General features: G+C 42.8%; 1 protein-coding gene across 4 annotated transcripts; it reads left to right on the top strand.

The window, feature by feature from the left end:
* The first annotated feature begins 18172 nt into the window (after nt 1-18172).
* LOC125460541 (interleukin-17 receptor C-like) lies at nt 18173-109409 on the top strand. 4 transcript variants are annotated; one of them, XM_048548097.2, is made up of 21 exons: nt 18173-20898; nt 22341-23850; nt 34198-34249; nt 70576-70597; nt 72510-72647; nt 74311-74415; nt 77142-77266; nt 79709-79820; nt 81570-81614; nt 82978-83114; nt 84811-84867; nt 85850-85907; nt 86860-87047; nt 89545-89595; nt 90854-90899; nt 93547-93692; nt 97913-97963; nt 102583-102640; nt 103918-104040; nt 105451-105495; nt 107124-109409. In XM_048548097.2, exons 5-21 carry the CDS (start codon nt 72539-72541, stop codon nt 107822-107824), a joined length of 2157 nt encoding a protein of 718 aa, XP_048404054.2. In that variant the 5' UTR covers nt 18173-20898; nt 22341-23850; nt 34198-34249; nt 70576-70597; nt 72510-72538; the 3' UTR covers nt 107825-109409. The 4 variants fall into 4 exon arrangements, with proteins under 4 accessions (XP_048404054.2, XP_048404052.2, XP_048404050.2 ...); XM_048548095.2 differs by having other exon boundaries at nt 18173-23850; XM_048548093.2 differs by lacking the exons at nt 18173-20898; nt 22341-23850; nt 34198-34249 and adding an exon at nt 37599-38095.
* The last annotated feature ends 14182 nt before the right edge of the window (nt 109410-123591 follow it).

Here is a 123591-nt window from a genome sequence, read left to right as displayed (position 1 = left end):
CAGGACTGGAGCCAGAATGACCCCTCCAAACCCATGTTCTGTCCCTTCAGTCGGAGCTTCTGTCTCTTGAGGGGCTGCCAGGCAGGAGAGAGGCAACATGTCATTGGAGGAGTTGGAGAGTGACAAGATTCTGATTGGAGGACATGCTCTTCAGACTCTGCCTCTCATGTCCATGGGATGACTTGACTTTGGTTATTCCAGTGATTACATTTGAGGGCTTTTAGGGGCAATTTTGCCTCCTGCGTCCCTGTATTTTGAGCCCTGGTGCTCACTCACTCAACGTCTATCCAGTGAAATGCACAGTGGGAATTCATGAGAATGGCAGTGTAATACTATATATTTAGCCTCCCCTTAACTCTAACTTAACTCCTACTTGTTAAGGGTCCTACCATGAGTTAGCTAACTCAGCTAAGGCTGGGTTATTAAAACATGAGTGCTCACTTCATGAGTTTGCTGAATTATCAAGGAACATATCGGAATTTCTGTCACCAGTTCTATCATATTTTTATCAATGGAAAAAGCTTAATGTGAAGTGTTGACTTGCTTCATTTCTTTAGGTCTTTTACCCTGGGATTGATAGCAGTCGGACAACAGTTTGTCCATTCAACAATACGCCGAAGGCCTGTGAGTATAGTGCAAAAATAATCAAATGTAATGAAAAACACAAAGTTAGTCATAGACAATGATTCGAATGGAGAAAGGAGATTGAATAAGGCATACACCAAAAAAGGTCATTCTGTGAGAAAGAGATTTAAATATATGTTGACATGTTTGATTGCTGGAATAAAGAATAGCAGATTAATTTTAATGTGCGTAAATGTACGGTTGAACACTCTGGAACATTAAGTGTGAAACATGGATGTACCAATCGAATGAGAAAGTAATAGTTATATTATCAAATATTCACTGACAATCCTGTAATGGTATAGACATTCATGTAGCTATTGAGATGATTCCTCGTTGTAATTAATTAGTGAATTCAAACTAGTTGTTTTATTTTACTCTTATGTTGATGAACTTACATTTGGAGTATTTGAACTTCACCTTCAAAATGTATTGATTATAGTTGCATTAATTTGAGGTAAATATGAGTAAATTTGATGATGAATTTCACCTCTGCAGACCTGAAGCTCCAGGCTGTGCACAGCATGTGTTAGTGTCCAAACTGAGCTTCTTATATTAGGAAGGATGTCGAGTCCTTGGAGAGGAAACAGTGGAGTTTCCTCAGCAGACCAGAGGAGGGTTTAGTTATGAGAATATAAGTGAGAACCTGGCACTAAAATAAAATCTAGTTACTGTAGATGTTTGAAATCTGCAGTAGAAACTGAAACTGCTGGAGAAGCTCAGCAGATCTGACAGCATCTATGAAGAGAGGAACAGGGTTTCTTTTCTAAAAAATTCACTGGCTGGACTCAACATTTATTGCCTGTTCTCAGTTGCCCTCGAAGGTGGTGCTGAGCTGCTTTCTCAAATTGATGCAGTCCATGTGCTATAGACCCACAGTGCTGTTGGGGCGGGAGTTCTCGGATTTTGACTTGGTGACACTGATGGAACGTTGACATTTCCAAATCCGGATGATGAGTGGCTTAGGAACATATGAACCAGGAGCTGGAATAGGCAATTCAGCCTCTCAAGCCTGCTTATCATAGCAGATCTCATCTCTGCCTCACTTCCGTTCTCTTACCCACTCTCCATGACGCTTCAAGCCATTACTGATTTAAAAATCTGTCTATCTATTTCCTCAGTGTCACTCAATATCCCAGCATCCGACGCACTCTTGGGATAACGAATTCCATAGATTCACAATGCTTGAGAAAACCATTAATAATGAAGCATATATTAGGTACAGTGCATTAAAACAGGGGAGACCATTCAAAAGTATATAGGGTGTAGGAAGTTAATTAAAAAAGAAATATCTTTGGCAGATGAGATCAAGGAAAACCCACTGGGACTTTTTCCTTGGGAGCAGAGGAGGTTGAGGGATGACTTTATGGAGTTATATAAATCATGAGGGACATAGATAAGGTGAACATCAAAGGAATTTTCCCAGGGGTTCGGGAATTGTAAGATGAGAGGAGAAAGATTTAAAAGGGATCTGAGGGGCAACTTTTCCACACAGAGGGTGGTACGTATGTGGAATGAACTGTCATAAGAGGTGGTAGATGCGGGTACATTTACAACATTTAAAAGACATTTGGATAAGTTCATGAATGGGAAAGGTTTAGAGGGATATGGGCCCAAATGCAAGCAGGTGGGACTAGTTTAGTTTGGGAAACTTGGTCGGTATGGGTGAGTTGGACTGAAGAGTCTGTTTCTGTGCTGTATGATTCCAAGTATATTAAGAGTGAGAGGATTTAGGGTAAGAATGGGACTTATTAGAGACCAAAGGGGCAACGTGTATGTGGAGCCAGTGAATGTGGGTGAGGTCTTAAATTAATACTCCCGATCTGTATTCACAGGGGAAAGACATTATCTGGGGATTTCATTTGGGATGGTGAGGCTGTAGAACGTATTGAAATTGTTAAGGAGGAGGTAATAGATATTCTAGCTTGCATAAACATGCATAAATCCCCAGGGCCTTATAAGATGTATGCCAGGCTGCTGTGGGAAGCAGGGGAGGAGTTTTCTGGAGCCCAAATGGAGATTTTTAATGTTTCGCTGGGTGAAGTGCCAGATGACTAGGGAATAGCTAATGCAGTACCTTTATTCAAGAAGGGCAGCAGAAATAGACCAGGTAATTACAGACCCAGTTAGTCTGACATCAGAATGAGAGAAATTATTGAAAAACAATTCTGAAGGACAGGATTAATCAACCCTTGGAAAAGGAGCGATTGATCAAGGGCATTCAACATGGATTTGCTGGAGGGAGATCCTGTCTGACTAATTTAATTGAGTTTTTTGACAAGGTGACTAAATATATTGATGAGGGTAGTGCAGTCGATGTGGTTTACATGGACCTCACTAAGGCCTCAGATAAGGTCTCACATGGAATGCTGTCCAAAAGGTAACAGCTCATGGGATTCACAGTAAGTTGGCAAACTGGATCCAAACTTGCTTTGCAAATATGAGGCAAAGGGTGACGGTGGAGGGCTGTTAGTCTGACTGGAGGCCAGTGACCCGTGGTGTACCACAGGGATTGGTGCTGTTTGTTATGTAACAACTTGGATGTGAATGTAGAAGGCACACTTAGTAAGTTTGGTTGTGGTATTGATAGTAAGATCGGTGTTCTCAGGCTACAGTCTGATAGTGATCAGTTGGTAAATTGGGCAGAGCAATAGGCAGGTGGAATTTAATCCTGATAAGAGTGAGATCTTGTAAGAGAAAGATATCTACAATGAATGGTAAGTACCTGGAGAGTACTGAGGAACAAAGGGACTTTGATATATTAAAATAAATCGAAATACTCGTTGCTAATGGGATAATGTCCTCCAGTTTGAAAACTGAAGCAAAATATTGACTTAGTACATCTGCCATTTCTGTGTTCCCCACTGTAAACTCCCCATTCTCATCCTCCAAGGTATCAACATTCACTTCAACCACTCTTTTAGAATTTGCATTTGCAAACTTACTAAATGTACCTCCTACATTCACATCCAAGTTATTACATAACAAACAGAAAGGATCCCAGCACTGATCTCTATGGTACACCAAGCAACACAGGCTTCTAATCACAAATAAAAACAACCGGACACCCTTCACCCTTTGCCTCCTATCTGTAAGCCAATTTTAGATCCAGTTTGCCAACTTTTCTGGGATCCCATGGGCTTTTGGACCAGCATTCCGTGTGGGCCCTTGTCAAAGCCCTTACTGAAGTCCACGTAAACCACATCGACTGCACTACCCTCATCAATATATTTAGTCACCTTCTCAAAAAATTCAATTAAATTAAGAAGGTTTTGCTATTCATTTTTATTTTGTGTCATTTGTCTTCCATAATTCATTTTTGCTCTTTTTATGACTTTTTCATCAAGCCTTTGATCTTTACAAGGTTCCCAATTTCCCAGCTTTCTGTTCACCTTTGCAATGCAGTTTGCCTTAGTTTTTTGTCTTAATATTATCTTTAACTTCGATGGATGATTTCTCCTCAGAATCTTTCTTCCGTTTTTGCAATACATTTTATTTGGGATCAATTTAATATGTTCTCAAACAACTACAACTGTTCATTGGTATCAGAGATAATGGGAACTGCAGATGCTGGAGATTCCAAGATAACAAAATGTGAGGCTGGATGAACACAGCAGGCCAAGCAGCATCTCAGGAGCACAAAAGCTGACGTTTCGGGTCTAGACCCTTCATCAGAGAGGGGGATGGGGGGAGGGAACTGGAATAAATAGGGAGAGAGGGGGAGGCGGACCGAAGATGGAGAGTAAAGAAGATACGTGGAGAGGGTGTAGGTGGGGAGGTAGGGAGGGGATAGGTCAGTCCAGGGAAGACGGACAGGTCAAGGAGGTGGGATGAGGTTAGTAGGTAGCTGGGGGTGCGGCTTGGGGTGGGAGGAAGGTTCTTCCTCTCACCCATCCCTTCCTCCCACCCCAAGCCGCACCCCCAGCTACCTACTAACCTCATCCCACCTCCTTGACCTGTCCGTCTTCCCTGGACTGACCTATCCCCTCCCTACCTCCCCACCTACACCCTCTCCACCTATCTTCTTTACTCTCCATCTTCGGTCCGCCTCCCCCTCTCTCCCTATTTATTCCAGTTCCCTCCCCCCATCCCCCTCTCTGATGAAGGGTCTAGGCCCGAAACGTCAGCTTTTGTGCTCCTGAGATGCTGCTTGGCCTGCTGTGTTCATCCAGCCTCACATTTTGTTACAACTGTTCATTGACTGTCTGACCTTTTTAGTCTTCCTGCCCAGTCCACTAGAGCCGGATGTGTCCTCATACCCATGTAATCACGTTTGTTTAACTCCAGAATTTTAGCAGATGGCTCAGTTTCTCATTCCTCTGAATTTGCAGTTCTAGCAGGCTATGATCACTCGTCCCTGGAGCATCCTTTACTAAGATCATTAATTAATGATTCCACCTCATTTGAAATCCAGAATAACCTTGAAGGGAACTTGCAGGTGCTGGTGTTCCCATGTATCTGTGCCCTTCGCCCTCCAGATGGAAGCAGTCATCATTTGGAAGATGCTGTCTAACGAGCCTTTGTAAATTTCTTCATTTGCAAACGTGCAGTGGTTAACATTTCAAGTCCAATATGATTTCTTTTGGAACTGAACTAAACTATTAACACCCACTTTGGCGCCATGCTTTGTCCCTTTACCAATGCCATTGTTGCTTTTCCTTTTTTCCATGACATCTTCAATCTCCACGGATCTGTCTGTTTCCTCTGCCACATGCTCGTCCCAACCCTTCAACAACATGGAACCTGCCCATTTATACCTCCTTTCTGTTCCAACGAATCAACATATTGGACTCAAAATGTTAACTCTGTTTTTCTGTCCACAGCCTTGCTGAGTTTTTTAAACTACTTTTTGTAAACTTGAGGATCTGGGAACATTGTGTATTGAGCAGGTAAGGTTGATGGGAAATGTAGTAGAGAGGCATGGTTTCAGTAAAATAGATAGGGAGGAAGTATTTCTGCTGGGAGGTACATTGATAAGCAGGAGACACCAGTTAAAGATAATTGGCAAAAAATGATGAGGAACCTTCATGAGTTTTGATCTGGACTGCTTTGTCTGCAAGAATGATAGATGCAGATTCAGTGACAACCTTCCAAAGTGCATTGGATTTATCCTTGAAGAGAATATAAGCAGAATGCAAAGTACTGGACTGTTTGGATAGTCCTTTCCAAGAGCTAGCAAAGACATAATGGGGCTATTGACCTGTTTCTTTGCAATAGTTGTGTGCAACATACTCCTTTGAATCCAAAAGCAATTGCATTGTCTCGCCTTAATTTATTCTGCAGTTTGAAGTTTACTCAATAATCTTTTGGAACAGTTGGCCCTGATGTATGGAAGTCGAGCAATTTCTCAGATCTGATTCGTCATAACAACAGCATGGCAGTTCGTCTCACTGGGAAATGCCACATTAAACCAAGTGTGGTCCTCTGCTGGAAATCCAATGGAATCTGTGAGGAGTTTGAGGAGTCAGCTGCTGAGTTCTCAAAGTCTGTAAGTGATAGTCTAACCATGCCACCAATCATTGGGAGAGATTTTGCTCAATGACATCAAGGGATGTGCGATAAACAGCAGTGTGCTCATTGTTTCACAGTTCTTGTGACATACTTCTGTGCCAGCAGTGAAGCCTTTTGCACAGTTAATGCCCAAAACAAAAATATATAATGGGTTTAATCTGAATGAAACAAATGTACAGCATGGAAACAGATATATGACAAAAGATTAGTTTGCAATTTTAATAATTCGGTTGGCAGTCTGATAATTGTTTTTATGGCAGTAGATATTCTGATAAACATGAATAAGAAGTCCTCTATTAATGAATATTCTGTTTTAAGTGTACAGTGATAATTTTGCTGCATGGAAGATTTCCACATGGATATAAAGCTCAAACAGAACCAGGATCCAGATTGCATCAGAGATAATGGGAACTGCAGATGCTGGAGAGTCAAAGATAATAAAGTGTGAAGCTGGATGAACACAGCAGGCCAAGCAGCATCTCAGGAGCACAAAAGCTCAGAGATGCTGCTTGGCCTGCTGTGTTCATCCAGCTTCACACTTTATTATCCAGATTGCATCATTTTGATTTCTTCCATTCTCCTTTCAAGTGCAAACATGAGGGGTCTTGTGGAATTATTTATGACCTTGTTTGTAAAGCTGTCAACTGAATAATCTGTTCAAAGTGACATTTAATTGTGTCGCACTGGAATGCACTGGTCTGCAAACTTAGCTTAGACATTTATTAACAAGCCACCTTACCACAGTTCCAAATGAAATAGCATTTTGTTGTCTTCTCACTGATTGTATTCTGAAAGCAGCAGAAAACACTATTGAAAAGTTTTAGTGTAGCAGATCTTCATCCTTGCATTTGATTGCCAGCATTTTAAGATAATCAGGTAAATAACTTGAGCAAGGCATAGTTTGCATCAAATCTGTTAAGTGATTGTCCATGATAACCCAACATTTGTAGAAGTCTAATTTCCCAATCAACTGGTCTTGCACTTTCTGAAATCCATCTGATGTAGATTCTTTGGGCCTCTCTATTAAATCTAGACAGCATTGGTCTCCGAGTCAGGAAGAAAAATCACAACATTGTACAGATCCATTTATCAAATCCGTTCTGAAGAATGATGTAGTTTATATTCTCCTTTCCTTAAGAGGAAAAGAGACACTCAACTAAAGGTACAGAGAGAAGTGACAAGGATAACCTCAGACCTTGAAAGACTGAGTTATGATGAAAGACACAATACTTGAACTTCCCCTGAGAAAAGAAAATTGATTCAAATCCTGAAAGTGAGGTGTGGATGGCAGGGCGTGGTTGGCATTGGGAAATGGTCAGAAACCAGATGCCAAAGTCAAAGCATCAAATAGGTTAGACTTTAGAAAAGGTTACATCAAAAAGCCATTGTGACATGATGTGAAGGAGTGGGCTGATGAATGAATGAGTGAATGATTGACCCCACCCGGATGAAATCCTTCCTCCTCCCCTGGCTCACTAATATCTTCAATGTGGAATCCATTGGGCAGTTATTGAAAGGCTGTGATGTATTTCTGTTTGGAGACCCTTGATGTGCTGTGCACAGGCTCCCTCTTGTGTAAGAGGCAGGCATTGCATCACATTGATTTTGTTCTCAGGGACGTGACCCTGAGACCCCCCCATTGGTTTCTCATCCTTTTCTCCAAAATGGTCACTCTCCACTCTTTGGATTCTGTCATGTTAATTGACTGCATATTATTCACAGTATGAGCTCTGGTAAATCTTTCTTGCTGCTACATAAGTTTCTGTAACATGCATGGTTTTTGTTCCTGTGTCATACAATGTATGCGAAGATATTGACAAAGGAGATCCTCAAGGTTGATGAATTCAGAGGATATAACCTATTACAGCCGGGCTTCCCAGGCCCCCTGGGTTGAACATTTGGGGTTCTGACCTCTGAACCAGCAAGGGCTGCTTTGGGGCTCTGGCCAAATTATAACACCAGTGTTCCTGCTCTAACAGGCCCCCTTTTTAAAAAAAACATTCACTGATGGGTTGTAGGTGTCACTGGTGGGCCAGCGTTTATTGCCGATCCCTAGTTCTCCTTGAGAAGGTGGCAGTCATGTGCTGTAGACAGGCCCACAATGCTATTCAGGAGGGAATTCCAGGATTTTGACCCAGAGACGGTGAAGGAAAGCAATATATTTCCAAGTCAGGATGGTGAGTGGCTTGGAGGGGAACTTGCAGGTGATGGTGTTCCTATGTATCTGCTCCACTTGTCCTTCCAGATTGAAGTGGCTGTGAACTTGGAAGATCCTTGTCTAAGGATCTTTGATGAATTTCTGCAATGCATCTTGTAGATAGTACAGACTGCTACCACTGAGCATTGGTGTTGGAGGGAGTGGATGTTTATGGCTGTAGTGCCAATCAAGCAGGCTGCTTTGTCCTGGATGGTGCCAGACTTGTTGTGTGCTGTTGGAGCTATACCATCCAGGCAAGTATGCCATCATACTCCTGACTTGTGCCTTGGATCTGTGCAGAGTCAGGAGATGAGTTACTTGCTGCATTATTTCTAGGCTTTGACCTGCTTTTGTAGGCAGTCTGTTTACCTGGCTATTCCAGTTCAGTTTCTGGTCAGTGGTAATTTCTAAGATGTTGATAGTGTCACAATCCCAGTTCTCCTCACCAGTCTTCATTGAAGGATCATGACAATTTGCAAGACTCGAGCTGGAGCTACAGTGGGAAAATGTTTGGGAAGCACCATTTATTAGGGAGAACTGAATAGGCCTGGACGCTTCTCTCCAGCAAACAGAAAGCTGGGGTGACTGGATGGAGGTTTGCTTTTATCAATGAAAGGAGTCAATGGGGTAGATGTAGAGAAAGCGTGTCCACTTCTTGAGAAGGTGGTGACAAATCAAATCCAGGAAAAACGTTGGATGCTACAGAGTATGTAGAAGATTTTCACAGGTTAGCTTCTTCTGCCCACCAGAGATTCTTGAAGTTGTCAGAACAAAAAGAACAAGAAAAAAGTGACAGAGAGAAAAGAACATGTCTATATTTTGACCAAAAACAGAAATTGCTGGAAGAGCTCAGCAGATCTGTAGAGAGAGACATCAGAGTTAACGTTTCGGGCTGAGTGTAGCTCCAGTGTTCGCTGGAGGGAGGTGCCCAGGCCTGTTCAGGAAGGAACACTCAACCTGAAATGTTAACACTGATTTCTCTCTCCAGACCTGCTGAGTTTTTCCAGCAATTTCTGCTTTTTTTTGATTTACAGCATCTGCAGTTCTTTTAGTTTTTACTTTTGTGTTTTGCCCATTGAAGAGCAGCGGGTCAGTCTCGGTGGAGTTGGATGATGGATGTCACAGAGCACTTGTAGGTGAGCTATAGTGGATTTGTGAGAAAGCATGGATGCAACAACATACTGTAACAAACTCTCTCAAGGTCTCATCTGCGTACGTGTATAACAGAATAAACAGGCTTGGTCTGGTTGAACTTCCATGTGTTGCATGCTGTTTCAGATTGTCCTGTAAATACAGGCTGATGGATTTCCAAGAATTCCGTTTAGGAGTAGCTTACTAACAAGAGAACCTGGTATTCAAATTATAAGTTGCTGATGCTTTCTTTTCCTCTACTGTGCAGGTCTATGTGTTTGAGAGCGTTGACAGACATTCTCAAATGTGCTTTAAGGTAATTGATAGTCTCACTTTACTTGCAATTATGAAGGCTCCAACTCACCACCACGTCTCCTGATCCCTGTGTTACCTCCAGTTTGTCGCGTTATTTATCTGATGTTCCGTGTTGCTTGAGCATAAAATTCCTCCGAGTAAACTTGACAAAGACAGATGCTATAGTTTTGGCCCTGTTACAAATTCTGTTTCCCCCCACACCCCCTCCACCCCATTCCTCTCCCTAACGGTTCTGTGAGGCTGCTCAGGAACTCCATGCTAAATTTGATCCAGGGGTGAACTTGAGAATATTGAAGTTCTGAGGAGCTTGGGTGTTTTCCTGTTGGGAACACGGAGCTGGCACACTGGCGTAGCAAGTGCTGCAAAAGACTAGTAACACTTTGAACTCTTCATTGCAAGGGGTTTGGAGTTAGCAGAATAAAGAAGCCTTGCCGCAACTGGACAGGGCTTGGTGAGATCACACCAAGATTGAGCAAAAGTCTGGTCCGGTGCCAACTGGGTCTTTGTTTCCTAGCACCAGCCCACACTCGGGTCATTTTGTGGGGGAGGAATTGGCAGAGTTCCTGCCTGAAGACAGTGAGTAAGTGACCTGGTTTATTAAGAGCCAATTTGAGGCCAGTTAAAGAAGATCTGCTGGAATTAATGGGCAGGTGGTGGGGGTCAGTTTAGCTGGCATCAGTGGTGAAGGGGTGTAGTGGACAATGATGTGGACTGGCATAGAGGCCTTTCCTTCCTGCCCAGCTGCCCTTTAGAAATGTGCCATCACAGTGGTGGCTTGGCTGTGGAGCAGCTTTTAAGTTTAACTTCTGACAAATTGCAGAGAAGATGCCTCTGTTTTTAAGCCCTCTCCCTTATATTTCCCGTCCATTGCAAACAGCCGCTCCTTTAGAAATGGGCAGTCCCCAGTGAGCCTCCAGTTTCTGAAAAGCTGCATCGGCCATCCTTCGTAATGATGAGCCCGTCCTCTGAGCCCTGGGGGAGGAAAAAAAAATCTCATTTGACCATTTCCCTCTCAGTCTGGTGCCTGAGGCTGGGAATCAACAACCTGCTGGCAAAATCCTGCACCAGGTTATTAGAGGTCAGCTAGTACAGCAGCTGGGAGCATCAAACACATTAGACACCAACCTCCCCACAGACATAAATTTGCTTACAGTGAGGAAGTAAAAGCACATGAATATTTCTGAGAAAGATTTTCCCAATACTGAATTTACCCGAAACAGATAGAAGAGCTGATAGCGAGAACAAAATTGGCACAGTTGTGTGGAGTTATGCTCCAGAAATGGTTACGGAGATAGCCATCAGCAGCATGTTGTTTCTGGCCTCGTCAATTTAGCTCGTATTCGGAGGTTATCTATGGCAATGACTCATGAGTGTAGAAAGTGTGCTAGTTTTAGCAGCGTTATTGACGTGACGCCAATAACATGATACCTTCTTGTGTTTGCAGTTTAAGTATAAAAACAGCAGCCACATTGAATGCCGAAACAGACCAGGTATGTTCGATTTAATAAACAATGTTTCTGATAGCAAAGTTGACCACTTTAAAAATGAGCCTTTGTACCTCAGAATTCAGGGAGACCTGTGCTTCAGCATTCACAAGGAGAATGGGAACAAATACAGTGAAGTTACCAGGAACTTCCACTCTGCTGTTTGAGCCCAAAACACCCAAGGCTGACCCCAGGTAGTACTGAGGGAATGTTGAACTGTCAGAGGTGCTGATTTTTAGATCAGGTGTGAAACCAAGTTTCCATTTATCCCTTCAGATAACAAATTTTATATGCCACTGCCTGGAAGAAAAGACCGGGAGCTATCCCCAGAGACCTAGGCAATATCTGTCCCTTATTCAACATCACATTATGACATTGCTGTCTCTGGGAAATTGCTGTGTGGAAATTGGCTCCATGTTTCCAATGTTCCAGCAGATACTGCATTTCAAATGTAGACGTGGCTGTGAACAGCACTATGTAAATGCAAGCCTGTCTCTTTTCCTTTGCTGTTGCTATCAAACTGCGTGAGATGGCAAGAACGAGCTTGGTCTGGGTCAGGTGGGAAGAGAGATTTTCGCTCGGTGGAAGATTTTGGGGGCAAAACTGCTCTGGATTAGTGACATGGCCATTCATTTCTGTTTCTCTCCATTCAAGACAAACTGAAGCAATCCTCATTTTGGGAGTGATGTTGCTGGGGCAGAGGAGGGGATTGTTGGGATGGGTGCTGGCATGGTGGGGGTAGGCAGTTATACTAATGCCCACAAAAGAAACGCAGCAAAAACTTGGGATTGTTGCTGTGTTTTTGATAACCAAATGCACTTGGACTCGTTTGAATGAAAACAAATCTATAATTTGAATAGATAAAATTGGGACAGTGTATTATTATTTCAATATTATAAATTACTGATTGTATCCACACTGGTTAACTAATGTCCCGGAAACACACTCACTTTCAGACGCTGACTGGAATGTGACAATGGTGACAGGATCGAACCAACTCTTGCTAACCTTTGCTTCACACAACCCAGCATCCTTCAGTGCTGTGCTATGCAAGACAACAAGGGAGGAATGCAAAAACCAAACTCTAATCCACAGTGTGACCCAGGTTAGAACTGCGCACACTATCTCAACTTTACCAACTGTGGATTGTGCCTAATGTGGTCCTGTTAGCTAATACAAAATAACTTGTTTGTTTTTTAAGCAGCAGTTATAAATGTAGACAACTGGACTGACTTTCAAAAGAAACTGTATTTCCGTGCAGTTCGCTCAGAGACCATTAAAATCATCTTGTCACTTGTGAACGCCAGGACAACAGACAAAGAGAACTTTCTAGATCATCGGATCTGTCCAATGCCATTGAAACGTGTTGTGTGTCACAATATATACAAATTGTGTGGGCAATTTGAGGGGAAAAAATTTGAATAATTCTTCTTTGACTCTTTAAACGTAGTCCAGGGGATTTGTTATAGAACATAGAACATTACAGCACAGTACAGGCCCTTCGGCCCTCGATGTTGTGCCGACCTGTCATGCTGATCTTAAGCCCATCTCACCTACACTATTCCATGTACATCCATATGCTTGTCCAATGACGACTTAAATGTACTTAAAGTTGGCGAATTTACTACCGTTGCAGGCAAAGTGTTCCATTCCCTTACTACTCTCTGAGTAAAGAAACTACCTCTGACATCTGTCCTATATCTTTCACCCCTCAATTTAAAGCTGTGCCTCCTCATGCTCGCCGTCACCATCCTAGGAAAAAGGCTCTCCCTATCCACCCTGGTGTCATTATCTACACATCATATAAGGGAACCACACGCCCAGCCAGAAACTGTTCCAGCTCTTACTTGCAAGCGGCAGCCTGTTTCCGACCTCTCCTATTTAGTGGGCGAAAGATGACCTCCTGACATCCACCAAGATCAGGTCTTCTACAGCTAGATATGGGACAAATTGTTTACTCAAATCAAACCCACAATCATTCGTGTAAACCTTGATGTAATCACCCCATCCTCCTAAAGTTGAACTCTTTATCTAATCTGATCACTAAAATGCTTCAAACCTGGGGTTAGGTTTGTAGTCCTCCTCATCTGCCTTTCCAAGGAAACTAATATCCAAAACATTCTTATAACTGAGGCCTGACCAAGACCTTGAAAATGGCAAAATATTCTAACTGAGGCAAGATTGTTGCTTTAACTTTATAGTCAATAGTTCGGGAAGTACAACCCAACACCCTATTTGACATTGCTACCTCTACACTTCATTGCACGGACACGACTTAAAGATCAATGTACTCGAATGTCCTGATATTTCCCAAAGGTATATTCACATTTACTAACATGAACAAACTATTGATGTATTGATTTTCCCCAACTGGTGTCCAGATCAGGGGTGCGGATTTGGGGATAAACTGCTGTATGCTTTACCCCATAAGTGTTCCTTGACTCCAACCTTCAATATGTTTCTACTCCATTCGTGTGGCAGTTCTGTTTCAAGTTTTCTTGAAAAACACTGCCCGTTGCATTTAGTTTGCCAGCTCTGATTTGCTATGAAAGGGTTTGAATCCAGGACTTTTTCAGCTGACAGGCACCAGAAGCCCCATTCTCTGTTAAGCTGTTTTTAACTACTTTTTTTGATTTATTTGTGAGAGGGTGTAAAAACAGCAAACTTTAGACCAAGATTCTATTTCTAGAGAGAGGAAGTTTTGTTTTGTTTGAAGAACAGCAGCAATGTGATAAACCTGTATCAGCTCTCTAATTAGACCATCTCTAGAGTGTGATAGTATTTGCAGGTCTTGGCAGTGGAGATTATGCAGAGAAGATATATTAGGATGATTCAAAGAATAAATGGTTACACACTTCAGGGAAGGATTGACAGACTGGGTCTACTCACTCTTGAAAAATGAAAGCTGAAGAGTGACCCAGAGGTTTTCAGAGTTTCCTATTGCAGGGAGGAGCATTCAAGATCATCAGTAGAAGATGGTCACCCTAAGAAGTCCAACAGGGAATTTAGAAGAAGTTATATTCAGAGTGGTAAGAATGTAGAATACACTTCCATAGTATATGAGAGAGATGGTTACAATCATGGATTTAGCTTAGGAAAGATGGGAAGTGGAGTGGAGCATAAACATTGATATGGATCCCCTTGGGCCAAATGGCTTGTTTGTACTATTTATCCTGTGTAATCTCAATGAGTGCATCAGTCTTAAAATCTTTCATTCTTCTCAGACTGAGTTCAGCACCCAGAAACTCCTTATGATCTTGCCCATGGAAAGCCATGAATTCTGTGTAAGGGTGAGTAACTCATTGATTATCTTAAAGGAATTTGGAGGGGAAGATTTCTCTGTTTTTATTAGAAATATCAGCTTATGAACGTGGGAAATCCTGTAGCTGTTTGTGAGTAACCTGTTCATGCATGTTGTGACACACCTCTGAAGCAAGTGGGACTTGAACCCAGGCCTCCTGACCCACAGGGTGGGGGGACACTATCTGCAGGAGCCTTCGAAATTCTGTATTCTGCTCTTGAATAGTGGCTTCTTGAATAAGGTGAACGTGAGAGATTTCTCTATTCCTCTTTCATCAACTCCTTTCCCTTTATCCCAGGAGAAAGAACCAAACAGCAAATAAAACTGTTGGTAAAGAGACATCAATAATACATGAACTTGACTCAACAAAATTAGTAAATCATCCATTAGCAGAAACAGTGGTGAAATCTTGAATAAGAACACCTACAGATATTGGATGTTCTGTTCCCACTTTGTTGTCCTAAAACACCTTTGTTTTGGGGGATTCATCCATCAAACTTTGTGGTGTGCGAATCTGATGCTATAATAGGCTAGAAATGACTGACTATGAAAGAATGATTAACTGGGATAATTCTTCTAGCTAAGCAGTGTGATTGCATAGGGGCAAATTGATATCTATGTTACGGTCATATTCCAGTAGTGACTTCTAGCCAACTGTGAATAAAAAAGAGACCTGAATTGACAATGTACGACAGCAGAAGCATTCAGCATCTGGTCACTACGTGTTGGAAGTCCTTTTGAGTCTCAAAGGATCTAACCTGTTCTTCAAGATTACTGTGAACCAACTTAACTCTGTGGCTGCCATAATGGATAGTTTTTACGTCCTAATGTGGAGGGAAAGTGACTTCTGATTCCTGTCGGTGTGGGAATGCTTTGGAGTGGCCGTGTTCCGATATTCAATGGCAAACCCAAATTTGGCTCTCACGTGAAGTTTTGTATGATAATGTAAGTTTTCATGCAGGGGTTTGATCAGAAATACATCTGGATGCAGTAGAGTGTTAGCTTGTGTTTACTTGCCCATGGAATTTTCTATTTGGTGAGAATCTAATGATTTATGAATGGTGCTTCCTCACTTGCTGAATTGGAGTACAATATTAGAATTTATGGATCCTCCATGAACTGCAGAAACTAGAAATAATAGCAAGAGGTGGCAGTAAGATCAAAAGAAATTTGTTGTTTAACTTAGTCCATTAGGAAGCAGATTAGAAAATTTGGTCAACATCTTTTTAATATCTCTCTCCCAGGTGTGGCGTTCTGATGTGGCCTTCTCTGGGAAGCAGTTGCTTTGTCCACAATGTAAGTGTTATGGCTTATTTCATCAGATTTTTTTAAAAGAAATTGCTGTACAAGACATTAGACATGTCCTGAGGATCTTTTATATTCTGCCTTTGAGTTTCTGTAAAATTTAAAAAGCACACACTTCAGTTACCAGAAGAATTAATATTTCTCTTGAAAGCAGTCTATTAGATAATCTGTTTCCCACTTGTTTTCTGAAGTGTCCCTCTTTTTTTGCTTGTTGTTTTACAGACTTGCGTCATTGGCTAGGGCTGGGGCTCCTGAGTACACTGGTTATGTTAGCTGTTACACCAGTGCTTGTTTATATGATCTGGAAGTTGGCAGCTAAAGTTATATCAGGTAAGATAAACATATAACAACAGTCATGCAGCACAGCGGGAGGCTTGTAGGCCCTTGTTTTAAAAAAAAGTGATGGAAATCACTCCAGTGCTCCTCTTTCCCATGGCACTGCTAATTTCTCATTTTGAAGCCTGAATTCAAATTTCTTTTGCAAGTTTTTATTGGATCTGCCTCTGTCATTGTTTTCAATCCATGCATTTTGGATCACTGTAACTCACTGTGTACGGGATAAAACAAAATCCTCATTGAGGATGAGATAATGGGAACTGCAGATGCTGGAGAATCCAAGATAACAAAGTGTGGGGCGTGGGGCTGGATGAACACAGCAGGCCAAGCAGCATCTCAGGAGCACAAAAGCAGACGTTTCAGGTTGAGACCCTCTCTGATCAAGGGTCTAGGCCCGAAACGTCAGCTATTGTGCTCCTAAGATGCTGCTTGGCCTGCTGTGTTCATTCAGCCCCACACTTTGTTATCCTCATTGAGGATGGGTTTGTTTGATATCATAACACACCAAATTGTTTTGGAATCAATCCTTTTGATGTCACAGACAAAAAGCCTCATTGGTGTAAATTCTGCGCGCTGACTGCAAATTGAACATAACCGTACAAAAGCTTTCAGCGCAGAGTGATAGTCACTCAGCAATCCCCAACCATCCTTTGCATACTTGACATAAATTTGATCATCTTTGATTCCTGCACATTTTTTATATCCTTTTGCAGTGGTGGTTGATAACTGTACAGAGGGTCCCCTCTCAAGTCCCTGCAAGCCACAGCTGCTTCCGGGAGAGGGAGGGAAATGAGATAGCGTGCTCCATTAAGGAACATCAGCCACAATCAAAATCAAACAGCCCTCACTGGAAACAGTGAACATTGAGAACAACCAAAATTTGTTTGAGCACTGATTTGTCTGCTAGAATTTGATATTAAATCTTTCAAATGAAATGTAGCTGTAAGATAAAAAGCATAGAATGAAGGCTGATGCCTGGGGAACCGTTATTGACCATTGCCCTTTTCCAAGCAGGATAGTGATATTTATTCACAACAAAAACAAAGTCGCTGGAAAAGCTCAGCAGGTCTGGCAGCATCCGTGAAGGGAAAAAATAGAGTTAACGTTTCAGGTCCGGTGGGGACCCAACACATTAACTCTGTTTTTTCCTTCACAGATGCTGCCAGACCTGCTGAGCTTTTCCAGCAACTTTGTTTTTGTTCCTGATTTTCAGCATCCACAGTTCTTTCGGTTTTTAATTAGTGATATTTATTATAATGGATGAATGCGATGCTAAATCCCTCCCTTTTCTTTTATCTTTGCAGCCCCACTTTGGAGCAGAACAGTACTGCTGATGTACTCCCCAGATTCTGAAGAGCACGTTAGGCTGATCTGTGCTTTTGCAGATGTTCTGAGGACTGAATTGCACTGTAACATCATCCTTGATCTTTGGGATACTGGCAGGGTAGCAGAGATTGGTATTGTCTCTTGGCTTTACAGCAAAAGGGAACTTGTGGAGCGTGAAGGAGGAAAGATAATAATCATTTGGTCAAAAAGAAGCCAAGCAATGTACAATCAGTGGAGTATGCCAGACTCAGGAAGCAGAGTGAACCCTAGTGACATGCATGACCTTTTCAATACCTCGATGGCTTGTGTTTACAATGACATTTTGCGAAGCAGGGGGATTAAAGATTACAGTATTATTTGTTTTGATGCACTATGCAACAAAGAGAACATTCCCGAAATATTTACCAAGATTCCCAAGTACCAAATGCTGAAGGATTTTTCGAATCTGGTATGTGCACTGCAATCTGCTCCGAAAATTCCATGCGGCCTGAAGTTGCGCACTAAGTTTCTGGTGCGTAGAATCCTGCGGTCTGAAAAAATGCAAAAGCTGCGGAACCACATAGAGCAGTTCGCAAAGTTACAGAGACACGGTCTTCTCTGCTGTGAGGAATGTGACTGCTCTGATTGAGATTGGATTGGACTTGGCCTGTTTTACAAGATCTCAGCAGTAATGAGGGGGAGCAGGACGATAGAGGTCTCTGGTTCAATGGTGGAATTAGACCTATTTCATTTTTATTTTTGCACTGAACCTCCTGCTTCTGGCACGAGGCTATAATGAATGACATTCTGCTCACAGAACGGTAACACATGTGTTGGAAGCAGAAGCAGTGCAAACTTACTGTGCTGAGAAGGGTTAAATTCAGAAAGAGGACACTGGAGTCCATTATGAATTTAACCCAAGGAACTGGTGTTTAGAATGTAAAGGTGCTTAGTCACACGTCAGTGTAATAACTGATCTGTGAATAGTCTTCACATTGTGAATTATTGTTTGTATCTGTGTGAAACTGACTTTAATGTATCTGGGGGAAGGAAAGTAATCCTTCTCTTTGCATGGAAGAGGAAGATGGAGAGGACTGATTGGTAAGAATCTTTGTGGATATGCCAAACTTCCTTAGCTTCCTGAGGAAGCAGATGCATTGTAGTGCTATCTTGACCATCATGTCAACATGTGTGGACCAGGACAGATTTCTGGTGACCACCGCTCCCAGGAGCTGAATGCAGTCAACCACCTCAGCACCATTGATGCAGATAGGGGTGTGCCCTCCACTCTGCTTCCTGAAGTCAGTGACCAGCTCCATCATTTTGCCGATGTAAATGAAGAGACTCTGAGGTTCTCCGGAAGAGTCACTCAATCTGAAACATTAACTCTGAGCTCTTCACACGCTGGTTGCCAGACCTGCTGATCTTTTCCAGTAATTTCTGTTTTTGTTGTTGTTGATGGAAAGATGGGTGTCTTTTACACCTTTGTGCTAAGCACCGCCCATTTCAGAGCGATGTTGTGGCCTCAGATGAGAATTTGGAAGTACTGCAGACATTTTTAACTTGTGATTCCAACATGTGTTTCTTGAGGGATCCGATACAGGCTGTTTATGTAAATCTGCCTGACTAAGGAACAGCTTGTAATTTCAAGAAAAAGCCTGTTGGACTGTAACCTGGTGCCACGTGATTTCCGACTTTGCCCACCCCAGTCCAACACTGACACCTCCACATCCTAAATTTGAATGGCTGACCGGAGAGAGGGGGATGTACACAATGTCATGTCGATGCATGCAAAGGGAACTTCAAACAGCAGTCACGTCAAATAGATTGGACTGAGATTGGCTATGTCTGAAAAGATAACGCAGGGCTGACAGCAAACCACTCCCGGTAGACTATGTCTCAAACTGCAGACATGTTGTGAGTTTTTAATCTTTTTTTTTCAAAAATACGTAAGGACAATGGTTAGAAAGCCAGTTTCAGCTTTACTGAGGTGTGCTGGTGAGCCTGAACATTCGCATATGTACCAGCCTGGATTCAAGCATTAGCATTCTGTGAAGGGCATGGTTGAAGAATAGTGTCGTAAGAACGTAAGAAGCAGGAGTGGCAGTAGGCCATCTGGCCCATCGAGGCTGCTCTGCCATTCAGTAAGATCATGGCTCATCTTTTCATGGTCTCAGCTCCACTCACTCACCCATTCATATTTGCCCTCGATTCCTTTACTGTTCAAAAATCCATCTATCTTTGCCTTGAAAACATTAAGCAAGGCAGCCTCAACTGCTTCACTGGGCAGGGAATTCCACAGATTCGCAACCCTTTGGGTGAAGGAGTTCTTCCACAACTCAGTCCTAAATCTGCTTCCCCTTCTTTTGAGACTAGTTTTACTTGCCAGTGGAAACAACTTCCCTGCTGCCATCTTATCAATTTCCTCCATAATTTTATATTTTTCTATAAGATCCCCTCCAGCCCACCATCGTTCTTCTAAATTCCAATGAGTATAGTCCCAGTCTACTCAATCTTTCCCCATAAGCCAACCCTCTCAACCCTGAAATCAACTAGTGAACCTCGTTTGCAACTCCTCCAGTGCCAGTACATCCTTTCTCAAGTAAGGAGACCAAAACTGTGCACACCACTTGAGTACACCCTCTCTGATGAAGGGTCTAGGCCTGAAATGTCAGCTTTCCTGCTCCTAAGATGCTGCTTGGCCTGCTGTGTTCATCCAGCTCCACACCTTGTTGTCTCGGATTCGCTGGCATCTGCAGTTCCGATTATCTCTGTTCAACTACCAACTTCAGTGCTTACTATAACCTCACTGCAACATACTAGTATCCACTCTTCACAAATAATTCCAAAACTATTTGTTCTTTTTTAGAAACTTTTATCTTTTTGGACTTGCATAAGAGGTATCTGCACTGCATTCACATTCTTTGTGAACTAGAGAGAGCCTGGTTAAATTGACTCCTTTTAAAACACAGGTTTACGTGCACCGGGAGAAAGTTTTTCCACAAGAGCAGAGATCTTTTCTAAATTAACCTTGCTGCAACCAACTGTGAATACAGTCGCAGTGAGAAAAGAAAGGGGGTCAGTTTACCACATCCCCAAAACCCAGGGTTTGGTGTATCCCATCTGGAACTGTGATGAATTGGGAAACCTCACCTGGCATCTGCTTGTAACACAGTCTTTCAGTCTGAATCTAATCTAACCTTCAATGGAAAAAGGAGTCTTTTGACTTTGGTGTATTTGATAACCAGGAATTTCCAATATTCTCATGTCTGTCTTTTTTCATTCACAGAATGAGGGCATCGCTGGCTCGGCAGCATTTTTGCCCATCCCTAATTGCCCAGAGGCAACCACATTGCTGTGGGTCTGGAGCCACATGGAGGCCAGACCAAGTAAGAATGGCAGTTTCCTTCCCTAAAGGACATTAGTGAACCAGATGGGTTTTTCCGACAATTGGCAATGGATTCACAGTCATCGTTAGATTGTTAATTCCAGATATTTTACTGAATTCACATTCCACCAACTGCTGTGACGCGATTCGAACCCGGGTCTCCAGAACATTACCTGGGTCTCTCTGGGTTAAAAGTCCAGCGATAATACCACTAGGCCATTGCCTCCCCAGTTATTGACCAGTTATTTCCGAAAAACTGAAACTTACTTGTGAGCTGCTGTACTGTTAATTTTAGTAGACTGAAGATTCAGTCAACTTGTTTGGGTACCGTAGGATTTTTATCATCTTCTCTGCATTGTCACAGTATCATGTTCTGGAATTGCTGCCAAGCTGCTGATGCCTTGACACTGGCAAAAGATTCAAGCATACCTTAGGGTGCTCCTCCTTCCAGTTCCTCTGTTCCTCTTTGTCGAGAAACATTCGACACCTCATCACTTAACAGAGCTGGATCCTAGAATTCTCTCCAGCAAATAGTGGATGTGGACATCGTTCCAATGGCCGTCCTTTGGTTTGAGGGAGTTTTGATGTTGCAGTCCATTTTGTACAAGGCCTGGACAGACATCACTGCAGGTTCAACATCACTGCTCATTATAGAGGAGCTAAGGTAAAGTCACCATAGTCTCAGAGGGCTGCTCTCCCATTAGAGAGAGGCAACTGATAGTGGTTAAACCTCAGGGCTATCACACCTCAGGTGAGGGGAGAGATTGAGAAAGAGTCCTTCATTGTAACCTTATCCAGTGTAATATTTGAACCCATGCTGTTGGTATTGCACTGCATCACAAACCAGCTGTCCAGCAACTGACTGGCATTGGGAAACATGTACATAGGGGGTGGGTTGTAACTTTAGTTTATTGCCTGATCCTTACATTGCTGCCAACGCCAGAGACTGAGATTAAATCAGCTAAGGATACTGACCAAGTAGCTGGTGCCCCTGCCTCTGAGCCAGAAGGTCTGTGTTCAACACTCCTCCTGGGCCTTGATGGTGAAGGAAGTGCACAATGTACCCAAACTCATTGAGTGTCTTGACCTGCTAATCCTTCCAATATTTGTTGATGGCAGGTGATAATCGTGGGAGAAATTCCTATGGCCAAGTTGCTCAAGAAAGTTGGAACCTCTACTGTCGCGATCTGTAGCTTGAGATTGCAACATACTGTGGCAGCATGCAATTTTCATACTCTGTGTGACACCACTACTAGATTCAGTTCCTCTTTTGTTTTAGTATACAGACATCTAACCATCACTACTTCATACTCCTAACATTATATTTTGTAATTTCTCGAGTGAATGATGTTAGAGTGCCAAGCACAAACATATTACTCTGTTGAGAAAGTATCTTTACAACCAACATCACCTCTTGTCAGTATTTTGCATTTTAATCCTTAGGCATCCAGTTTCATCAGAGGATTCAAAGGAGCCATTTGGATCCAGTGGATGGCATAAATGTAGGAATTTTGGATTGTGCACAACCTGGAGTTTTACTTAAGATGGCAAACAAGAATTCCACTGGACGTGACTCTCAGCTTCAAAAACCAGTTTGTGAAAAAATGTCTGTAACTAACTCTTCCCCCTCAGCTTGGTGTCCAAACGTCAATTTCAACATGAGCCAGGTTTCCTGTTACTTTGCTGTTAACAGCAAACCGATAAGTGTTGAGCACACTATTATCTGCTAATTAATCTGTGTTTTCTTTTAAAAATGCACTGTTCTGTATTTGTCAGTTCCTTTCTGATCTTGATCTATTAAGAAGTGGACCTTTAACTGCATAAGAAAGTCAGGAAGAGAGCAGAATAAAATGATTTAACTCAGATCTTCCATATGCATTGAAAGCACAGAGTATTTTTTCACCTTCGTTATAAGGATTGTGTTTATTTTTAACTAACCATAAGAAGAAGGTTTACGCTGAGCACCATACCAACACAAAATGCTGGAGAAAGTCAGCAGCCTGGCAGTGCCTGTGGAGAGAGAAAGAGAATAATTGTACAACACCGGTATAGCTCCTGTACAGAGTTTTGCTGTCAGATCTGCTGAATTGCTGCAGCTTTTGCAGATTGTTTCAGATTCCCAGCACCCACAGCACTTCATCCTGAAGCTGAGCACTGTAAAGACATACCAGTGGGAAGAAAGGTGAGTGACTTTGCAGTGAAAGAGTTACAGGTAGAGTACTGAGACAACGGGCTCACATGCAGTGAAGAGTTCCTGGTGGTGTTCTTGACATTTTTGCTCAGATTTGTCTTGTGACAAAAACCAGGTCAGAGTTTGCTGTGGAAACTCTAAATCTGCACTGTGTCCCTGGGAAGACTTGCTCAGTCAGAGGAAGTAGGTCATAGGCTCTGTTTCCATGCCCTATGGCTTTGGCTTTTCAATCCAAGTAGTCCATGCTGACCATGTTCCCAACTGAACTAGCGCCACCTGCCTGCGTTTGGCCCATTTCACTCCAAACCTTTCCTATAAAAGACCTTTGGAAAAGATCATTAAAGTATTGTGACCGTACCTGCATCTACCACTTCCCCTGGCAATTCATTCCACACACTAACCACTTTGTGTAAAAAAAAAAGTTGTCCATCAGGTGATTCAGGAGAATGCTGCTCATGATGATTATCCTTGTAATGAACATGAAGAAACAACTTCAATAGTTTTCCATAGCATGATTTAATTGTCTTTCTTCAAGTTAGTCAGAATTGTTTAATTTGTGAAATTGCTGCAGGGATACAAACTCCACTGGATGTGAGCATGGAGTTTTGATGTGAGCAAAAGAACCCACCGAAAGAACACCTGAAGAGTTCAGCTTGAATGACAACTGACAACTGGGCCTCAGGCTTTGCTACTTTTCATCCATTTGCCTGCTTGTTGCAGCTCTCCCAGTAACAGTGGATCATCAAAGGATTCTAACAAAGGGTATGATAAATGCAGTCTGTCCAATTCATCAGTTTATCCTTCTGTTATTATTTTCTCAGAACTTGTACACTGAATATTTTCCCTCACTATTCTGCAGCATTGGTTACACAGATTTATATGTAAAGAGTTACCAATAATCTGACGCAAAAGAAGATTCTCCAAGAACTTGTCTCAAAGTAAAAATTTCTTACAATAACTTGACAGAAAGCAGAATAAATTAGGCTGTACTTCAATGAGATTGTTTTGAGGGTAGTCAGTTTGTTTCGTTTCCATGAATGGAAGTATGCATGTTTGTACATGGACTGTGCACAGACATGTCTAGCTGCAACTTGTGGAATGGGAAAGCAGATAAACACTATATTTATGTTCCAAAGAAGTGACACAAACCTTCAGCCAATTTAATTCATTCCCTGCGATATGGAGAAATAGTTGAATGCGCTGCAGCTATGCATCCGGTGGGTTTGTTGTTCTAGTGCAGACAAAGCAGTGGGATCTAGCTGATATTGCCCTGTGCACAATAGAGGAAAAATGTAATATAGGCAATGACTATTGGCAATTAGTTGACTCTTGATCATTAACAAAGTGATGAAGGTATCGTTGACAGTGCTATCATATGTTGTACAGAACTGCTTGCCAGGGCTCAGTTTGAGCTTTGCCAGGGCTGCTTAGTTTCTGACCTCGTTGTGGTGCTGGCCTGAACAGGAATAAAAGGCGCTAAATTCCAGAAGTTGCTTTTACCCAGCAACAGTGAAGTTTTTGACAAATGGGGGAGACCGCTAGTCATAATTAGCAAAGAGGCAGCTGTTTGTAGTTGTTGGAGGCAAATCATTCTCAGTCCCAAGATGTCACTGAAGGATTTCCTCAGGCTATTGACTCAGATTCAGCTGCTTCAACAGTGATGTTCCCTCCAACATTAAAGTCAAAAATGGAGAAATGCGAATATGACTGTGGAATCTGAAACCCATTTGTAATTTCATTGATTTATGAAGAAGCCTGTACTTGGAAGCACTAAGACCCAGCCCTATCCAGGCTGGGAGTGAAGGTTGGCTAGTGACATTCATGCCGCAGAAGTGTTGGGCAATGATCGTTTCCAACAAGGTAGAACTGCTCAGTGACCTGGAAGCTAACTGGGCCAACCATAGAGTTACTTTGGTTAAGAGAACCTCAAGAGTTAATTCCTTTCCTGACTCCCAAAAGCCCATCCACAATCTATAAGGCCCAAGCCAGGAACATGATGTACTATTCTCCACTTGTCTCCAAACAGCAACTAGGGGTGGCACAGTGGCTCAGTGGTTAGCATGGCTGCCTCATAGCACCAGGGACCCAGGTTCAATTCCAGCCTCGGGTGACTGTCTGTGTGGAGTTTACACATTCTCCCCGTGACTATATGGTTTCCACTGGGTGCTGTGGTTTCCTGCCACGGTCCAAAGGTGTGCAGGTTATGTGAAGTAGTCATGAAAACTTGTCCATAATGTCCAGGGATGTGCAGGCTAAGTGGGTTAGCCATGGGAAACGCTGGTTATGGTGGGGCCATGGAAGGTGGCTCTTTGGAGGATTGGTGCAGACTTGATGCAAATAGACTGAATGGCCTCTTTCTGCTCTGTAGATATACCACAAGGTCAAAATCAGCCCTTTGATTAGTGAATCATACTTCACTTTCTACATTCAATCTGTCTGTCACTAAAGTGGCAGCAGCAAATACCATCTATAACATACACTCAGCAATTCACCTATCAGCCATTGACAGCACTTTCCATGACGCATAAGGGCAGCAGGACAACAGCATCCACAACTTCTTTTCTAACTCAAAAAAATCATCCTGACTTGGCACTATATTACCATTCCTTCACTGTTGCCAGGAATGAGCAACAAATTTCAAGAAATGTAATTAGTTTCGTAATCATAGTACAGTTAATACAGAAAAATTCACCCAAAACACCCATGTCTCTCATGATTTCAAATACTTGGATGAAATTCTCTTTTTCAGTTGGGGGGAAAAAACTCAACTCTGTAAGATTGTCCTTTAAGTTTATCGAATAGCCTTAAAGCTTTTCTACACTTGAACCAGAAAATCAGAGGACATGTTCAGGAAAAAAAAGTAGGATATTCCTGCCTTTTCTCGACAATGTTATGGAATTTCCCTTTGGCAAAAAAAGGTGGTAGTGCTGACTCATGGTTGGCAGTAATTTGTGATGTGTTAAATTTTATCATTATACTGTTTGTTATTTTCAAGTATTTTATTCAACTAGAAAAGATCTGAAACACACTATTAATGTGCACTCAACACATAATTCTGATGCAGGCTAAAATAAAAGGTGTGATAAAGTTGTTTTATAAAATAGCAGCACAATTTGAGATGTAATTGCCAATATATTAGTACCAGCTGTGAGATTACAAAGATTTCAATATTTGGATGGTGCAGTAATCAATTCAGGTAGTCACAAAGTCCCAGGCTTTGTCCCTCATCCATGCTACATTAGTGATTTTAACCAGGACAGCAAATGGTGTTATTCACTCCTGTACTTCTTTTGAGATCTCTGCCCAGAACCAGATTTGACCCATAGCACCTTTGAGGAAATCTAACTGAGCCAGAGCTCATGTCCAATTTGTACTGTCCTCTTCTTCTAATTGTAAAAATTTTACATTTGTGATGAAAATGATTAAAGTTAGTAAAGCTTTGTGGTTATTGAATAAATCTTGCTTTACTCAGTCAAAATGTCAAAAAGATAAAGATTTCATTACTATCATAGTTGAGGCTTTGAAACTTCAAATTCTCATAAATGACTCTTGGTCCATTTTTTTTTCATTTGATTTGCTTGAGTGTTTTTGAAAAATAGTCTCAAATTGTAATCATTACCATTGAATGATTTCCAAACTATTTATTCAATTACTGTCAGGAGTCTTTAATTGTGCTCCTTAGCCTAGTTTTTTTGGGTGAATTTGTTTCTTTCCTTGTCCATCATCTTCTAAGGGATCTAAACTGTTTTGGGAGTTTAATAATCAACATCTTTTCATGTGTACTTATTCTTGATTTATCCCCAAATCTGTCAGTTAGCTTTTACTGCCGTATGGCCCTTTTAAACCATTTTCCCCCAAGAAGCTTCTGTATAGACAGTTAAGGGTATCTGCCCAAAACGTCAGCTTTCCTGCTCCTCTGATGCTGCTTGGCCTGCTGTGTTCATCCAGCTCTACACCTTTTTATCTCAGATTCTCCAGCATCTGCAGTTACTATTATCTCTGAGACAGTTATTTCTGATGGTTTTGCTGCAGGAGTTTTCTGTACTGGGATATTTCCCTTGCAACAGCTACCTTTTCTGGCCATTCTTAAAGCTGTATGGATGATTTTCTAAAAATGTGTCTCTTTTTAAAGTTCACTTTTCTAGACACATTTGGGTCTGTTTCTCAAACTTCACTATTGTTATGATTTTCTAGACAATGCATTCTGTTGCTAACACCAGCTTTTACCATGTGGTTTGATGCCATATTGAGTTTGGGTTCAAGACAAACTGGTCAAGGAGAAGGCAAAGTCAAAGGTCCTTCAAGTTTAGTTATCAAATTAATGCCATTCATTATATATTTCCATCTCACTACTTCCTGTTCCAATTTATGTCCCAGCTCTGACTTTACAATATTATTTTTGCTCAGTGATGTGCTGTTCTGTGACACCATTGCAAGGTTGCTGTGAGGTCCTGAAACTGTTAACCTACAGGTTGCAACTTACTATCTCTTCAAGATGCAATCTGTTTGTAAGAACTGCCGATACTGGAATCAGAGATAACACAGTGTGGAGCTGGAGGAACACAGCAGGCCAGGCAGCATCAGAGGAGCAGGAAAGTTGACGTTTCAGGTCAGGACCCATTTCTGAAGAAGGGTCCTGACCCGAAACATCGACTTTCCTGCTCCTCTGATGCCACCTGGCCTGCTGTGTTCCTCCAGCTCTACACTGTGTTGTATTTACATCTTAAAGACATGGTTACTTAAAGCACAATGAATACTTTGCAAGCACACAGTATTTTTCAGTGTGGGCCTAAATGACCAATTTGGGCATAACAAGCTTTTGCAAACAACAATTAAATAAATGTCTGGCAAAACAGTATACAGGATATAGGAATTTATACCCTCCCCTTTAAGAGCCTGGTTTACATTTCAGTCAAATTTCCAACACTGCAGCAATTACTCAGTACTGCAATGAGATGGCAGCACAAATCACATACTGGCAGTGATAGTAGGAACTGCAGATGCTGGAGAATCTGAGATAACAAGGTGTGGAGCTGGATGAACACAGCAGTCCAAGCAGCATCATAGGAGCAGGAAAGCTGACGTTTCGGGCCTAGACACTTCTTCAGAAATGGGGGAGGAGCAGGAGATTTTCAAATAAATAGTCGGGGGAGGGGAGGCGAATAGAAGATGGATAGAGAAGATAGGTGGTGAGGAGACAGACCGGTCAAAGGGGTGGGGATGGAGCCAGTAGAGGTGAGTGTAGGTGGGGAGAAAGGGAGGAGATAGGTCAGTCCAGCAAGGATGGACAAGTCAAGGGGGCGGGATGAGGTTAGTAGGTAGGAAATAGGGGTGGGGCTTGAGGTGCGAGCAGGGGATAGGTGGAAGGACAGGTTCAGGAGGTGGGGATGAGCTGGGCTGGTTTTGGGATGCGGTAGTGGGAGGGGAGATTTTGAAGCTTGTGAAGTCTATTAGGCTGCAGGGTTCCCAAGCAGAATATGAGTTGCTATTCCTGCAACCTTCGGGTAGCATTGTTGTGGCACTGCAGGAGGCCCGGGATGTACATGTCATCTGTGGAATGGGAGCGGGAGTTGAAATGTTTCGCGACTGGGAGGTGCGGTTGTTTAGTGCGAACTGAGCGTAGGTGTTCTGCAAAGGACTCCCCAAGCCTCCGCTTGGTTTCCCCAATGTAGAAGAGGCCACAACGGGAACAGCGGATGCAGTATACCACATTGGTAGATGTGTACGTGAACTTCTGCTTGATGTGTAAAGTCTTCTTGGGACCTGTGATGGGGGGTGTGGGAGGAGGTGTAGGGGCAGGTGTAGCACTTCCTGCGGTTTCAGGGGAAAGTGCAGGGTGTGGTGGTGCTGGAGGGGAGTGTGGAGCAGTCAAGAGACCCATGGAGAGAGTGGTTCCTCCGGAAAGCAGATAAGGGTGGAGAGGGAAAAATGTCTTTGGTGGGCTCGGATTGCAGGTGTCAGAGGATGATGCATTGGATCCAAAGGTTGGTGGGATGGTACGTGAGGACAAGGGGGATTCTGTTTTGGTTTATTTTTATTGTGGGGAGGGCGTGTGAGGGATGAGTTGCGGGAAATGCATGAGACACAGTCGAGGGCATGTTCGACTACTGAGGGGGGGAAGTTGCAGTCCTTGAAATCTGAGGACATCTGAGATGTATGGGAGTGGAATGTCTCATCCTGGGAGCAGATGCGGCGGAGGCGAAGGAATTGGGAATAGGGGATGGAATTTTTGCAGGAAGGTGGGTGGGAGGAGGTGTATTCTGGGTTGCTGCGGGAGTCTTTGGGCTTGAAATGGATATTGGTTCCTAGGTGGTTGCCGGAGATGGAGACAGAGAGATCCAGGAAAGAGAGAGAAGTATTAGAGATGGTCCAGGCGAACTTAAGGTTGGGGTGGAAGGTGTTGGTAAAGTGAATGAATGTTCGAGCTCCTTGTGGGAGCTCGAACAGTTCACTTGTTTGTTGAAGCTTTTAACGTTTGGAATCAGGCAGTTCAACTAAAATTCCACCAAGGTCCTTTAATTATGGTGATGTACATCTCACGGCACTGAAGTGATGTCGAGACTGGATCTGGTCTCCCAGTTATACTTTGATGTAGACGAAGGATACCTTGTAGTCAGACTGAGGACATCAAAGGCGGTAGGTACAAAGTGAAAGATGTAGCAGGAAAATTTCAGAGAAGGTGGTGGTAGTAAAACAATCACAAGAGAAAATACCAGTGTAAAAGAGATGACATAATTCAAGCTGCCAGAACTAAACAAACATGATTGATTAAATTTGTCACCCTGTGTGTGTGGATCTCACAACACCCAAATTTATAGTTTCCTTTTGACTTATCATAATATTACAGAAATATTAGGACTGAACAATATTTGCTTTGCTATAATAGTAAAATGAACTTTAATCACAGTCTCTTCCACATCGCCTGGCAACAAATGTCATTTGATCTCACAATCATTCCATTAATAGACCAATCGTGTTGATTCATTTCTCTGGCTGAGATCTGTAGGGTTACACACATAGAAACTGACGATCTGGAACGTGTACAATGTACTAAATGCACAAGAAAATAATTGTTATACAGATGTTATAGAATGAAATCTTTGCCCAAGTCATTCTCCAACCTTGCCATTCTTCCTTCATCTCATATGTTGTAAAGTTCCTGTCAGTTTCAATGTCAATTTTCTCTTTATCTAATGAGACAAGGAAGACTAATTACATTCTTATTTGTTCTGCTGTCAGATTAAATTTGTTCAGTTACAATATAAGTTATTATTTCCCACTTTGTTACAGTCGAGCAAGCATTTTATATTAATTTCAGAAGCATTACTCCAAAACTTCTTGTGTTCATCCATGAGACTTTCAACTGAGGTGTGATTTAATAAATTTTTCTTCACATCAGATTTCACCTGATTATTCAATTTGTTTGTTTTGTGTAATATTTTTCGGTCAATGCATTTTTCCCTGCTATGAAAATCAATGGTGACTGCAAATTTCCTGATTTAGTGTTACTTGATCATTGTCTTACCTTTGACTGATACAGAAAGTTGCTGGAGGTGTCCGGATCAAATAAAGTTATCAAGCACTCGGCAAGTTGCCTCCAATCAATGATTTGTACTTAACACCCATGGAGGTGTACATTAGTTCTCCTCCTGGATACTAAGGTAAATTAGACTTTATAAACATAAAAAAGGTGGATGGCAATCTCAATCTTTAAGAAATCCAAGTGATATAGCTAGCTGCATTTTCTAACGTGGGAATCCAGGTGTGGCTGACAATGATTCTAAAAACTTCTTAAAATCTCTGGCATGCGATGTGGGGTTCATGGGCAAGGCTAGAGTTTGTTATCAATCCCTAATTGGCCTTGAACTGAGTGACTTGCTAGGCTATTTTAAAGGGCAGTTAAGATTCAATCACATTGCTGTGGATCTGGAGCCACATATAGACCAGATCGGGCAAGGATAGCAGATTTCCTTCCATAACTGGTCTGTGAAAGAGTGAAAGGATGAATGGACCAAATGGGTTTTTTAAAAAATAACAATTCATCTGAATTTGTTATGGTTATCATTACTGAGACTAGTCTTATATTCCCGGATTTATTAATTAAATTCCATGAATGCCTTGGTAGGATTTGAATCTGTGCCACCCAGAGCATTAACCTGATTACTAGCCCAGTGATGTCTTTGCTACATTACCATCTCTTGAGGTTGCACTGTTGACTTAGTCCAGATTGAAGCTGTGGAAGTGAATGGAATTATGAATATTTCCATTTGTCTGCTGTTATTTTCTTTCTTAATAACCTTTGTAATGAATCAGACGAGACCCCCTCAAAATATTTTAATAAGGCAATCTAGACCCTAATTTCTTATTTTCTTATTTTTAAGGTAGATGTGAAATGCATGTTCCAGATGTGATGAGATTAGTCAAGCTACACAACATTAGACAAAGCACAATTTATTTAAACACTATAGTTAAAATATAAACAAAAGAAAGAGGAATGTAGAATAACTTAACTAAAGGAATATTTAACTGAATAATAGATACAGTACCTACGGCTAATTAACTGTTCCAGTATGGTGACATCCCATAAACATACCTCTTGGCAAAAAGGCAAATTAAGACACTGATTCTTACAAGCAGTTCTCTGAACCAGGGGGAAGAAATGTTAGGAGAAAATTCAGAGTATAGCAGCCAAGAGACATTCATTGAAACTTACAACTTTTTTGAGACCCCAAACAGCTTCTGATATTACTGGAAAAAAACCAAAGCCTAGAAATCCGGATCTATGAGAGCTGGCTATACCCATTCAGGCTGCTTCCATTTTCCCAACTTTTAAAAACAAAACTAAACGCCTCACAGATAATAAAATGTGAGGCTGGATAAACACAGCAGGCCAAGCAGCATCTCAGGAGCACAAAAGCTGACGTTTTGGGCCTAGACCCTTCATCATCTAGGCCCGAAACGTCAGCTTTTGTGCTCCTGAGATGCTGCTTGGCCTGCTGTGTTCATCCAGCTTCACGTTTTATTATCTTGGATTCTCCAGCATCTGCAGTTCCTATTATCTCTAAACGCCTCACAATTTGTTTATTTAAGTTGTCTTCAAGTAGCCAGTTAGATACCTCTTCCTTACAATCTTTCTTCCAAAAAAAGTACAAAATAACCACTTAAAGTGACAGCATCATTGCACCTTGCTGGCTAAGATGTAATTGAGTTTTAAACTTCATAATTTCACAATTACAGTACTGTTGAATCCCTTCACTTTTCCAGAGAACGTCGAATTTCTCCACATTAATAAATATATTTCACTTTTATTTAAAAATGGACTATTGTAAGCTGCTTATTCTGCTATATGATATTTTAAGTTTAATTTGAATTATGTTAAAATTTTTTTGGGGTAAATGATTTCCTGATTTATTTTTTTACCTACCTGCTTGCTGACATCGCTGCTTGTGCTCATCATGGCCTCCCCAGTTTAAAGCATTTGTGAAAATGGCAAAATCAATATTCTCTCTCAGCCAGCACCTAGGCCTAGATTGTCTCTGAATTCATGTATTGTACTTTTTTTGTGTTAGTACATAATAAATAGTATTACAAGAAGGCTAAATGTATGAAGGCAATTCTTGACCTTACTTTAACTGCATAGAAATTTTCAAAAAAATCATTGGTCCTTTAAAAAACTTTAAGCCATCTTGGAAAAGGGATATTTATTTTTGTGTATGCACCACATTGGTAAAGGAAACTGAAGTTTATACTAAAAACAGCAGAAATTTTAACATATGTCCATTTTAATACTACAACAACAATCTTTGCAATGACAAATGTTCAACAACGACTCCAGTCAACTCCTGGAAAAAAGTGATAAAATGATTGTAGTGCGAGAAGATAAAAATCCTAAGAAATATCATTCGAATCAAGAAAATAATCAGCATCTTCAAACACCTAACAATAATCAGTGAATGCACCAAAATTTAACTGTACTGGTGTTTCCATTAGATTTTTTTTGATTAACAGAGCCATTTGTTAGACCTGCAAACTAGCAATTGTGGAAAACACAATTCCTAAGGCTTTAAAGAATTTCAATCTCGGACACCAAATCAAATACAAAACAGGTTCATACACTTCTGCACTACCCTGGAAAATTAGAGTCTTTAAGTAGCTTAATGAATGGCCTGGGTCTCCTACCTGATGCATACAACTATGAAAACCTATATTGAGAGCTCATATGCAACAGAATTATCATTGGCCTCTCCCATAAACTAGTGACTGTACTTCTTTCAGTTGTTTGATTAAAACTAAGATTGTGTTAGTTATTTGACATGTCCGAGTAGTCTCAGGACTCCTGGTGAACTCAATCACGGTAAAAGTGATTGAACTACCAAGATGTGCAGTTTTGTGCAGTCCAAGGCAGCAAGGGTTTTGAGGGTATTTTCAAAGCCAGATCACTAGAATGGAATAATTGAAATTGCTTGCAAACTGACTGACTTTTGCCGAAAGTCGGTGACCCACCATGTCACTAATGTCTAGATAGTTACTATCTTGGCCGCATCAATGACTTAAAATTCTGTATGTGGGCTGTTAACCACAGTTTGTCTGCTACCCATATTTATCTCATGTGCATTTGGGATCTTAAAGTATACATTGTAGGTGGTTTTACTGTTCTAACTTTCTAGAATAAAGTTTGTCTTTGTTTGTTTAAAATCATCAATCCTTCTGACTTTATTCTTTTGTAAGTAGCTGGGATCTCAAACTTAATCTTTTTTAAACAAAAACAAATATTGCTGATTAACCAGGCTGTAACATAAATTTGCAGCTTCTTCAGGGATTATAACACCTGCCTGGTTTAAAACCTGTTACATATCAAACTACTGTTTATTTTAACAAAAGATCATCAAACTGGAAAACTGAAACTGAAAGATCTGCAGATATTGTAATTCTGAAACAAAAACAGAAGTTACTGGAAGAGCTCAGTGACCCTTCCACAGAACTATGGGTCATTGGATGCAAAACGTTAACTCTGATTTCTCTCCACAGATGCTACCAGATCTGCTGAGCTGTTCCATCAATTTCTGTTTTTGAACCTGGAAAATTAACTCTGCTTTCGTCTCTTGGCAGAAGCTGAGAATTCCAGTATTCCTGTTTTTATTTCATACTTCCAGCATGCCAGGTACGTTTCTCTCACAATAGATTTAACTGATTGTCATGGCTAAGAGGGAGAGGTGAATTGAGTTATTATAGCTGGGTTCATCTCCTGTCCATTTTTATAAATATGTTTTATGAATTGGTGGATGTGTTTTTCCTCAAGGTCAGTTTTGTGAAGTCCACCTTAAAAAGGCTCCTCATCAAGTTCTTTAGGGTCTAAAGAAAATCGGTTTTGTTGTTGCATTCAATACTTGGGGAATGGTTCACAACACACATTCTCTCACACAATCCTTCAAGACAGACAGACAGAAAGGAAAAGGAGAGACATTACATATTATAAATTACTTAAAAATCAGATTTCAGAATCAATTCAAGTGCATTAGGAGTCAAAGTCCAGGTGAAGTTCTTTCAATTTCAGTGCAGAGAAATCTTTCTTTCAAAAGAATTCAGATGCTGTCAGATTGCTGGAGTAGTCAGTGTAACTGGGAATTGGTCCATTTCCTTCACAGGGGAAACAGCTTCTGGGGTAGGTGGGACCTGTACAAGCTGGTTGGGCTGCATCTGAACCAGAATGGGTCTAATATCCTTCTTGGAACATTTGCTCGTGCTGTCAGGCGGATTTTAAACTAACTTGGCAGGGAAATGGGGCACAGAATAGGTCGAGTCAGATATAGAAAGAATATTTGGACATTCCAGTAGACAGAGAAAATGTGGGCATGATAAGGCACATGGCAGGTCCAGAAAGTAAAATTGCATTTATTTTAATGCAAAGAGTTTGACTGGTAAGATGCATTGATCAGCACGTAGGAGTATGATTTGGTTGCAGTCGCTGAGACATGGTTGAAATCAGAAGGGCCACAAAATATCTTTGACAGATTGGATTAAGGAAAACCCCAAGGTGTTTTATAAGTACATTATAAGTAAAAGGATTACCTGGGAAACAACTGGGCCTGTTCCAGACCAAAGGGGCAACCTGTCGGTGGAGCCAATGAATGTGAGTAAGATCTTAAATGAGTATACGTCATCTGTATTCACACAGGGGAAAGACATTACAGCAGGGATTTCAGTTGGGATGGTGAGGTTCTAGAACATGCTTAACATTAATAAGGAGGAGGATGGATGTTTTAGTGGGCGTAGATCCCCAGGGCCTCACAAGATGTATCCTAGACTGCTGAGAGAGGCAAAGGAGGAGATTGCTGGGGCCCTGATGGAGATATTTATACTTTGACCACAGGAGAAGTGCAAGATGACTGAAGGATGGGTAATGTGATTTTTCTTGTTCAAGAAGGGTAGAAGGGATAGACCAGGTAACCGTAGACCAGTTAGTCTGACGTCAGTGTTAGGAAAATAATTGGAAAAAAATTCAGATGGATAAAATCAATCAATATGTGGAAAGACAGGGTTAGCCAGCATGAATTTGTTAGAGAGAGATCTTGTCTGATTAATATGATTGAGTTTTTTTTGGAAAGGTGACTGAATATATAGTGGACAGCAGTGCAGTTAATGTAGCTTGTTGGATACCAGTGAGGACTTTGACGAAGTCCCACGTGGAGAGCTGGTCCAAAAGGTACGAGCTCATGTGATCCAATTCAAGTTGGCAAACTGAATCCAAAATTGGCTTTCAACTAGGAGACAAACAGTGATGGTAAAGGGATGGTTTCTGCGATTGGAAGCTTATGACCACAGTACAACAGGGTTGGATCCTTGCATTTTGTTATGCACTTTTAAAGCAAGATGCAGAGAAAGAAAGAGTCAATATTTCGACTCACCTTCAGTTTCTGCCAGACCTGCTGAGTTTCTCCAGCATTTTCAGAGCTTCTTTCAGATTTCCAGCATCCTCAGCATTTTGAAAATGAATTAACAAATGAAAAAGTACCGCACAGGAACAGGCCCTTCAGCCCTCCCAGCCTGTGCTGACCATCATGCCTTAATTAATCTAAAAACAAAGCTACCATTTTTGGTCCATATCCCTCCATTCCCCCCATTCATGTACCCATCTAGGTGCCTCTTAAATATCTTCAATGTTCTGGATGTGAGTTTGCTCGCTGAGCTGGAAGGTTCGTTTTCAGATGTTTCGTCGCCATTCTAGGTAACATCGTCAGTGAGCCTCCGGTGAAGCGCTGGTGTTATGTCCCGCTTTCTATTTATCTGTTTAGGTTTCCTTGGGTTGGTGGCTCACTGACGATGTTACCTAGAATGGTGACGAAACCTCTGAAAACGAACCTTCCAGTTCAGCGAGCAAACTGACATCCAGAACCTCAAACTGAGCTACAAATCTTCTCAAAACTCGCTATCTTCAATGTGCCCACTTCCATCACCTCTTCTGGTAGTGAATTCCATGCTGCTACCACTCTCTGCTTGAAAAACTTCCCCTGCACATCTCCCTTAAACTTTCACCCTTTGACCTTGAGTCTGTGGTATAAAGCTATGAAGAGAGGTTGAATAGATTAGGGTTATTTTCATTAGAAAGACAGAGATTGAGGGGGGACCGGATTGAGGCCTACAAAATTATGAGGGGTATAGACAGGGTGGATAGCAAGAACCTTTTTCCCAGAGTGGGGGACTCAATTACTAGAGGTCATGAGTTCAAACTGAGAGGAGGAAAGTTTAAGGGAGATATGCGTGGAAAGTTCTTTACACAGAGGGTGGTGGGTGCCTGGAACGCGTTGCCAGTGGAGGTGGTAGATGCAGATATGTTAGCGTCTTTTAAGATATATTTGGACAGGTACATGGATGGGCAGGGAACAAATGGACACAGACCGTTAGAAAATAGATGACAGGTTAGAGAGAGGATCTTGATCGGCGCAGGCTTGGAGGGCCAAAGGGCCTGTTCCTGTGCTATAGGTTTCTTTGTTCTTTGTTCTCTGTAATTGAAACTTCAACCCTGGGAAAAAAGACTCTAATTATCCACCCTATCTATGCCTCTCATAATTTTGTAGACCTCCATCAGGTCTCCTCTGAGGTGCCACCTTTCCAGTGAATACAATACTAGTCTTTTTAACCTTCCCTCGTAGCCAGTACCCTGGAAACCAGGCAACAAACTGGTGAACCTTCTCTGCACTCTCTCCAAAACTCCCACATCCTTCTGGTGGTGTGGTGACCAAAACTGCACACAAATACTCCCAATTTTCCTTTTGGACCAGGTCAGCATGTGGACTTGTAAAAGTCGAAATAGGGAATTACAACTGCAGCCAGTAGACCATTCCGACTGCAGCATGTAATCTTTTCAATAATTAATGTTGCTGTGGAACGGATTAGGCCGCCTCCGTCCTTCATTGGCTGTGAGGATAATGTTGGACCTCCTACAGAGTTCTGCAAGTTTCCTCTTGAAACACGCAACTCCCGGACGATGGACCGATAATTAAATGTCCCGGACAGGAACTTGAGTTCCGGGGGGGGGGGCGTGGTTTCTCCTCGTTTAGCTGGACCTGAGTTTGGAGGCTGTAAGACCCAGAGGAGGGGAAGCTCTGACACCTGCTACAGTAGAAGAGGAAAGCCGAGAAGTTTCACTGGATCCTGACTTTGATCACAGCTTCCCCCTCCCGCCTCGGGGAGGGGGGCACAGTGAAGGTGCAGCTGAAAACATCGTGTCAGCTTCGCTGCGGATTTCTGACCCTCGGGTACCGTGTGTAATGTGGGAGTGCGTGTGAGAGAGATGGGAGCAGGGGCTGGTCTGAGATGGGATCGGCGATTCCCGGCTCTCGGGTGATCCGGTCGAAAGTGAAGCGGGTTTCTCGCTCAAGCGACACCAAAGATTCAGGGCAGGAGTAGCGAGATGCAGCCTGACCTGCCGCTATTTCTGCTGCTGGCTGGAGCCCTCAGCGTGGTCACCTCTGAGGAACCTTCACTGGAAGCTCAGTGTTCCCATGAGGTGAGACTCAGATCGTATTGTGAACCTTAATATGTTTTTTTTCCCACACCAGTTTACATCCCTTTGCCATTAATTCTCCCTCCCCCCTCACAGGCACAGCTATTGATTATTGCTAGTGTTCGTGTGTGTTGTGTTTTTGTTTAAAGTCATTATTACTGACCGGGAGTTTCAGAATGGGTCTCATACACTTACTAGCGATTGACCGTGTCTCTTTTAAAGCGGGATGGCTACAGCCAGTTGCAGACGGTCCTGTTCCCTGACACCTCAAACCACCAACCCACTGGGGGGGGGCTCTATGAAAGTTAAACGCTCTGGTCCCCACTAGGGAATCTCATGGTCACTCTGGGATAGTGTAGAGTCCCATAGATTTCAGACATGATCCGCATCCCTCCCCCTCCCCAGCTCCCTACGATATGCCCGTGGCGTTACACCCGGGAGGGTGTAGGAGAGAGTTTGGGCCGAGTGGCCTGTTTTGAACTGCGCACAGTTCGAAATCTGAGCTCCAGCGTGCCTTGAATGCATTTAATGGGGGTTGCACGGTGGCTTCACAGCGCTGGGGTCCTGGGTTCGATCCCATCCTGGTTTGACTATGTGGAGTTTGCATGTTCTCCCCGTTTCTGCGTGGGTGTGCTTCGGTTTTCTCCCACGGTCCACAGATGTGTGGTTTAGGTGGGTTGGCCATGGGAAATACAGGCATAGACGTGTACCTGTTTGGGGTGAATTTCGGAGGGTCGGCCTGGATTCGAGGGTCTGAATGGTTCACACTCTGGGGATTCTGTGATTTTTCTCTTTCAGTAAAAGTTAGTCATGTTGTAACATATTCATCGTGAACACTTTTTTAAAAAAGGATATGTTGTATAAGATAGATCGTAACATTACTGGCAGAATGTTAAGTTGAGAAAAATGAGTCTTGTTAATACGTTGGTTTCTTGTTTCCGACCTGCTCAGTAACTGGAATTGAGACTTGATTTGCTCGCCTTTTGCGATGACTAAATGTGAACTAATCAGAATTGCCCTGTAGGTATTTTGAGGTGTGATGCAGTTATGCTATTAAGGTGTGTCAGGCTGAGAGCCCAGCATTTTGTGGAATTAAATTATGCAGGAATACAGAAATGTTATACTTCAGAGGCACAGTTACAGTGTGGTTTGCAGTGCAAACCACATATAGTGAAATGTTATAACTCAATAATATATAATACCTAATATCACAGATTTCCCACAGCTCCCAATACGGAGTTTACTAAACAGGAAAAAAAATCAAGCCTCACAGAGACAATTTCTTTTGCAAATATTCCCCTCTGCTCAGTTCTGGAAATCTCCCCCATTGTGAGAAATTAGCACATCTCTTCAACTGCTGACTTTTTTCCCTTGTTCTCCTCCATGTACCCTTCTCCTTCCTCTCGCCTGCATCCTATTCCTTCCCTGTTCTTCACAGTTCAATTATCACTCTGTACATCAATCTTGCTTCTGCATCCTATGTGTGTTCTCAATTTTTGTTTATGCATCGCCATGGGAGATCGATTAACACAGAGCAACACCATCAACCAACCCTTAATTTCTTTCTGTCCACTTACAATTAGATAACTCCAGTATCATTGCCTGTTCAATCAGGCAGTGCAATCTTTATTCAATGTTGTGTTTTCACACTAGGTGGCTGCTCTGTTTTCGCTGATTTCCTTAATATCAGGTCTGATTTAAGAAAAAAAACTGGGAAGACATTACAAATGCAAAAAGATGAGAAATCCTTATTTGACAAAGTTGTAAGTCATATATACTGGACTGTGCTGTAAGTCAACAATGCATCTCCAAATGAGATGTTTCACACACTGTTCGCTTGTTGCCTTATAACTCCATGCAGTTTGTGTGTAATGCAGTCAGGAGAATGATGCACCCTACAGCTTACAGTGCATTTCCAGTGTTGCAAATCTGTAAATCGGAGCATTTTATTAAATATGGCACAAGTCCAAAGGAGTTGATGGTATGGCAGAAGCTTTGTAACAAAGTAAATATTCTGAAAGGAGACTGAAAGAACTGTGGATGCTGTAAATCAGGAACAAAAACAAAGTTGTGGGAAAAGCTCAGCAGGTCTGGCAGCATCTGTGAAGACAAAAGTAGAGATAACGGTTTGGATCCAGTGACCCTTCCACAGTTCTGAGGAAGGGTCACTGGAACCAAAACGTTAATTCTGAATGGAGAAATGAATAGAGAAGATTTGCCATTACGGAGCATCACCCATAACCTCTGGATGTTTCAGTGAATTACAGCTGAGGCAGTCACTTTGAAGTGTAACCATTGACACAGTGTCGGAAATGAAGTGGAGCAAGGTTCCATAGCAACAATGACCAGGCACTTGGTTTCTGTGATGGGACTGGGGGACGAATATTGGTGAGGAAACTGGAGAGAACCTCTGTTATTCTTTTGAATTATGCCATGTGATCTCTTTACATGAGCCTGAGTGAGCAGATGGCGCCTTGGTTTGTTTTTATGCACTTGTGGGACATGGGTGTCGCTGGCCGGACCAGCATTTATTACCCATCTCCAGTTACCTCAAAGACAGTGGTGAGCAGCCGTCTTGAACTGCTGCAGTCTGTGTGTTGTAGGTGATCCACATTGCTTTTTAAGGAGGGAATTCCAAGATTTTGACCCAGTGACAGTAAAGGAACTGCGATAAGTTTCCAAGTCAGGGTAGTGAGTGTCTTGGAGGAGAACTTGCAGTTGGTTGTGTTCCCATGTATCTGCTGCATTCATCCTTCTAGATGGAAGTGATTGGAATGTACTGCATACAGACCTTTGAATTTCTGAGGTGCATCTTGTAGATATAGCACACTGCCTCTACTGAGCATTAGTGGCGGAGGGAGTGGATGCTTATGGATATGCACCTGCACCCCTAGGTCCCTCTGTCACAACACCACCATTAATTTTATTAGCCCAACCCTTGTTTGTTGCACCAAAAACGCAATACCTTTATTCAGTTTTAACTCCATCTGCCATTTTACAACCCATTGGCCCAGTTGATCAAGATCCCTTTTGTAATCTTAGGAAATCTTCTTCAATGCTACAAATTATGTGCTCTCTGAAAACTTGCTGACCGTGCCTTCTATATTCTCATCCAGATCATTTATATAAAATGATATACAAAACAGGACCCAGAACCGATCCCTATGGAATACTGCCAGTCACAGGCCTCCAGTCTGAAAAGCAACCCTCCTACTTTGCTTTGTCTTCTGCTGTTAGGCCAATTATGTATCAAATGGTCAAGCTTGTCCTGAATCCCATGTGACCTAACTTTACTAATTAGTCCACCATTCGAAACCCTGTGAAAGGTTTTTCTAAAATCTGAATAATCAACGTCTAACGTTCTGCCATCATCAAACGTTTTGGTAACGTCCTCAAAAACGCAATCAAGTTTGTGAGACACAACTTTTCTCACACAAAACCATGCTAGCTATCCCTAATCAATTTTTGCCTCACTAAATATCCATAAATTCTGTCTTTTATAATCACCTCCAACTATTTACCCACAACTGAAGTCTGATTCACAGATCTAGAGGCCCCCGGTTTCTCCTTGGAGCATTCCTTAAACAACAGTACAACATTAGCCACCCTCCAGTCATCAGGCACCTTACCCATAGTTAGAGACGATGCAAATATTTCTGCAAGGGGTCTTGTAATTTCCTCCCTTCCCAAAACATTCTGGGATACATTGGATCAGGTCCTAGAGGTTTATCCACCTTTTTATATTCACTCTCGATGGAAGAAATTGCTTTTGCATAAGATACCTTATCATATCTCAAAGAACTTTGCACAGCATATATTAATTTGAAGTTTATTTTTACTGGTTGTTGAGATATGAACATTGCAGGCGAAGGCAGTATTTGTTGCCTTTTCCTAATCACTCTCTTGCCTTTTAGAACTCCTGAAGCCCATTCAGTGTCAGTGCAGCAAAAGTGCTGTCAGCATGGGAAGGCAGAAGATTTTGTCCCAGCAAAGTGATGGCAATATAGTTCCAAGTCACAATAGTGGATGGCTTGCAGGTGTGGCATTCCCCTGTACCTGTTTCCTTTTGTTTCTGTATGTGATAGAAGGTGCGTGTTTGAAGAAATTGTGAAATGAGTCTTGGTGAGTTGCGTCATCTACATCTGATATGGTTCCCACTGCTGCCACTGTGTGCCAGCAACAGTGACAGTGAATGGTTAAGCTTGTAGAAGAGGCTTTGATCACATTGGTGGCTTTGTTCTGAATACTGTTGAGCCTCTGCAGTGTAGTTGGACCTATGCTTCCTCAGACAAGAGAAAAGTACCCTATCCCACACGTCACTTGTCTAGTCTGTTAGGGTCATAGAGATATACAGCATGGGAACAGACCCTTTGGTCCAACTCCTCCATTGCCAACCAGGTATCCTAAATTAATCTCGTTCTATTTTCGAGCATTTGGCCCTTTTTCTGTCTAAACCCTTCCTGTTATTGTTTCAATGTAGATAAATGTGGTAGCAAAGAAGTTGGATGTCTTCTAAACAACCTGGTAGGCAATGCTATCACACATCTCTGGACTATTTGGGACTTGTACCAGGATCTCTCATTAATCTTTATTGATGGTCTTGGTTGAGGAAAGCTTTGGTGCATGAAATCTTTCACATCCATTGGTAGATGGGAGCTCCCATAATTCTGCGTTTCTTCGGTGTTGTGCTAAAGAACAAGATAGTTGGGATTTTGAGCTCAGAGATAATGGGAACTGCAGATGCTGGAGAATCCAAGATAACAAAGTGTGGAGCTGGATGAACACAGCAGGCCAAGCAGCATCTCAGGAGCACAGAAGCTGACGTTTCGGGCCTAGACCCTTCATCAGACAGGGGGATGGGGAGACGGTTCTGAAATAAATAGGGAGAGAGGGGGAGGCGGACCGAAGATGGATAGAGGAGAAGATAGGTGGGGAGGGGATAGGTCAGTCCGGGGAGGATGGACAGGCCAAGGAGACGGGATGAGGTTAGTAGGTGGTAAATGGAGGTGCGGCTTGAGGTGGGAGGAGGGGATAGGTGAGAGGAAGAACAGGTTAGGGAGGCGGGGATGAGCTGGGCTGGTTTCGTGATGCAGTGGATGGAGGGGTTGATTTTAAAGCTTGTGAAGTCCACATTGATACCATTGGGCTTCAGGGTTCCCAAGTGGAATATGAGTTGCTATTCCTGCAACCTTCGGGTGGCATCGTTGTGGCACTGCAGGAGGCCCATGATGGACATGTCGTCTAAGGAATGGGAGGGGAGTTAAAATGGTTCGCGATTGGGAGGTGCAGTTGTTTATTGTGAACCGAGCAGAGGTGTTCTGCAAAGCCTCCGCTTGGTTTCCCCAATGTAGAGGAAGCCACACCAGGTACAGTGGATACAGTATACCACATTGGCAGATGTGCAGATGAACATCTGCTTATTGTGGAAAGTCATCTTGGAGCCTGGGATGGGGGTGACGGAGCAAGTGTGGGGGCAAGTGTAGCATTTCCTGCGGTTGCAGGGGAAGGTGCCCGGTGTGGTGGGGTTGGAGGGCAGTGTGGAGCGAACAAGGGAATCATGGAGAGAGTGGCCTCTCCAGAAGGCAGACCAGGGTGGGGATGGAAAAATGTCTTTGGTGGTGGGGTCGGATTGTAGATGGCGGAAGTGTCGGAGGATGATGTGTTGTATCCGGAGGTTGGTGGGGTAGTATGTGAGGACGAGGGGGATTCTCTTAGAGTGGTTGTTGCGGGGGCGGGAGGGATGTGTTGCGGGAAATGCGGGAGACGTGGTCAAGGGTGTTCTTGACCGGTGCGGGGGCAAAGTTGCGGTCCTTGAAGAACGCAGCCATCTGGAGTGTGCGAGAGTGGAATGCCTCATCCTGGGAGCAGATGCGGCGGAGGCAAAGTAATTGGGAATAGGGGATGGAACTTTTGCAGGGGGGTGGGTGGGAGGAGATGTATTCTAGGTAGCTGTGGGAGTCTATGGGCTTGAAATGGACATCAGTTTCTCCTCCTTCTCCTCTATCCATCTTCAGTCCACCTCCCCCTCTCTCCCTATTTATTTCAGAACCCTCTCCCTATCCCCCTCTCTGATGAAGGGTCTAGGGCCAAAACGTCAGCTTCTGTGCTCCTGAGATGCGGCTTGGCCTGCTGTATTCATCCAGCTTCACACTTTATTATCTGGGATTTTAAGCTGTTGCTTTCTGAGATTGAGGTGAGACTGCTTGCTGTTGAGCCAAGCTCATGCTTTATATCAAGAGTGAAATTTTCTTGAACTTGGCACCACCAGTTAGGTCTGTCATGCTGGGGGGAGTGGGGGTAGTTTGCAAGGGGGAGGTGAAATCAAAAAGGTCACCAGTGTAGGAACTGAAGTTCCATTCAACTGAAATCAATGGTTGCTGTTGCGACAGTGCAGTCATGACTTTTACATGCAGGGTGACCAGCGGCAGTATGGCGGTTAAGTCTCCTACAAGTTTGAAAAAGGCAGCTGAAGACAACAAATGTAACTGCCATTACAGATAATCAAATTTATGGTCTTCATGAACATTACAGTATGAGAGGGATGCTGGATTGGAAGCAGCGCTTTAAGGATTAACATACACAGACATAGTGTTTCTCAAAGAGCTCACTTTTTTTCATTTGGAGTGGTTGCAGTGTTTCAAAGACTGATTTGTTAAGGAGAACACAATGGAATGTCTATTGTGATGAATATTTTCATATAACTGTGCTTCATTACCATTGTTGATTATTTGATGCTTTGCATGGAGAATGAGTTACAGACCTTCGGTTTCAGAACATGAGTGCAAAGGAGGTCTCAAGCTGTGCTTGGACAGATCAGAGAAGCAGGACCCATCATGGCATTGTGGGTTTGAATGACAGCCGTACTTGAGGCCTTTGGAGAATGGAAAACGATAGTTGATTCTTTATTATCCTTTTTGATGGACTAGTCCGTGACTGTGTCTCGCCTATGCTTAACTGAGTCAATTCATAAGTGACTCATAGCTCCCAGGCACAAAGCCCCTCTGGGATTTTCCAACATTAACAGTGCAACTGCTAGAGCCAAGGTTTTTAATTCATGCATAGGATATGGGCCACACTGGCTGAGTCAGCACATATTACCCAGCCCTACTTGCTCTTGAGAAGGTGGTGGCAAGCTGCCTTGAACTGCTGCCATCTATGTGTTGTTGTTAGAGCCACAATGCCATTCGGGAGGGAATTTCAGGATTTTGGACAAGTGGCAGTGAAGGAATGGTGAAATATTTCCAAGTTGGATGGTGACTGTCTTGGAAGGGAATACGCAGGTGGTGGTCTTCCTATGTATCTGCTGCCCATCTCCTTTTAGAGAGAAGTGCTGGTGTATTTGGACGTGCTGCCTCAGGATCCTTAGTGAATTTACACAGTGCACCTTACAATTAGTGCACACTGCCACTATTGTGCATCAGGGATGGCGGCATTGAACGTTTGTGAATGTTGTGTCAATTAAGCGGGCTGCTTTGTTCTGGCTCATATCAAGTTTTTTGTGTTATTGTTACTGAAAGTGGGGAGTATTCGATCACACTCCTGACTTGTGCCTTGTGGATGGTGTACTGGCTTTGGGAGTCAGGTTGTGACTTCTGAAGATTCCTAGTCAACTGACCTGCTCTTGGAGCCAAAGTACTTGTATGACTAGTCCAGTTTAGTTTCTGATCAGTGATAACCCCCCAAGATATTTATAGTGGAATTCAGTGATGGTGATGCCATTAAATGTCAACGAGTAATGGTTAGATTGTATTTTATTGGCACTCGTCACATTAACATTGCTTGCCACTTGTCAACCCAAGCTTAAACTATCCAGGATTTCTGAAGAAGGGTCCAGAATTGAGACGTCAGCTTTCCTGTTCTCTGCTGCTTGGCCTGCTCTGTTCATCCAGTTCTACACCTTGTTATCTCAGATTCTCCAGCATCAGCAGTTTTCGCTATCCCTTAATTATCCAGAACTTGTTGCATTTGTGTATGGACTGCTCAGTATCTGAGGAATCACGAATTGTGCTGAACATTGTGCAATCACCAACGAATATCCCCATTTCTGATCTTTATGATGGAGAGAAGGTCATTCATAAAGCAGCTGAAGATGGTTAGGCTTAGGATGCTATCCTGAGGACTCCTGCAGAGCTGTCCTGGAGGTGAGTTGACTGACCTGTAACAAGCACAACCATCTTCCTTTTTATTTCCTGAAGGATCTAGACCCGAAATGTCAGCCTTCCTGCTCCTTTGCTGCTTGACCTGCTGTGTTCATCCAGTTCCACATCTTGTTATCTCATCTTCCGATGTGCCAGGTTTGACTCCAGGCAATAGAGTTCTTGAAGATTTGTAGCTCAGGTTGTGGATGAAGTTGTAGACGTTTCATTACCCTGCTAGGTAACATCTCACTGTTCCTCCGGTGAAGCGCTGGCGTTCTGTCCTACTTGTTATTTATATGCCATGGTTTGCTGGAGTGGTTGGCATCACTTCCAGTTCTGTTCTTCAGTGGTTTGTATATTTGAATCCAGTTGATGGAGTTCTGTTTGGAATGCCAGGAATTCCCTGGCATGTCTCTGTTTGACTTGTGCTACTGCGGATGTGTTGTCCCAGTCGAATTTGTGTCCTTCTTTGTCCATGTGTATTGAGACCAGTGAGAATTGATCATGTCTCTTGGTAGCTAGTTGGTGCTTGTGTATCCTTTTATTGTCACTGTTCTTCTAGTTTGACCAATTTAATGTTTCTCACAGACCTTGTATGGTGTTTTAATATCATGTTAGTTTTATTGGCTGTGGGCATGGGATCCTTCATGTTTGTCAGTGGGTGTTTGTGGGCTACCCTGATGCCTAAAAGTCTGAGTATTCTGTGGTAACCTATGGTATGGTAGGGTGATTATTAGTGTGTCTGGCCGTGTTGTGTTGTGTTGTGTTGTATTGTTGTGGTCTGCAAAGTGCTCCTGTTCTGCTTTGTGCAATCCAGGGTTGCTGCAAGGCACTGTGGCTAGTTTGAATATCGATGTAGCGCCGTTTTATGGGTGTTGAGGTGGTTGCTGGTGTAAGTAAGTATCTGGCCCAATAGTGTGGTCTTTCTGTATACGCTAGTCTGGAGTTCCACATTGTTCTTGCGTTCTACCATTATGTCCAGGAAGGGTAGTTGGTTATTGTCACTGTTCTTCCAGTTTGACCAATGTAATGTTTCTCACAGTCCTTACGTGGTATTTTGTATATCAGGGTAGTTGGTTATTGTTCTTTTATGGATCTTTTTAAAGGAATGGATACCTGAAAAGCACCGTAAAAGTCTTTTGACTGGCCATGTTGTCTCTTCTTTTTGTGGCGTGTCACACCTGTCACCCTACCGTACATCAGAGACACATCAGATGACCCCAAGACTACTTGTATCCCTAGGTGTCAGGGTAGCTCACAAACCAACAACCACCTTGTGACAGCAACTGATGAATGTAAAGGATCCCATGCCCACAGCCAATAAAACTAATATGATGTACAAAATACCATGTAAGGACTGTGAGAAACATTACATTGGTCAAACTGGAAGAACAGTGACAATAAGAGGATACACAAGCACCAACTAGCTACCAAGAGACGCAATCAATTCTCACTGGCCTCAATACGCACGGACAAAGAAGGACACAAATTCGACTGCGACAACACATCCGCAGTAGCACAAGTCAAACAGAGACATGCCAGGGAATTCCTGGAGGCCTGGCATTCCAGCTGGAACTCCATTAACAAACACATTGAACAGGATGCAATGTACAAACCACTGAAGAACAGAACTGGAAGTGATGCCAACCGCTCCAGCAAACTGAGGCATATAAATAACGAGTGAGACAGAGCACCGACACTTCACTGGAGACGCACTGACAATGTTTCCTAACAGGGTGATGAAATGTCTGCAACCAAACACACCAGCTCAGCGAGCAAGTCTACACCCTCAGTTTACGCCCTGGTTCCCATTGATCCCAGTTTTGCTAGGCCTTCTTGATGCCACACTTGGTGAAATGTGCCCTTGATATCAAGGACAGTCACGCCATCTTCACCCCTGGAATTTAGCTCTTTTTGCTCACATTTGACCAAGATTACAATGAGGTCAGGAGCTGAGTGACCCCGACAGAACTGGGTAGGTTATTGCTGAGCAACTGCTGCTAGATAGCCCTGTTGATGACCCCTTGACTGATGATCACAATAGACTAGTTGAACCGCTTTGAATTTTTTATGTACAGGACATAGCTTGATAATTTTCCACCATTGTCAGATAAATACCAATGTTTTAATTGGACTAAAACAGCTTGGCTAAAGGTACAGCAAGTTTTAGAGCAGAAGTCTTCTGTACTATTGTAAGAAAATTATTATGGACCCAGAGCTTTTACAGTGTCTGGTGCCTCCTTGATGTCATGTGGAGTGAACAGAATTTGTTGAAGACTGGAATGTGATGCTGGGAACCTCCTGGAGGAGGTTATAACAAGCCTTCCAGTCAGGACTATGATAATAAAATGTGAGGCTGGATGAACACAGCAGGCCAAGCAGCATCTCAGGAGCACAAAAGCTGACGTTTCGGGCCTAGACCCTTCATCAGAGAGCTCTCCAGTCAGGACTTCCGACTGAAGATTGCTGTGAATGTGCTTCAGTCTTACCTTTTGCTCTGATCTGCTGGGCTTCCCCATTTCTTGAGAATGTGATGGTTTGGAGTCACAAGTTGGCCGGATGAGGGAAGAATGGCAGTTTTTTGAAAGGGTTTTAGTGATGGCACGGCAGCTTTTATGACCACAAACAATGGCCATCATTCGACTTCTTCTAACTTTCAGATTGCTACTGAATTCAAATGTTATCCTGGGCCCTAGAACATTACCTGGTTCTCTTGACTGCTACCACAATAACAAAACCACTTGACCAACACCTCCCATGTCAAAGTTCAACAATGAATGCACACTTAGATTACCCTCACTCAGAAAACTAGTGAAAGCAAATGACCACTTCTTCTGCTCTGTCCTCACTTCACTGCTTACTGTCCTCCTTCATATTTTCCCTGCTTTCTCTGTTCTCCCCTCTCAGTCCTTTCTGATCCCTCCTTCAACCTTTTTTCCCATCATCCAGACCGTTTCTCATTCCCTCCCCTTCTACCTAGATCAAATGGTTCTTACTTTCACCTCCTACAATCCCTCCTACTTGCCAATAAAGCTTTACCCAAATACTGACTGCTAAAGGAAATCAACAAGTTTATACAACAACATTAAATTTCAGTGAATCAGGCTATCATTATGCAACATATCCAGGAATGCACGCACTTGCAAGTTATCATACTCAGAAATCTTGCACAATACATGTTGGAATAGAATGCTTCAGTAGATATTATTACTTCTCCGTGAAACATATCAAGCTATCTCAAGAATAATTTTGCAATATTTCCGGTTCGCTTTAAATGAAATGACAGAGCCTGTTGCATCAAACAAGCATCCTGTTGTTCATCCAGTTACTAGTTCTAACCCCATCACTGTGCTGAAAATAGGAGGAGGAATGGTTTCTCAAGAAAATAAATTCATAAATTAATTAATTACTACCGACTAACTCTCTGTCAACAGGCCCAAATATTAAAGCCCACTGCAATGGGATAACAGACCAAAGGATGCATTAATTCAAAGGGTGTTAATTTTAGTCAAAATGAGCATGTATAAGGGGTATTGAAGGATCTAATGCATCGATAGGATCTGAGTGCTGTGATAAGCTATTCCATTTACTTTTAGGGTTAGGGCCACCAACTGCAGTTATGTTCCACATTCTGAACTGCCTAATCTTTCAACAACAGCGACTTGCATTTATATAGTACCTTTTTAATGAAAAAAATGCCCCAAGACTCTTTGCAGGAACATTATAAAATAAGCCACATAAGAATATTTTCAGGTTGAATATCTGAATAGTTTCAGATGACCACAAGGTCAGACATCCAAATGCTTGTACCAAGCTGTCCTTTTTGGAAGCATATTAAAGAAGGAAAGCAGGGTAGAGACACAGAAGTTTTGACCAGGAATTGCAGAGCTTAGCACCCAAACATGTGAAGGCAAAGCCGCCAGTGATGACACAATTATGATTGGGCAAGCACAAGAGGTCAGATTTAGAATAGTGCAGTTACCTCGGGTCTTTTAATTCTCAGAATCAAAGACTAGTTATGGTGTAGGTGGAGGAATTTGGCCCATTGTGCCTATACTGGATTTCCTGCCACCCACTGCATCTCCCCTCAATACAATGGGGGTGTCTGCATGTGTATGTCATGCTAAAGCAGTAGTACATGTTGAAGCTGCAGGCATTTCAAACATTAAAATTAAGGTTTAGCCAGAAACAAGTCATTTTTCTGATGCTTCCTGAAAATGTGGAGAAGCTTTCACGGTTGAATGTTCTGAAATATTATGCATTTACTCATTTGCTTGTCACTTTAATTTTCCCAAATAAAGAACTTGTGACCTCCACAGTCTAGAAGGAGAAAGGCAACAGTTGCACAGGAGAGCCACTTGTAGACTCCCCTCCAAGTTAACATTTCTTCACCACCAGCGAGGCAAAATCCACTCGCTAACAAAACTGTGGCAATGCTGTAACTCACGGACTGTAGCTGTCTAAGAAAGTATCAGCTGCTCAAAGGGAAATTAGGGATGGACTATAAATGGCCCAGCCAGAGGCGCGCACATCCCAGGAACAAATAGGGCAGCATGGTGGCCCAGTGGCTAGCTGTACTGCCTCGGAGCACCAGGGTCCTGGGTTTGATCCCAACCTTGGACAACTATCTGTGTTAATGAGATAACAAGGTGTAGAGCTGGATGAACACAGCAGGCCAAGCAGCATCAGAGGAGCAGGAAAGCTGATGTTTTGGGCCGAGACCCGTCTTCAGAAATTGGGGAGGAGAAGGGGGTTCTGAAATAAATAGGGAGAGGGGGAGAGGCAGGTAGAAAATGGATAGAGGAGAAGATAGGTGGAGAGGAGGCAGACAGGTCAAAGAGGTGAGGATGGAGCCAGTAAAGGTGAAGAGAGAGGTCAGTCCAGGGAGGATGGACAGTTCAAGGGGGCAGATTGAGGTTAGTAGGTGGGAGATGGGCTTCAGGTGGGAGGAGGGGATAGGTGGGAGAAAGGACAGGTTGTGGAGGCGGGGATGAGCTGGGCTGGTTTTGGGATGCGGTGGGGGAAGGGGAGATTTTGAAACTGGTGAAGTCCACATTGATGCCATTCGGCTGCAGGGTTCCCAAGCGGAATAGGAGTTGCTGTTCCTGCAACCCTCGGGTAGCATCGTTGTGGCACTGCAGGAGGCCCATGATGGACATGTCATCTAAAGAATGGGAGGGAGAGTTGAAATGGTTCGCGACCGGGAGGTGCAGTTGTTTATTGCGAACCGAGCAGAAGTGTTCTGCAAAGCGGTCCTCAAGTCTCCGCTTGGTTTCCCCAATGTACAGGAAGCCACACCGGGTACAATGGATACAGTATACCACATTGGCAGATGTGCAGGTGAACCTCTGCTTAATATGGAAAGTCATCTTGGGGCCTGGGATGGGGGTGAGGGAGGAGGTGTGGAGGCAGGTGTAGCACTTCCTGCGGTTGCAGGGGAAAGTGCCGGGTGAGGTAGGGCTGGAGGGGAGTGTGGAGCGGACAAGGAAGTCACAGAGAGAGTGGTCCCTCCGGAAAGCAGACAAGGGTGGGGAGGGAAAGTTGTCTTTGGTGGTGGGGTCGGATTCCAGATGGTGGAAGTGTTGGAGGATGATGTGTTGGATCTGGAGGTTGGTTAGGTGATACGTGAGGATGAGGGGGATTCTGTTTTGGTTGTTACTGCGGGGAGGGCGTGTGAGGGATGAGTTGCAGGAAATTCGGGAGACACGGGTCGATGGGTGTTTTCAACCACTGAGCGGGGGGGAAGTTGTGGCCCTTGAAAAACGAGGACATCTGAGATGTATGGGAGTGGAATGCCTCATCTTGGGAGCAAATGCAGCGGAGGCGAAGGGAGCGAGAGTTGGGAATGGCATTTTTGCAGGAAGGTAGGTGGGAGGAGGTGAATTCTAGGTAGCTGTGGGAGTCGGTGGACTTGAAATAGATATCAGTTTCTAGGTGGTTGCCGGAGATGGCGACAGAGAGGTCCAGGAAGGTGAGGGATGTGTTGAAGATGGTCCAGGTGAACTTAAGGTTGGGGTGTAAGGTGTTGGCAAATTGGATCAACTGTTCAAGCTCCTTGTGGGAGCACGAGGCGGTGCCGATACAGTCATCAATGTCACGGAGGAAGAGGTGGGGTTTAGGGTCAGTTTAGGTACGGAAAAGGGACTGTTCCACGTAACCTACAAAGAGGCAGGCATAGCTTGGGTCCATGCAGGTACCCATGGTCACCCCCTTAGTCTGTAGGAAGTGGGAGGAATTGAAAGGGAAGTTGTTGAGGGTGGGGACGAGTTCGGCTAAGTGGACGAGGGTGTCAGTGGAACGGGACTGGTCGGGCTTGCGGGGCAGGAAGAAGTGGAGGGCCTTTAGGCCATCTGTATGGGGAATGCAGGTGTATCAGGACTGGACGTCTATGGTGAAGATGAGGTGTTGGGACCAGGGAATTGGAAGTTGTGGAGGGGGTGGGTAGTGTCACGGACGGAGGTGGGGTGTTCCTGGACCAAGGGGGAGAAAATGGAGTCCAGATAGGTGGAGATGAGTTAGGTGGGGCAGGAGTAGGCGGCGACAATGGGTCGACCAGGGCAGTCAGGTTTGTGAATTTTGGGAAGGAGATAGAAGCTGGCGGTTTGGGGTTCGGGAACGATGAGGTAGGAGGCTGTGGGTGGGAGGTTGCCTGAAGTGATGAGGTTGTGGATGGTTTGGGAGGAGATGGCTTGGTGGTCGGGGGTGGGGTCATGATCCAGGGGGCGGTAGGAGGAGGTGTTGGAGATTTGGCACCTGGCCTTGGCGACGTACAGGTCAGTGCACCATACTACAACTGCACTTCCCTTGTCAGTGGGTTTTATACTGAAGTTGGCAGTGGAGCGGAGGGCTGCACGTTCTGTCGGGGAGAGGTTGGAGTGGGTGAGAGGGGTAGACTGGCTGAGGTGATTGATGTCACAACAGCAGTTGGAGATGAAGAGGTTGGGGGTGGGGTAGGAAGCCTTGTCGTGGTCTCCAGGAGGAGGGGGATATGTTGGAGGCGGGAGTCGGGGTCAGGAGAGGGAGGGTTAGGCTCACGGTTGATGTAGTAAGTGCGGACGCGGTGGAAAAACTCCTCAATGTCCAAACGTGACTGGTATTCGTTGCTGTGTGGGTGGAAGGGGACAAAGGTGAGCCCTTTTCTGAGGACTGACTGTTCGTCCTCGGTAATGGAGAGGTCTGGGGGGAACGGTGAAGACTCGGTAGGGCTGGGTGTCGCTGTCTCCTCTGGAGCTGCTGCCTGTAGAGGCTGTGGGTGGAGTGATGTTGGAGCCGGCTGTGGGTGGGCCAAGCTGTCAGCGTTGGGGGACAGAGATGCGTTGGCAGTGGGCGGAGCAGCGTTGGTGGACCGAGTGGGGTAGGCGGCAGCAGCAGCAGTGACAGTAGGTGCATCCTCAGTTTCGATGGTGTTGGCCTTGGAAATGGAGGCAGTGGCATCAGCAGCGGTGTCGATGGCGTGTGATGTACCAGAAGTGATGTACCAGGCGGCAGAGGATGTGATGTCATCTGTGGGTGCTCCAACAGTGGCCACTGTGTGGAGTTTGCACATTCTCCCTGTATCTGCATGAGATTCAGCTGGGTGCTCCAGTTTCCTCCTGTTGTCTAAAGATGTGCAGGCTATGTGGATTGGCTATGTTAAATTGCCCGTAGTGTTCACGGATGTGCTGGCTAAGTGGGTAAGCCATGAGAAATGCAAGATTACAGGGATAGGGTTGGTGGATGTGTCTTAGTGAGATGCTTTTTGGAGGGTTGGAGTGGACCAGTTGGGCCGAATGGCCTGTTCCCACACTGTTTAGGAATTCGATCGAAAAGAAAAAATTAGTTTGAGTCCCACGTTGTCTTTCTATTCTTAAACTGACCACCAACAAGCTTTTTATATTTGGTGCATGCTAGTCTAAGTATCACTAAATGTAAAAGTAAATTTAATATTGGCAACTAGGCGAACTTCTACACAATTTTGGTTTGTAATTTCCCAATTACTTCCCACCGCTCACCCACTCTTCTGGACTCCACCCACCACCACAGGAAATTCCACCCGATGAGGCAATTCTCTTGAAATAATGTAGCATCTAGTGATTGAACATACTCTGCTTTTTTATTTTAAAAATATACTTTTATTCATAAACTTTTTATATCAACACAAGCAGTTCAATTTTGCACTGTTGCATATCAAATAAACACAAAACGTTGGAGTTTGACAATACATAAAAACCAAAGATCTCTCATACACATACGATTCTAATATTTACATATATTTGACACACTAGGAGTGTCTGATAACTGAACGGACCCCCACTTGCCTTCAGCAGAAAGACCTTAGATGGTGGTCTTTCCCCACTGCACCTTGGCAGGACCTGCCCCAAGCTTTAGTGCATCCCTTCGCACATAGTCTTGGACTTTGGAGTGTGCCAGCGTGCAACGCTCAGTCAGGGTCAGCTCCTTCTGGAAGACCAACAAGGGTCAGGTAGACCAAAGAGCGTTTTTGACTGAGCTGATGGTCCTCCAGGCTTGTGATGGTCTGTCACAATGTGCGTCCTGGGGAACAGCCCATTGAGGTCAGAGTCCTGTGTCATGGAGCTGCTCAGGACAAACCTCGACAAAAACCATTGCATCTTCCCCCAGATTTCCTTTGCGAAGGCACGTTCCAGAAGATGTGTGACAGTTTCAACCCCTTTGAATGCAGCATGCAGTGGCACAGGCTGACTGGGGGTACATAAAGGACCTCACAGATTGCGCCCTTCTCACCACTAGCCAAGTGATTTCTTGGTGCTTGTTGGAAAATTCTGGTGATGAAGCATTCTGCCAAATGGCTTTGACAGTCTGCTCAGGGAACAAATGACAGGATGAACCTTCTCCTTTTCCCACAGGGTCTTGAGGACGCTATGTGCTGACTACTTCCCAATGGACTTGTGGTCAAAGATGTTTTTCTTTACAGACTTCTGCACAAAGGACAAGTGACAGGGAATGGTTCAACTACTTGAAGCATTCTGCAGCAATGAGGGTAGTCCCATCCTTCGCAACACCAGGGACAGGTAGAACTTCAGTACATAAGTACACCTAGTCTTTGTGTACTGATGCTCTAAGCACATCTTGATGCAGCTGCACACAAAGATGGGCATCAGGATGAGGGCAGTGCTGGGTACATTCTTCTCCCGCTCATATAGAGTATTGTAATGGAGTCCCTGCAGATCCAGTCTATCTTAGGCTTCCAGATGAAACAGAAGATGGCTCGGGTGACTGAAACAGTACAGTTTGCAGTCGGGGGGGGATGGGCCAGACCCGTGCTACATACAACAGAAATGCCTCACACCTGATGACCAGGTTTTCACCTGCAATGGTGAGGATGTGGTGCTTCCAAAGGACCCATTTCTGCTTCACTTTGGTGATAAGCTTTTCCCAAGATTTTGTCCATGTTCTGGCCCCTCCACAACTTATTCCCAGCACGTTCAGGTAATCTGTCCTGACGGTAGAGGGAATGAAGGATCAGTCGGCCCAGTTCCCAAAGAGCATGGCCTTGCTCTTGCCTCGATTTTTACCTTAGCTCCCAAGGCCGGTTTGAACTGGTTGCAGATGCTCATGAGCCTGTGCACTGACAGTGGATCCGAGCAAAAAACGGCAATGTCATCCACGTACGGGAAGGTTTTGACCTGCAGGCCTCCGCTGTCTGGAATGGTTACCCCTCTTAGGCTCACATTCTTCCTGATTTTGTATATAGCCTTTTGCCAAGTCCAACACACGAACAATGCGGCAGAGAGAGGGAAGTCCAGCTTGACTCCGGATCTGTTCGGGACGTTTTCTGATTCCCACCAATTTATTGAGACTGCACTAATGATGTTAGTGTAGAGCAGTGGGATCCAATTGCAGATTCTCTTTCCGAAGCCCATTTGGAGAGCATGCCCCATGTGAACATGGGATATCCTGTCCCAGGCTGATGATGCAGGCATCCAAACCCTACCACCACTGCCTGTCCTGCATGTAGATGATCATATTCCTGAGGAGTGGGAGGCTCTCTGATTAAGCTGCCTGGTGTAGCACAAGTTTGGTCGGGGTGAATCAACTATCCCAGAGGAGACCTGACCTAGTTGGCGATGACCTTAGACAAGATTTTATGGCCTGCAATCGGCAATGACATTAGCTGCCAATTTTTAATTTCCTCCCTCTTCCCTCTTCTGCTTGTCGATGAGGGTGATGATACCTTCCTCATGGATTTACATGTGGTAGCTGCCCAGAGCATACTGTCACACACCTCCAGCAGGTCCTGCCAATCAAGTCCCACAGAGCTGAATACAACTTGGCCAGTAAGCCATCTCTTCTGGGAGTTTTATTCTTTTCCAAGGACTTAAGGGCCTTCGTAAGCTCATCCAGAGATACTCGCTGGCCCAACATCTCCCAAGTGCTGTTCTCTACAATGTCTGGGCTGGAGGACAGGAATAACTGGGAGGCTGCGCTACCTGCGGGCTTCATGTGATATAGTCTGGCATGAAAGGATTTGCTGATCCTCAGGATGTCAGACTGAGATGACGTTGCTGAGCCATCTTCTTCCTTCAGGCCGCTGAGCACAGGGCTCTCACTGTGCAGCTACTGGAAGAAGAAACATGAGCACGTCTCATCCTATTCCATGGTGCAGACTCTGGACCGGAAGATTACTTTGGAGGCTTCGGAGGCAAAGAGCGTGACTTGTCAGCTGTTCTACTCCTTGAGATCCTCTGTGATATTGACCCCCATCGTCTGCAGCAGGGATAGGTTCTACATGCTTTCCTGGAGTTTGGACAATTTTGCCTCCCGCTCGCACTGTCTGCTCGCCCGCTCCTCCACCCGTCTCACCTTCTGAACACCTCTTGATGTTTCCTTTTGACTGTTTCGGAGTCTGAGGGATTTCACAGTTCCCCAACCTGCTACTCCCTTTTGAATTCCTCAATGTTTTCTGGGGTCAACAATTTAATGTTTGGCTTCCACGCACCCTTGCCAGCCTGCTGGTCATCCTGTATGTGACTGTCAACCAACAGGAGGCAGTGGTCAGAGAGGAACACCAGCCTTGACATCAGTGGATCTGACAGAGAATGTGTGGGACACAAGCAGGAAATATATCTTTGAACAGATTGATCTGTCTGGCCGTGACCAGGTGTATCTACGCTGTGCTCTGTCTTCAGTGCCCCTGCAGACATTGTGCGGCTTGGTGACTTTTACTGTTTCCAACTGGAATCAGGACATGGAGTCCAGTTCGCTGTCAGCCCGTTTGGATCGTCCATCTGCATCACTGATGCAGTTGAAGTGTCTGGCCAGAATGACCAGCCTAGATGTTGCCAGCAGCACTCACTCTGTACCACGGAGTCTGATAGAGGGACTGTTGGAGCATTGCGACTCCCAGTTGCCTGGACCTGTGGCATGGTGCGTACCCCGCCGGGTACACTCCAGCTGGAGTTTGGGCTTCACAGGGTCACTTGCAGTCTGGCATTTCCGGTTTGGTGGGGGAGCTCCGCTCCTCGTTGATGGCCATCTCTCTATACACCTTCGTCATCAGAGGAGCTGTTGGTGTAGCTGCCTGATTTCATTTTGCTGTGGGGCTTTGAGATCCTGATGTGTTTTCCTTTTCCTGTCATTTTTCACTGCTTTCCGTTCCCCTGCCTGCTCCTTGGTTTCCGCCCCCTCTATGACTCCATCTCTCCTGGTGGAGGTTGGTTTGGTTCTACATTGGCCCACCTCTGCCTTCTGTCCGGCCTGTCCCTTCCTTCTGGGTGCCTGTTGTGTCAACGTTCTTGCTGGGAGGTGGATTCTCTATTGATATTTTGGGGGTGCAACACCCCCCACCATTTTGGACAGGCCTTGGAAAGGTGGCCTACTTCCCCACACAGCTCTTGCAGTTCTTGGTTTCCTCCTTGCAGCCATTAGTCAGATGGCCTTCCTATTTGCAGGTCCTGCAGAGGGTCATTTTGCAGTCCGTTGTCATGTGCTGTTGCCCTCCCGCAGGTAGGGCACACTCTAGGCTGCCCTGTGAACATCAGGTAGCCTCAGTACCCTCCAAATGCAAACCTGAAGGCCAGATGGAGGATGTTCGCACTGACATCCACCTTCAGGGTCACCCTTGACCTGCTACTCCAGATTCCAAAGGGGTTCACTACATCAGTGTTGCCTCCTAGCTGCGCATACCTTCCTAGGAAGGTTAGGACATCTGCTGTAGGGATGTGGGCATTGTACAAATAAATTGTCACAACCTGGCTCTCCTGTGCAGGGAGAATGCACAGTAGTGCCGCTGACAGGATAGAGAGGAAACTTTCTCCTCCTTTCTCATCAAATACCTTCAGGAGATGCTCCCATTGTGATCTTCAGGAGCGGGAAGTGAAGTAGCCCCACTGGGAAAATTCTGCAGGCAGAAAGCACCCACTGCTTGGAACCCACAGCAATCCAGGAGGACTCTCTCTTCACAAAGAATGCCCAGTCAACTCGTGGTCCTTCCTCCACCTTCTTCACAGTCACCCTGACTGTGTTCCAGGGCTTTGCGTGGTTGCTGAGACCAGTGCTCTAGGTTGGGTGAAATAGTGTCAGACCAAAACCAACATAGAGATCCACCAATAGCAGATCAGCTCAACCAACAAGCCTCCAATGTCCAATCATAACCTTTGTCCAGTGATAATCTAAATAGCTCTGATTCACAACTTGATCAAGGTGTCTCCCCTCCCAGGTAAAGTATACAATTGAACACACTCTGCATTTACAGATTCCCTTTTAACAGAGCTTGACTGTCGAATGATTCTTTTTCTCCTTCATCAAATTTGTTGCACATAGGAATACTGCCATATAATAAAGAAAACACAGAATAGCAATAGCAACTTTGTGCCTTGTTCCATTAGAAAAACAACCCTAGGTGCTTCAGAGGAGTGGCTACATTTCACATCGAGACGCATAAGTAGGTATTTGTGCAAACAATGAAAAGCCTGGTTGAAGAGAGATAATGGGAACTGCAGATGCTGGAGAATCCAAGATAATAAAGTGTGAAGCTGGATGAACACAGCAGGCCAAGCAGCTTCTCAGGAGCACAAAAGCTGACGTTTCGGGCATGGACCCTTCATCAGAGAGAAGGGTCTGATGAAGGGTCTAGGCCCGAAACGTCAGCTTTTGTGCTCCTGAGATGCTGCATGGCCTGCTGTGTTCATCCAGCTTCACACTTTGTTCGCCTGGCTGAAGAGCTAGGTTTTAGCAGTGGGTTAATGGAAAGGAGAAAAGCAGAGAGACTTAGGGAGGAAATTTCTGAATTTAGTCCCTTAGCAACTGAAGACATGGTCATCCATTGTGGAATGATTATTATCGGTGAAGCTTCAGAGGCCAGAGACAGAAAAATGCAATTTTCTCAGAGATCCATAGGAGGTTACAGTGATAGGGAAGAGCAAAGCCACTGGGGGAATTTCATGTTAAAATAAAACTTTCTTCGTAACCAGAAGGCACTGTGACTCAATGACCTCTGGGGAAATCTGAATGATAGTTTAAAATGTATCTGATAAGTATAATTACTGAAGATGAACTAAGGTGATTCTGTATGCAGGGATTTTGAGAAGGAAAAATAGGTAGGATGGATCTGTTTGGATGATATTATAGATAAACTGTTTCTATGATGCTGATGTAGGTGTACAAACATGAACGATAATGTATGATTGGTTTGTGGAATTAAACATTACCTTCAAGGATACGTACACAATGGCAGCTAGTTTACAGACAAATGTTTATGCAAATGATTTCCTCACACAGCAGGTTCATAAATGCACATGATAATTTGAAGGGATGTAATATGGTGATATTGAGTACTTCTGAATATTGCCTGAAGTCAATGACTCCTTTCCTCCTTTCGCTGTTGTTAACAATTAGAGAAAGTTTTTATCAAGTGAACAACAAGAAGTGATCTCTACAGGGAAGTAGAGATTGCTTCGAATACAAACCAACTCAACTTGTTCTGCTGCACCTCCTTTTCAAGCAGTTGGAGATAACCGCAGACAAATAAGAGAATGGTATGGGGAGCCTCTAAAGGGAAGAAAAATCCATATTTAAAAAGTTAAGGGACTTTTGGACTGGGTGGAGGAGAATAAGTTCAACTGAATTGATACAGGAACATAACAGGTCAGGGAGCATTAGAGGAGAAGGAAAGTCAACATTTTGGACCAGAGCCCTTCATCAGGACTTGGGAATAAATTTCAACTGAGTCAGAGTTAGCTCAAATAAGAGATTAGTTGATTAAGTATTTCATTGGGTGAAATGAAAAAAACATGGGTGTGATGTACTGGTTAGAGGAGGTGAGATTCCTATGTGACTAAAATAGACATTGTTTGGACTTTGAAACAGCTGTTTTTGGCAAAGCGTGTGAAAGCAGTTTACTCATTAACATGTGTGTGTGTGTGTGTGTGTGTGTTTCTCAAACAAAGGGTCATAATTCCAACCAGACATCGCCCACAGTTTTAGACATATAATCCAAATTTCTGCTAAAGAAAAATGTGTAGTTGCGCCATGTCTTTCAGGTACAATTCCCAATATCCTGGAATCTGAAGGCTTGACACCCTGTTTAGTGATAGTCTTGTGGTATTATTCCAGCCAACGTTCTGTGGACCCAGGTTTGAATCCCACTATTGAAATGGTGAAATTTGAATTTGGGGAAAAAAAAAATTTGGAATTACGAGTCTAATGATAACCATGAATACGTTGCCAATTGTCAGAAAACCTATCTGGTTCACTAATATCCTTTTAGGGAAGGAAACTGCCATTCACACTCGGTCTGGCCGACATGCGACTCCAGACTCAGAGCAACGTGGTTGACTCTTAGCTGTCCTCTGGGCTCTTAGATATGGACAATAAGTGCTGGTTTATCCAGCAATGCCCACGTCCTGTGAATAAAAAAAAATGCAATACTGTGAACACTATTAATACCAGCTTAATGATGATTGTATTAATTGTACTCTCCATATGCAAGTGCATTCATCCAATGTCTTGAATGCTAGTCAACATATTAAAAGAAAAGACTTGAGATGGAACTTTTGAGGCCTTCGGTCACCTGTGGAACCTTTGATTTTCTGATAAATTGCATACTGCATAAGAGGTATGACCTATGTTTTTGCGTCTAATAATGTCAGCAGGTGAAGCAACTGCATACTGCAATCAACAATTCAGCATTGTTTTCGATGTATTGTTTTTCTCGGCTTTAAATCCAATTTCCTTGAGGAAAAACCCCGTCAGTGGCATCTTTCCATTTCAATTTGGGTTACGGCTTTTTGTTTGACAGCACATGAAGCAGATAATTTTTTTTTAAAAAAAATCAATGCAGTTAATGGCTACCAATTTATGCTACTGCATCAACAACCTTCAAGCGTAACCAAGCACTGCAAACACTTGGCATACATTGCTGAGATACTGACTTAATAATTTAATCTCTCAGAATGACACAACCTATCGTTGCTAGAATCATCGATACTCACTACCCTGCATTTGGGTGTGTATTGAAGTTTCCCAATCTCTTGAGTAAAGTCTGCCTATTTTGCACATTAACTTCTTTTTAAAGATATGCTTGTATTTCAAAAGGTTTTAAATGTATGAGTGAATGACGCAGTTGCCGTGCAGTCTCAGTTTTGATTTAGCTGTTTCTTTGTCTAGTGAAGAAAATCAATGTGATTTTAAGTTAACTCATCTGGCAGAGCACAAGTTTTTAAAAATGCAATACTGTGAGCACTATTAATACCAGCTTAATGATAATTGTATCCTTTTTATTGTGAGAAATACCTCAAACAAAAAGCAATCAAAGGATCTGAACAGATGGGTTTGTCTCCTTTGTGCTAATTGTTAACTACTGTTAACAATTGTTAAATTGATTTGACTTAGTACCAATCACCTTCAGTGAATTGTTTTTATTTACAGAGCAATCTATGGAAAAAAAGATCATGGGTGGAACCTTGTAAGGGCCTGACTTATGGCCAAATTGGACTAGATGTGCAGTGAGGTATTTAGAACATTGGTTCCAGGAATGAGAAACTTCTGTCGTGAGGCTAGTTTGAAGAAGTTGGGACTGCTCTCCTTTTGAGAGAGAAGGCTGAGAGGTGCTTTGATGGAGGTTTTAAAAATCATAAGCAGCTGGATAGACTAAATAGGGAGAAGCTTTAACCATTTAAAAAAGTGACAAGTATGAGAGCGAATATATTTTAAGTGATATGCAAACAAAGAAAGGGTGATGTGAGAAAAATCTCTTACATACAGCGAGCAGTTAGAGTATGGAATGCACTGCCTGGAAATGTGGTGGAGGTTCAATTCATGGGAGCATTGGAGGATTATCTGGATAGCAATAAGGTGTAAGCATTGTAAGCATTGAAAAACAATACATCGAAAACAATGCTGAATTGGGAAGAAAGCAGGAGATGGGCTGTAGATAATGATACTTGAAGAGCCAGTGCAGCGTTTAATGACAAGTGGGTTTGGGAGGGTAAAACAGAGGTATTTACTGAGGTGGGGACATGGTGACAGGAGCATCGCCGGGTACTTGGGAGGCACACGAGCATTGAAGTGTCTGGGAGGCTATGGGTTGAGGGTTAGTGGCAGTGACCACTACGGTGACCTCTGCAGTGGGAGCACAGAGGAACAGGGTGGATATTGATAAGATGTAATGCCAGTGTTGCAGGAGGCAGGGTGTTGATTTTGAATATGTTGGGTCTCCACATGGAAGGATGGGTGTGAATGGGTGGCCAGGATGGTGCGAGGTACAATGTAAATCTTTTTGGATGGCGTACCTGGAGACCAACTGGAGCCCAGTGCTGATAATGTCCACAGCGGGGCTGTGATCTTTGTCATTACTGTTCATTCGGTAGAAACTAACAGCAACTGGAAATGCTGCAGCAACATCTGGGTTGTTGGTGTCTGTGTCAGTTTGAAGCATCTCTCTAGAGTATGCCATCACTGACTGTTCTGAGATACAAAATCTTTTGCTCCTTGTGTTCCCAGGGTATTTCCACTAAGGGTCCTGGGGCTATATTGGTCACAGTGGCTGCCTTCCTAAGAAGTTGAAGGATGATACAGGAGCACCAGAGCCTAGGGCGAGGTCTGGAGCAGCAATAGGCCATTGCAGAGGTTGAGGAGCACAAAGCTCAGAGACGATGCAGTTACACAATTCCTGCACGTAGTGTGAAGTCCACAGGAGGTCCAGCGTTTTATGGCCCCTCTTTCCTGGGTATGTGTAAGGTGCGCTGCCAGTACAGGCTCCATACACTCCGGGACACTAACAGAACTATGCTGGAGCAGGATCTGAGGGCTGCAATAATGGGAGGCCACTAATCTGAATAGAGGCTGCCTCATCATCCCGTTGTGCTATAATCTGTAACAATTGGAGCAGGCAGTAAGGGAACGTGCTGGACCGTGAGGAACTGAGGGGAACGGCGCTGTCTTCCAAGGAGAAAGGTGAGGACACTGGGGACGAGGAAGCTATCCTTTTGCATGACAGAATTCAGCTGAGTCAGACACTACAAGCCAGACAGGAGTTCATTGATACCAGTGTGCAGCTGATTAGGGTGGACTGTAAAATAGTGTTTGGTCGTCACATCAGCATTGTGCACGCACGAACATCAGCCTCGACTGGTTTTGTTTATGTTCCCTTTTGATGGCTATAAGTGGAAGTTCATGTTTGGAATTCTCCAGTTACTTGCTTCTATGTGATGTGCCTGTGCTGGACTATGATAAAATCCCAGGCTACAGTGAGTACTGGGACAGAGCAACAGTGACTTGGAGAAGGTGATCAGGTGGGATCTAATGACATGTACAGTGTGTGACCTGGTGATTTAAACTGAACGTAGGGTGAGACAATGGGGTTATATGTGTCAAGAAATGTCAGTCATGACTATCATGGCTACTGTACCATGACATTGCCCCTCACTAGTAATGCTGCGTTACCAATGCTTGTATGGGGTACAGAGCAACTTCTTGAAGATGGCACGGGTGCTATGGACACTGACTGGTCTTTCGGCAGATATTCACTGTGTTGTGAGTTGTTTCAGGATCAGCGTGAAGTGAGGGGTCTGGTATCGGGGCAGGATAGGTAGTTATTGAAGTGAGTTTGGCAAGATACTTGCTAGGCCTCATGTGAAAAACCCTAAAGTGTAGCAACTCTAGCTAAGCCAAAAGCCATGCTAAATTGCCTGTAGTGTTCAGGAGTGTGTGGGTTAAAGGGGGATGGATCTGGGAGAGATTCTTCAAGGGGTGGTGTGAACTTGTTGGGCCAAAGGGCCTGTTTCCACACTGTAGGGAATCTAATCTAAACATCTAATCTAAAAGTAAAGTAAAATTCAGCTGGATTTGTACAAGTCCTGATGATTTGGTGTTTCAGAATGTTGCCATGTGAGCCAGGAGCAGTAACAACGTCACACAAACCAACAATTGACTAGGTCATGCAATTACTCATGTGAGGCATGAATAAACACATAGCTTTGGGTATTAGTCAAAGAATCTGGAAAAGCTTGAATTGTAGCATTTAGAAAGCTGTTTGGGTTTTTTGTTTCTTCCATGCACTGTATCATTATATCAAATTAAACTTGTCACCGACCAGTCCATTTATATATTCTGTGAAAATGATTTTGTGGCTGCTTTGCAAACTCCACAGATATATTACTTTTTCCTAATCAATCTCTTCAGAGGTGCTTTGACCCACGTCTGGAGCAGTTGGGACTCAAACCTAGGGTTTTCTGGCTCAGTGGTAGAATGCTACCACTGAACTACATGAGCCCAGATCCATGGATTCATTGGCCTTGCCTTCACTGTTCACATCAGCATGTTTTGGCCACTTTGCACTTATATCAGCCAATTGGATTTGTAAGTTAGAACCAACAAAAGAGGTATCTCTGTGCACTTTGCATTCCCCCAACATAACTTGGGACCAAAAGTCCATTCCTTCCTTCTTCCAACACACTTTCCATATATGCTACGCTATCAGAGGTTACAAGCCATTGTTAATCTCTTTGAATACTGACATAAACATATCCCTTTAAGCGCGTAATGTAATGTTAAGATAGTCAAGAATTACACATCCCACTGTATTATGGTTTATACACCTTTTAGAATGAGGTACAAAATGCAGTCATGGCTCAACCACTGAACAACAATGGTAATATATCAAAGGTATTTAGATTAAGAGCCAGTAGCCTTCACCTAAGAATTCTTAATGCATTGTCATTACATTTTCTCTGTTATTTTAGGCATGTGCTCAAGTATTCAAAATACACAAATATGTACCTACCTGAGAACATCCCACTGATGAATAAGCAGATAAGCACTTGTTTGCCAGTTGGATATACTGTTTTACTCTCTCTAAAAGTGGAATTTTGGGACCAAATATCCCACCCATTGGACTTAATACTAACCCTCCACCTCCACCTCTCTGCACGTTGAATTCCCAACACCTCAGACAGTCCCTGTTATTTCCAAATGTCCTTTTTCATTTCTCGCTGTTTGATTCAAAAACATTTTCTCCTGTTCCTACCTGGCCTGAATGACCGGCTTACTGGCTATACCATGATCATCATTTTAGTGTCAAGTTCCTCTATCTGAGCTCATACTCCGTTTATAGGCAAGTGAGGCAATGGCGGGGTGGGATGGGGTGGGTATGTGGTAAACAGCAGGTGCTCAGCAAGCCCAAGGCTGTGAAGCATCAGTTTCGAAGGGCCACTTAATGGGAGCCTTTTTGTCTCCTGGATTTGTAGGCCAGACATCCTGTAAAATACTTGCTGGCCTTCCTGCCACCTCCCTCTCTTTCCCCTAGCTTCTGGGCTTTCTGAAATTCCACCAAGGGCAGCCCACCCACCGTTGTCCCATTTGAGGCCCTCAATTGCATGGCCACTTATCAGCCACAAGGTCCCGTTCTTACCCAAACTCCTTTTTTGAAGCTTGTGGGAGGAACTGAGGGGTGAGGAGAATCCCATCATGTCAACCTGCTCAGACCTCACAAGATAACAAGGTGTGGAGCTGGACGAACGCAGGCCAAGCAGCATCATAGGAGCAGGAAGGCTGACATTTCGGGCCTAGACCCTTCATCAGAAATGGGGGAGGGGAAGGGGGTTATGAAATAAATAGGGAGAGAGGGGGAGGCGGACAGAAGATGGATAGAGGAGAATATAGGTGGAGACGAGACAGACAAGTCAAAGAGGCAGGGATGGAGCCAGTAAAGGTGAGTGTAGGTACGGAGGTGATAGGTCAGTCCAGGGAGGACGGACAGGTCTAGTGGGCAGGATGAGGTTAGTAAGTAGGAAATGGGGGTGCGGCATGAGGTGGGAGGAGGGGATAGGTGAGAGGATGAACAGGTTAGGGAGGCGGGGATGAGCTGGGCTGGCTTTGGGATGCGGTAGGGGGAGGGGAGATTTTGAAGCTTTGGAGGGGGAGTGCCTCCCTCAAAAACCCTGTTTTCATATCAGGAACCCCCCCTCAAAGAGCTACCCCGCTGCCTGTAAATCAAGACCCCGCACCTTTTGCTGCATTCTGCTCCTTCCCTGGTCCTTGGCAGCATTTCCATCTCCTGCTGTGAAACCCTCAACCCTGATCCTGAAGACTGTCACTCGCAGAGGAATAACCTGCCCATGATGCTCAGTTTGGGTTCCTCCACACCCACACAGATCCTGACCTCATTACAGACATGTTCCAAACATGGACAAATGAGTTGAACTTCAGAGGTGAGGCGATAGTAATTATCCTTAACATCAAAGCTGCGTTTCACCTGAGTATGACAGCAAGGAGCTCTAGCAAAAGATAATTGGGAGTCAAGAGGAATCCTTGCTACTGGTGGTAGTCATTTGGAGTAAAACGGAAGATAGCTGTGGTTGGTGAAGGTCAAACATCTCAGGGAATCACTGCAGTAGTTCCTCAGGGTAGTGTCCCAGGCTCAACATCAATGACTTTCCCTCCGTGCTAAAGTCAGAAGTCAGGATGCTCACCAATGGTTGCACAATGTTTAGCACCACTGGCAACTCCTCAGATACTGAAGCAGTCCGTGTTCATAAGCAGCGAGCCTTGGGCTAACAAGTGGCAAAAAGTAGCAGTAACGCCACAAATGCCAGACAGTGACTGTTTGTCTCTAATAAGAGAAAATCTAACCCCCCCCCCATTACGATTGTTGAAAACCCCACTATCAACAGCTTGAGGGTTTTTATTGATCAGTAACTAAACTAGACCTGCCATATCTGTACTATAGCTGCAAGAGCAGATTAGAGGTGAGGAATACTGCAGCAAGTAATACACTTCCTAACTCTTCAAAGCTTGTCCGCCATCTACAAGGCACAAGTTAGGAGTGAGATGGAATATTTCACATTCCCTCCACCACTGTGCAGAGTGGCGATAGTGTGTACCATCTAAAAGATACATTGGAGTCATGAGGACTGCTTTATTTGCACCTTTCCAAATCTGCATTCTCTAACATCTAGAAAGACAAGTGCAGCAAATTCAGGGGAACACCATCCACGCACCCAATTCCAGCTCCCACCCACGCCCAAAGTTACATGCTTTTCTGATTCGGAGCGATGCCATTGTTCTTTCACTGTCACTGGGTCAAATTTCTTGAACTCCCTCCTTTAACAACACTGTGGGTGCCTCTACGCCTCAAGGATGGAAGTTGATCATGAAGATGGCTCACCACCATCTAGCCAATGATGCCAACATCCCGTGAATAAATATGTGAAATCAGTGGTGGGACAAGTGTGACTATTGCAATGGTGTGGGTTGTATTTTTTTTCTGGCTGTTAACATTTTGGGGTATTGGGCAGTGGTGAGTAGAAAATTCCTGTCTGTCTCTTGAGACAATTTGAGCAGATAGACGGAGCTTCCCCTGGCCAAGGATTAAACTTGTGAGCTTAGTGCAGACTGCCCATGCATAATGACAGGCAGGTGGCATTTGCGAAATGACTAAAGAGTGACATTGATCGACTGATTTCACATGGGTGCTTGTGCATTGAATGCAGCCTTGGATATGAAACTTTGCAGCCTGTCAGATAGAAGTGTGAAGGTTTTAGTGAGTCTGGTGCCCGAAGACTGCGATCTGCTGACCACATAATCAGGATACTAGAATGAGGAGACTGAAGAGTGTGTGAGTAATGACTTAGACACTCTACATTGTTTGTAGTAACTATTGCAAATGAATTGCTGCAGATTGGAGATTTGAAGTGCAGTGACAACAGTAGAAATAAAAAACTTGAATTTCCATAAATTGTTCAGTAGGACACCACACGTAAGGCTACTGAATCCAATATGTGATGTAATGTTATGTTGTGGGTAGTACATATGCATGGATTGAGGATTGGCTAACCATTAGAAGACAGTTGGAGTAAAGATGCTTTTTTCAGGATGACAAGCCTGTAACTAGCAGAGTTGCACAAGTATCGGTGCTTTGAGCAAAGTGAATTTACTATTGTCAAGTTTGCAGATGACACAACTAGGTGGGAAGGCAAATAATGTGGATGACAAAAGGAATCCAGAGAAGGATATACCTAGTGTAGGTGAATGGGCAAAAGCTTGGTGTTTGGAATATAAAGTGGGAAATGTGAGGTGATGTACTTTAGTAAGAAGAATAAAAGAGATGAATGTTGGCTAAATGGGGAAAGACTGCAGAAAGATGCAGCACAGGAGGATTTCAGGGCCCTCCTGCATGAATCACACAAAGCTAGCAGCCAACTTCAAGGGGTAATAGGGAAGACAATTGGGCTATTGGCCTTTACTTCAAAGGGAATGGAGCATAAAAATAGGGAGATCTTGCAAAAACTAATCAAGGAACTAGTCAGACCACAGTTGGAATATGGTGAACAGTTTTGAGAGGATAATGTGAACAGGAAGGAAAGATATACTGGCATTGAAGACAGTCCAGAGAAGGTTCATAAGGAAGATATCAGGTATGGAGAGGTTGAGTGGGTTAGGCTTTTTGAAGAATGACAGGAGACCTTATTGAAAATATAATATTCTTTTGGGGCTTGAGAGGGTAGATGAGGAGAAGATGTTTGTCATTTGTGGGGAAATCTAGGGTCAGAGGATAAAATCTGAGTAAGGCTTGCCCACTTAAGACTGTGGAGAGAGGATTTTTATTTCTGTCTCTGAGGGTAGCTAATTTATGAAATTCTTACCTGCAAAAGGTTATCGTGCCAAGTCCTCAAATATATTCAAGGCCGAGATATATTTTCAATCAGTTTGGGAATCGAGGGTTGTGGGGATAAGCTGGGAAAGTGGAGTTGTTGAAAGTGATCAGATCAGTCATGGTCTCTCTTAAATGGGTGGAGCAGACTAATTGGTCCACTGTGTCTTGTGATCTCAAACTGGTACTGGGAGCAGTACTTACTGTGGCTGAAATGAAAGTTGGTAAAAGGGGGAGGTAACTAGAGAACTGCAAGAGACCACTGCGGATATAGAAATATTAATGGCTTCAGTCCAACAAAACAAATGGAGATTGAACTTGCAGCAGGTCATGTGTGACTGAGCAGATTTTGACTGCAGGAATGGGAGGTACCTAGACCACTTGGAATATGAAGAATGGCATCTCGTTCAACCAGAATGTGTCTGATAACTTCCTGCTCTACAAGTCTTCCTGCAGTTATTAGAAAACTAGTCGCGAACCAATCATCGCAGCGATGATTGCTGTAATGTTTAAAACTTTTATTCTGGATTCTTTCTGTGTTTCCAATCAATTTCATCAAATGAGTTTGCAGCTGTTTTTAATACCATTGGGTATCTGGTACATGGTGAACTGAGGCCCTGACTGTTGTAATTAGTAGGTAGCAGTCACCATGGAACTATAATCACAAAAAGGCTGGGGAGTCATTGCCAGTGCCGTGGTCCATAGTTATCCCTCGACCAATATCTCAAAAGCAGGCCATTGTTGCATTTTGGTTTATGGAAGCTCGCTGAGTGTTAATGAGCTGCAGAATAAGTGACTATACTACAAAAATACAACCTTTCGGTAAAGTGCTTTGGGACATCATGGGTGGGAAAAGATGCTATATAAATGAAAGTTCTTCTTTTCATTCTTATGGCCCCACTTTCATCCTCTTTCAGACTGAGAACCCACCCTGAAGCTGGTTGCTTGGGCTTTTGGTTATATTTCAGGCACTATCGCCACCGCAAGTTATTACCTATTCATAGACTATTGCTGTTGGAAAGGAGTAATTTTCAAACTTTGCACTTCATTTTATCACCATTTGCATCCGGAAAGGCATGCGCCATGTACTGACATTTCTGATATTTCCCATTAGATAGTGGAGCAGACACCATTTGCTTTTTATTGGCAAATTTCTCAACTAACTGGGAAGATTTAATCAAACAGTGATTGTAATAATTTTCTATTTTGAAATGTTTCTCTCTCTCATTTCTTTGCAGGCCTTTTCGTGTGAAGCCAAGTGTAAGTATAAGTCTGTAGTATCAAATAGTAATAATTTAGCTGTGAATTACATTTTGCTTTTTTATGTTACACTTGATTAATAATCAGCAAAAACCCCAGTATTCTAACAATGAGATCTGCCCACATCACAGACTCTCCCACATTAGCAGCTCAAAGGGAAATTCATATTGAGTTTTACTATGGCAATCTCCTGTTAGTTCAAATAAGCTACTGAAGTGATGACGCACCATTGTAACACACTTAGCTGCAAAGAGTAAAATCCCATCAGAAGACTTCTTTAGATCTCACATTTTATAACATAGGCAATCATGGCTGTCCAATTCACGGTCCTTGCTAGCAACTAATGTCTTGAACCTGTTCTAAAACAAAAGAAGAACAGAAAATGCTGGAGAAGCTCAGTCAATTTGGCAACATCTGTGGCGAGAGAAACAGAGTTTAACATTGAGTCCTGTAAGACTCCTCTTCAGAACTCAAACTTTGGGAATGGTGATATATATGCTGCTGACCGAGGGGAATGAGTGGAACAGATTGGGAGTACCTGGAGCAAAAGACAAAGATGATACTAATGGTGATTAAAGGGGTTAAAAATATATAAATTTGGATAAATGAGGGGATGAAAAGGGAAAAAGTCAACAAGACACAAAAAAAATGGCTGGGGGGATGAAGTGGGCGAATGTAAGAAAAATGGAGGATAGGAATCATGCTGTAAAATTGTGGAATTTAGTGTTAAGTACTGGAGGCTGTAAATTGCCTGAACATAAAATGAAGTGTTATTCCTCCAGCTTGCATTGAGCTTTACTTCAAGAGGAAATGGTACATGTACCTGGATAGATACATGAATTGGAAAGACTTAGAGGGATGTGGGCCAAATGCAGGCAAGTGTAAATAGTTTAGTTGGGGAACATCTGTATGACTTTGTCTATGCGTTTCCTTCTTGGTCTCTCTCTTGCTCAGTTACCCTCTGTATTTTACCAGTCACTACCAGATTTCCATTTCCTTTCACCCAAGAAATTTAATTCTCTTATCGTGAATAAAGGTCCCAACGGTGGAAACTCCACCCTGAGAGCTATCAGAAACCAGCAGCTGCTCATTGCCTGCTGGTTTAGTGGGACCAGTATCAGCTGTAGGCAATGCAATTGGGGAGAGACCTGGGATCACTGAGGGACCCTCACAACAAGGAAGTGAGAAGTGGGAATAGGTTGGGGTTACCCATGTGGTGACTGCTTTGCCTGTTGGTGATTTGAATATTATTAACCACCCACTTGAGGGCCTCCGCTGATGGCAAAGCAGAGACCCACGCAGCACCAATATAGTCTGATTGCCTCTCTAAATACCTCTTGGGAGTGTGCACAAAATTCCACACACACCTCTGCCTCTCTATTTACCTTCCATTGTCTTAGATTCCAACTTATCCATCATACTGTATTCCATACTGTATCCATCATACAATATTGAGCAGTTGCAGGCAAGTCTAGCTATATTCAAAGCTAAATGTAATATCTCAACTTGTCTAGTTATCCTAAGTGTACAGAACAGTTAAGAAGTATTTAGAAGTGCACTTGTGATGTCAAGGCATACAGAGCTATGGGCCAAGTGCTGGGAAATGGAATTAGCACATTTAGGTGCTTATAATTTGATTGGTACAGATTTGATGGGCCAAAGGGCCTCTTCCTGTTTTGATACCTCTATGACTCTACACCTTTGAAACTTAGTGATTTCAAAGTTCATTCTGTCGATTATGAGGCAGTCATGCTGTCATTCCTGCTGTTGTGAAATTTAATGTTTGGAATATAATGTTACCATCTAGTCTGTGTTGGCAGTTACTTTGTCTTTGCCAAGTGACCCTTGTATTTTCTGATCTATCTGCCATCCAATTATCCTTCCTTGCTGTTTTGTAACTCTTATTTAACAGACTGTGGCTGTGAAGAAATTAATGAAGATATGCCTGTGAACAGACTCCTACTGAATAACTTAACAACCTCCACCACACTCTACTGCAAAGAGAAATGTAGCCCATGTATACGTGTCCAGCTGACTGTGTCCCTGGCAGGTAAGGCTGAAGAACTAAATATTAATAATCTCAATAAAAAACAAAATAACTGCAGATGCTGTAAATCAGAGACACAAATAGAAATTCCTGGAAAAGCTCAGCAGATCTGGCAGCATCTTTGGAGAGAATCAGAGTTACAGTTTTGGGTCGCATGTCCCTTTTTCAGAACAGATTAGTAATCTCAAACTGTTCAAAAACTCAGAAGCTTCAAGGTAATGATTAATGTTTCGGAATGTGCTACTTATGAGCAATTACTGACTGACATTGACATTGAAAGTCTAAGGAAGTACTTTTAGTGGATACATTACACTCACATTTAGATTCCTTCATCAGGTACTTAAAAACATTTTGATTTAACGTAAACTATGTATTGTTTCAACACATTTATTGTACTCTCCGGTTAAAGACCAGTTGGTTAAAGGTTTATTTATCTCACCAGCAGTAACAAGTGTCCATTGCTAGGAGCCGTACCTCGTCATTAATCATCTCCCATGCTTAGCAGTGAATGAGAACCTGAGAAAAACACATTGCACTAAGAGACTGCTTGTCGTTTTAAATGTTCGGTCTCCTGCAGTCAGAAGCTAGTTCGCAAGAAAATCAATCACTACTTTTTAGAATTCAGCTGGGAAAAGGCAACGGAAATGATTTGAACTTGGTTTGTCTGAAAGAAATGGGATGGTTTTACATTGCAGGAACAAGCCATTTAGCCCAACAGGTCTGAGCCAGTGATTATGCTGTGCAGAAACCACTTCCTGTCCTTTTTTCCATCTTACCCTGTCAACATAGCTTTCCATTCCTTTCTCTCACCCGCTCACCTGTCTATTTAATTTCCCTAAAATGCATCTGCTGTAGTCACCTTGAGGTAGTAAAGATAAAATCAATGTGCAAAGCTGTGGCACCCTATTTCCAGCCAGTTGCGATTTTTCTTCTGGCCTTCCACTGGATGGACCATGCATCTAGCTGAATCCTTGTTCTATTCACAATCGTATTGGAATTGTAGTTCAGCTAATGTCTGCAAGCATACAATCCACTTTGCAGTTTCTGGTGCAGAAACAGATTACTGAGTCACTGTGAAAATGCATAAATTCTGTCAAATTTGGCCCTGATTATCAATCTTCTAGAGGAGATTAAGCACACATTCTTGCCTAGAAATTGATCTCGGAGTTCCAGTTTCTCATTCAAAAGATGGCTAGACAGGAGTCAGTTTCACCCTTAATGGCTCAATCTCACTGCACTCACATTACCCTGCAGCCCAGTGAACATAGTGTCATCTTTGGTGTGTTGGGGAAAACTCTTGCCTCAGGGTTTAACCCTCATTCCAAGTTACACATAACGTATGCTGGCAGTTCAGTGTAGTGTTGAGGGAAGTGCTGAAATGATTGTGCAAGATCGTCTTCCAGGACAAAGCAGGCCTGGCCAAATTTCCCCCCTCAAAAGCAAAAGTTCTTAACTGACCAATCAAAGCAAGTGTTGTTCCTGAAACTTAGTTAAGTGAATCAGCGCACAGCAACGTAGCAATGTTGACAGCAATTCAAAAGTTCTTTAAAATGTTTTAAATTGTGCTAGACGCACACTTACAAATGGTACACAATTGTCCTATGAATTTGTTTAAAAGAAGGTAAGAAAAGACAATGATTGTAACTTTCCCAATTTTGATCTGTAGGGGAAAGTAAATGGAATCGGTGTGGAAGTGGAAGCATGTCCAGTAAACACAATGACTCTGACTCTGAAGTAGATGAAGAAAGTGAGGATGAAGAATATAATGAAGGTAATAGTAAGTAATATCCAAGGATTATCATCTACACAAGGTGGTGGTCAGTGACCCAAAATCCAGACTTGCTATGCTTGATTTTTAACTTGGGAACCCAACACCTGGATCATTTCTGGATCCTCATCCCACACTGTGCCTGTGTCATGTAATCATTTTTTTCTACTCGTGTGGGACGTGGGTGTCACTGCCGGGCCAGTATCTATTGCCTGTCCCTAGTTGCCCTTGAGAAGGTGGTGGTGAGCTGCCTTCTTGAACTGCTGCAGTCCATCTGCTGTGGGTTGACCCATAATGCCCTTATGAAGGGAATTCCAGGATTTTGACCCAGCGACAATGAAGAAACAGTGATAGATTTCCAAGGCATGATAGTGAATGGCTTGGAGGGGAACTTGCAGGTGATGGCATTCTCATAATGTCTGCTGCCCTTGTCCTTCTAAATGGAAATGGTCGTGGGTTTGGAAGGTGCTTTTTGAGGATCTTCAGTAAATTTCTGCAGCGCATCTTATAGATTAGTACACAATACTGCTGCTGAATATTGGTGGTGGCGGGAGTGGACGTTTGTAGATGTAGTGCCAATCAAGTGGGCTGTTTTGTCCTGGATGGGATCGAGCTTCTTGATCTGCACTGATCCAGGCAAGTGAGGAGTATTCCATCACATTGATGACTTGTGCCTTGTAGATGGTGGAGAAGCTTTGAAGAGTTAGGAGGTGAGTTACTTGCCATAGTATTTCTAGCTTCTGACCTGCTGTTGTAGGCACTGTGTTTATGTGGTGAGTCCAGTTGAGTTTGTGGTCAACGGTAACCCCCAGGATGTTGATAGTTGGGGATTCAGTGGTGGTAACACTATTGAATGTCATGGGGTGGTGGTTAGATGATCTCATTGGTGATGGTCATAGCATTGAATTTGTGTGGCACGAATGTCACTTGCCACTTGACAGCCAAAACCTGGATGTTGTCCAGATCTTGCATTTGAACACAGACTGAGGACTCGTGAATGGTGCTGAACATGTCCAATTGTCAGTGAACATCCCCATTTCCGACTTTGTGATGGAGGGAAAATCGTTGAAGCAGCTGAAGATGGTTGGGGGTAAGGCACTACAATGAGGAACTCCTGCAGAGATGTTGTGGAGCCGAGATGATTGACCTCCCACAACCATGACCATGTTCCTATGTGTCAGGCATCACTCCGACCACCGGAGAGTCTGCGCCCGATACCCATTGATTCCAGTTTTGCTAGGGCTCCTTAATGCCACGCTCAGTCAAGTAGAGCCTTGATGTCAAGGGCTGTCACTCTCCCCTCACCTCTGGAATTCAGCTGTTTTGTCCATGTTTGAACTAAGGCTGTAATGATGTTGGGAGCTGAGTGGCCCTGGCGGAATCCAAACTGGGCACCACTGAGCAGATGCTGCTTGATGGCACTATTGATGTCACCTTCTATCACTTTACTGATGATCAAAAGAAGACTGATGGGGTGGGAATTGGCTGGATTGGATTTGACTTGCTTTTATGTGCACGACATGCTTGGGTAATTTTCTACATTGTTGGGTAGTTACCTGTGTTGTTACTGTACTGGAACCGCTTAGCTAGGGGAGCGGCAAGTTCTGGAGCACAAGTCTTCAGCACTATTGCTGGAATGTTGTCAGGGCCCGTAGCCTTTGCAGAGTCAGTGACTTCAACTGTTTCTTGATGTCACATAGAGTGAATCAAATTGGCTGAAGACTGGTATCAGTAATACTGGGGACCACAGGAGGCAGCTGAGATGGATCATCTACTGGGCATATCTGGCTGAAGTTTGCTGTGAAAGCATCAGCCTTGTCTTTTGCAGTGATGTACTGGGCTCTTACATTATTAAGGATGGGAGTACTTATGGATGCTCCTCCTCCAGTCAGTTGTTTTAATCGTCCACCACCATTCACGGCTGGATGTGGCAGGGCTGCAGAGCTTCGATTTGATTCGTTGTGGGAATCACTTGGCTCTGTCTATCACTTGCTGCTTTCGCTATTTGGTGTGCAAGTAGTCCTGTTTGGGGGCTTCATGAGGTTGACAATGCCCCACCAGAGTACATTTTGTGCCCTGCCATCCTTGGTCCTTCTTCCAAGTTGTTCAGCATGGAGGATGATATCTGGTAATCAGCAGGAGGTTTCCTTACTTGTGTTTAACCTGAAGCCATGAGACTTCATGGGGTCCATAGTCAATCCTGAGGGCTCTGAGAGCAACATCCTCCTGAACATATATTACTGTGCCACCACTTCTGCTGGGTCTGTCCTGCCAGTGGGACAGGACATATCCAGGGATGGTGATGGGGGTGGTGTCTGAGACACGGTAATACTCATGGAATCATACCTTACAGACAATGTCAGGCTGTTGCTCATCTAGTCTGTGAGTCAGGTCTACCAATTTTGACACAAACCCCGAGATGTTGGTGAGGAGGATTTTGCAGGGTTGACAGGGCTATTTCTGCCGTCGTCTTTTCCAGTGCGTAGGTTGATGCCAGGTGATCCATTCGGATCTCTTTCCCCGCCCAATATAATTAGGTTTCACATTGGCAGGGAATTCATGGATACAGCATTTAGCAAACCACCTTCTTCAAAAAAAAATGCCCTCCTCACACTATTTGTGCAATTTCTCTGTTGATATACTATTAGACCATATGCAGTATTGACCAGGTTGGCCTTGTGATTGTGGACATATTATTTTGGAAATAAAAAGACTTCTTTTCCTTGCAGATTTTGAGTTGATATATCTTTCCTCATATCAGCAAATTGGGGGGATAAACAGATGTGCACAGCTGAAAGTTCGATTCCATCCCACTGATCGTGAATTCAAAATATCATCAGGATCTATACCAATGGTAAGTGTGAAAGGAAGAGTTGGAAGCCACAAAATCTTGCTCACATTGCCAACAAATATGATATTAGACCAAATATGAAAGAATAGGATTTGTTAGTCAACATTGATTAATAGAACCAGATACACATCTATGCGTCACCTATCTTTTTATTCCCTGACTTCCAAGAGAGCTAGATGAACACAGCAGGCCAGGCAGCATCAGAAGAGCAGGAGGCTGACGTTTTGGGCCTGGACCCTTCCTGTTCATCCAGCTCTACACATTGTTATATCAGATTCTCCAGCAATGCAGTTCTTATTATCTCTGAAAAAAGAAGGGTCTAGGTCCAAAATGTCAGCTTTCTTGCTCCTCTGATGCTGCTTGGCCTGCTGTGTTCATCCAGCTCTGCACCTTGTTATCTCAGTTACCCCTAAACATTACTTCCAGGTGGAACAATAATTTATTCATTCCCTCTCCATTTGGTACACTGTATTCACTACTCATGATGCACCCTCCTCTGTGCTGAACATTTCCTTCCAGTCTACAAATGTGACCAGGAGCACTAGGTTGCCTGTTAATTCCATTCCTGCCACTCTCCTACTCTGACACTTCTTCCAATGAAGTTTAATGTAAGGTCAAATAAGAGCACTTCACCATTCCATTAGGTGCTTTGCAATCGTCCCAACTCAAAATCGTGTCCAAAATTTCTTACCATACCTTTCAATCTCATTGTTTTGAACTAAACTGTTGCTGATAATCCTGAATCTGTCACTTGCACCTCCTGCAGATCCATATTTTGTTTCCTTGTTTGTTCCATTAACACTTCCCACAAGCTTGCACCATCACCCCTCTTTGTAATGAATCTCTCCTAGCACCCCTACCTGTCTCATTGACCTTTTCATTTTGTTCCTTCTGCCTCCCTCTGCTCTATACTTGCCACAAACCCATTAGAGTTCTAAGCCTTCCTCAATGAAGGGTCACAGATCTGAAAATGAACTCTATTTCTCTCCAAAGATATTGTCTGGCTTGCTGAATATTCCCAAAACTTTCCCATTTTGATTTCCAAAAAATCCAATCAACATTTCTCCATACAGCACTGCTAAACTGGGGAATCCTATGGGCTGCCATCTTTCTGAAAATATAGATTCCTTATAAAACAATCCTGCATCAAGAAGCAAACAACTTGTTTTTATTTAGAAAGAAAGGTCTAGGCCTGAAACATCAGCCTTCCTGCTCTGCTGCTGCTTGGCCTGCTGTGTTCATCCAGCTCTATACTCCAGCTCGGTAGTAGATTCGCCAACTTTAGGTACATTTAAGTCGTCATTGGATAAGCATATGGACGTAAATGGAATAGTGTAGGTTAGATGGGCTTCAGATCGGTATGACAGGTCGGCACAACATCGAAGGCCGAAGGGCCTGTACTGTGCTGTAATGTTCTATGTTCTATACATTGTTAGCTCAGTGTCTTGTTATAGGGTTTATAGACACAAGGAGAAATTTTTCTCCTCAGAAAGGATTTGGAATGCATTGCCTGGTAGGCCAGTGGCTAAAGATTAAATGTAGCTTTCAAAAGGGAACTGGATAAATACTGAAGGAGTCATAATTCTCAGGGTAGAGGAGAAGAGGAGGAGTCAGGACTAAGTGGATTGATCCAGCTACCACATCTGCGGTAATTTGCTCCTATCCTAGATTCATCTGATGCGATGTTGGTGGGGCCTCCTGCTCTGCTGTACTGTCCTCTAATTATGTTGTGGGACGGGGAAAGCCTTCTCCATGGAAAGCTTTGGGCTGCTAATCTCAGCCTGAACTGGGCTTTTAAATTCTTTCATTAGTTTAGGTCAGTTTTGTATACTCAACTTTTCCAAGTGGAGGGACAGCGGCTGTATGGCACGGCAAGCAGATGTTATGTGGCAGGGTGGATGGAAATGGGATAACAGAACCATTGCTGTCAGAAGTGAGGGACACTTTGAAACTGACCTCCGGCACAGTTTCTTGTTAGAACCATGCAGCGGCTCTGCCTGGGTTGTGGTTCCGATTTTGCCCAAATATGTCAGCTCTTTCAGCTGAAAGTTGAATAAGGGGCAGGGAGACTTGCTGGAATGGGACTTTGGAGTTCTGAGGAAAAGTTACGTTCATGAATTCTGGAGTGCAAGCTTCCTCGAATACTGAATACTCTGTTGAATGGCAATGTATTATACAGAAAAACAAGCTATGAACAAAGACATAAGCATGCATTTGGTCTATCTCCTCTACTAAAGGACATGGGAAGCTTCCAGGTTTTTGGAAAGGGAACAGACCACTTTCTGTCATATATATGACACAAAGGAAATGTGCCTCAGTTACACTGTCCGCTGGGTTATAGAAAACTGAATAAGTTAACAACATTTGAGTAAAGGTGGCATTGTAACTACAATAGCCCTCCAAGAAAATATTAGTTAAAGCATTGTCCTTTACTTTTCTTAATAGGGTACCGTGGAGTTGAGATGCTTTCAGGCATACTTGAGCAGTAATGTTTTAATTAAAGCCTTCCCAAAACATGAAAACCAAAAGGATTTGCAGCAGACACATAAAGTCGAAGGTGGGTAAGCTAACAGGAGGCAGTGTTGATTCACAAAGTGTTTAAACCCTCCCCTATAGGTACAAAATTCTGCAATGGCAGAGTGGAGTCGGTTTTGAAGCAATCATTTTAATTGGGAAGGAGATTTGCTCATGCAGTCCAAGCAGTGCACTGATCAGGAGGCCCAGGATATCTGCTGGTCTGAATCCGCTGATCTTGCTTTAATTCCGTATTTCTGACCCAAATCAGAACAAAAGTTGCTCGATGACCTGTTGAAGAACCTTTTTTTAGGTGAACATCCATGCCAAGACATGAAGACATGCTGCTTTGGAGAGAGTGCAGCAAAGTTTTTTGTTTGAGAATGTTTCCAGTTATATGAACAGACTGGAGAAACTGGGAAGAGAGGGTTGAGAGAATTGATTTAGACATTCAAAATCATGACAGGTGTAGACAGAGTGGATAGGGAAAGGCTGTTCCCAATGGCTGGAAGGTGGAGAACCAAAAGGCAGTAGGGGGAGGCGATGGCCTAGTGGTATTATCACTGGGCTGTTAATCCAGAGACCGAGATAATGCTGTGGGGGCCTGGGTTTGAATCCTGCCATGGCAGATAGTGGAATTTGAATTCAATAAACATATCTGAAGTTGAGAATCTAATGATGACTCTGAATCCATTGCCGTTTATTGGGGAAAAACCCAACTGGTTCACTAATGTCCTTTTAGGGAAGGAAACTGCCATCCTTACCTGGTCTGTCCTACATGTGACTCCAGGCCCACAGCAATGTGGTTGACTCTGAACTGCTCTCAGGGCAATTAGATTAGATTAGATTCCCTACAGTGTGCAAACAGGCCCTTTGGCCCAACAAGTCCACACCGGCCCTTGGTGCATCCCACCCGGACCCATCCCCCTGTAACCCACACACCCCAGAACACTACGGGCAATTTACCATGGCCGATCCACTGAGCCTGCACATCTTTGGACTGTGGGAGGAAACCGGAGCACCCGGAGGAAACCCACGCAGGCGCAGGGAGAATGTGCAAACACCGCACAGACAGTCACCTGAGGCTGGAATTGAACCCGGGTCCCTGGTGCTGTGAGGCTGCAGTGCTAACCACTGAGCCACCGTGCAATAAATGCTGCCTAACTAGAGACTCCCTAATCCATTTAAAGAAAAAAAATATATGGTAGTGGCAAAAAGAAACAAATTTGAAAGTCACACTACACCAGGTTAATTTGAAATCTCAGGCTTTCAGAGTGCTGCTCCTCCAGAAGGTGAAGTCATCCCACCTGACAAAGGAGCAGGACTCAGAAAGCTTCCAGTTTCAAATAAACCTGTTGGACTGTAGGCTCGTGTGGTGTGACTACCGACTTTGTCCACCCCAGTCTGACACCTGCACCTCCACATTAAACAGAAACAAGGTTGACACAAAGAAAAACCTGTTTTTGCAGTGAGCAGTTAAGATCTGGAGAGTGCAGTGGAAGTCTATTCAACCGTGGCTTTCAGAAGATAGTTGTGTAAAATGCAGTTAAGATGATTTGCGGTGCTATAGGGAATAGGCTGGTCAGTGGGACTAGCTGAGTTGCTTTTCAAGGAGAGAGGCTGAATGCTTGCTTTCTATGTCCTATCCATTCCATGATTTTATGATTCTTATCACCAGCTAAAACGTTATAGTGTCTAGAAATGGTTATCCCTGTGTTGCTTCACTACTGTAAAAAGTGAATTTGTTGATATGGGATTCTTAACGAGTCTGTTGTGGTGTTTTTTTTTACAGATTGTACCTTGAAAGATTTTCTGGAGAACATAACATGGTGCAAGGGTGAGGAAACAGAGTTTGCAATATAATATTTATATACTGCTTGCACTTTTATAATCTATTATTTCTTCATGTCAATGACTTAGAAGTGGTGAAGGAAGCTCCTAAGTTGGACCGAAGGGTCTGTTTCCATGACTCTGAAATGGAGTGTGAATTGAAATTTGTGAATGATCAAATATGTGCAGGTTAGGTGAACTAGCCATGCTAAATTACCCTTAGTGTCTAGGGATATGCACACGAATGGGGCTTATCCGTTTGAACTATAGGTTTATAGGGTAGGGGTGTGGGTATGGGTGGAATGCTCTTTGGAGGGTTGTTGTGAGCTGAATGGCCTGCTTCCGGACTGTAAAGATTCTATGATTTCCAATGTTACAATGCAACAAACACCTCCATAATGCACCTCCATAATGAAACAAATATGTAGAATGACAATTTAAGTTAACAGTTCTTTCTGGTAATTGTACAAGGTAACACAACAACGCTATCTCCTATTTATATATCACCTTTTAATATTGGGAGCTAATAGAACAGGTGACCAAAAGCTTGCTCAAAGAGGTGACTTTTAAGGAGTGCCAAAAAGCAGGAGAGAGAGGCAGAGAATCAGATTGAGGCCAGTTAAAAATACAGTTACCAAAGATGAAAGTGAAGGAAATCGGGGATATTCGCATTGCAAGAATCAAAAAGATGTGGAGGAAGGAATAACAATTTTTAAAATTGTGCCAGGTAAAGCAAACTCAAGGAATTACAGTTGTGAATTTTAACAAGTTTATTTATGAAGTCTGAGTTTCTCAGCATTTTTTAAACTCTGTTGGAGCTTCAAAACATTCAAGTGTATAATCTTTCCCATGGTATCTGCAATCTTGCCTTAAAGTATGATTGGACAAGTGGACAGAATACTAGGAGCCTTCCTTGTCAATAGTTCCTCAATAGTTTGAAATAGAAATTGCTGGAAAAAGCTCAGCAGGTCTGGCAGCATCTGGCGAGAAATTGGATTTAACGTTTCGTGTTGAGTGTAGCTCTGAGGGAGGGTCAGTCAACCCAAAACATTAACTTTGATTTCTCTCCACAAATGCTGCCAGACTAGCTGAGCTTTTCTGCCAATTTCCATTTTAGTCTCTGATTTACAGAACCTGCAGTTCTTTCGGTTTTTATTCCCTCAATAGATTCTTGCTTTAAATATCCTGAAATAATGACAGAGAAGGACATTGAAATTACAATTAATTAAGCTATACAACTGAGAGACATGAATTTACACCAAACTTTCAGATGTCAGATTAGGTTTTCATTAATCTTAATGCTTCTTTGACTGGAGATAATTGTAATTTGGCTCACATAAATTTCCTCATGTCAATTTCTTGCATTACAGTTCCAAATATAAATACTACACTTGAAAACAAGACACAAATGGCTGTGATCAACATACCTGAGAATTCCTACATGTTGTTCAAGTATAATGTGACACCACTGTTTGTAAGCACCAACCCACTATTTGCTCATAAATTGGTAAGTGGTATTAGAAATTCTGTTATTAATGTGGGTGTGTAAATCTGTAAACTCTTGAAAGTTCAACACTCTTATTAAATTTCAAACCATTATCCTATAGGATCAGATTACTGTCTGTAATGTCACACATGGCTGGTTGGTACCTCTGACTAGATGTCAAAGAGTGGCACTAAGTGAGGGCTTACAGTTAGCCCACACCGAGGAAAGTAAACCAAGGTACAAGTCAGGAGATGACAAGAGAAAATATGATTTAAAAGCTGAACATATATATTTGAAGGACAAGCAGAAGCATGTGTACTGTGTTCTCTGCTGCAGCTTGGGCTGGAATAGCTGTCGGTATGGTATTCAAGCAGCCTGCTTGATTGGCACTACATCTACAAGCATTCACTCCCCCCTCCACCGATGCTTGGTAGCAGCACTGTGTTCTATCTACAAGATGCACTGCAGAAATTCATGAAAGATTCTCAGAAAGCACCTTCCAAATCCATGACCACTTCCATCTAGAAGGACAAGGGCAGCAGACATGTGGGAACACACCACCTGCAAGTTCCCCTCCAAGCCACTCACCATCCTGACTTGGAAACATATCACCATTCCTTCACTGTCCCTGGGTCAAAAGCCTGGAACTCCCTCCCTGAAGGAATTTTGGGTTAAACAACAGGAGGTGAACTGCAGCAGTTCAAGAAGGCAGCTAACTGCCACTTTGTCAAGGACAACTAGGGATAAGCAATAAATGCTGGCCCAGTCAGTGAAGCCTACATCATGCAATTGAATAAATAAATTTGGACTGATTGACTTCATTTCAAAGTGTATCCCCTGCCAGCTAATCAATCTTAATTCTGAAACACAGTGAGTGAGATTGTGTGACTGCTATTGCAGGCAACTGGGAATTTTTGGGTCCATCACTTTTTGCTTCTTTCCCCCCACCCCCTACCGTCAAAGTGTCTCCTGAAAAAATTGGAAACATATTATTCTTTCAATTTTGCAAATTGGAGTGATTAGGATTTGTTTAATCACTATCCACTGATTTTTTTAAAATATAAAATGTTCCAGGCTGAATTTAAAAGATTTTCTCAACAGTTCAATCCAGAAGGCCCTGGATGGAATTTAAAGGACAATTCAACAATCTGATTTATAAAAGCGCGTTGGTTTCTTTCCCAGAGCAAACTGAGGTTTCAGTTCCACAACTTAAAAACCTATGGTGCCCCAAATATCCTTATCTCGCAGTCTACCAGCACTGTACTGTAGCGCTCCAAAGTTCATATCATACCTACTGCTGATGCTCAAATGTGGCATTTTGCCTGGTTAAGCCTTGGTTGTCAGTTCAGCATTTGAGCACCTTGAAACAAAAGAATTTTACTCCCTTTGGCAGATGGATTTGACTGAAGAGCAATTTTAGGGGCTTAAAGCTGTGAGCACGTAAAGCTGTGAGCCACTCAGTGGCTGAGGGTGAAATTTGATGATTCATCAACAGATTATGGCAGATTGGCTACCTCTTTTACACCATTTTCAGATTCTTTCAATAGAAAAGATATTCAGCCTGAATATATGTGCTGTCACTAACTTTATATTTGAGCCTAAGACAAATTTTTGACCTCACTAAGTTGGTTGGCCTGTTAGTTGTGCTTCAACGATAGTGAAAGATGCCTTTTCATAAATACATGGAGTGATGCTTCTTCAATTATTGTTTATCCAGGAAGTGACCAAAGTACACCTTAACTTCTCAGACATCGTCCCTTGTTTGTGTGTGCAGGTATGTGTCTATCATATGGTTCTATCTGAAAAGTTAAAATTAAGATTTGCGAAGAGATCTATTTCTGAATATTATCCACGACCTGTGTTTGTTCCATGTTTTGGGCAATTGCTCCGTAGCTTTGGAAATCCGAAGGGATTCACACTTAGGGAGTTTTAATAAATTGTCCTTGGAGACCAGCAGAACTCACCAGTGGTGGGCCATGTAGTGGGTTCAGGTTGCTCTTGGAGTTGCTACTGGCAAACACACTCAAAAATGAACAGAGACTCGGGAGCCTTTCTTGTTGATGCCCCCTCTCCCACCAACCCCATGAGACCCGCTCCTTGAGGTATTCTTGCAATTCAGAAGCATCCCCTTTGCTGCTTTCAAAAGAAACAAACAGCAGTTTTTCTTGCCCCACATTAACTCATTGAGGAGTGCTGCTGTCAATAGTTGATAAGGACCTGAGAAAGGCTGTTTCAGTAGCTTAGTAGCAGTGTCATGTATAGAACAGAATTCCCTCTGTGATGTTAAGCCGTCAACGAGAGGGAAATTCGGTTCCGTATCTCAGAAGTCACGGTTTAAGTTATACCATGAGGAAATGTTTTAATCAGTACCCAATTATATTTTTGTAAAAGAAAACATACTTGTGTAAACTCTGTTTATATTCAAGAGGCATCTTAATGCCATTGATAAATAACATTTATTTGTAAAACGTTTGTTCTGTGATTGATGTATTTTCACAGGCGTGTGTGACTCCACGTGTAATCTGACTCTTCTTGAAAAGTAGCAATATACTGAAGTTTTACCAGGTTGTGTTTTCTTTGTAAGATTGTTCTTGTTACATGTTGTCATTGTAGTTTTGTTTTATTTACTTGAGATGGGGGTTGGGGACTGGAACTGGTTGTATCCCAATGGATCAAAATTCAATATGCTGCTTGCAGTGGACTGCAGGCTATTTAGAAGTGCCAGCTTTGCTTACGCAGTCCTCTGGTTTTGATAGGCATGGTCAGCAACAATCGAAGATGCCAGGCGGGCTGAAGAATGCCCCTTTTCTAAGTGTGAGTTTGACTGCTTCTTAGTTTTGTGGCCTTGGGTGTTTAACTCATTTTATATTTAAAGTAAAGATGTATTTTAGATTTTCACATTTTCTGTCCCCATTGTGTTGTATTTGTATAAATAATTAGCTACGCAATATTTAACATGGAAAGAAGAGGACTTTAGCTCCTCTTCTGAAACAGAGTTTGTTACAAGAAACAAAATTCACTCCTCTGTGTTTCACTGTGACTGATGCAGCAGTGTCCAGTCTGTGTAATATGTCAATCACATAGACTATCTGGAAACAAAATTCACTGGTGGAGGGCTATAGTTGATTGGCTGCTTGTCAGATAAATCATTATCCCTACAGCATGGAAGCAGGCCATCCAGCCTATTAAGTCCACACTGATCTAGTGAACAACATCTCACCCAGACCAACCCCATCTACCCTATCTCTGCATTCCCCATGGCTAACCCACCTAGCCCGCACATCCCTGGAAACTATATGGGCAGTTTAGCATGGCCAATTGACCTTACACCCACATCTTTGGATTGTGGGAGGAAACCAGAGCACCGGTGGAAACCCAGTCAGACATGGAGAGAACGTGCAAAGTTCACGCAGGGTGTGTGTGTGTGTGTGTGTGTGTGTGTGTGTGTGTGTGTGTGTGTGTGACCATCATTATCTTTGTGTATCACAGTCCTCCAGTCAGTGCAGAGTTTCAGTTCTGTTGCTTGACAATGGAGCTAAACAACCTTCTCCCAATCCTAATCCTTGTGACTGTGTATGACTAATCCATTGAACCATTCAGTTCCTATTAATAATGTTTATATATTTTCATTTTGGTACTACCTTAATCTCTCAGTATTAAAAAGGATTTATCTAGTTTACATTTGTCTCGGACTCCCTCTATACAAACATTGCAAACATGTGCAGAGAACATTTTGATTTCTGTTAAATGTATTAATTTATTTTAGATAAGCAATTTCAAGAAAACATATGGCAGCTGAGCAGCCTGGCAGTGGAATACAAGGGGAAAGCACTTCAGTGGACATTTTCGTCACCATGCAACACTGTGGGGCAGATCTCCCTATGTTCAAAGACAGGAGATACAGATGCACCATGTCATGAGATCCCTCACTCCAGGCAGGCAATTCAAATTAATGTAAGTCTTTTCATAGGTCATTAACATAGCTTTAAGAACAGCCTAAAACTATCTTTATGATTTGAGTTGGAATTTATATCCTACTGTATCACTTGGTAACTAATATGTGGGATTGTGTTGATAGTTGTCCACAGAGTAGGTTCATTTGTGTTCACTTCAACTGAATAAAATGAAGAATTAGAAAATGAATGTCGTGCTCAAGTATTCTAGGCCCAGATGAAAGATTTCCCTCAAATGTTAACATGCACTTCCCATCACTGTTGTGTACTTCCAGTATTTCTCTTTATGTCCAATTTCCATTCTTCAGTTTGGCATTTTAATATGTACTAATGCTTTAAACCTTTCCCTTTTTATAATTTTTGGCCCTTCCTCCCTTTTCCTGTTGGAGACCTCGCCTGAAGATTTGTGACTCTGATGGTCAACACTGGGACGTTGCACGAGATGCCTTTTTTTAAAAGTTTTTTTAAAAATTCCAGAATGGAAATTGGATGTATTGTCTATCCTTAGCTGTCTTGAGCAGGAATGGGTGACCTGCATAAACTGCCACATGTTCCCTTCCTGAAGTTGCGGATGATTAGTTTGCTTTATCACTTTACCAGTGAGTTAAGGGTGAATGTCTTGGGCATGGAAAACAAATTGAACTGATTAAATAAAAATGGAAACTTTCTGAACTTAAATATTTGACAGAACCTTTTGAGTCTTTTTATGACACTGCTGATACCAGGTTTTCAATTCCTAACTTCAAATTTTCCAAGCGATGTCCTCTGGATTATTAATTCAGAGCTCTGGATTATTAGTCTAGTAATACAATCATTGCACTACAGTGCCTTACCTTGCAGACTTTTAGCATGGAACCTTGGCCAGAACCTTTCCTGGTCTATATCATGTATTATTTCTGGACTAAACCTGACAAGCCAAGAGCAAAGGCATGTTAATCCGTTAAGAATCTCTCAATTTAGACAGAGTATTTGCAGACTAATGAGGCACTTCAACTCATGATTCATAAGATTTTCCTTTCTCATTGACATTTTATGTGGGTACTCTGTGCTGGGAAGGTTTACCATATGTGACATCTGTGTTACTGTCTAAATAAAATACAGGGAAAACTGTCATATTTAGAAATGCTCTATTTTCTTGTGATAGCCTTAACGTGTTGTAATATCTCATATCTTCCACTGCAGGAGGAAATAAAATCTTATTTTCTTTGAGGGATTTTAGTCTCTGGAATTCTCTTGCCTGGAGAGTAGTGGAAGCTGTGTTGTTTAAACTTATTTGAGGCAGAATTGGACAGAATTTTGATAGACTGGGACTACAGTCAAGGACCCTGGGGGCAGTCAGGATAGTGCAGTTGAGACCATAACCAGACTAGGCATAGTGTTATTAATTGGCAGAGCAGGATCAAAGGGCTTAAAGGCCTAACCATGCCCCTAAATCCTATATTCCAATGTACTATAGAAGCAAACTGATCACCGGGTACATACATTTTCTTGCACAGTCTTCAACTTTTCTGAGGAAAGATTGACCAGGTTAGGTCCATACTCATTGGAGTTTGAGCAATGATCTTATTGACTAATGTAAGATTCTGAGAGAGGCCTCAGAGGATGGATGCTGAGAGTGTATTTTGTGGTTGAGCCCTAGGAGGCAGCTTAAAAATAAGGGGTTTTATAATAAGACAGAGATGAGGTAGAACTTCTTTTTACAGGGGGTTGCTCACTCCTTCTACAGAGATCATTGGAGGCTAGGTCAATTAATACATTCATGGTGGAGTTAAATTTTTGAATGATGATTAGTCTGGCAGGGGAAGGTATGAAAGTGAAGTTAAGCTCACAATCCAATCAGCCACATTTTTATTAAATGGCAGACTGGTCTTGAGGGGTCCAGGGCCAAATCCTCCTTGTCATGATGTTCGTTTGGTGAGGGAATGCACTGACATGCAGCATCCACTGAAGGCCAACACAGTAGCTCAGTGGTTACCACAGAGCCGGTGACCTGGGTTGGATTCCACTCTTGGGCGACTGCCTGCATGGAGTTTATACATCGTCCTTGCGTCTTTTTGGGTTTCCACCTGTTGCTCTAGTTTCTTCCCATAGTGATGTGCAGGTTAGGTGGATTGGCCAAGGGTCGTGGGGTGGGTCTGGGTGGGATGTTCTTCGGAAAAATTGGAATGGACTTGATGGGCCAAATGGGAATTCTGTGATTTGTTTGAAAAATAATTAAAATCTATTCATAATGTCAGAGCAGACAGAATACTGCAGTGCAGAAGATTAGAGACAATCTGTTAACTACTGTTAATAACTGTGTTGATATTGCTGCTACTGTATAGTGGTGGTGTCATAATCTGTGCTAACTTCTGTATGTCTCAAAATATTTATTGCTGGAATGAGTAAGGGTAAGCACACACCACTCTAAACCTGAATACGTATCTTTGCTTCTTTTAAATGTTGTTCTCAGTCAAAAGAGTATTATTCTCAGCCTTTTCATTTTCTCTTCCAATCAGAAATTGAATGAGTTCAAAAGTGTGGATCCACACCCCTCCCTCTGCATAAAGGTATTTACCAATGTTATGATGAGTTAGACATTTTTAGTTCTCAAGAAGGAAACTCTGATTTCTCTCCACACGTACTGCCAGACTTGCTGAGAGTTTTCAGCTTTTTCTGTTTTTGTTTCAGACTTTTGTAGTCATGCACAAAAAAGTTGTTGTAAAAGGTCAGCAGGTCTGACAACATCGGTGAAGGCAAAAACAGAGTTAACGTTTCAGGTCCAGTGACCCTCAGAATTGTTTTTGCTCCTGATTTACAGCATCTGCAGTTCTTTTGGTTTTTGTTTGTATTTTAATCCTATGTTCTGTATCACATGGATTATTGGTTATGTTTTTTATATATATATTATATATCCTATTTTTTCTTCCTACCTTTGCCATTTCTGTCCATTAATTGCATATGCCATTGTTCTCTCTCTAATAAAGTATAGATTTTGTCAGAAGTAACACGCGACACAGTGATAACTTCCATCACCCATTCCTCTGATCATTGAGCTGCATTGATTCTTACTGATGTTTCCATTTCAAAATTCCCATTTTTGTTATAAAATGTATTTATCTATCCAAGATTCTGAGATGTATGATGACAGTTCTATGTTCCTTCAATTCTGTTCTCATTTGCATTCCCATTGTAATGGCTGCAGCATTGACATCCATGTCTTCAGCTGCCTAGGCTTAAATTCTCTCCCCTTACCTCTTCACCTTCTGTACTTTTCTGTCTTTTAAGATGATCCTTTTGGAACAAACTTTTGGTCATCAGTCCTCACACTTCCTAACGTGGCTTGGTATCAAATTTTGTTTGAAAACACTGGTGTGAAAGACCTGGAAATGAGTCTATAATGTCTGTGCCAGCTCCCTGAGCATTTGAACTTTATCCCCAATCGCCTGCCTTTTTTCCCTGTGCCTCTACATGTTTTTCTATTTAAATAATCATCCACTGCTCTTTTGAATGCCTCAGCTGATGCTTACAACAATGCATTCCACATTCTTTTTACACAAATATGATGCAATCTTTAAAAGATGAGTTTCTGCATGAATGTGTGCCTCTGAGCCAGTGTTAATCTCAATAGTGAGAGAAACCTAATGTTGCGTATTACATTCACTCTTTTAATTCCCAACGGCTATTGTAAATAATCATTAAACCAAATAATTGACAGTCACAGAAACTGAAATAGTTCGTTTATTTATTGCTTTTGGCTTGTGGGTTAATGTTTTTAAATTGCTTATTATGATACTTTTTTCTGAACTTATTTTCTTGTTTACTTAGATTATCTCTGGGGATCATGTAAATTTGAGTTGCCCTTTTGATTCTGGTGAGTAGAATTTACTTGTTGCTAGTTTTGTTTTATTGATAGACTCATGCATGTCTTCTGACTGCTTTGCTTTTTTTTATGGCACTTTGTTTGAATTTACAAGGGACAATACATTTCATTGACTGTCATTCAGCATATTTGCTACTGAAAACTCCTTTTTGTGCTTTTGTTACCTGTCAACTTGACTTCCAGTGTGCTCCTGTTGAAGTCTCTCATCTTTCCGCCTCCATAAACTTGAGCTTGACCTTCACTGCTTCCTGCTGATTCTGCCCATAAAATTCCCATATAACAATCCCCTCTGTGCTTGCTGATCTACATTAACTCCAGTTTGAACAACACCTCAACTTTCTAATTCTTCCATGGCCAGACCCCTCCCTAAAACTTGCTCCACATGAGATACCTGTGTTTGTCCAATCCTGATCTCTGGACCATCCTCCATTCTGCTCAATGGTCAACTCACCATTGACAGTTGCTCCTTCAGTGATTTGGGCTTCGAGTTTTAGAATTCTCTTGCTAAACCTCTCTGCCTCTTCAACTGTATTTCTCCTGGTAACCTTCCTGACAATTACTTCCTTGTCCAAGCTATTGGTCACCTGCCGTACTGTCACTTTATATAATTTAGTGTTAAATATATTTTGATGATGTTCCTGTAAGACCATCATGAGGTTTTGCTCCATTAGAGGTGATAGCTAATTGCAAATCTTGATTTAAAGAGACTGGGACAGAAATCATGTGCTCTGAAAAGGCTCTTATGTGGGCAGCAAGTTCTGAGCCAAGCACAGTGGCCTTGTGTCCAATGCCAGCCTGAGCACATTGTGGCCTACCCCGCACCCCCTCAACCCCCCCCCCCCCACTCCACCACCACCAACAAGAACATGCTGTATTTGGACAGAACCTTTACAAAACTAAAAGAAGGAGCTAGACAATAACGTTAGGGGAAAGGAATAAAAATAGACTTGTTAGGCAGTCCCTAAGGCCACTTGGTGTTATGACACTTAGTAGAACATAGAACATAGAACATAGAACAGTACAGCACAGAACAGGCCCTTCAGCCCACAATGTTGTGCCGACCATTGATCCTCATGGATGCACCCTCAAATTTCTGTGACCATATGCATGTCCAGCAGTCTCTTAAATGACCCCAATGACCTTGCTTCCACAACTGCTGCTGGCAACGCATTCCATGCTCTCACAACTCTCTGCGTAAAGAACCTGCCTCTGACATCCCCTCTATACTTTCCACCAACCAGCTTAAAACTATGACCCCTCGTGCTAGCCATTTCTGCCCTGGGAAATAGTCTCTGGCTATCGACTCTATCTATGCCTCTCATTATCTTGTATACCTCAATTAGGTCCCCTCTCCTCCTCCTTTTCTCCAATGAAAAGAGACCGAGCTCAGTCAACCTCTCTTCATAAGATAAGCCCTCCAGTCCAGGCAGCATCCTGGTAAACCTCCTCTGAACCCTCTCCAAAGCATCCACATCTTTCCTATAATAGGGCGCCCAGAACTGGACGCAGTATTCCAAGTGCGGTCTAACCAAAGTTTTATAGAGCTGCAACAAGATCTCACGACTCTTAAACTCAATCCCCCTGTTAATGAAAGCCAAAACACCATATGCTTTCTTAACAACCCTGTCCACTTGGGTGGCCATTTTAAGGGATCTATGTATCTGCACACCAAGATCCCTCTGTTCCTCCACGCTGCCAAGAATCCTATCCTTAATCCTGTACTCAGCTTTCAAATTCGACCTTCCAAAATGCATCACCTCGCATTTATCCAGGTTGAACTCCATCTGCCACCTCTCAGCCCATCTCTGCATCCTGTCAATGTCCCGCTGCAGCCTACAACAGCCCTCTACACTGTCAACGACACCTCCGACCTTTGTGTCATCTGCAAACTTGCTGACCCATCCTTCAATTCCCTCGTCCAAGTCATTAATAAAAATTACAAACAGTAGAGGCCCAAGGACAGAGCCCTGTGGAACCCCACTCACCACTGACTTCCAGGCAGAATATTTTCCTTCTACTACCACACGCTGTCTTCTGTTGGCCAGCCAATTCTGTATCCAAGCAGCTAAGTTAGTGAGGACTAAGCAATCCAAATGCTGGATCCCCCACTGCGAGAGCTGGTCAGATGGTGCTTTTGATGTCAATGTCTGGATTTTCACATACTACTTCTGCTCTTTGCACTTGGCCTCCATCTGAACTGAGTATGGGGGTGGGGTAGGAGTCTCATATGAAACATTAGCACCTATTGGACTAAATATCCATCTGTTTCTGAACTGCATTTGTTATATTACAGTGTGACATGTTAATACAATTAGACACAAAACATGAATAAAGTAATACTTTTCAATGTAGAACTGTCCTGTTTCCCTGCAGTTTGTATTGGACACTGTTTTATATTTTGATGTTGCACAATTATGAAATGGATCTTCAAAGGCCTCAGTTCGGTTTTTATGACCTCATCTACTTTATAGTGAGATAACAACAGTAAGATAAGGATAGCCATAAAGGAGCCATGTAACCCTGGGACTGTAACGAAGGTCTATTCTGGCCTATCTTGTATCTCTCTAGAATCATTTTGTTATCACGAAAGCAGATTTGCAGTATATTCAGGATTGATTATTCTATGCTTGTCTTTTAGATCATTCGCTCCTGTGGAAAGTAGAGTCTAAAGTGAAGCACAGGAACGTCACCTTGACTATACTTCATGGAATAAATGAAATGAACTTCTCGATCTGCACAGTGAAAGAAAACAAGTGTGATCATTTCCCGCAGAACATAAAAGTTGTAAGTTAAATTTGTAATAGACAACTACTTTGAGGTGTTTGGTTTACTTGATGTTTCAATTTCAATGGTGCAAGTGAAAGCAGAATCATGTTGCATTTGAGCAGACTGGCCTGAGACAGTCAGCAGAGAGCACATGAAAGAAGGAGACAAGAGCCTATTGTACAGTGTCTCAATGCAGCCATTCAGTATGATCATGACTGTTCATAGCCTTAAATCCACTTTGGAATGGGGCAGTAAATGCTGGCCTAGTAATGTCCACATCCCATGAATGAATATTTTGAATTGGTCAGGGTTCTTTTTAAATCATTCAACACCTTGGGCTGGAGACTTCCAAAGATTCAGAGCCTCCTGAGCAAATGCGTTTCTCCTTATCTTAGTCTAAATGATTAGCTCCCTTATCCTGGGCCAATGCCCTTCGATTTCTTCATTCCCCAGCCTGTCAAGAGAGGTAGGTGATGACCAAGTGATATTATCACTAGACCATTAATTCAGAAACTCAGTTCATGTTCTGGGTACCAGGCTTTGAATCCTGCCACGGCAGATGGGTGGAATTTGAATTCAATTTAAAATAAAACCTGGAATCTACCGATCACCATGAAATCATTACTGATTGTCCAAAAAAAAACCCATCTGGTTCACTAATGTCCTTCAGGGAAGGAAATCTGCCATCCTTACCTGGTCGGGCCTACGTGCAACTCCAGGCCCACAGCAATGTAGCGAACTCACAACAGCCCTCTGAAATGGCCTAGCAAGCTGTTTACTTGTACCAATCACTACAAACTGTTAAAAAAATAAAACTGGATGGATCATACGGCATCAACCTAGACACCAGAAAAGACAATGGCAGAAACAGTCCTGTCAACCCTGCAAAGTCGTCCTCACTGACATTTGGGGCTACTGCCAAAATTGGGAGAGCTGTCTCACAGACTAATTAAGCAACAGCCTGACATAGTCATACTCATGGAATCCCACCTTACAGACAATGATCCAGACACCACCATCACCATCCCTGGATATGTCCTGTCCCACTAGCAACTCAAGACTGGGCATCCATGAGATGCTGTGGGCCTTCAACAGCAATGCAATCTGTAACCACATAGCCAGGCATATTTCTCACTGAACCATTACCATCGAGCCAGGGGATCAAACCTGCATCAATGGAGACTGCAGGAGGGCATGCCAGGAGCAGCACCAGACATACCTGAAGATGAGGTGTCCACCTGACGAAGCCACCAAACAGGACTACTTGCATGCCAACTGGCATAAGCTGCAAGTGATATACAGAGCACAGTAATTCTTCAACCAATGGCTCAAATCTAAGCTTTACAGTCCTGCCACATCCAGTCGTGAATACTGGTGGACAATTAAACAACTCACTAGTGGAGGAAGCTCCACAAATATCCCCATCCTCAAATGTGAAGAACCCAGCACGTTGGTGCAAAAGATAAGTCTGAAGCTTTTGCAGCAATCTACGGCCAGTAGTGCCGAGTAGATGATCTATTTTGGCCTCCAGTGGTTGTGAGCATTACAGATATCAGTCTTCTGTCCATTCAATTCACTCCACGTGATATCAAGAAATGGTTGGAGGCAGTGGATACTGCAGTGGCTATCAGCCTTGACCATGTTCTTGCAATAGTACTGAAGACTTGAGCTCCAGAACTTGCTGCTCCCCTAGCCAAGCCGTCCCAGTAAAGTTACAACGCTGGTAATCAGCTGAAATGTGGAAAATTGCCCAGACATGTCCTGTACATAAAACACAGGACAAAACCAACTCAGCCAATTACCACCCCATCAGTTTGTGCTCCACCAGGGCCACTCAGCTGCTGACTCCATTACAGCCTTAGTTCAAACATGGACAAAAGAGCTGAATTTTGGAGGTGAGGTGAGGTAAGAGCGACAGCCCTTCCATCAAGGCTGCATTTGGACGAGTGTGGCATCGAGGAACCCTAGCAAAACTGGAATCGATGTGTATCGGGGGCAAACTCTCCAGTGGTCGGAGTGATGCCTGACACATAAGAACATGGTCGTGGTTGTGGGAGGTCAATCATCTCGGCTCCGGGACATCTCTGCAAGTTCCTCATTGTAATGTCCTTGGCCCAATCATCTTCAACAGTTTCATCAATGACCTTCTCTCCATCATAAGGTCAGAAGTGGGGATGTTCATCAGTGATTGTAAAATGTTCAGCTCTATTTGTGAGTCCTCAGATACTAAAGCAGTCCATGTTCAAATGCAACAATGGACAATATCTAGGCTTGAGTTAACCAGTGGCAAGTGACGTTCGTGCCACACAATTGCCAGGCTATGACCATCACCAATAAGAGACAATCTAACCACCACCCCTTGGCATTCAATGGTGTTACCATCACTGAATCCCCCACTATCAACATCCTAGGGGTTACCATTGACCAGAAACTCAACCAAACTCACCACATAAACACAGTAACTACAAGAGGAGGTCAGAAGCTAGGAATACTGTGGTGAGTAACTCCCCTCCTGACTCCTCAAAGCCTGTCCACCATCTACAAGGCACAAGTCAGGAAGGTGATGGAATACTCCCTGCTTGCCTGGATCTGTGCAGCTCCAACAACACCCAAGAAGCTTGACACCATCCAGGACAAAGCAGCCTGCTTGATTGGCACTACGTCTACAAGCATCCACTTCCTCCACCACTAATACTCAGCAGCAGTATGTACTATCTACTAGATGCACAGCACTAAATCACCAAAGATCCTCAAACAGCAACTTCCAAACCCACAACCACTCCCATCTAGAAGGACAAGGGCAACAGATGTGTGAGAACATCACTGTCTTCACGTTCCCCTCCAAGACACTCACCATCCTGACTTGGAAATATATTGTCATTCCTTCACTGTTGTTGGGTCAAAATCCTGGAATTCTCTTTGTATGGCATTGTTTGTCAACCTACAGCAGGTGGACTGCAGCGGTTCAAGAAGGCAGCTCACCACCACCTTCCCAAGAGGAACTAGGGACAGGCAATAAATGCTGGCCAGCCAGCGATGCCAACATCCCACAAATTAATAAAAAATTAAAAGTCGACATTATCCCATCACTTTCAGAAATCTATGTTTGAATGATATTTTTTTTTCTAAATTCAGAATCCTATTGGTTATCAAATGTAGGGCACCCAGTATTCGGAAGCCTGCTTGTGTCACCAGTAGGTAAATGAACAAAGACAGTTATAAGCTAACCCGTTATCCAAACCTATTCATTTGCCACACCACATGGCCACTCCAACAAAGATAATCATTCTGTGTGGAGAATCACACAGGAGCAGTTCTCTTGCTGTGTCTCACATTGAACTAGTGGATCATGCTTCTTGCTCCTTTCCTTAGTGAAGTTAATGTCATTTTTAAAATCTGTGTGGACATACTTAAGCCTGTATTGCTTACCATCAGGAGCTTTACAGGAATACAATGGGATGTACAAGCCGAAGAGAATCTCTCATCTGCCGATTCCATGAAAAAAATGTCAAAAATTGGTTCTGACTGGTTTATTTGCACCTCCTTGTTTTTGGGAAAGGGAAATGCATTTTCATTTCAATTACGAATAGTGTGTGATCTGAGTTCAAATCTAGCTCACACTTTCAAAGCTCTGAGAAAGGCTTCAATTGAAATGGGCTCATCAGCTTTAAGCCAGATATTAATGAGGGCCAGAGTACAAAAATACATGGAATTTGGAAATAAATTTCTACTTGCATTCGGTGTGTAGGTGGTCAATGAGCCAGAATGCTGAACAATTTTATAAATGTGGGGTTACAGTGATAGGTAGATGCTGGGACTGGGTGGATTTTCTTGGGAGGGTCAGTTCTGACTTGATAGGCCGAATGGCCTCTTTCCACGCTCTGTAAGGATTCTATTCTAGTCTAATTGACAGGAGCTGTATTCTGTCATACAATCAGCTGGGAGGTCATAATGATGAACAGATATCCAGCATAGAAAACTAATGCTATTCATCAGCTGTGATTTGCCTCACCTTTCTCAAACAGGAAAGCCATTATCGCAAAAGCTATAGATTAATGAACCATTACAATGGTTTAAACTGTTCTAGTATTATTTGCTGCAGAACATTTGGTACGTAGTAAGTAAGAGATATTCCTTTATTCAGAACTGACCAATTATGAGGAATTGGATACATTTATTCCATATAATTTGTCTTTACGACTGTTACTAATTTCAGTTTTCTTCCATGACTAACACAGATTAACGAGCAAATGAAGCAACTGAATCTTGTTTCACAGGACTGCTTTCAGGTCAGTAACATTGCACAAAGTTTTTTCTTAATTGTTCTAAAAGTGACTTTGAGGATAAATGGACTGCCTGGTTCACAAGTGTATCTTAAGGAAGAGAAAGAACCTTTAACTAGATTCCCACTCAGTGATGAATCTAGTGATTGGAATATCTCAGTAGGCCTTGGATCCAAGTAGGGTCGTAGGAAATCAACTTTTACTTGTATTTTCCTTCCCAAATGAATTGGCTGAAAACAGGAATCGTCTGTGATATATCTCCCGCCCCCCCGACACCACCCAATACCACCCCTCTCTCCCACTAAAAAGGCCTCACGCAGGAAAACCAGTGGTGTTCCAGAGGTGTCCATGTATTAACATCTCAGCACCATAGGAAGGTCAGAACGGAATAAAGATCTGCACTGTGGAAAATATGAATTCCTCTTCCTTTATTGGATCAGTAACTTGTAAAGTTCTAGGTTATGCAGCATTCTTAGAACCATTTTTGAGATGATTAAAAAGGCAGCTCCACCTGACGGTAATCACCTGAAGATCTGGTTATTCCAGTAAAGATCTTTGACATCTCAGTGCGTCATTTTAAGATCTGAAATTTAACCTCTGAAATCCCATACTGTCCCGAAAAAGTTGTGTTTTACTTGTGCTTCTTAATTGAGATCACATTGTACAAATCCCCTGCTGACCACATGAACTAAGATTTTGTTTTTAATATCTATTTCCTGGCATTTGCTAAGTCTGTTGTTCCTGAACAGTAGCAACGTGCAAGAAAACGACCCAAAAAAAAGTTTGCATTTATTCCAAGTTGCTGAAGTTCTTTATTCTCCCCCGGTGGTGCCTTGTGTCAAAAATACACTCACACCCCACTTCCTGAATGCATTCAGGGAAAACAGAAGGGGGAGTCCTCCAGTTCCGTCAGGGTGCGTTGGAGGGTGGTGGAAGGCTGTGTGTGGAAATTAAATACTTTTGTGTCAGTTAAGTTTGCCAGTGCTGTCCTGCCTCTGTGTTAGTTTGGTAGGGCAGGCTGCTTCAGAAATTGACAACCTGCTCCATCGAAGGAGAAGCTCATAAGGTCATTGAATATTCCACTTCAGGGCATGCCTCAGCCACTTAAGGTATTTTCCTGGTGCCGCACGGGCCCTGCTGCTAAACCCAAAAGTTTGCAGCAAGTTGGACATGATGGGACAGCCATGGGTGTCTCCTCTGACTGGCTCGATCATTGTGACACAAGAATCAAAAGCACACGACCTCAGGCAAAGCCGTTCCTGTGGAGAGGGTTTCCTTTTCACACTGACACTCCAAACGCTGTGGACCTTCCTAATCTTTAAAACTGATTATAGCAGCTATAGTCTCTATTTTGAGGCACTTCTGTGCTTTCCCAACTGCCTCAACAGTATACCCACCCTTCCCCCTGCAACATGATGGGGCTGCTGTTTGTCCACAACAGTTCAGATTCTATACTACTGGGTCTTCGCTGTTTGTTCGAATCTCTGCATTACATTAGCGACTCGAACAAACAGCTCTGCCAATCATCCAAACCAAACTTTGGGTCCGCTATGTGGATGACACCTTTGTCATCACTAAACAAAACAAATTAGAGGAAACCTTCAAGACCATCAATAATACCCTTTACTGACATAACATTCACAAAAGAGGAGGAAAACAACAACAAACTGCCATTCCTAGATGTCACAGTAGAGCGAACAGCCAATGGGGAACTTCAAACCAGCGTCTACAGGAAAACAACACATACGGACCAAATACCGAACTACAGGAGCAACCATCCCAACACCCACAAACGAAGCTGCATGAGAACATTATTCCAACGAGCCACCACACACTGCAGCACAGAGGAACTACGCAGAGCAGAGGAAAATCACCGATACAGCGTATTCAAAAAGAATGGGTACCCAATGAACACAGTCCGCCGATTTCTCAGCAACAAACCCAAACTAACAGACAAAACGGGCTCAGAAACCATAGCCACTCTCCCCTACATCAAAGACATTTCCGAAATGACTGCCAGACTACTCGGACCTCTTGGCATCAGGGTAGCCCACAAACCCACCAACACACTAAAACAGCAGCTAATGAACTTAAAAGACCCTATACAGACAACAAATAAAACGAACGTCATCTACAAAATACCTTGCAAGAACTGTGACAAACACTACATTGGACAAACTGGCAGAAAGCTAGCCACCAGGATACATGAACATCAACTAGCCACAAAACGACATGACCCACTGTCACTAGCATCCTTACATACAGATGAGGAAGGACAACACATCCATCCTAGGACAAACCAAACGAAGACATGCACGAGAATTCCTAGAAGCATGGCATTCCAACCGGAACTCCATCAACAAACACATTGATTTGGAGCCCATCTACCATCTTCTGAGAAAAAGAACAGGAAATGACATCACCAATGCAGGAAATGACATCACCAACCCAAGGAAACCTAACCAGATAAATAGAAAGCGGGACATAACACCAGCGCTTCGTCGGAGGCTCACTGATGATGTTAGCTAGAATGGTGACGAAATGTCTGAAAACTAACCTTACAGCTCAGTGAGAAAATTTACATCCAGAAACTCAACCTGAGCTACAAATCTTCTCAAAACTCGCTATAACTTTATAGTATCATTCCAGAAAATAGAGAAAGAAAATGCCAAAAAAAAATTTACGTAAACTTTTAACCACGGGTGAAATTCCTGAAACAAAACCAGAAATTGCTAGAGAAACTGGGAAAGTCTGGCAGCGTCCTTGGAGAGAAAGCAGAATCAACGTTTTGGATCAGCACTAAAGTAGGGTTACTGGACCCAAAATGTTGACTCTGCTTTCTGTCCAAAGATGCTACCAGATTTGCTGAGTTTCTCTAGTAATTTCTGGCTTTTGTTTCAGATTTCCAGCATCTACAGTTCTGGTTTCTTCTTGGGTAAATTCCTGCCCTGGGTCAGAACTTTATCCCGTTATGTTAAGAGTCTAACATGTAACATTAATGTTAAATCATTCTTTGCTGCTTTCCTTTAAGAATGAATTTGGCAGATGTTAGAGAAAATCAACACCCAATTTTTGCAACAAACTCAATAGCAGCACTTAACTGCAACAATATTTTTCAATATGTCACCTTGTCAGGAAATCTGGCTGTATGTAGCTTAGAGAGTAAGCTACCATAAATTGAGGAAAGTAGAAGTAATCGAAGGAAAAAGAGAAAGAGAATCATTGAACTAACACAGTACTGATGTTTAAGTCTGGACTAAGTGTTTCCTGGAATTTTGAATTGAACTCAATATCTTCTGACTGTGACTCAGTTGTTGACTTATCACTATGTGGGTGAGGTTAAACAGTTTGCAATATTTTTACATGAGGTGGAACTGCCCTTTTACTGCCTATAAGATGCACTGCAGGAACTTGGTGAGGCTCCTTTGATTGCACTTTCTAAATCTGCAACTTCTACCACTTAAAACACCAAAGGCAGCAAGACACATCACAGTGCCAGTACCTCAGGACTTAGCTGCAACACAACATTCTGATTTGGAACTATATCACTATTCTTTCACTATTATTGTTTCCAAACTGAAACTCCCTTCCTTACAGCACTATGGATGTACCTGCATTACATAGAACACAATGATTCTAGAAGGTGACTCATCACCAACTTATTAAAGGCAGTTATGTTCAGGCAATAAATGTTGGCCTTGCTAATGAGACTCACATTCCAAGAACAAATATTTTCCAAAACTATCCTTTAAAACATTCAAATGCAGATCTGATGATATTAAAAATTTATGAGGAACAATTTGTTTGAACAAAAGTTGTTTTCTCATTAAAATGGTCAAAACAACTGTTCACTAGGATAATTGCTCAGACCTTTGAGTAGATGTGTGCAGTTCTAGTCGCCCCGTTACAGGAAGGATATTATCAAGCTGGAGAGGGTTCAGTAAAGTTTTTTTACCAGGATATTGTCAGAATGGGGGGTGTGAGATATAAAAATAGACTGGAAAGACTGGCGCCTTTTTCACTAGAGCATAGGAGATGGAGAGTGAGGATTATAAAGTCATGAGGGGGTAGATAAGGTGTATAGCACTGACACAGACACTAGTCTCTTCCCTAGGGTGAGGGAGTCCAAACTAGGAGATGCATATTTTGAAGGTGAGTGGAGAAAGATTTAAAAAGCAACTTGAGGGGCAACTTTTCACGCAGTCTGGTTCGTGTATGAAATGAACTGCCAGAGAAAGTGGTTAATGCAGGTACAGTTACAACATTTAAAAGACATTTGGAGAAGTTTGTGAATAGGAAATGTTTGTACATGGGCCAAGCACAGGGAGGTGGGACGAATTTAGTTTGGGAACATGGTTGAAACGGGCTATTTGGAAAATAAGGTCCGTTTCCAAGCAATATGACTCAAATGAATCGCCAGACGGTTTGCTTTCATTTGCTAGTGTTGGTTGGTGGAACAATTTATGCTACCAGGGATCTTTCTGCTCTCCTCCACTGTAGACTGGCTTTAGTTTTATGCCTCATTAAAACACATTGCAAAATGTGTAGTAGAGAATAACTTGTCAAAACAATTGGTATCAACTCATGATGGCCGTCTGGTCTAACAGAACCCTTGTATCTTTCAGGTCTGGCGATCAGATGTGCAGTTCTCACCCAGAATCACCATTTGCCCCTTTGATATCTGTGAGTATTATACATTAATAACTAATAAGGATTTTATTGCATTGAACAAATTTGGCTTTTTTTTTATCAAAAGCAGCAGTTTGTTCATACACAGTGACCGAACAGTGAAAGCCAGCCCTGTGCAGCTATAAAGTGCAGACTCAATTAGTCTACATTAGAAACAGTCACACGAAATGAGCATTAATGAGGGTGAGAATATCACAACAGACATCCTAGCATGAATAAGGCTCTGGGTTAAAAAAAAGCCACTGTGGCTCATAGTGTGCAAGTGAGAGAAGTATGTTATTGAAGGAAAAAAAAACAGATTTGGATGCATTAATTAAGAATATGCTTTCCCTTCTCTTTCAAATTCTATCCAAGTCATTTTTCAGAGATGGTTTTTTATTCATTTATGGGAAGAGGGTGTCACCTATCCCTAATTGCCCAAAGAGCAGTTCAGAGTCAACACTTGACTGTGGATCTGGAGTTACATAGATCCAGACCAGGCAAGAATGGACTTTCCTTCCCTAAAGGTCCTTAGTGAAACAGATGAATTCTTTTTCCTGACAATCGACACTGGATTCGTGGTCATGGGTAGATTCCTAATTCCATATTTTTATTGAATTCAGATTCCACCACCTGCCATGGCAGGATTCAAATGTGGGTCCTCACAACATTACCTGGGTCTCTGGATTAACAGTCCAGCAATAATACCACTTGGTGTTGCCTCTCTGTAGTTTTGCCCTAATTCTCTCATATTTTGGAACTTTTCTTCTGTTGCTGTATTAAGAATTTAATGGATTCCAGCAGTCTTTCAATACCTTTCTTTTGAAGCCAAATATTAATGTACCAGCATATAAGTGACATGTATAAGATTTTAGCACCATAGATATTACAGTCAGGGGCAATCTTGTTCCTGATTGCTCTTCACCATTTACACTTTTCAGTAGATTTCACGAGCTAGAATTCAGGAATAGTACTTTTAAAATGGCACCAATGCTAATCTTGATGTGTTGTTGCTGAGCTGACTGAACTCTAATATAGCATAAAGTCGTGATATGCACTTTCAGTGCTGCTCTGTTCGGCATCTATGCACCAAACTTTTCAGAGATATTATTTGTGTTTCTAAATTTCTCTGCCTTACAGTTAATGCCTCATTAACTTGTAGCTTCAGCATTTCTAATCAGTGAATTCAGCCTTTATCAACTTGAAAGTGTTGCTCATTTATCATATAATAGGTGGGTTGAAGGAGCTCACTTCAACCCAATTTATCTAATTTGTATTATTATCTCTACCAGATTTGATGATGCCTTGCTTGTTTGCAGATGCCAGAGCTCGATGGACTCCATTGCTGGTATCATTTCTGGTACTTGTTACGATTGTGATTTTCATGATTACCATCAAGACCCAGATACTGAAAGGTAAGGAACAGGCATTCTATAATCCTTAGCATCTATACATGAAGTATAAGTGGAGTTCTGGTTATGTTCGGCATTGACATAGTTCTCCGACAGTGCTTTCAGCTCCAGGCTTGAGCCCAGACCAAGATCCAAGCACTTAACATAGACTGAGACTGAACAGCTCTGCATTTTTGGATGAGCTATAAATTAAAATGCTTTCCATCTGTTGGAATGGGTATTGAAATTACCATTGTGCTAATTGATGAGGAGCAGGGAGTTTCGCAGGTGTTCTCATCTAACCTTCTTCCCAAAACAAAGATCACTTGTTTTAAAAAAAACTTATTTGTTAGCCATTTTTTGGGTGTTCATATGATATAGTTAATATTGAATGAAAGCAATTGTGACTCTACTTCAGAACTTTAGAATCTCTCCACTGATACTCCCAGACCTGCTGAGTTCTCCAGCAATTTTGTTTCAGATTTCCAGATTCTGCAGTTTGTTACTTGAAATACTTGCCTGAATTGATTTCAGACATTCCAAAATTCTGATAAGACAAATTTGTATGCAGAGTTTTCCATCTGTATACACTTCCAGTCATCTTTTTTCTCAATGTCCTGTGTTTTTTTTAATATGGAAATAATTGATGTGAACATGTTACTCTCTTGATTACGTAAGCAGCTAGTGGGACTCAAATCGGCATTGGAAGAATTATTGCAGCATAGCAAGGTTCTTTTACAAATGTGGATATGAAAGGAATTAGAAATAGGAACAGAAAATAAAGACAGAATGTATGACTTCAAAATGGGCATTTATTTACATCAACGTGCCCTTAAACAATCATTCCCAACATCTAATCTTTGTTCACTTAGAAACTACATATGGTTTTGAATTACCACATGTAATGTTATGGATATATGTTATGAAATATATTACACATTTGCAAATTTAGACTTTGCGATGTTTCTGATTTCTATTTTACTAATAGAAGATTATTGGTCACACAGAAATGCCTGCAGTTGTGCACCTCTGACTGACCGTGAGTGTTAGTCATGGCTCAGTTGGTTGTGGGGTCAAATTCCACTGGAGAATTGAGCACAAAAGTCGAGACTGATGCTCCAACTTTGAGGGAGGATCGCATTGTCATAGGCGCCATCTTTCATGTTAAAAGAAGAACCCCTGTGAACTTTCTCATGTACATGATACTTTATAAATGAGCATGGGAGTTCTCATTGATGCCCCAATCAATATCTATCCCTCAACCAATATCATTGGAATTATTTGGTTGTTTAATTTTTAGTTTTGTACATTGAACACTCAATTAGCTATAAAGCTGTTTGGAATGTTTTCATTATATGAAAGATATTCAATAATTCCAATATTTGTTATTACTTTGAGTGGTATCTTAACCTAAATTTTGCTTTGTTTCTACAGGTTGCATAAAGGTGATCAAATTTAAACCCACTGCAACAGTTGCAGGTAAACTTTCAGAAAGGGTAACAAAGTAGGCTATTTTTATTTCCTAGCCTGGACTTGAAACAAATTATGTGGTGCTTGGTTACATTCTACATGTCCAATTGTTTGTGTAGGGGATGTATTAGTGACAGTTACTTGTTAGTACAGAACTTGAACATCTCTGACAAGAGAGACTTTTGTTAATGAGTCTTGTGCTAATCAGGACAAATGCAAGAATGTCAAATTTCAAAAGGCCACAATAATTTATACTACAGGAGAAGATGCTGCTGACTGGTTGGCAAGTTGACTGTGACTGAGGTGTTGCCACAGAAAAAGCATTGAGGAACTATAGGCTTAGAACCATAAAATCATAGAATCCCTATGGTGCAGAAAGAGTCAATTGGATCCCCGTCAAGTCTGTACTGACAGTCTGAAGAATCTCCCACCTAGACTAAGCCCCTTACCCTAACCCATAATGCTGCATTTACCTCAGCTAACCCAACCAATCTTCACATCTCTGGACACCGCAGGGCAATTTAGCGTGGCCAAGCCACCTAACCTGCACATCTTTTGGACAACGGGAGGAAACCAGAGCACCTGGAGGAAACCCATGTAGACACAAGGAGAAAGTGCAAACTCCACACACTTTCACCCAAGGCTGGAATCAAACCTGGGACCCTGGCAGCGTGAGGCAGCAGTGCTCACCACTAAGCTACTGTACCATCCACCTGCTTTGGAAGCTCCCTATAACTAAAAAACACACAAGACTTGAGTACAATTCTTTTGTGGTTCCTGCGTAGGTCACTTCAAGTAAGCATAAATGAGCCACATTGCAAACTTGACTGATAATCAGGAACAAAGAAATACACCGAACTGTAAAGACCATTGATCATCTGTCTGATCCCACTGTTCAGACAATAGCAGTTTCTCCAGCAGCAATTCAGTAATATCTCCCTCTTTCCTCCATTTGTTTTCCAGAAATCTGAAGCATTCAACCCTTCAATTCTAGTATAAAATTTCACTCCATTGCTTCTATTGGGAGAATGTTCCATACATTTCTTCCCTGGACATGAAGAAACCTACATCTTGAATTTGTAGAATTATAAAATTTTTAATGGGGTGCCCTAACGCCTGGCTCAGATTAAAAAGATCAAGAGGGAATGGCCCATGATCCTGATAGCTGCAATGCAAACATGTTATGCAGTGTTAATGATCTGAGGTGGATCTTTGGCACCCTCCACTCCCTCAGGAGGAAATCTTGCTTCAGCAATTGCTTTGTCAATTGTCTGTAATCCTTGCAGAGCAAACAGGGTCAGTGGTCAAGATGGGTAGGAAGAATCAAAAGCCAGACTATTATTTAAATGAAGAGAAACTCCAAAAAAGTGCAATGGAGAGAGATCTGAGTGTTCACATGCATGTAACATAAAACATTAGCACGCAGGTGCAACAAGTAATTAAGGCAAATGAAATTTTGGCCTTAGTATTTTGAATCAGGTATTACTTTTCTTCAGAACTCACATTTTACTCTGTTATAATCTCTTATCTGTTTTTCTTATGTCTTATAGGAGATCTAAATTTTGCTGATGCACTGTACTAATGCTGTTCTTTTATTTACATGTTACAACTTATGATATTTTGGGTTTTTTTTTCAGATTCTTCAACCAGTAGGAAGGTTCTTCTTCTATATTCACTGGATTACAATCTGTTTGAAAAATTGATTAACACTCTTGCGTCAGTCTTGTGTGAACTTAAATTTCAAGTAGCTGTGGATCTATGGAAACGTAGAGAACTGGTTGACCAAGGTCCCCTGCCATGGTTCCATTCCCAGAAAAATAAAGTTACAGAAGAAGGTGGGAAAATCCTCATTGTCTTCTCCAAGGGTGCCAGTATGAAATGTAACGAATGGTTCCAGTCCTCTGAAGGCATCAAAACCATGCATGACCCATACGATGGATTTATGGCTTCCTTGAACTGTGTTCTCCCTGATATCATAAAAGGAAATGTTTTTGAGAGGTACGTTGTTGCATACTTTGAAGATTTGCAGAAGAAGGAAGATATACCAGATATATTTAACATAATGCCAATATACGGTTTACCATCACAACTTCCTGAGTTCCTTCAGGAGATTGGGGTACAGGCCAATGTTAAATCTGTGCAGAAACCCACCATCTGTCAGTCAACAATTAGTAACCGTCTGGACAGTGCGATTAAGGAGTGCCAGCTATGGGAACAAACTCACATGCCCTGGTGCCAGGACCATTGCAAATTAGAGTTGACTTCTGAAGGACAGCGAGAAAATGGTGCAATGACACATTATCCATTGATTCAAATGGAGATGCTTTCAATGATCTGAAGATTCTGTAATGACAAAACCTAATGCATTCAGTGAGCCGGAGCCTTGACCTCTGCTGCTTAAAGTCAAGGTCATCGCACAACTGTGAACAATTGTTACAAGGGAACTGTACGGATTCTCAAACTAAAAATTGCTGATGATCTTTTGAAATGGATGATTTTCATACATTTGGAACAACTGAAATATTTTTTAAAAATATTTGATAACACCTGATTCCTACTCTCTAGGAATTTTACTTTATTTCAAAAATGACAAAAAGGTGTGACAAACCTAATGGGCTAAAAGGAAAAAATTCACTTGGTGCAGTAATGAAAATTTTAAGAATTGGTTGATATTTAACTATTTTAATGAAGGAACCAAACCAGTGAATGTATTCGTAACAAACCAAGATGTGTTGTCAGTTTGGCATTTTTTTTTAGGTTTTGGATGCAATAACACAAAGGATAATTAAAGCCCAGAAAATTGCACAGATCTATGGCTGGAAAAATAGGTATGGCTGGAAAAGACTTCAGGAAGAACTTATCCAGTACCAACCATAATCCAGTCTGAGTGAACAGGCCTTTTGATTCTAATTCTGGAGACTGGGAAACAATCTTAGACACTGAGTTATTTTATAACTCCAGTATTTTGTATGTGTGTGTATATATGTGCATCAATGTAAATACCTTAAATATTGTGTATACAGTATGACTCTCTCTTTTGATATCTTTTGTTTGCTTCCACATCAAACCAATCAATGAAACAGAAAATGTTAATAGCAGGAAAAATATTCTTCCTCGAAGAAGGTTGTCCTTTCAATGAACCTTAATTTCACCTTTTTAACATGTCCCTGGAATCGGTCTTTCTTCAGTAACCCATTTATTTGTCTTTTTATCCCAACTAAACTAATGGGGTCTATTGAATTGTACAGCCTGAAACAAAAACACAAATTGCCAGAGAAACTCAGCAGGCCTGACAGCATCTCGGGGGAGAAAGCAGAATTAACGTTTCTTTATCAGAATACAGTCTGTTCTTCAAAAGTACTTATTTGATTATTCACTATGTTGCAATTTCCTTTCATTACTAAAGTCTGCTGGTTCTCCCATCCTTCTCCCATACTATCATCTAGCAAATTACTGTTACCTATTATTTTTTCCATGGTCCATATCAATCGGCCATACAGTCAGCATCCAATAACGCCAACAGTTTATTTGTGTTCACCAGTTTAATTATATTGAAGTAAATTGCTGCACTTGAATCTCAGTTGCATAATGTATTCCTCATGCAGGATTCAGATGATGTGCTGCACTGGAAGTGGAGATAGATGAGGAGTATTAGATAGGAGGCAGAATGCAGATATTCTTGTATATTGGCAGTTCATTCAACATTCTGGAAACCTGGAAGACATAAAGTAAATTCTGTACTAACACTCCATTTGCTTAAGTGGGCTATCCCTTTGTCAAGTGTGTTTATTTCAGAGTTTAACCATATATGTTTGACTGATCTATTAACTTATTCCATATATCTATTTATTTCTGGATTATTCCCTGTATACATAGTGTTCCTTGTTTAGTCTAATAAAAGGTTTAAACGTATTAAGTGAGAAGCTAAGTTAGATTTGGTATATATTTTTCAGACTCCAACTTATTTGAATCCTGTAGGGTAGGAAATACCAAAAACTTGTATTTATATAGCACCTTTAACATAGTAAAATGTACTTCATTGACATTATAGAGAAACTGAAATGATGCTTTTTGTAAGTAAATCTGAAGCTGCTCAAAGACCAATAGCTCTTAATTATTTTAGCAGTCTTAAATATGAAGCAGCTATTCACATTGTAATAATCTCAGAATTTTGCCAGTTGCATTATCATGTTGTATAGATAAAGCAGAATCAATACATGCATCTAATTGTGTGGATAAACAATGGCCACTTTCATATTCATACCAGAAGAGTGAACACATTCATTGGTCGTTATAGCAAAGCTGAATACTGTCTCTACTCAATGTCCACAGCTGTACATTTTGCATTACTGACCCATGCTAAGGATTGAGAATCTTGTCTGTTGTTTTAATGGGGGATGTGCAAGACCAGAAGGAGAAATAATTCAAGTTTAAAAGCAGTACCTCATTAAAGAAAAGCTAACAGATACTGTTATTATCCTAGCTGATGTTATTAAAGGACAAGTCAAATCCCAGACAGGTACCTGGCTTAATAGATCATAATTTGATTTGTTTTGGTTTTAACAAAAAGGTGCCTTGCTGAAATATAAGCACACAATGCTACAGGCTTTGTTTCAACAATAAAACAGTGGTTTATTAATCAAGGAAATGAAGATTACGTAGAGTAAGCCAAGCCATTTACTCATGACAAAAATTCTAAGATTTTTAAACGTGCACAAATACAATCCCTTTCATCCCAAACTACTTCCTTATAAATTTGAGAAGGCACAAAACAGCTTTTACGTAATACCCAAAACACTACTGATACAATACTTACAGCAGAGTCAATGTATTTAACACCTCAGTAGGTTGAAGCCACTGAAACTGTAGGTAGCTTTTTCTGCATGTGGTCTTCTTTGTACTCATATTGAAAGAAGTTCTTCAGGGTTTGATCCCAACACTTCTGGTATGTGACTAGTACTAATAACTCAGTCTCAAAGTAATTTTACCACTATATTTTTAAAAGTTTATTAACTGGATGAGGGTATTGCTGGCTAGGCAGCATTTATTGCCCATCCCTAGTTCAGAGTTGTCCCCACTGCCATGGGTCTGGAGTCACATGTAGACCAGACCAAGTAAGGATGGTTGTTTCCTTCCCTAAAAGGGCATTAGTGAACCAGATGGTTTTTTTTCCCAACAATCGACTAATGATAACCATTAAAACTTTAATTAGATTTTTTTTTGTTTCTTTAAATTAAATTCAAATTCTACCATCTGCCATGGCAGGAATTGAATCCAGGTCCCTACAATGTTATCTGGATGTCTCTATTAACAGTCCAATGAAAATACCACTAGGCCACCACATCCCCTAAATATCTTTCCTTTTCATGGACAAAGGTCTATACAGTCATCCTATTCTAAGGAATTCACAGGACTGCTCCACTCAAAGTAGACACGAAAAGCTAAAAGTGTCGAACAATGCGTATTTCCCTTAAGCTTAAAAAAAAAGTTCCAAAAATCTGTCAAACCTTGAGGTCACATTATTTAAGAACCAAAAGAACTGCAGATGCTGTAAAATTGGGAACGAAAACAAAGTTGCTGGAAAACCTCAGCAGGTCTGGCAGCATCTGTGAAGGAAAAAACAGATAACGTTTCGGATCTAGTGACCCTTCCTCAGAACTGATGGTGGCTGTAAAAACATCAGTTTATATGCAGAAAATAGGAAGGGGGTGGGGGAAGGGAGTAAACGATAGGATAGAACCCAAAGAGAGAGACCAGCAGTTGGACAGACAAAGGAGTTGATAACAATCAGGCTGGGAGGGTGATGTGGACTATTGGTGACTAACAACAGTTGGTGTATAAAGACAGGCTATGTGATAGCAAGACTTTGTGTGTAGGGTAGGAGGCTGGGACATGGGAGAGTTTAGGCCCTAAAATTATTGAACTCAGTATTTAGTCCAGAGGGCTGTAGGGTCTACAAGTGGAAAATGACGTGTGGTTCCTCCAGCTTGCATTGAGCTTTGCTGGAACAAGCCAGAGACAGAGATGTTAGCCAGGGAGCAGGTAGTTCAGGGTCTTTTTTGCGAGCAGAGCACAGATGTTCTGCAAAACGGTCGCTCAGTCCACTCTTCATTTCCCCAATGAAGAGGAGACCACATTGTGAGCAGCCAATGCAGTAGACTAGATTCTGGGAAATGCAGGTGAAGTGTTGCTTTACCTGGAAGATATGTTTGGGCCCTTGGATACTGGGGAGGGAGAAGGTAAATGGGCACCAGATGCATGTTCCCCTCCCCTGACCACCTTTCGCAGGACCTGGTCCCTCCGGGACACCCTGGACCACTCTTCTTTTACCCCTTCCCCTCAGCACTTCACCTGCAATATATAAACTGACGTTTTTCCAGCCATCATCAGTTCTGAGGAAGGGTCACCAGACCTGAACCGTTAACTCTTTTTTTTATACAGACACTGCCAGACCTGCTGTGCTTTTCCTGTAACTATTTTTAGGCCCCATTATTTACCTTGCTGAGTTCCAAAGCATTCTGAAGTCTTAGTAATGCAAACATTTTCACTCAAAAGGTTTTTGGTGATTATTTGTGAAACTGTAGTAAAGTGCTATCAATTTTTGCTATTGTTAGGCTGAGGGGACAGGTATCAAGGCTCATTCAACAGGAATAGAGATCAAACCCTACGTATTTCCTAACCAACAGTGGGAATTGAACCCAGGCGTCTTGGCTCAAAGTTAGAGACACTGTACCATAAAAGCCCCAAGATCAAAGCCCTTGCTATTCTTATTAATCTGATCCACCTGTTAGCTGTCTGAGCTAACTAGCCCCCAAAGTCAAGAGGAATGGAATATAAAAACTATATAGTGACGGCAGCTCTATCTAAAAATCTAGTAAGGTAATAGTGGGAGTATTGCGTGCAAATCTGCAGATCCACACAATTGGCATGTTATTGAAAAACTTTGGAGGTTACCATGGAGATTCATTAGGATGTTGGTTGGAATGACAAAACACAAATGCAACTCTTTGAAAACTTAGACTGACACTGTTACAGCTGAAGGATTTATGTGATGATTAGGCAGGTGTTTAAAATTATGGACACCCAGTACGGAATAGACAGTTTGTAACAGTTTTTGAGTAGTACCATAAGATTTAGAAGCAGATGTAGGTCATTCAGCCTATCAAGTCTTCTCCTCTATTCTACGAGATCATGGTTCATCTGACAATTGTGAATTCCTGCCTTCTTGCCATTACCCTGGATTTATTTCCTTTACTGATTAAAAATTTACCTCTCCATCGATTATATTTAATGACCGAGCCTCAACAGCCCTCTGCAGTAAAGAATAATGTAAATTCACTCCCCTCTGATTGAAGATATTTCTCTTCATCTCTAGGTGACTTCTTACTCTGAGATTATGCCCTCTAACAAGTAGAAATAACCTCTCCACTGTTGCCGACAAAACCCCATGATTCTTATTTGTTTCAATTCTCCTTAACTCCAATGTGTACAGGCCGACCTTATTCAATCTCCTCTTAAGACATATCCCTCCATATCTGGAATCAATGTAGAGAGGAAGATTTTGTTTTAAAAAAATGAAACTCTTGACACTTTCCTCGCTGTCAGCACTGTGGAGTAATATCAGTTTGTTGGTTAGCTGTGTTTAGTTCTGAGTCGGGCTTGGATTTGGAACCAAATTTGCAGAATGCATATTCATTACATCCTTTGATGTGACACACTTTGCTGATGTGGGAACAACAAACCAACCTGTCACACATCTTTTTGATTTGATGCACTTTGCTAACTGCAGGAATAGTATTGCATCTCACAATGTCTTCATGCTTGCATCTGTCTTCAAGTAAGATGCTGTTGAAATGAGTTTTCTTGTGCCCAGAAGATCCTTCTTGAAGGCTTTAATTGGTGTGGATACAACAATGCTAGTACGAGCAGGTCTCTTACACATTCAGTGCATACTATCAATGAAGAATAACAAAAAAAAATCTCTCTCTAGCAGACTAATTAGCAAGCTCAATAGTCTGAAGAGCATGCTGTGGACAGGGAAGATAGAATCGTAGAATCCGTACAGTGTAGTCGCAGGCCATTTAGCCTATCAAATCCATACTGCCCCTATGAAGAGCATCTCATCCAGATGGACCTACTTACCCTATCCCTGTAACCCTGCATTTCCCATGGCTAGCCCACCTACCCTCTGCATCCCTGGACACTATGGATAAGCATGGCCATTTTGCCTAACCTGCACAGCTTTGAACTGTGGGAGGAAACTGGAACATCCAGAGTAAACTCATGCAGACACAGGGAGAATGTGCAAACTCCACACAGATCAGAATCAAACCTGGGCCCCTGGTGCTGTGAGGCAGCAACAGTGCTAAACACAGAGTGACCACGCTGCTCTTAGATGGTGCAAGGGTTTTATTTCCAACCCTCAGTGATTGTACAGGATCAGTTGTTAATTTTAAAGTCTCAGATAGATATATGTTGGTTAAATAAAGGTATTAAGGGATAAGGGCCAAAGGCAGGTATAATAAGTGGAGCCACAGATCAACTATGATCTCGCTGAATGGCCTACTCCTGCTCCTATGTAATTGGACAGCTGCCAGCAAGCCCTCACTCAGGTGTTTGCACCCTGTTCCGTCTTTATAAAATTCAGGTTGAGTATTATATTACATAAAGGTTATTGAGCCATATCTTCTAACTGAAGTCTGAACTGTTTCATTGTGTTGCAAACAACAGTTGTCTTATCAAATCGGCTAAACTTTGATGTGAGTTAATGAGCTGATGCTACTAAAAGATTGAGCTGAAATGTGAAACCGTTGTGGCAACTCATTTATTATGTGCTCTGCTATGATCCTGGCTGAAGGTACAAGCAGAGAAGTCAGATCCCTGAATGAAATCTGACCGATAGGTCTTTTAATAAAAGAACTTAGTCAACATGGTGGTCATTCACTGAATCATACAAGGCTGCAAAGCTGCTCTAGCAATGGAACAGACATTTATGACAGAAAGAGAAAACAAAACAGAACGCAAGTTATCTAGATGTTTAACACAGTTAGAAAAATCTTAAAATTTCCAGGAAAACAAAGTTTCAATCTATTCCCAATACCATCACTTTACAGTGATTCAAATCCAAAGAAACTGTACCTCTATATCAAGTTTTACTTCATTGGTTCTTTCTACAGTGATAGAAGTCTACAAGCACTGAAAAAAGGCTCATCAGGACCACACTTGTCAAAAACAACCAACTAACTATTCTAAGATAATAAAATGTGAGGCTGGATGAACACAGCAGGCCAAGCAGCATCTCAGGAGCACAAAAGCTGACGTTTCGGGCCTCTCATTCTCCAGCACATGGACCATAGCCTTGTATGTCCTGGCACTGCAAGTGTACATAGAATATTGAACAGTACAGCACACTACAGGCCCTTTAGCTCATGATGTTGTGCTGACCTATTATTCTACTGAGATCAATCTACCCTGCATCCCCTACATTTTACTATCCTACATGTGCCTGTCCAAGAGTCGCTTAAAAGTCTTCCACTACCACTGCCAGCAGCGCATCCCCACACACCCACCACTCTCTGCATGAAGAACCTACCTCTGACATCTCCCTTATACCTTCCTCCAATCACCTTAAAATTATGTCCCTTCATAATAATCATTTCTGCCCTGGGAAAAAGTCTCTGAGTATCCACTCTATCTATGCCTCATCATCTTGTACACTTCTTTCAAGTCACCTCTCATCCTTCTTTGCTCCAATGAAAAGAGCCCTAGCTCCATCAACCTTTCCTCATAAGGCCTGCTCTCCAGTCCAGGCAGCATCCTGCACCCTCTCTAAAGCTTCCACATCTTTCCTGTAATGAGATGACCAGAACTGAACACAATATTCCAAGTGTTGTGTAACCAGGATTATACAGAGCTGCAGCAGAACCTTGTGGCTCTTAAACTCAATTCCCCTGCCAATAAAAGCCAACACACCATATGCCTTATTCACAACCCTATCAATTTGGGTAGCAACTTTGAAAGATCTATGGATATGTACTCCAAGATTCCTCTATTCCTCCACACTGCTGAGAATCCTGCCATTAACCCTGCGTTCTGCATTCAAATTCGATCTTCCAAAATGAATCAATATATCTGAAGACTTCTTAAACGTAATGCCAATTTCTGTCTCCACCTCCTTTACAGACAATGTGTTCCATATTCCCACCAGCCTCAGGATAAAAAAAAAATTCCCTTCTGAGCCTCCTTAAATCTTTGTTACCTGTTCACTGTTCTCTTCACCAAGGGAAAAAATTTCTTCTGGTTGGAGTCATATCTGGCACATAGGTGGTTGTTGTTGGAGGTCAGTCATCTCAGCTCCAGACGTCTGTGCTGGGTTCCTCAGGCTAGTGCCCTAGGCCCAACCATCTTCTGCTGCTCTGTTGATGACATCTCCATCATAGGGTCAGCAGCGGAGATGTTCACTGATGATTGCTCAATGTTCAGGACCATTTCTGACTCCGCAGATACTGAAGCAGTACATGTTCAAATGCAACAAGACCTTGACAATATCCAGGCTTGAGCTGAGAAGTCACAAGCAATATTTGAACCACATAAATGTCAGGCAATGATCATCTCCAATAAGAGACAATCTAATTACTGCCCCTTGACATTCAATGACATTACTATCACACACTTTCCCACTATCAACATTCTGTACAGCAACGCCCACAAAAAATTATAAAGAAAACTTGTGGGCCAAAACTTCAGTCTAGTTCTGAAGGAGTTTGAACTAAAGTTCTAACTTGTGGGTTAGTGTATGAAGAGCCCACGACATTACTCAAAGCATTGCATGCAATTTACTTGGTATTCTTTCTTAGTCAGCATCATCAGAAATACGTTAGCTGCTCTATCATCTCTTTGGTGCCAGTGATATAGAAGTACTAATAAACCCTGAGTAGTTACAAAATGGACAATGCCTTTTATAGTACTACTTTGTGATATAGTTGTGACAGGATAAAGTGGGGGGAAAAGGTCTAATTGAATGTTACAGACCAGTGTGGCTTCTTTCTGGGATGGAGAGTTAAAACACAATAATGCCGAGAACTATACCAAACAAAACTGAATTGTTATAATATGAGAGATAATGGGAACTGCAGATGCTGGAGATTCCAAGATAATAAAATGTGAGGCTGGATGAACACAGCAGGCCAAACAGCACCTCAGGAGCACAAAAGCTGACGTTTCGGGCCTAGACCCTTCATCAGAGAGGGGGATGGGGGGAGGGAACTGGAATAAATAGGGAGAGAGGGGGAGGCGGACCGAAGATGGAGAGTAAAGAAGATAGGTGGAGAGGGTGTAGGTGGGGAGGTAGGGAGGGGATAGGTCAGTCCAGGGAAGACGGACAGGTCAAGGAGGTGGGATGAGGTTAGTAGGTAGCTGGGGGTGCGGCTTGGGGTGGGAGGAAGGGATGGGTGAGAGGAAGAACCGGTTAGGGAGGCAGAGACAGGTTGGACTGGTTTTGGGATGCAGTGGGTGGGGGGGAAGAGCTGGGCTGGTTGTGTGGTGCAGTGGGGGGAGGGGATGAACTGGGCTGGTTTAGGGATGCAGTGGGGGAAGGGGAGATTTTGAAACTGGTGAAGTCCACATTGATACCATATGGCTGCAGGGTTCCCAGGCGGAATATGAGTTGCAGCCCAGTTCATCCCCTCCCCCCACTGCACCACACAACCAGCCCAGCTCTTCCCCCCCACCCACTGCATCCCAAAACCAGTCCAACCTGTCTCTGCCTCCCTAACCGGTTCTTCCTCTCACCCATCCCTTCCTCCCACCCCAAGCCGCACCCCCAGCTACCTACTAACCTCATCCCACCTCCTTGACCTGTCCGTCTTCCCTGGACTGACCTATCCCCTCCCTACCTCCCCACCTACACCCTCTCCACCTATCTTCTTTACTCTCCATCTTCGGTCCGCCTCCCCCTCTCTCCCTATTTATTCCAGTTCCCTCCCCCCATCCCCCTCTCTGATGAAGGGTCTAGGCCCGAAACGTCAGCTTTTGTGCTCCTGAGATGCTGTTTGGCCTGCTGTGTTCATCCAGCCTCACATTTTATTATCTTGTTATAATATGATTGGGTTGGGAAGAAATGTATCACTGCAGGATTGAACAGACCCATAACACAAAAACTTGACCAACACGTAACATGATAAGAATAGGCATAAAATTAATTTTAAAGAACAAAGCTGTAACAGTATACTACGGAAAGAAGTGCAATGATTGAGCAAGTTGTTGTCAGACTGAAACATGAACCATCACACCTTATGACATAAATGAAAATTATACCTTCATTCAATACCTCCTCAGTTCCCAACCAACCTGGAACTCAAAGCACTTGTTCTCTTGGCCCTCCCAGCCCATATCCATAGCCCTCTGGAACCTTCCTCCCCTCCCCTTCCCTCTGACTCCATCCCCTCCCCAAAAATCACCTCCTGTTTAGTATGCACCATCCCTCCTAACCTTCCACTCTCCAATGCTGAACTTTCTGTACTCAGCAAAGGTCTCAGCCTTATTCCTCTGCGTCCCCACCTTAACAAACTCCAGGCATGACATGGCATTGAACTCTTCTTCCGATGTCTTTGCCTCCTTGCCTATTTCTTTGGACAAGCGCCCTATCCCTGTCTCACAGACCCCCTCGCCCAGTTCCAACACTGTCCCTCCACCTGGACACCTCCCTCCGGCCTTTTACGTGCACTCAATCTGCTCACTGAGAACTGTCGACATAATATTAGTTGCTTCAATTTCTCTGCCCCCTCCCCCCCACCAAATCCAACCTATTACCCTCTGAACTGACTGGACTCCATGCGCTTAGGTCTAACTCTGACTTTGTTATTAAATCTGTGGATAAGGGTGGTGCTGTTGTAGTCTGCTGCACTGACCTATATGTTGCAGAGGCTGAGTACCAGCTTTCAGAGACCTCCTCCTGTTTTCCCCTGGACCATGACCTCACCACAACACATTATGCCATTGTATCTACTATGGTAACTGACCTCATTTCATCTGATGATCTCCCCCCCACTGCCTCCAGGCTGATAGTCCTTGATGCCCTTACAGCTTGCTTCTACCTTCTTCCAAAAATCCACAAACAGGACTGTCCAGGCAGACCCATTGTTTCAGCCTGCTCCTGTCCCACAGAACTCATCTCTTCCTACCTTGACTCAGTCTTCTTTCCCCGGTGCAATCCCTGCCCACATACATCTGTGATTCCACTGATGCTTTACACCAATTTCAAAATTTCCCATTTGCAGGTTCCAGCTGCCTCCTCTTTACTATGGATGTGCAATCCCTTTACATGTCCATCCCCCACCAGGATGGTATAAGGGCTCTCTGCTTCCTCCTGGAGCAAAGGCCTGAAATGTCCCCACCACCATCACCCCCTCTGCCTAGACAAGCTTGTCCTCACCCTCAACAACTTCGCTTTTAATTCCTCTCATTTTCTTCAGGTCAGAGGGGTGGCCATGGGTTCCCACATGGGCCCTCTCTGATGAAGGGTCTAGGCCCGAAACGTCAGCTTTTGTGCTTGTGAGATGCTGCTTGGCCTGCTGTGTTCATCCAGCTCCACACTTTGTTATCTTGGATTCTCCAGCATCTGCAGTTCCCATTATCACTGGGCCCCAGTTATGCCTGTCTCTTGGTGAGGTACGTGGAACATTCCTTGTTCCACCCTGCACTCACTTTCACTAGGTCTATCTGTCTCCTCCCTTCCCCTCCTCAACATCTCTATTTCCATTTCTGGGGATAAACTGACCACTAATATCCACTATAAACCCACCGACTCCCACAGCTGCATGGACTGAACATCCTCACCCCTCACTTCCTGAAAAGACTCCATTCCATTCCCTTAGTTCTCTGCCCCTGTCGGATTAGTTCAGATGAGGCTAACTTTGACAACGGACCCTCCGGAATGTCCACCTTCTTCCTCAGCTGAGGATTCTACAGCACCATCATTGACAGGCCTTCAACCAGGTCCAGCCCATCTCCCGCACTTCATCCCTCACACCCTCTCTTCCCTCCCACAACAAATATGGGGTTCCCTTGCCTTACCCACCATCCCACCAGCATAAACATCCAGCAAATCATCAGATTTCTGCCACCTCCAGCGAGATGCCACCACCAGACACATATTCCCCACCCCTCCCTTGTCTGCCTTTTGCAGGGATTTTTCTCTCTGGGACACCCCAGTCTACTCTTTCTTCACTTGCAACAACCACCCACAGTACCTTCTCCTGTAACTGGCAAAGGTGCAACACCTGCCTATTTAGCTCCTTCCTCCCCACTATCCAAGGGCCCAAACATACCATCCAGGTGAAGCAACACTTCACCTGCACCTCCCAGAATCTGGTGTACTGCATTCACTGCTCACTATGTGGTCTCCTCTACATTGAGGAAATGACACGTAGATTGGGTGACCACTTCACAGCCCACTTTTGTTCTATTCACAAAAAAGACCCTGAGCTTCCAGTTGCCTGCCACATTAACACACCATCCTGTTCCCTGGCCAATATCTGTCTCGGGCTTGCTGCAGTGTTCCAGTGAAGCTCAGCAGAAGCTGGAAGTACAACACCTCATTTTCTGCTTGGGGACCCCACAGCCCTCTGAACTCAATAGTGAATTAAATAATTTTAGGGCCTAAAGTGTCCCATCTCCCAGCCCCTAACCCCACACACTTGGCCTTGTCATCACATAGCCTGCCAATACACATTACCTATTGTTTGTCACTAACAATTGCCACTAACTACTATTCACCGTCCCAAAAAGATCGTTATTCACTCCTTTGTCTAACCAACTGCTCTTTTGTCTCTTTGGACTCTATCCCCCCCCATTGTTTACTCCCTACCCCCTCCCTTTTCCCTATCTTCTGCACGTAAACCGACGTTTTCCCAGCTACCATGAGTTCTGTGGAAGGGTCACTGGACCCAAAATGTTAACTCTGATTTTTGTCTTCACAGATGTTGCCAGACCTGCTGAGCTTTTCCAGCAATTTCTGTTTTTGAACAGTTTTCTTGGTCCCAGCAACTTGGTTATTTGTGAAAAGAAAGTGATTGGCTAAGACTTGAAACCTCTAATTGTATCCCCTTAAAATGATCGGATTGGCTTCTGAGAAATTGCTGACAGATGAACTGGACACCAAAACACACTTTGAAAAGACACATTTCTCATTCCTTTCAGGATTGTATTTTAATTCATTCCTCGGATGTGGCTATCACTAGAATGGCTGGCATCACTCAACCACAGGCACCCTTGAGAGGTCGGTAGAAGTTGGAGGTTTAGAAGGTGTGGCCCAAAAATGATGCAAGTTGCTTCAGTGCCAAACAGCATGAGCAGCAAGTGATAGACAGAGCTAAATGATCCCACAACCAATGGATCAGATTTAAGCTCTGCAGTTATGCTGCACCCAGTCGTGAATGGTAGATGATAATTGACAACTCACTTGAGGAGGAGGCTCCACAAACATCTCCATCCTTAATGATGGAAGAACCTAATGCAGAGTGCAAAAGATAAGGCTGAAGCTTTTGTAGCAATCTTCAGCCAGAAGTGCCAAGTGGATGATCCATGTCCGCCTCCTCTGGTGGTCTCCTGCATTACAGATACCAGTCTTCAGCCAATTTGATTCACTCCACATGATGTCAAGACACGATTGCGGCACTGGGCTCCGCAAAAGCTATGGGCCCTGACGACATTCTAGCACTAGTAGTGAAGACCTGTGCTCCAAAACTTGCCGCTCCCCTAGCTAAGCTGTTCCAGTACAGTTACGGCACTGGTATCTACCCAGCATTGTGGAAAATGCCCTGTATGTCCTGTCCACAAGAAGCAGGACAATTCCAACCAGCCAATAACCACCACATCAGTCTACTTTCGATCATCAGTAAAGTAATGGAAGGTGACATCAACAGTGCTTTCAAGCAACACTGTTCAGCATAATGTGCTCAATGATGCCTAGTTTGGGTTCTGTTAGGGCCACTCAGCTCCTTATCTCAGTACAGACTTAGTTCAAACATGGAAAAAAAGAGTTGAATTCCAGAGGTGAGGTGAGAGTGACAGCCCTTGACATCAAGGCCACATGTGACCGAATATGCATTAAAAAGCAAAACTGGAATTAATGGATATCAGAGAGGAAACTCACCACTTAGGAAGGTGGTCATGATTGTTGGATGTCAGTCAACTCAGTTCTGGGATATCTTTGCAGGGGTTCCTCAAGGTAGTGTTCTAGGCCCAACTATCCTCATCTGCTTCATCAAAGACCTTCCCTCCATCATAAGGTCCGAAGTGGGGTTATTCGCTGATAATTGGACAATGTTCAACACCATTCACAACTCCTCAGATACTGAAGCAGTTCACGCTCAAATGCAACAGGATATGGCCAGGCTTGGGTTAACAACTGGCAAGTAACATTCAGACCACACAAATGCCAAGCAATGACAATCTCCAATAAGAGATGATGTAGGTTCCACCCCTTGATATTTAGTGGTGTTACTATTATTGAATCCCTCATTAGCAACATCCTCAGGCTTATCATTGACCAGAAACTCAATTGGATTTACCACATAAACACAGTGTCCATTGGAGCCGGTCAGAGGTTAGGAGTACAATGGCAAGTAACTCACTTCTTGACTCTCCAAAGCCTATCCACTATCTAAAAGGCACAAGTCAGGAGTATGATGGAATACTCCCCACTTGCCTGGATGGGTGCAGATTCAACAACACTCAAGTGGCTTGACACCAACCTTGACAAAGCTGCCCACTTGATCAGCATCACATTCATGAGCATCCACTCCTTCCATCACTGACACTCAGTAGTAGCAGTGTGCACTATCTACAAGATGCACGACAGAAATTCACCAACAATCCTTAGACAGCAGTTTCAAAAGCTGGGACCACTTCCATCTAGAAGGAAAAAGGCAGTAGATTCATGCAAACACCACGACCTGCAAGTTCCACTCCAAGCCACTCACCATTGTAACTTGGAAAATATACCATCATTCCTTCACTGTTGCTGCGTCGAAATCCTGGAATTCCCTCCCTCATGGCTTTGTGGGTCCACCAAAGCAAGTGGACTGCAGCAGTTCAAGAAGGCTGCTCACCACCACCATATTTGAGACGGGCAACTAGGGTTGGTAAATAAACACTGGCCGACCAGTCATGCCCATGTCAAATGAGTGAATAAAATAAAGCAAAGTATTCTGCCATAACTCAGACTTGTAGTTTGTAGATTGCAGAGAAGCTTTTGGGAGTTAGTGACGAGCCACTCAGCAGAGAATATCTCTGACCTGCTTTAGTCGGAGCTCCATTTATGTAGGTTGTGCTCTTGAGTTTCCGATTCTTTAACTTATGTCTGGTGCAATCAATAATTTTTTGAAGTCATATGGAATGAATTCAGTTGGGTCAATGAATGTTGCCTCTGTGACAATGGGAATGTCAGGAAAAAGCAGAAATCTAATTATGGTTTGTCTCCTCCACTCAAATGCCGGATTCGCCATCATTATGGGCAGGATGATCTCAAGAGTTGCTTAATTATGCCAGATGCTTAATAGAGCACCTTTGATCCATGATGAGTGCATTTTTCCTATAGAAATCAGAGGCTTTGATCAGAGCTAAAATAGAGGTCAGAGCTCGAGGCAGCGATGAGTTGGCAAAAATCGAGTAGTATGATCGCTGGACCAACAATCTAGAGACTCAAGTAATGTTCTGGGGACCTGGGTTCAAATCCCACCATGGCAGGTGCTGGAATTTGAATTTAATAATAATCAGTAAGTGCTTAATAATGACTATGAATCTATTGCTGGGTGTCAGGCAAAGCCCATCTGGTTCATTTATGTCCTTTAGGGTAGGAAATTGCCTATGTGATCTGGCCTACATGTAACTCCAGACCCACAGCAAAGCTGCCCTCTGGGCAATTATGAAAGGGCAACAAATGCTGGTAAACACCAAAAGAACTGCGGATGCTGTAAATCAGGAACAAAAACAGAACTGAGGAAGGGTCACTGGACCGACACGTTAACTCTGTTTTCTCCTCCACAGATGCTGCCAGACCTGCTGAGCTTTTCGATCAACTTCTGTTTTTGCAACAAATGCTGG

This window comes from Stegostoma tigrinum, chromosome 11 (genome assembly GCF_030684315.1).
Source record: "Stegostoma tigrinum isolate sSteTig4 chromosome 11, sSteTig4.hap1, whole genome shotgun sequence".
NCBI classification, from domain to species: Eukaryota; Metazoa; Chordata; class Chondrichthyes; order Orectolobiformes; family Stegostomatidae; genus Stegostoma; species Stegostoma tigrinum.
Note: the sequence above shows the minus strand (reverse complement) of the source record. Positions and strands in the feature narration are given on the sequence as shown.

Excerpts from the sequence above, each read along its gene's own strand:
- LOC125460541 (XM_048548093.2), top strand. The coding sequence starts at position 38,000 with ATGCAGCCTGACCTGCCGCTATTTCTGCTGCTGGCTGGAGCCCTCAGC. Across the intron at positions 70,598-72,509 it reads CTTTTCGTGTGAAGCCAAGT|ACTGTGGCTGTGAAGAAATT; the intron begins GTAAGTATAAGT and ends CTTATTTAACAG. Across the intron at positions 74,416-77,141 it reads GGATGAAGAATATAATGAAG|ATTTTGAGTTGATATATCTT; the intron begins GTAATAGTAAGT and ends TTTTCCTTGCAG.